Source organism: Pseudorca crassidens, chromosome 8 (genome assembly GCF_039906515.1).
Source record: "Pseudorca crassidens isolate mPseCra1 chromosome 8, mPseCra1.hap1, whole genome shotgun sequence".
Taxonomy (NCBI): domain Eukaryota; kingdom Metazoa; phylum Chordata; class Mammalia; order Artiodactyla; family Delphinidae; genus Pseudorca; species Pseudorca crassidens.
In genome coordinates, this window is record NC_090303.1 from 90,012,194 (window position 1) to 90,156,372 (window position 144,179).

The 144,179-nt window shown below is 39.1% G+C and overlaps 1 protein-coding gene across 1 annotated transcript; it reads right to left on the reverse strand.

The window, feature by feature from the left end:
• Nucleotides 1-46,512: 46,512 nt before the first annotated feature.
• Nucleotides 46,513-107,092, reverse strand: MTPN (myotrophin). The gene is made up of 4 exons (XM_067747112.1): nt 106,740-107,092; nt 69,851-69,964; nt 68,921-69,004; nt 46,513-48,252 (listed from the first exon to the last, which is right to left on the reverse strand). The coding sequence occupies exons 1-4, from the start codon at nt 106,809-106,811 to the stop codon at nt 48,166-48,168; spliced, it is 357 nt and encodes a 118-aa protein (XP_067603213.1). The 5' UTR covers nt 106,812-107,092; the 3' UTR covers nt 46,513-48,165.
• Nucleotides 107,093-144,179: the final 37,087 nt, after the last annotated feature.

The window sequence follows — 144,179 nt, forward strand, 5'->3', positions numbered from 1 at the left end:
CCAAAATATAGTAAACGATGAACCCAGGGCCCATCAGGAAGGTTCGCAAACAGAAGCATGACTGACGATTCAGAGGCACCAGTTTCTGGGTCCCTTCTCTCTGTCCAGAAGCAGCAAAGGAGAGACAGGAGGAGTTTGGACTCTCACAGGAGAGCAGTAGAAAGGTAGAGGAGACCAGGACGAGGCAAGAGAGGAGAGCGAGGTACTTCCCTTGGTCATAAAATTTAAGGCGGAGCCCCAAATCTCAGAAATCAAGATGAATAATATTTCAAGGCCGTATTTACAAAAATCAAAATGCAAAAACAATCTGTGATGACAAAATACCAAGATGTTAAAGGAAGACTGGGCAGCAGCAGTGCTGTATGGAGCGTATGGGAGCCTTAGGCAAAGGGAAAAATCAATAATATTGATCCTGTCTTGACTTAAAATTTTGGCATTTTGTTCATCATGCATTTTTTGCATTCGGTGAAGTACATGTAACTCAAAATGTACCATTTAAACCATTGTCAAGTGCACAGTTCAGTGGTATTGAATGCATTCACACCGTTATGCAACCACCACCACCATCCACCTCCAGAACTTTCTTCATTTTCTCAAACTGAAATTCTGTATCATTAAACACTAATTCCCCACTCTTTCCTCTCCTGGAAACCACAGTTGTGCTCTCTGTCTTTGCGCATTGGACCGCTCCTGGGCTCCTTCTACAAGTGGAATCACACAGTATTTGTTTTTTATGACTAGCTTACTTCATTTCGCATAATGTCCTCAAGCTTCATCCATGCTGTAGCAGGTGTCAGAATTTCCTTCCTTTTTAAGGCTCAATAATATTCCATTTTGTGTACATACCACATTTTGCTTATTCATTCATCCAGAGATGGACGTTTGGGTTGTTTCTACCTTGGCTGTTGTGAACAATGCTGTGATGAATATGGGGATACAAATAACTGTTCAAGTCTCTGTTTCAATTCCTTTTGGGTATATACCCAGAAGTGGAATTACTGAATCATATGGTAATTTTATGTTTAATTTTTTGAAGGACCACCAAACCATTTTCTATAGAGGCTTTTGCATTAATTCTGATTTTTAAAAATACTGCGTTAGAATTTTATTTATCTGAAGTACTGAATTTTTCAGGACTTGCTTCAGCCCAGTCCTGGCCCTGGAAATACAATCCTTAACGCCTGGTGATTCATCCACGGCAGTGAATGGAGCCACAAAGCTCTTTTCCAGAACCATGGAAAGACCTCTTGGCTGGCCTGTTATTTAGTGTTTTGCCCTTATTTGGGAAGATGATGCTTTGGGTTGTTTTTCTGGTTGTGAGACCAGGTAACATAGACCCACCTGCTACCTTGTGACACTGGCATAGATCTGTGGAGGAGTGGCCAGTGTTGGGGTGCAGTCTGTGACAGATACCATTCTGGTAGATGGGAGGCTAATTGTTCTGAGCAGGAATTGTACCTGCTGGCACTCTTGATCCTAAATTTCATTAGCAGCAATTAATTCTACATTGTCCCCACGGTTTTCTTAAAAACCGTGAGTTTTTAAGTGAGTTTCTCTTCCATTAAACAAACCAACAATATTTTGATCCTTTCTTCAATCTTTTTTTTTTTGTAATTGGTAAAAAGAAGAGCGGCCTCCCCACTGGAATAAAACGTGAACTGTGTTCTGACACAACACCCTTGGACAGCCCGAGCACATTCTGGAATTACAGAAACAAAAGTTCATCTGAGAAGCAAAATGGCTCTTTTCTATTTGTTTTTCCTGAGAGGAAAGTGGAAGTGCTCACTGATGCCATGGTCCCCAAGTCCTCTTTGAGCCGATAGTGCCTTGGGAGGCTCCAGACATGTGTTCACCATTTGCTTCTTGGGAAGTCTCCCCAACAGGGCAACTCACTCTCTGGCTTTTTGGGTTAAATATGGGGTTTCCAGGTAGTAATTTCCATCCCCATTTTGGAAGGTCTCTTATCCTCTCGATGAAGCTCTGTACTCCATGAAGTTTGGGGGATGGTCTCCTTTGTCTTTATCTCATCCCAGGGTGTGCTTACTCTTCATCTCACACCCTGGGGCTTTCTCTTCTCTCACTTGGTTGGAAACTGGGTAGGGAATGGTTATGGGTACATAGAATGACATTTTTCCATTGACTTGAGGGTCAGTGACTATGAGCCACTCAATAGCTTCGTGCCTCAGTTTCTCCAATGGTTCAACATTAACATCTGACTTCCCACGACCTTTTGTCTCTATTGGGAAGAGTACCTTTGATATGAGAGAAGGAGATGGTGATTAAGTATAAGGGTGTATGACTGGCTGGTTGCATGTATTGATTCTACAAATAATTATGGGAGTCCTACTTTGTACCTGGCACCCTTCTAGGCACAAAAGGTAGAGGATTGCTTAAACGTGGCTAGGGTACAGCTGGGGATGTAGATAAGTAAAGGGATTTAATGAGAGTATATGTTTAGAACAGTGGCTAATACAGCTCAACAAATGGTGGTCCCTATTTCTATATTCCCGCCCCCCCCCACACACCCCGTCATCACCATGCTAGGCTTTGGGGATATAAAAATGAAAAAGCCTTAATTCTTTCCCTTAATTTGTTAATGATCTAGAGGGCAAGGTAGACATGTGAACTACAATTTATGTGTGTATGAGATTAAAGCTGTCCTACCCATGTGCCTCCTCAGTTATAATAACCCTTTTACAGATTAGAAAACAAAAGCTCGTAACAGTCATGTGATTTCTTTCAAACATGCAAATAGGAAAAGCAAAGCCAAACTTCAAACCCAGGACATTCTTTTTTTTTTTTTTAACATCTTTATTGGAGTGTAATTGCTTTACAATGGTGTGTTAGCTTCTGCTGTATAACAATCAGCTATACATATACATACATCCCCATATCTCCTCCCTCTTGTGTCTCCCTCCCACCCTCCCTATCCCACCCCTCTAGGTGGACACAAAGCGCTGAGCTGATCTCCCTGTGCTATGCAGCTGCTTCCCACTAGCTATTTGACATTTGGTAGTGTATATATTCTCAGTGCCATTCTCTCACTTCGTCCCAGCTTGCCCTTCCCCTCCATGTGTCCTCAAGTCGATTCTCTATGTCTGCGTCTTTATTCCTTTCCTGCCCCAAGGTTCTTCAGAACCATTTTTTTTTTTTAGATTCCATATATATGTGTTAGCATATGGTATTTGTTTTTCTCTTTCTGACTTACTTCACTCTGTATGACAGACTCTAGGTCCATCCACCTCGCTACAAATAACTCAATTTCATTTCTTTTTATGGCTGAGTAATATTCCATTGTATATGTGTACCATATCTTCATTATCCATTCATCTGTGTCGATGGACACTTAGGTGGCTTCCATGTCCTGGCTATTGTAAATAGAACTGCAATGAACATTGTGGTACATGACTCTTTTTGAGTTATGGTTTTCTCAGGGTATATGCCCAGTAGTGGCATTGCTGGGTTGTATGGTAGTTCTATTTTTAGTTTTTTGAGGAACCTCCATAATATTCTCCATAGTGGCTGTATCCATTTACATTCCCACCAACAGTGCAAGAGGGTTCCCTTTCCTCTACACCCTCTCCAGCATTTATTGTTTGTAGATTTTTTGATGATGGCCATTCTGGCCGGTGTAAGTGATACCTCATTGTAGTTTCTATTTGCATTTCTCTAATGATTAGTGATGTTGAGCATCCTTTCATGTGTTTGTTGGCAATATGTATATCTTCTTTGGAGATATGTCTATTTAGGTCTTCTGCCCATTTTTGGATTGGGTTGTTTGTTTCTGTTTCTTTGATATTGAGCTGCATGAGCTGCTTGTATATTTTGGAGATTAATCCTTTTTCAGTTGCTTCGTTTGCAAATATTTTCTCCCATTCTGAGGGTTGTCTTTTCATCTTGTTTATGGTTTCCTTTGCTGTGCAAAAGCTTTTAAGTTTCATTAGGTCTCATTTGTTTGTTTTTGTTTCCATTTCTCTAGGAGGTGGGTCAAAAAGGATCTTGCTGTGATTTATGTCATAGAGTGTTCTGCCTATGTTTTCCTCTAAGAGTTTGATAGTGTCTGGCCTTACATTTAGGTCTTTATTCCATTTTGAGTTTATTTTTGTGTATGGTGTTAGGGAGTGTTCTAATTTCATTCTTTTACATGTAGCTGTCCAGTTTTCCCAGCACCACTTATTGAAGAGGCTGTCTTTTCTCCATTGCATATTCTTGCCTCCTTTATCAAAGGTAAGGTGACCATAGGCATGTGGGTTTATCTCTGGGCTTTCTATCCTGTTCCATTGATCTATATTTCTGCTTTTGTGCCAGTACCATACTGTCTTGATTACTGTAGATTTGTAGTATAGTCTGAGGTCAGGGAGCCTGATTCCTCCAGCTCCGTTTTTCTTTCTCAAGATTGCTTTGGCTATTTGGGGTCTTTTGTGTTTCCATACAAATTGTGAAATTTTTTGTTCTAGTTCTGTGAAAAACGTCAGTGGTAGTTTGATAGGGATTGCTTTGAATCTGTAGATTGCTTTGGGTAATATCGTCCTTTTCACAATATTGATTTTTCCAATCCAAGAACATGATATACCTCTCCATCTATTTGTATCATCTTTAATTTCTTTCATCAGTGTCTTATAGTTTTCTACATACAGGTCTTTTGTCTCCTTAGGTAGGTCAAACCCAGGACATTCTAATGCCAAAGCCTGAGCTGGTCTGTCTTATGGAGATGATGGTCGATGTTTGTCAAATGAATATTCATTCATGAGATGTATGTGAAAACTCCCAACACAGGCAGAGCAGAGGGCACAAGAGGTGCTTAAAAGATTTTAAAAGAATATCTGGGGCTTCCCTGGTGGCGCAGTGGTTGAGAGTCCACCTGCTGGTGCAGGGGACACAGGTTCGTGCCCCGGTCCGGGAAGATCCCACATGCTGCGGAGCGGCTGGGCCTGTGAGCCATGGCTGCTGAGCCTGCGCGTCCGGAGCCTGTGCTCCACAACGGGAGAGGCCACGGCATTGGGAGGCCCGTGTACTGCAAAAAAAAAAAAAAAAAAAAAGATCTGAATTTTTTCCCCTCCTGCAATGTGTACATATAAAGAAAAAGGAGTGGAAACAGCAACGAAAAACCATCTTCTGTGAATCAGGAGCAGAGAAAGACACACTCAAAGACTCCAGATTTCTCAGAGGATTAGATTACCAGACGATGATTTCGGAACTGACAGCTGAAAACTGTTTCCTTCTTTCGGGGTGATTTGGATCTATTGTCCTTACTTTTACCCTATACTCTACCGGATAATCTCCTTGTGTTTGTTTTGTATCAAGGACTTGTATTTGGGTGAGTGACAGGGAAGCAGAGGTGGGCAGACAGCGGAGAGAAGAGGAAAAGAGCTGGTGGTTCCTTTCCTTTCTTAAGAGTATTTGATAAAAGCTTTGCACCCTCTGGCTGTCAGGTCTGTCTAAGGACTCATAAAATAGGTTAGTATATTCTGAAGTGACAGTTTTTCCCCCCAAAGGAAAATTGCTTTCTTTAAATTATAAAAATAATCCATGTTCCTTGAAAAAAAAAGACACAGAAAAATATAAAAGAAGATGAACATCATTCATTTTTCTATCACCATGAGACGCACATATACACGTACCCTCACATATTATATTACAAAAATGGGATCACACTGGTAATAGGTACCACTTGGGTACATGCACAATAATTCTTCTTACTCTGGGAACATCCCAATAATCAGAGTTGGGTGGGTCTTATATAAACATAAAATAACATGTTTATGTTATTTGATGAACCAAAGCTGATTGGTTTTAGTGCAGACATCTGAGCCAATCTAGACCAATCTAAAAATTTTGTAAATTTTTTTTCTGCTGAGGTTCCTGAAACTATGTGGGTTCATATCCTTTCTTTGTTTTTAGTTGTTTTAGACTTTCTTCATCCATGAAATAGCCCAGCAAATTTCCAGTAAATTCCCCCCTCCCTCCTCTCCCCTCCTCCCATCCTCTTCCCTTCCCTTCCTTTCCTCGCCTTCCTTCTTCTGTCTCTCTGCTTATGCTGGTCAGAATCAGTTCCTCTTGCATACAACCTGAAGAAACTTAATTAATACAATATTATATTTACTGCTTTCTAACCTTTTCCACTTAATAATGTGTTTTGGGCATTTTCCCATGTCTATAAATACAGAGTCAAATGTTTGTGTGTAATGGCGGCGTGGTATTCCACTGTACAGATGTACCACAACTTATGTAACTAAAAGGAAACAGTTTTCAGCTGTCTATTTTGAATCTAAAAATCAACAACAAAAACAGCAAAAAAGGACTCAAAATCCTTTATATTTGGACATCGAGAATATTCTCCTAAATAATACATGCATCAAATAAGAAAAATCACAATAAAAATTTTAAAGTATTTTGAACTGGATCATAATGAAAATACAACAGATCAAAACTTTGTGGATGCAGTTGAAGCCTTGCTTAAAGGAAAATTTATGGCACTAACATGTACATTTAAAAAAAGAAGCCTAAAAAGCCGTAAGCTGAGCACCCACCTCAAGACGTTGGAAGCAGCAGCGGTGGCAGCAAACACAAATATTCACTAAAGATACCTGCAGGGTCATCTTCAATGAAGATTTTGTGTTTGTTTATTTTCTTGCTGTCTTCTTATCTAGAGTTTTATAATTATTGTTGACGCTTCCACCTGGCCTTTCAGGCTCTCAGTCCAGAATCAAGCCTCATGATGGTATTTTGGGGTTCCTGCTCCATGGAAATATTGGGGATGATACAGATGATACAGCTTAATTCCTGATCATGAGGTTCTGGCTTTGTCCCAGGCAGCAGGTCCATGGCCTTTTTTCTCAGCTTCTTTTCACAAAGCAGGAAATTCTCATCTCCTCCTTCCCCAAGTCCCTTCCCCAAACCGGCTTCCAACAGTGAATGTGAGGCCAATCCCCTCTGCTATGGCCTGAATGTTTGTGTCCCCCCTCCAAAGTCCTATGTTGAAGCTTAGCCCCCAGTGTGGCTTACTTAGTGACAGGGCCTCCAAGTAGCAGGTTAAATGAGGTCATAATGGTGGAACCCTTATAAGAAGAGATGCTAGGGAGCTCTCTCTTGTCTCTTTGCCTCTCTCTTCATGCACAGAGGAAGGACCCTGTGAGGACTCAGTGGAAAGGTGGCTGAATACAAGTCAGGAAGAGACTTCTCACCAGAAACTGCCCTGCTGGACTTTGATGTGGGTCTTTCAGCCTCTAGAACTGTGGGGAAATAGCCTTCTGTTGTTCAAGCCACCCAGTCTATGGTACTTTGTAATGGCAGCCCGAGCAGGCTGCCACAGCTTCCTTCAGAGTGACTGGACCACGTGCGGCCCCTGCCTGCTTTGTGGCTCAGTGGTCTGTACCCATTCTTTAGGCCTGATCGCTTTGCTTTGCAACTGCTCCACAGAGGTGTTTATCTTCTTTTTGAGTCCAACTATGACATTCAGTTTTTTTGTTTGTGTGTTTCACATATTTTATCTGCTGTGAGGTGAGTTCACAAAGCGTGGGTATACTGTTTAAGATCCTTCATGTATTATAATAAGAAAGAATCGCAAGGAGACAGACGCGCCATTTAATTTTGCCCTAAACATTAGTGAGAGGCGATGGCTTTACTACATTACTTTTTTTCTTTTATGGGCACAAGTGTTTGGAATCAACCAGTTACTCCTTCATAGTGACTAAATAGTCTGAGGTTCACTATGATCCAGTATTTTCCAGATCATTCTCGGGGGGAGGGCTGTCAGCCATTCCTTCCCCTCTCCTCACCTCCCAGTCCGCTAATCCCAGCGTCTCTCCAACCACAGCTCACTCCAGCTCTTTGTGTTTCTCTTCCCACGTTACCACCAACTCCAAGGTCCACCCTCCCAAGCAAAAGTGGCAAAGTTGCATCTTTATGTACCTAAATGAGATGCAAGTTGGGAAACAAAGCTACAGTGACGTTTGTGATGAATGTCTGTGTGTACATGGGTGTTTTCTTAACATCACTGCTTTTGAAGCGTGAGGGGATGGTATGGATTCTGCCCACGTAGGGCAGATGCACCTGGACAGGATATGTATCTGTTGGTCCCCTCCCTCTGCTCACCCATTGGTGGCTTCTTAGCTTGTAGATACAAACTGTTACTTGCAGGCCCTGTAGTCATTTGTGGTTCTGCCTTTCAGACTTAAAGCAGAACTGGAGCCTTTTCTTAACATTACCTTCTTTCTCAGCGCTGCAGGATTACATAGATGTGTCTGTGGTTTTCAGCACGTGGTGTTAAAAGTTTGACAACCAAGAATCAAATGGAACAAATGGCTTCAGATGCGATTCTTTTGAGTCCCAGGGGGCTATGTAAGAAGGTGGAAATATGATGGACTTTTGTGTTGGTCAAATCTTATTCATCCATCCATTAGCTGTGTGGCCTTGGACAAGGTCTGTGAGCTTAACCTCTGTGAGTTCGCTTGTGGCAGGGCCCTTATACTGCATACCCCACAAGGTTACTGTGAGCGTTAAATGTATGTCAAGCGCCCAGCCTGTGCCTGGAGATGCTCAAAGTGTATTACTTTTCTTTCCTCCCTCCCCTGGTCTTTCAATAGCTAGATACCAGCCCTCAGCACAGTCATCCCATCCCCCGCACCTCGTCTTTCTAGGCGTCAGTGTAAGACATGTGAACCCAGCAGCTTGACTACAGTGATGTCCTTCTGGTTACATAATGGTGTGGCTGCCGTCCGACAGCTGTTGATCAGGCTGTGTAGGTGGTTCGTCTGGTTTGCCCCCTCCTCCCGGGGGAGCTAAGGAGCCCTGCAGTTGTTTATGACTATAGTGATTAGGAGAAGAGAAGGGGTCATTTCAAAAAGGCTTAAAGGGAAAGGGGGTTGGGTTAGAACCTGTCAGGAGAGGATGTGACACTTGAAATTGCTGAACACAGCAATGGGGACATCCCTTCTCCACGCCAGAAGGCCGACTGAGCAAGTGAATCTCTACTCTTGGCGATCTTGATTTCCCAGGTATCAACCCTGGGAAAACTACAGAAAAGTTGGATTCTGTCCTTGACACAATGCCCCCTCCTCATTTTGTGTCCTGCCTCCCCTCCCCTTCATTCTGTACTCTGTGGTACCCCAATAGGCCTGGCTTCCTCAGTTCTCACAAAAATTACCTCTTCTTCCCTCAAATTAAGTATTCTCTCAGTACCCAGTTGTCAGGCTTCCCACAGAGGAAGGAGATCTGAGAAATCAATTCCCAACTAGGTTCCTCTCTATAGTGTTATTTATAAACTCTTCCAGAGGCATTTACGTATTTAAAGAACTGCTTCTTAATGGAATGTTATATTTCACTGGGCTAGGCCATACTAATTGTGAAAGGAATTAATAGTATGATGTGATTTACCTTAAGAAGGCTGCATTAATATAAACACAATGTGAATCAGGAAAGAGGAGTAAATCCCAGCCTAACTCCATGGGGATCAGACTTCTCTTGGAATTGTTACATATGGTCTTGGACTCCTTGCTGTGAGAAACACCTAGACATAATGGGATACGTTTGGATCAGTGAAGAGTAGAGAGATTCAGCAAGCCCTGGAGAACTGCCTTCCACTCTCGTGAAGGATGGACCTGTTCAATAGCATGTTGCCAAGAGGTAGAACAAGGACCATTGGGTGAAACATACAGAGAGATGTGTTCCCCCACCCCCCAGTGTGAAGTTGGCTGGGTTTTTTTTTGCATTAGAACTGCCCAAAGAGGCAATGGGCTGTGAGAAGGGTCAGGGAGGTCCCAGCCCAGATGAGTGATCTGACCCGTTCTCATTCCCAGCTCTTCCAACCCAAATCATCAAGGCTCTCTTTGAGTGAGATCCTGGAGATCAGCCTGTGGATGGCGTAAAGTTTTGGCCTGGGGAAGATTCCTTCCCAGGGATAGATGTCATTTTCTCCAGGCAAGTGCAAGGCCGAGCCTTGAACAGGGCTGGTGTCATCTAGAAGAGAGGAAAGAAGTGACTGCCAGGGGCAAGGATTTTACTTCCCGCATTCATATAAGAACCCAGCTGTGGGAAAAGGACATTTCATTTATTTGCGTTGGTGGCAACTCTCTGTAGGCTGCTGAATGTTTATGAGTATGAATCATTTTTATGTCATCTCTGTGGACTGAGTCCCTAGCAAGAAAAGAAGACATCTTGACAAATCTAGATGTGCTGTTTAGGTGATGGAATAAATTTAAATTTTTTGAGGATTGAGTTATTTTTACTTTTGACCCCAGACAAACTCTCTCTTCCAAAGAAAATTAATCTGAAAGATTTACATAAGGTATTCAAGGTTCTTTGGATCTTATGTAAGCCTGAGTCAGTCTTACCCAGGTGAGTTTGTAGGTATAGTAGAACTTTGAGAATAACATTTTCTGTGAATTAGCAAGAAATGAGAGAAAGCAGTACTTGATATGCACTTGGAACTCTCACAGTCCAGAAACTTAAAGCCAGTGTCGTTTTATGGGCAATGTCTCAAGCTCTGTATATACAATTGTGTTCTTTTCCTTTTTTCTCTCTTATTAGAACTCTTTCTTTCAAGAATTTAAATTAGTATTTAATAAACCATTATTTATCAGAATGAAGCTTTCTGAAGTGCTTATGACTCAAATTAACCAGACAATACATTACTTAAAATCACATAAGAGCAAACACATAGATGTCGTTACAATTGAAAATTCCTACTTGACTTTTCTGCCATCCCTAAGTCCTATAAATAATACTGAAAATACTGAAAATTAAATATCTTTTATGAGTAACAGAAGTTCTTCCTAATACAAATTTTTTATGATTTACTGATGGAAATTAAGAATATATAAGGATAGAACAATAGACGCATGAAATCAATATCCATCATAATGAAAACTCTTAGCAAACCAGGAACAGAAAAGAACTTCTTCAACCTATTAAAAACCTGTATAGGGCTTCCCTGGCGGCGCAGTGGTTGAGAGTCCGCCTGCCGATGCAGGGGACACGGGTTTGTGCCCCGGTCCGGGAGGATCCCACATGCCACGGAGCGGCTGGGCCCGTGAGCCATGGCCGCTGAGCCTGCGCGTCCGGAGCCTGTGCTCCGCAACGTGGGAGGCCACAACAGTGAGAGGCCCGCGTACCGCAAAAAAAAAAAAAACAAAAAAAAACCTGTATATACATCTATCAAAATAAAAAAACAAAAAAAACCCTGTATATACATCTATATACATCTATAGATGTATATACATCTATAGCTAACATCATACTTAGTGATGAAAGACTGAATGCTTTCTCCTTAAGATAGGGAACAAGGCTGATGTCTGCTCTCACCATTCCTATTTAACAACGTACTAGAGGTTCTAGCTGGTACAGTATGGAAAGTAAAAGAAATAAAAGGCAGACAGATTAGATGAAGAAGTAAAATAGTTTTTACTCACAGGTAAAGTCATCCTTTATGTAGGAAACCCCAAGAATCTCCAAAAAAAGCTACTAGAACTAATATCTTGTATTTGCAGGATAGAAGACTGATAAAAAAGGTAATTGTATTTCTGTATTCTAGCAATTGGACATTGAAATTTTTAAAAATGTCATTAATAGCATCAGAAGTATAAAGTATTTAGGAGCAATTTTGACACAAGATGTAAAGCACGAACACGCTGAAAACTATAAAACATTGCTGTGAAAGATTAAAGAACCCCTAAGTAAATGGAGAGAGATGTCATGTTTATGAATTAGAAGTACCAATATAGTTAAGATGTCGATTCTCCCAAATTGACTTATAGATCCAAAGCAAACCTAATTAAAATCCCAGCAGCCTTCTTTTTTGGGTAGAAATTGACAAGGTAATTCTAAAAATTATAAGGAAATTCAAAGACTATAGAATAGTCAAAACAACTTTCACAAAGAAGAACAAAGTTGGAGGACTCACACTAGCTGATTTCAAGACTTATAAAGTATAATAATAAAGACAGTACGGAATTGGCATAAAATAGACATGTAGATCAATGCAACAGAACTGAGTCCAGAAATAGACCCACACATTTGTCAATACCATATGGTCAACTGATTTTCAACAAAGATGCCAAGACAATTCAATTGGGAAACGATAATCTTTTCAACAAATGGTGCTGGAAAAATTGGATAGCCATATGCAGAAAACCAAACCAAACAATCAAAAAGACACCTTAACCCCTGCCTTACACAATCTGCAAAAAGTAACTTGACAGTCATCATAAACCCTAATATAAGAACTGAAACTATAACATTTCCAGAAGAAAACATATGTGAGAATCTTAGTGACTGAGTTTGGCAATGATTTCTCAAATAGGGCACACATAAAAATAATCAATTAATCGGACATACTCAAGATATGCTTATTTTTCAAAAGACACTGTTGTGGAAATAAAAAGGCTCATCATATATAGAGAGATATTTGCAAAACATATACAAAGAATATATATCTTATAAATCAGTTGTAAAGAGGCAAGTGACCCAATTTAAAAATAGAAAGTTTAAACAGACTCTTCACGAAAGAAGATGTACAGATGGCAAATAAGCACAAGAAAAGACACTGAACATCATTAGTTGCTATGGAAGTGCAAATTAAAATCACAAGGAGATTCCCTTATATACCCACTAGCTGGTTAAAATTAAGACTGAATATGCCTTGTGCTGGTGAGGATATGGAACAACTGAAACTCTCGTACATTGCTGGAGGCAGTGGAAAATAGTATAGCTACTTTGGAAGACAGTTTAGCAGTTTCTTAAAAAGTTAAACACGTCTACCAAAATACATAGCCATATATTTCTTTTTACTCCTAGATATTTATTCAAGAGAAATGAAGGCATATGTCCACCCAAAGACTTGTACACAAATGTTCATAATAGCTTTATTTGTTTTTTAAATTGAAGTATAGTTGATTTACATGTTAATTACTGTTGTACAGCAAAGTGACTCAGTTATACATATATATATGCATTCTTTTTTATATTATTTTCCATTATGGTTTATCATAGGATATTGAATATAATTCTCTGTGCTATACAGTAGGACCTTGTTGTTTACCCCTTCTATATATAAAAGCTTGCATCTGCTAACCTCAACCTCCCACTCCACCCCGCCCCCAATCCCCTCCCCCTTGGCAACCACCAGTCTGTTCTCTATGTCCCTGATTCTGTTTCTGTTTCATAGATAGGTTCATTTGTGTCATCTTTTAGATTCCACATATAAGTGATATCCTTTGGTATTTGTCTTTCTCTTTTTGACTTACTTCACTTAGTATGATAATCTTTAGGTCCATCCATGTTGCTGCACATGGTGTTATTTCATTCTTTTCATTATTTCATGCATTTCATTCTTTTTTATTTTCTCACAGATCTGGAGCCTAGACATCCAGTATCAGGGTGTCAGCATAGTTGGGTTCTAATGAGGACTATTTTCCTGTCTTTCAAATGGCTGCCTTCTCTCTGTGTGCTCACATGACCTCTTTGTTGTGCATGCGTAGAGAGAGAGAGAACAAGCCCTCTGTAGTCTCTTCTTAGAAGGACACTAATCCCATCAGACCAGGACCCCACCCTCGTGACCTCATCTAACCCTAATTACCTCCCAAAGACCTTGTCTCCAAAGATTGTCACTTTGTGGGTTAGGGCCTCAACATATGAGTTTTGGGGAGGCACATTTAGTCTGTAGCAGTTGGTGTTCAGTAGTGCTTTTATTTTTTTATTTTATTTTTTTAAAATTAATGTGTATCCCTTAGAGTTTTTGTGTTTTTTTTTAGATGTTGGGGGTAGGAGTTTATTAATTAATTAATTTATTTTTGCTGTGTTGTGTCTTCGTTTCTGTGTGAGGGCCTTCTTCAGTTGTGGCAAGCGGGGGCCACTCTTCATCACGGTGCGCGGGCCTCTCACTATCGCGGCCTCTCTTGTTGCAGAGCACAGGCTCCAGACGTGCAGGCTCAGTAGTTGTGGCTCACGGGCCTAGTTGCTCTGCGGCATGTGGGATCCTCCCAGACCAGGGCTCGAACACGTGTCCCCTGCATTAGCAGGCAGATTCTCAACCACTGCACCACCAGGGAAGCCCCAATAGTGCTTTTAAATTGAATATATACTGAGTAATCAAAACAGACTAAACATACCTTTAGGAAGACCTGTGTATAAGACAACTTATTCCATCTAAAGATATTGTTTGATGCACAAATGGATTTTGAATAACTCCTTGGACCTAAGTCAAGCCCAGACGCTGGGAGCCACTACAGTCTTTGCTCCGTTCCATCAGTGGAGCAGCACCCAGCTACTATGCACCTACTCATCGTGGGTGCACTGAGAATTATGTACCAGAGACACAAAGGTGAATAGGCCATGGCTGTTGCCCTTAAAGAGTTCACATCCTGCACAGGGAGCCCCTGGAAGGCAGGTGTTGCACCTGGTTTATCTCTGTGCCACGATAGAGCCTCAGCACAGAGCCTCACACAGCATCGCTGCTCTGTTGACATTTATTGAATGAATACCTCTAAAATATGGCAGTTCCTACTGTTTGACCAAGACCTCTTTCTCAAGCAAAGGAAAAACCTTCTCCCAATCTTTTGTGATTCCCTCACTGGCTTAAGGTTATATTTTGTGAGTCAAATAATCCAGAAAATTCGGGAATAAGGGTCAGAATCCAGGCAAGCAAGTAAATGGGGAAATTTCCCTAATTTCCATCCTCCTTTTCTGTGTCTTATCCTGCAGACCTTTATTCATCTAAGGCGAGAGTCAGTAAGTATTTTTTGTAAACCATTAGGTAGTAAGTAAATTAGACTTTCTGGGCAATTGGGTCTCCTTTGAAACTACTCTGCCCTGCTGCTATAGTGCCAAAGCAGCCATTGACACTACAGAAACAAAGGAACATGTCTGTGTGCCAGTAAACTCTATTTATAAGAACTAGCATTGGGCTGAATTTGGCCTACGAGCCATAGCTTGCTGACTTCTGCCCTAGGGTTTGGATCTATTAGCTAGCATTTGTTGAAGTCATGGAGCTACACTTTAGCCTTTAGGTAATAGAACTGATATTCAGTAGAGGCCATCTGGTTTTCTGAAGAAATTTCTTGAGCCATATCTTGAATCATACATGAAAGTACGTGATCCAGATGGTTGGAAAGCCATGCTGGGACTGACCACACTGATACTCAGGGTGGTCCTGAGTATCATGATACCCAACTCCCACAACTCATGTGTGTTGTTTGATACAGATGTCCAGTAAGCACTGTTTCAGTGGAGTGGTATGGATGGAAGCTGGGTTGCATTTGGTAGCAGTGTAAATGGGAGGTGACACCAAAATGGGAGGCAGGTATAGACCATGTGTCTGGGGTCCCCAAGGCTCCCACGTTCAGAGGTATGTTAGAAGCACAGGCTGCCCGGACGTGACTTCTAGGCTCCTATTGTTTTTATGTTGCTGCTTGTATGAAAAAATCTGAACTATCTGTCTACTTCCTATTTTACTGAGGAGGTCAAGGCCATGTTATTTTCTTAATCTCATTTACTTATCTCATTCCACCATTCCCTTCATCTCTCTTGACTCAGAATAGAGCGTCCCTCTTTCTGTGGAAGGTTGATGCCACTGCCTGTGTCCTAGATCCCATCATCTAACCCTCCCCTCCGTCTCTAGGCTCTTGCTCCATCACTTAGCTCCCCTCTCCTATATTCAACCTCCCCTTCCTTACTGGCTTTTGTACCCTTAGCACACAAACATACTGTATTTAAGTCTTTCCCATCGTTAAAAACATGCTCAAACAAAACCTTCCTGTGACCTCTTTAGCTGCTGTTCTTTCTCCTTCCATTCTCATTCAAACTTCTTGAAAGACTTATTTTTTAATCATCTCCTCCTCATTATACCATTTTTTAATCATCTCTTCCCCGATTCGATTTTCATTATACCACAATTTGACTTCTACCTACACAGTTCTATTGAATGTTAGGAGCCTCTGAGCACCTAATTGCTAAATCCAACGGGTACTTTCCATTCATTATCTTCCTTGACCTCTCTGCTAAATCTAACACCATTAATCATTCCTGCTTCCTGGAAACTTTTATGTTCCCTTGGCTTCCCTGACATAGCGAAAAATGTCCTGTTCTCATCATCTCTATTTGACTATCCCGTTGTGGGCTCCACTTTCTTTACCTACCATCTAATTGGTGTACCCCAAGATTTTATCTGTTGTGCATTCATCTTCTTCTTATATGTATTCTCTCTGAGCAGTCTAACCGCTATCTGGTTACTGACAAATCCCCAATTTATACCCTCAGTACAGACATCTCTCCCAAGCTCCAGACCCGTATATTCATCTCCATCTGGATATTCCAGGAGAACCTCAAATTCATCTTATCCATAACTGAACTCATCATTCTCTAGTTCTGGAATTCTCTACCTCAGTTATTGACACTGCCACTCACTAATGCATTAGATAGAAGTCATCAAGTCATCTTTATTTTTTCCTTTATTCACATGTTCCATCTCTTCAATCACCAAGTCCTATTGACTCTGCTTCCTAAATGTTTCTCAACCCATTATCTCTTCATCTCTGTTACCAATACCTTAGTTTAGGCTTCCTCTGTTCTTGTCTGATGATTCCAAAAGCTTTCTGATAGGTCTCCTTGGCACCCATCTTACCTCCAGCAAATCCATTCAGTCAAAACATTTATAGAGCACCTACCATATGTACTACTGGGGTTGGGGATTTACTGGGAAACAGAATAGAGCATGTGTTGGAGTGATATGTAGGTCACTATATAATTAAATCTATTATACACTAAATAAATCTACATTAAATAATTCCAGATACTAGTAAGTGCTCCAAAGACAAAATAATAGAATAGAAGCTAACTGATGCGTTGAACGAAATTTGGATATTCAGAGTAGCCTTGTCTGGGTGGGTAACATGTGAGCAGAGACCTGAATGATGAAAAAGAACCTGTCTCTGGAATACCTGAAGAATGAGGATTCTGGGTAGACAGAACAGCAAGTAGAAGGGCTCTGAGGCAGGTCCACGTTTGGCGTGGCTGGAGGATGTCAGGTGAAGGGAAGAATAGTCTCGGATGAGGTAGGATTGTGTTGGGCCATATAGGCCATGGGTAGGTTTGGGGATTTAGGATGTAAGGGGGAACCATTGGAGGATTTTCATCAGGAGAGTAACCTGATCTGATTTACCTTCAAAGCAGATTACTCTAGCTGCTGCATGGAAATAGGTTATAGGAGCACAGTTAGAAGTAGTTAGGAGGTGATTGAATTATTCCAGGTCAGAAATGATGGCTGCCCTAAGGGACTAGCAGAGGAGATGGAAAGAAGTGGATGCAATTGAAATATAATTCGGATGCAGAATCAATAGGACTTGAAAAGGAAAGAATCAAGGATGTCTCCTCCAACCTCCATCAGTGGCTCCAGAGTGATTGTCTAAACACAGCTTAAGCCATATGGCTTCCACATGCAATAACCCTTAGGGTTTCCTTGCCGCTTATCAGAAAAATTCTAAACACTGTAACCAGAGATATTGATACAAAGCCATCCCTGGTTTTTTCCTCCTTTTCTCTCCAGAAGACTTCCTTGGCATCCCTCCCTCCCTAGCTATTAGATATCTCTTCTTGGTGCCCCAGAGTCTGGGTATTTGGTGTCTCTATTGTACCACCAACATTGTATTGAAATTTCCTATGTGCCTGTTTATAATCCTAAGGTACAAAGACTTTGTCTTTCTTGATCATTTTATTTCTGTTGTCAGCTCTTTGCTGCTTGAAGTCTGGTCCTTGGACCAGTTGCATTGACATCACCTGGGAGCTTGTTTGAATCTGCATTTTAGCAAGGAGATGCCCAGGGGACTCTTATGTACCTTACAGTTGGAGAAGCCGGCTGTTTCCTGGAAACAGTAGGCACTCACTGAATGTTGAAATTAATGGAACCAGTGATGCAACGAAGACTCCTCAGAGCACGGCAATGATTTCCTTTCGCTGAAATAGATCCAAGTCACACAGTTAATGTCAATGAGGTGGATTAAGTCCTACTAGGTGCTATGGATGTATTGAAAATGTCTGTCACCACATGGCAGAAAACATCTGTTTAAAGTAGCATAGGACCTGTGGTTACATTTACTTCAAGAGGAACTTGAGTATCAGCCATTTTAGACTGCATTGACTTAAATGTACTTTCTTATAAAATATTCTGTAATTTTTTGTAAAGTCACCCATATAATCTAACACCTAACTTTTTCCTTTGAATAGTTAATACTCTATTTAATTAAGTGTCTAGAACAAACTTCTAAGTACCAAAGGCAGGTACGCTGGTCCCATATGAACTATGAACAAACAATGCGCAAGTGTTAATTAGCTCATTAACACTTCACTGTTATTCTTTGAGATGCTCTCAATTATTTTCCAGCCTGAATAAATCCAGAAGGTCAGAAGTTCCCAGTTTTGCCTTGTCTTTCTTGTAAACTTGGAAAAGTTGTTGAACCTCCTCTGCCACAAACCACAAAATGGGAGTCACAGTCCATTCCCTACCCAGCTCCCCAAGCCCTCAGGGTGATGAAGATTTAGGGCCCTTACAGGCAGAGATTCTGATGTGCTTCCCAGGCCGCCAACGTGGGTAGCCTGAGGATAGTTGTGCCAGGTTAGCTTGTAGTAGAAGAAGGGGCAGGGCCCTTATCTCCTCAGCATTATAGGGGCTCAGGGAATTCAGTACTGCTTGAACTCAGAGGTGTCTCTTAGATATTAACTCTTAAGACTCCAGCAACCTGAACTAACCCTGCAGTGGACTGAATGCTTATGATTCTGCAACGTTCATACGTTGAAATCCCAACCCCCAGTGTGATGTTTTTAGAGGTGGGGCCTTTGGGAGGTAATATGGTAATGAGGGTGGAGCCCTCTTGAATGGGATTAGTGCCCTTATAAAAAGGACCCCAGAGAGACCTCTTGTCCCATTTCCACCATGTGAGGACACAATGGGAAGTCTGCAGTCTGCAATATGGAAGAGGGTTCTCTCCAGAGCCTGACTGTGCTGGCACCCTGATCGCAGATTTCCAACCTTCAGAACCATAACAAATAAATGTCTGCTGTTTATAAGCCACCCAGTCTATGGTGCTGTGCCACAGCAGCCCGACTGACTAAGACCACTGCCTGGAGGCCAATGCTTCACCTGCTCGAAACAGCTCTCACTCCCCATCTGGAAATCTCAAGCGAAGCAGGAAGTGGCTCTTTTCCATGAAACGCTTAGGAAATTCTTGACCCACCTGCTTCTTAGCTTGAGGAAAGTCATGGTGGAAAGCAAGTGTTTCATTTTTAAGATGGGAAAATTTACTTCCTTAACAATGGAGTGAAAGCAATGACTGTCTTTTGCTTGTTTTTTTGGAGTCTGTTTGGGACTTTGCAAAGAATGGTGACCTGGAGATGAGGGATCTGGGTCTTGTCCTCTTTGTCTGTAACTGGCAGTGTGACATTCCTGTCACCTCTCTTGGCCACAATATTTTCACTAGGTGACCTCTAGCATCCCTTCCAATCCCAACATTTTAGGACTCTCTGTTTCTATCTTTGCTGGTCTTTTCTGTAGAGAATTTAAAAATAAAATAGCTCAAGCCTTGACCCTTTCTGAATGTCTATAAAATCCCAAGAGTTCAACAACAAGCTTGATGTGCTGGTGAATGTTTAAAAACTGGCACTGATCTGTCATATCTGCCAATTTCTGTGGTGTAAATCATCTCACCATGGCTGATTTCCAGCTATCATGGTGATATCAACCTGCTCACAAAATTATTGAAAATTTAACAGTCACCTCTTATGAGCTGCACACCATTGTGAACAACCCTCCTTGTCCATTATTCTGAGAGGAGCAGGACTTACACAGTAAGGGGCAGAGATGCTCACTCACTCTTGGCTGCATGCCTGGCTATTGGGAAAAGTCAGTGTGGACATCATAAAATTATAGAAGATTGGCATTGAAATGTGTGGTCAAACACTGAAAATGGGAATGATTCCTACTTATCAGGATGTCTGACAATTCTCCTGGGGCTTTCTGCCAGAAAGTCATTGTGTCTTTATGCTTGCAGAAGGGCACACAATGACACTCAGAAATTGGATTGCCAATAAGAATTGTTCCAAGTTGAGAGATGGCATCTTTTCCCAAGTGCCGGGTGGAAGAAAGGTTGGAAGTCAGGTGGGGCTCGATATTATGCTCCGTGGAGTCTCACTTATTTAGTCTTATACTCATAAACTGAAATCAACTTTCTATTCTGGGCGGGCATTTATTTTCCTATATATATGCATTCCTTTCTTGTTGCTATTTCTGAGGGCTGGTGCTCTAATCTTACTGTCTTTGTTTAAAAAAAAAAAATTAGTTCCCAGGATATGCTCAGGGAAGGCCTCATATTTCCCTCTTATTTAACTGTAACCAGAAGCATAATGGAGGTCTTATTTCCAATTCAGCAGCCAGTGAGTTATACTGAGAACAACCTTGTCCCCTGGCCATGGATGTGATGTTTAACTGAAAGAACTTGAAGTAGAAAGGGTGTTCCATACATACTCTGTCTCCTAATGGGGACACATGTGTCAGGTGGGGCCCTGTCCTCAGCAAACCAGAGCTTAGCAGACCTGTAATGTCAAGAAAGAGCTCAGTTTGCAGATGCTAAACACTGACGTGAATGTTTTTGTGACAACTGGGGAGGACGTCTTATTTAATCCAGAGCCCTGCAGTTCTTTGTTCCCTTACCAGGGTAGCATGGAGCAACCATTAAGGTTCATGGTCAAGGCATACTGAAAACTAAGCAGGTGAATTATGAGTCCATATCTGGGTTGATTAGGAGGCAAGGAACAGGGACCCTAATCTGAAAACAAGAAAGCTTTGACATAACCTCGACCATCCATCTTATACATAAATGTTGTTGGTTTCAAGGAAGATATGGCAAGATGGTAAACTGGCTCAATGAGTCCCATCTTCTTACTGGACAGACAAACACACCCCTCAAACAAAAGTACTCTTTCTCTCTTTTCCAGACTATGGGTGAGGACTCCAGGAATAATCTGTGTAGGAAGGATAGTACACTACTGAGGATTTGCCTAAAAGATAGAGATGAAAATTAGCTTGTGTGTGAAGAAGTGTTTCAATGAGAAGGGGAGTTTACAAAATGGTGCCTGTGTTAGGATTATAATAATTGCAAATATTTACACACATGGATAAAATTTGGAAGAGGATGCACAGAAATGAAAGTGAAGGTGGGCTGGTAAGATTGAATATTTTACAACATTTTCTTTCCTGATTTTGTCATGTTATTTGAATATATTTAAATCTTTTGTGAGAAGGATTTTCTATCTTCAGAGAGAAAAAATGAGCTGGAATTTCCCTGGAGAATTTGAAATCAGATGTAAGAAAAAATTTCTTTGTGGGATGTTTAGACCCTGGGAAGTACTTATAGGAGAGTTGAGAAACACCTTCAAGAATGGAATTCCTCCTTCGCCTTGTGGAAAGCGTGGTGGTCCCTGGCATGGGGGATAAACCAGATTGCTGCTGGAGGATTCTCCCATCTGGAGAGTCTTACACTATTCCCATTTCACAGATGGGGTCCTGATATGTAGCATTAACTGAGATGCAGATGTGACTCGGTGAATTGATGTCAGAGCTATTAACAAGCAAATTTATGAGCTATGGAAAGACCACCTCTGATAACTGCTTTAGAGTGGCTCAAGCTACATCCCCCATTCCTGTAAATGATCTAGATCCTCCCAGCAGCCACAGCAGTGAGGAACCAGATTAAGCAATCCCTCCCCACTAGGTCAGTCTAACATGAGAGATTTGCAGAGACTCTTGCAGTTATAAATATTTTAAACAACCTAAAGGGACACCTCTTGGGTGCAGGGAAAGACATTAGGAGCAGCTTTCTAGGGTGGGAAAGTTTTTTTTCCTTCCACCACAGGGGGAGGGGGCTACCGCCTCTGTACCCTCCCACTCAGGCCGTTCATCTGCTCCAAGTTCAGTGCTCCCCAGTATAAATAAACTCCTTGTTTTTCCAGATAGGAAAGTTGTTTTTGTTGTCCATATGTACTATGGACATATCTGGTTAGAAACATGTTACTTTCCTGAGATATAAAGCTCCCTTGGAGTTCAAGGGCACTTGTCTTCCCATAAGGCACATTTGTGTAACAAAAGTTCATGTCTGAGCTTCGGATATGACAGACTCGATTTGAGGCTGAGCCTCACCACTTGCAATCTCTCAGAGCCTCAGTTTTCTCATTTGCAAAGTAAGGATATCAGTACCTACCACACAGGGTTTTGGAGGTGAAGTGTGCGAATAAAGTGCCTGGCATGTAATAGGCTCTCACTAAATGTTCGTTTCTTGAATGCTGTAAGTGTCAACAGAGAGGAGTTACACATTTGGTGCCCCTGCACTGCTTCCTGTACTCAATCATGACTCATTCTCAATACCCAGAAGGTGTCAAACAACAGACCTCGCCAGCTCCACATGTTTGGGGTGACTGGCACCCTTCTCCATGACCCTTGGGTCTAACCACAGATATCACCAAAGACTGTTTCAAATTAACTGTGGGGCCTCCTCCCCAAGAGCCCCTGTGAAATCCCGTGAATGCATCTGTTCCTGGTCCTCAGTCAGTCTCCACCAGGGCCCAGTGTTGGCTCTGAGCGCTTGGCACACCCTTGGGACAAGACGGCTATTTTAAACTTTCAGGGCCAGAGCTCGCCGGCCCTTGCCTGCTGGTGGATGAGGGCTGGCAGCCTCAATGCTGCTTAACCCTGCCCAGGAGCCCAGGGTACGGACGCCGGTGAGTGGGAGAGCATGGAAGGCTGCATTTCTGAAGCTGAAGCTCACCTGGATCTTCTCTTTGTTGGGTTGGGAAGGACAAACGAGTCCATCAGAGCAGAGCAGGCAAGGACAGCCCAAGAGGTTGACTATCCCAGATTGATGTAAGACCCCAAAATAGTCATCTTTCAGGAATAGTGATTAAAACATAGGCTTTGACACCAAATGGACTCCAGTTGAATACTTGGCCATTTCCTAGGTATGGGACGTTGAACAAGCTACTTAACCATTTAAACCATGAGACTGGATGATCTGACAAGGGAGAAAGGGTGAATGGAAAAGATGAGAGATTGTCTAAGGTGAACTGCAGGGTTCGCCAACATTTATAGAAAAAAATCCAGATGAAAGAGGCCTTTAGGGGCCACGCTCCTTTGGGACCTCCAAGTTACATGCTTTAGCTGAGCAGTTATTGTTGTTAGTCAGGCCAAGAGTAATTTTTAAAAAGTTTCGTGTTGACTTAACATAACCACAACTCCTAGACTCTCTCCTTGGTGTCTTGACTACCAGACTTTGCTTGTACCTGTCTCATGGCTGGAGTGGGTCATGGGGGCGCAGACAGTGCAGGCCACATAGAGTCTTGCAGTCTGAGACCTGGCTTAGCTTTGCCAGAGAGTGTACTGAACACTCATAGCTATGAAGCTGCCTGTCTCTGTCAGGGACCAGTGAGTCTTCAAGTCTCTGGAGACCAGTCTCAGTGGTTGTGTTAACGCAGAGGGAAACTGTAAGTGTTGCTACAGGCCCCAAGAGGCCCCTGAAGCCACCGTTTACACGTGGCCCAAACCTGCGGGCAGAGGCCTGCAGAGGCCACTCTGTGAAGTGGCAAACTGAGATGACTGGAGTCAACTTGGAGATGCGGGCGGGGGTTGGTTGCAGCAAGCTCTGGTTTTGATCCCCAAGAGGAAACCTGCCCTTTTGCAGCAAGGGCCTCTTTTGGTTTCAGAGCTTTGAAGAACAGAGATAAACAGTTTGAAACCAAAACAGGGTTTAGTGTTCTTGTCCAGTCTTAGGCCCGGTGGGGTCTAAAGGCGCTTAGTGCTTTTCTTTACATAGACACGGGCCACCTGGTCGTGCTGAAGACTTGCTGGCGAGTGGGATGCGGGCTCTGTGTCCTTTCGGTGTGGCAGTTTTAAGAGGAAGCTGGTAGAATGGTTGGGCGTGGGGTGGAGGGGGTGCACTGAGGTGGCATCTTATAACCTCAACTCATGGAGACAATTAGTCCCTGCAGATCTCTTTCAGTCTTCTTGGTTACATCAAAAGAGTTATCAGGGCGCTGGCCTTTCACACCTCTCTAACTTTGCTAGTCCTCCTTCTTCATGCAGAGGGAGGCTCCAGGATCAGAGCCTTGGGAAGCCAACAGGAGCCATTCAGGACTTGAAATCGTCGCTTTTGTTTTTTAAAATTATTTTATTTTCATATTTGCCTTTTACTTTATCACAAAAGATAAAAGTAAGAAAACGTGACTTAATTTAAGGAAGAAATGGATAAAAAACAGTACAAGCCATTTGTGGTTGTGGCAAACCCGTGGCGGTAGAAGGTGGGGGGCTGAACCCGGGTGGAGGAGAACAACGCCGCAGTAAAATCTCACATCTGGGTGTGTGCGGCACAAGTGCCTTTAAAAACAGAAAAGATTTCTAGGGCAGAAACTGTTGTCCCGAACTAGTCTGAAGACATTACTCCATTGTCCACCGGCTTCCAGAGTTGCTGGGGAAAAGTCAGAAGTCACCCGGACTCCAGACCCTTTGTATGTGATTTTGTGTTCCTCTCTTTGGAAGCTTGTAGGATCTTCTGTCAGTCCACAGTGGTCTGTCAGTCCACAGTGGTCTGAAGATTCCATGATTCCATGTGATGGTATGAGCCCAGCTTACCTGTGTCAGCTCTGGGATATTTTCTTTACTTTTTTAAAATTTGAGATTTATTTGCCATACAACATTGTGTAAGTTTAAGGCATACTACATACTGATTTGACACATTTATATTGCAATGTGATTGCCATTGTAACGTTAGCTAACACCTCTGTTGCATCACATTATGATCATTTCTTCTAGGGCTGGGAACAATTCAGATCTAGCCTCTAAGCAAGTTTAATGATTATAGTACAGTTTTATTCTCTCTAATCACTGTACTGTGTATAGATATTCCTTGACTTACGATGGGGTTGCCTCCTGATAAACACATGGTAAACTGAAAATATCATTAGTCGAAAATTACTTTAATATATCTAACCTACTAAACAGCATAGTTTAGCCCAGCCTACCTTAGACGTGCTCAGAACACTTATGTAAGCTGCCAGTTGGGCAACACAAAGCCTATTTTATAATAAAGTGTTGAAAATCTCAGGTAATTTATCAAATACTGGGCTGAAGGTGAAAAGCAGAATGGTGGTCTGGGTACAGAATGGCTGTAACTATATTGATAGTTTACCTTTGTGTTCACATGTCTGACTGGGAGCTGCGGCTACTGAATGCATATTGCTTTTGCACCATCATTAAGTCAAAAAATTGTAAGTCAAATCATCGTAAGTTGGGGACTAGCTGTGTAAGGTCTCCGGGATTTATTTATCTATTAGTTGCAAGTACGTACCCTAAACAACAGCTCTCCCATTTCCAGCTACCCCCCTCACCCTCCAGACCCTGGTAACCACCACTTCACTCTCTGCTTTTACAATTTTAGGTTTTTTAAGATTTCACGTATAAAAAAATATCATAGAGTAGTTGTCTTTCTCTGACTTATCTCACTTAGCCTAAGTCCTCTAGGTCCGTAGACGTTCTTGCAAACGGCAGGATTTTCTTCTTTCTTATGGCTGAACAATATTCCATTGTATATATATATACCATGTCATCTTTATCCATTCATCCACTGATAGACACTGAGGTTGTTTCCGTATCTTGGCTGTTGGGAATAATGCTGCAACAACATGGGAGTGCATACCTGTCTCTTGGGTAACCTGTTTTCATTTCCTTTGGATGTATACCCAGCGGTGGGATTGCTGGATCATACGGCAATTTTATTTTTAAGTTCTTGAGGAACCTCCATATGGTGCTTCATGGTGGCTGACCCAGTTTATAACCTCACCAACAGTGTGCAAGGGTTCTGGGAAATTTTCTTGATTGTAATAACAATTTATTTTCTGTTATTATTTATGTTATTTTATTAATCTTTTTGTTATTTTATTTTCTGTTTCCCCTCTCCTCTATAGAGCTTCTATTTGCTCAGATGCTACCTCTCCTCTTCAGGGTTTCTATTTTTATTCTCTTTCCCCCCTATTTTCATCTCTTTGTCTTTCTATTTTCTGGGTGATTTCCTCAACTTTTAAAATGTTTATTCATTGAGCATTTTATTTCTGCCCTTATACATTTATTTCCTAAGAACTACTTTTTTGTGCTCTCTGAAAGTTCCATTTTTAGAGCATACTATTCATATTTTATAGATGCAGTGTCTTCTTTTTATCACAGTTTTTCTGTGATAAAAACTGCTTTTCACAGTTTTTTTGCTTTGTTTTCTTCTCTCGGGGTAGTCTTTGTTTCCTCCAAGTTTCTTTTTTTTCTGTTTGTGTTTTGTCCTTCATTATAACTGCTTTCCTCAAATGTCTGGCGATCCTTGGTTGTCACTTCATGACTATGAAGAATTAAAAAGTGATTGGAATACCCAAAAGAATTGAAAAGACGACTCAGATGCTTGCATACCAGTGTTCACTGCAGCATTATTCATAATAGCCAAAAAGTGGAAACAGCCTAAGTGTCCAACGACAGATTAATGGATAAACAAAATGGGGTATGTACATACAATGGAATATTATTCCGCCATAAAAGGAATGAAATTCTGATACATGCTACAACATGGATGAAACTTGAAAACATTATACTAAGGGAAATAAGCCAGAAACAGAAGGACAAATATTGTATGATTTCACTTATATGAAATATTGAGAATAGGCAAATTCCATAGAGACAGAAAGTAGAATAGAGTTTACTAGGGGCTGAGGGGCAGTGGGGAGTGGGAATTATTGCTTAATGAGTACAGTGTTTCTGTTTGGAGTGATGAAAATTGTGGAAATAGATAGTGGTGGTGATTGTATAACATTGTGAATGTACTTAATGCCTGTAAACTTAAAGTTTACTGAACCGTAAACTTAAAACTGGTTAAAATGGCATATTTTATGTAATATATAATTTACCACGATAAGAAAATAAAAAAGGTGATTGGCAGCCCTGAGCCCATTAGTAGGGCTTATTGACTGTCAGGGTCACTGTAACGGGTTCTGGCTGGGCCAGTTCCTGGGGGACCCTGAATTTCAGAATCCTTAGGTTGAGATTTGCCAGTGAAGCCTCTTTCAAGGTCTTGCCTGAAGCATAGAAACCTGGCTACTGGCATTTTGAGAGTCCTGGAAGACCGCTAGGGCTGAGAGGAGAGAGTGTCAATATTCAGTACAAGTTTGACTGAATCTGCTGTTTTCAGTATTAGAACCTTCAGCCATGCCTAGTGTTCCCTGGGCCAGAGACCCACTGCCTTACTGTCTCCAGCAAATGCACATCCTCCCGGGCTGTTGGACAGGAGGAGATGGGAGGGGCAGTCACTGGCTGAGCGGAGGGAAGGTACGCTGAGGGCTACATGCTTCCTAAACCCACTTTCAGTCAGTCCTCCTATTTGCAGACCTTTCTCCATCCTTGCTTCCTGGTTCCCATAATGTCTAGATCTTTTGGGAGTCCTGAAATCAAAAATAGGCTGTTTCTCACTTTTTCCCCACTGCAGCTTAGGAATTAGACTTTGTGGATAAATATATAATCAGTTTGTTGTTTTAATGAGACTTAACTTTCTTTAACCCATGACTTATTTATGAGCACATTAGTTTAAAATAAGTTCCAACCATCTTTTTATGTTTTTTGGGCCGATTTTGGATTTAATTGCGTTATGGTCAACGATGTGGTCTCTTTATAGAGTCCCTGAAATTTTAGGGAATTTCTTTGTGATCTACTATGTGTTCACCTTTTATAAATGTTCTCTTAGGTAATAGACCCTTTGATGTAGGCAAGACGGAATTATTATCCCCTTCTTATAAGCAGGTAATCAGGGCCCAGAGAATTTTAAAGAGTCGCCCAAAGTTTCTCAGTCAGGTTGGACCAGAACTGAGGAATGTGAAGGAAGGGGAGCCTAACGGTTAAGCGCATGGACTCCATTCCATGTACCTGGGTTGCATCCAGGCTCTGCTAGTTCCTAGCCATCTGCCGACCGGGGATTATAATTGTTCTTGCTTCATAGGGTTCTTGGGAGGTTTACATACATGGCACACGGTAAACACTCAATAAAAGCTATTACTATTATTACTCTTTTTTACTTTTTATCTAGGGTTCATGGTGCACCTTGTACAGAGGAGTTATTCCATTAAGGATCGCATCCTTAGAAACGTTTACAGCTATTCCTCAGCGCAGCAATTTATTTTATCGTCTGGCCACTGTGCCTCAGAGATTATGGCCAGAAGTACCACCATGTCAGTAGAAAAGCTTCCTGGACGTTATGCACTGAGGGCACGCAAGTCCTTTTTTGAGAGCCTACTACGTGTTGGTGCTCCATTCCTAGCCGAGAGGTATTTTCTATCTTCTGGGACTTCTTTATGCCTTAATCAAGGTAGGTACTCAAAAAAGCCTTTGTAAAATGAACAACAGCAAGGACAGAAGTGCTTAGAAGCCCAGAGTTGAAAGATGGAGAGTTGGGTGTGGGAGAGAGGGCTTGGCCACCCACTTTACGGCAGATTGTCCTAAATAAACAGAATTATCTGGGCCTCCCAGACCGTCAGGTGCTAATCCCCACGATAATCAGGCTCGAAGCCCTCAGAGCCACAGAACCAACCAGCTGGGAGGGAGAGCGACCACAGGGCTGTTCACGTGGAAGCAGCGTCCCCTCTTTCTCTTTTGTGGACACAAACAGCCGACAGTCTTAAAATAAAGGCGCCTGGCCCGCCTCTGAGCTGGACACCTGGAAATAGGCCAGCGCTCAGCTCCCTTATTGCGGATTCTGTGCTCCACATCAGTCTCCATGAAATTAGCTTTTAAATCTGTCTTTCGCTTTGAATCTTTCCGTTTCCTGGCTCCCTCTCTCCTCCTGTTGGGTGGAAGAACTGTGCAGTTACTCCCTTCTGCACCATCGCCCCACCCCGCCCCCCAAAGGAAACATGGGCGATGATTTAGTTCTCTATTCCCACCACTATTGCAAGGTATGGGATGCGAAGGGACATTTAGAGAAACTTTTAATTTTGAAACTGTATTAGAGAAAAGTTGCAAAAAGAGCACAGAGCATTTCAGATATGCTTTACCCAGCTGCCCTAATGTTGACATCTTATCCAGCCATAGGACAATGATCAAAACCAAGAAATTAACATTGATACAACACAAATAACTATAGACTTTATTCAGATTTAACCCGTTTCTCTGTTACTGTCTTTTTCCTGTTACAGGATTCAATCCCAGATCCCATGTTGCACTGAAAGGTCCTCAAATCCTTCAACCTATGACAGTTCCTCAGTCTTTCTTTGTCTTTTATGACCTTGATGTGTTTGAAGAGTACTGGTCAGTTGTTTCACAGACAATGTGCGTTTGTCTAATGGTTTTTCATGGATAGATTGTGGTTAGATATTTCTGGAAAATGCTGTGGATGGAATTGTCTCCCCTCCAAATTCATATGTTGAAGCCATACCCACTGTGACTGTGTTTGGAGATAGGGCTTTTAGGAGGTAATTAAGGTTAAATGAGGTCAGAAGGGTGGGGCCCTGATCTGATGCCAGGGTGACATGACCTCAATAAATTTTATGACTAGTGCTTTTTCCTCAATCCCTGATTTAAGGTATGTCTGAAGGGTGTTTCCACTGTAAAGTTACTGTATTTCCTTTTGTAATTAATTAATGTCTTGGGGGGATACTTTTAGACTATGCAAATATTGTTTATCTCAAGCTTTTGCCCAATAATTTTAGCATCCATTGGTGATTTTTTGCCTGCAGTAATTATTACTAACGGGGATTTTATATTTCCTTCTACGTTTATTCATTGGAATTTTTTTCTAAGAGCTATACCTTCTTGCCAATTTACTTATTTGTTCAATTACTTTAAAATATGAGAATAGACTCATGTATGTTTACTTTAGTCTATGGATTACAATTAAATATTGTTATTCATTTTATTGTTCAGAATGTGCCGGCTTTGGCCATTGGGAATACTTTCATGCTGGTTTCTATGCTCTTTCATCCTTTCTGAGCACATTCTTACCTTCTGGCACCACAGGATGCTCCAGGATCATCTCGTGTTTCTCTTGCCTAGACCTGGAATCAGCTACTTCTTCAAGGAGCCCTGGTCCCTTTGGTCGGAGACTCGTATTTAGAAACCAAGATCTGGGTGCTGGGCATGCTTGCCGCTACTGGGGTGCCAGTGATAAACAGACGTGGTTTTCTTCTAAAAATGTTTGTCTTTGTTCCCATTTGCCATAGTGCCTAGAATTCTGAGTCTTCTAGAAACCTGTGTGATTGAAAATAAGGTATCCTGCTATATTCCAGCTACCTTAGGGATGAACTGTTGAGTCTGGAAGGTTCTTCAGTCCCCAGTTAAAATGCAAACATCCCTGGATTACATGATGGTATGATGATGTAACACTAGGTGAAAGCAGATTCCTTGTGAAGGAGGCCCAGCAGCAGCCCATGGCTGAGGGCACCTGTGACACCAGGAGCAGGAGATGGATGTTGAAGAGGAAGTGTGTGTTCACCTTGGGCCATTACAGTTTATGCACTTCCGGAAGGCCAAATCTACTCTTCATCCCAGCTTTTCACATTCCCAAAACAGAGAGTAGGTCTCCTTCACTCTTTTGGGAATGTGCAAAGTATTTTGAGTATTTGTTGGTCAGAAAGTTGCTGAGAACTAGCAAAAATATCTAGGGAACCCTTCGATAACGCTTTGAACTTATCTTTGTTCCTCTATAGGTAAGGTATTTTTTCCCTCTGGCTTCTTTCGGAATTTTTTCTTTATCTTTGATTTTCTGCAATTTGAAAATGATACGCCTAGGTGCAGTTTTTTCTTTTTTTTTTTTTGCACTTATCCTACTTGGTGTGCGACCTCTGTGCTTCCTAAATTAGTGGTTTGATGTCTGATATTTGGGGAAATTCTCAGTCATTATTGTTTCAAATATGTCTTCTGTTCCTTTCTCTTTCTTCTTCTTCTGATATTCCCATTATGTGTGTATTACACCTTCTGTAGTTGTCCCCTAGTCGTTGGATATTCTGTTTTTGTTTTTTCTTTCGGTCTTTGTTTTTTTCCTTTCTGGTTTGAAGATTCTATTGATATAGGCGCTAGCACCAAGATTATTTTCTCAGCTGTGTCCAATCTACTAATGAGCCTATCAAAGGCATTCTTCATTTCTGTTACAGTGGTTTTTTATCTCTTGCATTTCTTTTCTGGTTCCTCCTTAGGATTTCCATCTCTCTGCTTACACTGACCATCTGTTCTTGCATGCTGTCTGTTTGATCAATTAGGATGCTTAGTGTAATAATTAGAGTTGTTTTAATTGCTAATTAAAACACTGCCTGATAATTCCAACACTCCTGCCATATCTGGTTCTGTTGCTTGCTCTGTCCCTTCAAATTGTGTTTTTTGCCTTTTGGTATGCCTTGTAATTTTTTCTTGATAGCTGGACATGATATACCAGGTAAAAGGAAGTACTGGAGATAGGCCTTCAGTAATGTGGCGGTGAGGTGTGAGCGGAGGGGAAGCATTCTCTAGTCCTATAAGTAGGTCTCCATGTTTTAGGGAGCCTGTGCCTCTGAACTGCGAACTTCACAAGTGTTTCTCAGTTTTATCCTCCCTTCTTAGGTGGGACATGAAGGCTAGAGTGGGCCGGAGCTGGGCATTTCTGTTCTTCCACGTGGAAGAGCCAGCTGGAGCTGGGTATATTTTCCTTCCCCAGGTCAATTAGGCTCCGATAATAATAGCCCAGCGGGTCGGGCTCTGGTTAACTGGCTTCACCTGCGGGCAGGCCTTGTTGAGAAGCACAGCAGCTCCGGTCAATTTAAAAATGGTTCCTTTGCCCCTCCCTCTGCGGGAAGCTCGCGGGCATTTTTCTCATATATTTGCTGCGGGAAGCTGGTTGAGCTCCTGGCGGGAAGTCTCCCCGTATGTTGTGGGCCCACCGTGACTTGGTCATCCTGAAGTTTTCAACTGTCAGAGTTGTCTACACTGAGCCTCCGGCAACTCGCTCATTGCACGCATCCTACCTGGGCACTAGTTCCTGCTGTTTCTTCTCCCGAGTCTCGCTCTGGTAAGTTGTGACTCCTGTATTCACCCGTCTGTCTTAAGGGCAGTGGTTTGCCCTGTGTCCCCTGCTCTTGTACCGATGCAAGAAGTATTGTTGATTTTTTTCAGTCTGTTCAGCGTTTTACTTGCTGTTAGGATTGCTGACTTAAAAAATATTCACAACCTAAATGTTGAGAGTTACGTTTTATTCAGCGGGAATTTTTCGGACTTCAAGCCTGGGAGGCAGCATCTCAGTAACCCTGAGAAAACTGCTCCGGGGAGGCGAGGGGGGAGCCAGGTTATAGAGAGGTTTTGCAACAAAGGGCAGGTAGTCTGACCGTCAAAAGATGATTGTTAATGAAAGAAAACCGGATATCTCAAGTTAAGGAATTTAGCGCTTTTCTATGTATGGGAAGATGCAGGAGTCTGGGCTCACTGAAATCATACCTTTGACAGGCATCTGAGCTACCTGGGGCCAGTATCCCTGTGTTTTCACATCCTGAGTTTCTCCAGGGCTCACTGGCTCATGTTGGAGGGCAGCAATCACTGCTGACCATGACATCTTTGTTTACCGATATGGCAGGTAATATTCCATTTCTCAGAATGGAGTGGTGACTTCTAAGCTCCTTACATACGGACCTGGAAACTGGAAGTTCCCCTCTTTCTTCTTTGGCTTCTAATTACTTTCCAAGGTTGGATTCCCCACACTGCACCTCTCCTCCCCCCCGTCCTAACGCTCTAAACATCCAGTGGACGATCAGAGGATTTGTAACCTGAGGGTACGGCCCAGGAAATAGCGATCTCGCTGTCAGAGAGGCTAAGTCACATGCTTTGGAGAATGTGGGTAGAAGAGGTGGTGGAAGAGGGGCAATGGTTGGCTGACAGAGTTGGAACAGCAGTAATGTTCCTCTGGGCGCCTTCCCTCGCTCTGTCCCTCAGAGTCACATGGTGGTCCCTGCAGGCTCTCTGGGTGTAGCATCTTGGAGGTCTGGACAACTTCCTTGCTGAGCAGAGGTCTCCCACCTGCAAAGGCTTGGGCTGTTTGAAAAGCCCACTGCACAGCTCTTATCACCTGAAGATTTGTGACAGCTCGTTCGCCTGCCTGCCTCTGTTGGAAGGAGTTGGCACTTTGAATTATCAAGCACCACTATGAATAGGAGAGGACAGGAACTCCCCCACTTGGCATTTGTAGTGGCAAATCATGTCTTGGAAAACTTTCAAGATTCTCAGCACTGGCAAAATCCTGGGGAAAGGGGATCAGTCAACTATCATTTATTTATGCTTTCAAAGGGCTCTGGAAACACAGGTAACAATGGGGTAGAAGAACAAGCCCTATTGTGTATTATTAAACACGAAGTCTGATAACAGGGAGGAAGACTCCCCTCTTGGATGGGTCATGGGGGACTAATAAGGCTCCCTGAGGCTCCAGGCTGGGGCCCTTCTATTGACTTCTTAGGCTACTGGAGAAAGAGAATGGCATTTCCCCCTCTTCAGCCACTTTTGTCTGAAGAACTTTAAGGTATTTCATTAGTAATTTCTTTAAAAGGAGGCAGATACTGCTTTACTTAGGATGGACCCAGAACAGATATACCTGGAGGCTGGATTTTTAAAATGAATTAAGTAAAATATTTATTGAAAGTTTATGAAATGCTAGACATGGTGTGAGGCATTGGGACACAAAGATTAACACAGTGGTGCCTGGCATGTTGCTCACAGCCTACCCAAGGGCAAAGCAGGTGTAAAGGCTACTAGATCAATTAATCTATGAGTACTTTTAGAGTATCTGTATGCTCAGGGGAGGTAAATTGCATAGCCCGTTTCTCCAGGTGCTTCTGAATTGCTAGGGGAAACAATGAAATCTACTTGGTAGAGTAAACGGATACTTTAGTGGAATCAGGGGCAGCAGGACTTTGAAGAAGGGAGAAGTCAGTGTAGATTGGAGTTTAGAAAAGGTGAGGAAGAAATAGTGGGAGATACATCTGTAAAGGGAGGATGATGTGGGAAAGGGCCTCAGGAGCCAGGCCAAAGAATCGCACTTGATATAATAAAGCAATAGGAAGCCACTGAAGGTTTTAGAAGGGAAGGGGGTTGTATTAGTCTCCTAGGGCTGCTGTCTCAAAGTAGAACAAACTGGTTCACTTAACACAACAGAAATCTATTGTCTCATAGTTCTGGCGGCTAGGGATCAAGGTGTCAGCAGGGCCATGCTCCCTCCGAGACCCTGGGTAGAATCATTCCTCGTCCCTTCCTAGCTTCAGGTGGCGGCCATCCATCCTGGGCTTGTGGCCGCCTCACTCCAATCTCTGCCTCCATCTTCAAGTGGTGTCCTCCCCTCATAGCTAAGCATCTTGTAAGGGCACCAGTCATATTGGATTAAGGGACCATCCTACTCCAGTATGACCTCATCTTAATTAATTACATCTGCAACCCTTTTGCCCAAGAAAGTCATATTCTGAGGTACTGGGGCTTAGGACTTTAGCATTTACCTTTTTGGGGAACACAATTCAGCCCATAAGAGGGATGAATTGGTAGAAGTGGGATAATGATAAAGTTAGTCTAAATGTAGTGTGTTAATTGATTGGAGAGGGAGGGCCTTTCTGCTGGGGGTTGTGACAGTATCCGGACCTTCAAGGGGAGGGGGCAGGGGCACTAATGTGAATGGAGAGTTAAGCTTGGCCATGGAGGGTTTTCAGGGAAGAAATGACTACAAGAGAAGCTGAAACTAAGGGTGTGTAATCAAGCAATTTTGATGAGGTTTTGAATCTACATGATTTAAAAAATGATATTGTGATATATACTCAATTAATTGATTTTCATAAACGTATTTAGCAGGAATGAAATGTTTTCTTTTTGTGGGTGGGTGGGCAGTGAGGATCATAGGTTTAGTTGTGGATGTAGAAAGTAGTTGGAGGTCGGGGCCCAGAGCCTGGGTGAGATTTCAAGAAAGATGTGGATTTGGGAGTCATTCTCCTGGTGAGGGCACTCCTGGAGCTCTTGAGTTCTTGTCTGTACCCCTGAGCTGGCTCTGGGGTTGCTGTTTCTTGTTTTGATATTAAACATCTGTGTAAGGAACTCTTCTAGTTGGGTACAGCTTCTCTCTGCAACAGGGTGGAGAGTCCTGGCATAACAAGTGAACGCTAGGTACCTTGGGTTGATGGTGTGCTGGGCTTTTTGTGGAGATGTCTCCTTGAGAATGAGATGAGATGTTAGGAGTTATGACACAGAAGGGCTCTATCAAGTTGGCCTGAAACTCTTATTTCCAGGGTATTTCTTGTTCATGCCTCCATGCTCCTGGAACCCTCCCTGTTGGGATTGGAAACAGGATGTTTTCAAATCTCCTAAAACCTCACACAACTGCTTTCTCAGAATACATTGTCTGTCTTTAAACATCTTGAATCATTTCATAACCATCTTGTACTGCAAAACTGGCATTCTACCAGGGCTCTCAGTGCCGCCTTCCTGCTTGATCACCCACACGTTTGACTTCATTAGTCAATCAAGTTTAAATCTGGCGGTACTGCTCCTCAGCTGTTTACGTTAGTCCTTGGAGGCCTGGGGGGGGGGGGTCTTTTCTTTTCTTTTTAAAAATTTTTTAAAAATCTATTTTGTTTATTTATTTTTGGCTGTGTTGGGTCTTTGTTGCTGTGCATGGGCTTTCTCTAGTTGTGGCGAGCGGGAGCTACACTTCGTTGCGGCACGTGGGCTTCTCATTGCGGTGGCTTCTCTTGTTGCAGAACACGGGCTGTAGCCACGTAGGCTTCAGTAGTTGTGGCTCTCGGGCTCTAGAGCGCAGGCTCAGTAGTTGTGGCGCACGGGCTTAGCTGCTCTGTGGCATGTGGGATCTTCCTGGACCAGGGCTCGAACCCGTGTCCCCTGTATTGGCAGGAGGATTCTTAACCACTGCGCCACCAGGGAAGCCTCAGCCTGGGTGGTCTTAATGGATCCTTGTTAGACCCATTAAGCATCATCAAGGGAGGAAGCAGGATTGGGCAATGAGGACCTCTTAATTCAATTTTGGTTGGATGGATTTACTTATGGACACAAGGAACTTGGTTTATCATTGGCGTGAGAACTGTGTCTGAGTTCCTGGTAATCACATTTCAGCTCAGCCGGGTGTGAGCTCCTGGACAAGTTTATCTAGGATGCAAGTCATCTGTATGTTAAGTCTCAACCTGTGCAGGAAAGGACAAAACACAGTGTGAGCAAAGGAAGTGTTTCTCCATGGGGGTCTGCTTGAGTTCATCCTCAGGCAGCCCCTTATCCTATACCTGGAATCTGCTTCTCATTGACATGTTAGCCAATAGGCTTGTGAAAGCATGTTTCTTCCTCCTTAACAAGAAGACAACAACATCAAAGAGAATGACTGGGGCCAAAAGTATGGATGTGATTTTTGTCAAAAAAAGATTGTCAAGTTAATTTATGACATGGCAAAGCTCCAAACATAATTCTTTCCTAAAATGTCAGGAAGCACAAGGTAGTATAACTCAAATAACTGTGGCAGGAGAGAAATCATAATAAAGATATTTTCCCTTTGTTCAACACTCCACAGTTTAGGAGGCATGTGAAGTCGCTCTTATAATAGTGAATATCTCAGAAAAAAGGAAATTTAATCAAATGAAAACGTTCTGGGCAGCAGTTTTAGATTTTTAACAAATCCCTAATATTTAATCAGTAAGACCTTTTAATATATATATATATATTATTGAAGTACAGTTAAATACTATAGTTAATTTTTAATGTTTTAATTTCTGCTGTATAGCAAAGTGATTCAGTTATACCTACATTCTTTTTTTATATTCTTTTCCATTATGGTTGATCGTAGGATACTGAATATAGTTCTCTGTGCTATACGGTAGGACCTTGTTGTTTATTCTGTATATAATAGCTTACAACTGCTAATGCCAACCTCCCACGCCACCCCTCCCCCAACCCCCTCCCCCTTGGCAACTACAAGTCTGTTCTCTATAAGACCTCCTTTTAAAACACACACCTTTAATCTTAAATGAGGGAGTTTAAATTTTTTAAATGGAATCCACTGGGTCACACAACCAAAATATACGCAGTTGGTTTGCTTATCCTCAGGAAGAATTCCCTTTTTTGTTCCACGTCGTCCAACCTCAGCCATACCTCCTGGGTGAGTGGTTCGGTTGTCTGTGGCAACTGGGTGGCAGATGTCCAGGTTTTAACTGGGGTTTGTGTTGATTCTTATCATCATGAAAAGAATTGCTGATAATGACATGAAACAAGATTTAAGCTCACAGCTACCGAAATGAGATGAACACAGGATTTATGTAATGGTTCATTCAAAATGAAAAGGGGGTAAGAGAAAGATGACAAGCAACTCTCTAGCATTTTGTGCTTAGTGTGAGGAGGAGATATTAGAAAGCCCATCCTCCTTGAGGTGACAAAGCCTGGGGACCTCGTTCCTATTTTGTAAAGCAAGCCAAGCACTGGTCGACCTCTCCCTGGACTTGGAAGCATTAGTAGCTCCCTACAGAGAGCGCTGAGCTTCTGTCTCGCGCGTGGTCCCATTAGGGCAATCTAGTTAGAGAGCTTGGGCAGGGCCCTGCTGCTGCTGCTGCTTGATCAGTGAGCACACACAGCGCAGAGAGATGGCCTTGGAGAACTGCTGCCCTGCCTGCCCTGCAGGCAGGGTCATTAGTGGGGTGCCAGGCGATCCCCCCCACCACCAGAGGGCCAGCTCAACGTCTTGTCTGGTCTCAGCGCTGCTGCCATTCGCCACCTCCCTCCCATGTCTTAGCCTGCATCGATATTACCCGACACAATAAACTGAAATGCGGAAAAAATCTAACCACGTGGAGCTTTACTTACCTGAGGCCAAAACATTTCCCTCGAAGGTATAAACACCTTGAACGTCAGAAACCAGTAAGACGTAGGCGAGCCAGGAGGTCCTCCAGCACCCTACCGTGTGTGCCCTAGCCCATCTTGTCCACTTCCTTCCAGCACATGTCAGCATCTGTACTGGTTTTATTTAGGGAGTAGCCGTTGTCTTTTCTCTCCTCCTAGGATGTAAGCCCTATCTGGGTAGGAGTCACGTCCGTAGTGTTGACTGTTATCACTACAGTGCCCACAGCGGGGCCTGACATATATAGATCCGCAATAAGTATTTGTTGAATGAACCAATGAACTCACAATTTAGAGAACTGACTCTGCTCACTACCTCCCTTTTTGCCCCTGGAACCCAAGGCATTTTAGCTTCTGGAGCCGCTGTGGCTGGTTTGGGTCTTAGGAAGGCTGCTTTGAAACGATTCCACAGGTCTTGACTGAGAGAGAGAGAGTGCTGGGAGGTGATAAACAATTAAGGGTGAGGGACCTTTTGCTGCTGTTGCCATTCCGGATGCAGCTGCCATGCCCACACCCTGCTGGCCATGCTTGAGGGCCCCCTTGCCTTCATGTCTGGCAGGAAGGCCAGCACTGGCTCACCTGGCGGTTAGCGTGGGAATCACAGATGAGAGTCTCAGCCCTTGTGGCTCTTCTTTATTTCATGCCGTGCTGCCCCCTTTTTCCACCCCCTCCCCATACTATTTAAGCTGTTACTTCGCCATAAAGCCGCTAGCTTGGCACGGGTGTTTGGCTCATACCAGCAAATCCCCATTAGCCTTTGACTCCTCCAAGAGGCAAAAGGAAAAACCTACCAGGATGCAGGAGACACTTTCTCTGTCTGGGCAGATAGAAAGGGATAAAAAGGATTCTGTAGAAACACAAGAGTTTATTTATAGCACTTAACCTTTCCTAGACAGAAAGCCAAAGGTTTTTGCTTTTAACTTATTTTTCTCTTCTTCAAGAGTCTGAAAGAAAAGGAAATCCTGGGCCCTTCCTTGTATTTCTTTGTATCTCGCAGGTGTGTATATTTTAAAAATTCACTTTCTTTTTAATTAGACATGTCTTCTTGCCCCCAGGTACTGCTCCTGAGCCCTCATCAGTAGATTTCCTTCATCTAGGGTGTTGCATCAGGTGTCTCTTGCTGCATAAAAATACCCCAAAGCCTAGTGGCTTAAAACAACCACTGTATATTTGTCCATGATTCTGCAGTTTGAGCTGGGTGTAGCTGGTGGTTCTTCGGACCTCACCTGGGGTCACTTGTGGCTGCAGTTATGTGGGGGCTCAGCTGGTGTTGGATAGTTCAAGATGGCTTCACGCACCTGTCTGGCGGGTAGCTGGGACTGTGGACTGGGACACCTCAGTTCCTCATGTGGTCTCTCCTGAGATATAACTCTGGGCTTGTTTCCATGCTGAGACCTAAGGGGGCATGCCCCAACAAGGAAGCACCTGTTCATGCTTCTGCTGGCTTCATGTTTGCTGTCCCATTTGGCCCTGGTAGGTCACATGGCCAAGCCCAAGAGTCAGTTTGGGAAGGGGTTGCACAAGGGCCCGGATACCCAGGCATGATTCACTGGGGATCATTACTGTAACAATCTACCCTAGGTATGAAGAGAGGTGCATTATTTATAGGCTTGGCTTTTAAGTTGCTTCAATTAACAGGTTACATTCTCCCATGACTTGCTCATCACTCTCTAATTAGGTCCTGGCCAATCCTACAGAGTTTTCCTCAACCTATCCCAACTAAACATCTATATCAGGAGTTGGCAAGCTTTTTCTGTGAAGGGCCAGAGAGTAAATATTTTAGGCTTTGTGAGCCATAAAGTCTCTGTTGCAACTACTCACCTCTGCTAATGAAGTAGAAGTAGCCGTAGATCATATGTAAGAGAATGGGTATAAGCTGTGTTCCAATAAAACTTTATTTATAAAAAAACAGGTGATAGGGCAGGTTCGAGCTGTGGGCCATAGTTTGCTGATTCTTGATCTATATCTTAATAATTCTAGACTGCCAAAATATATTACATTCAAGTATTTCTATTTCTCAAACTGAAAACTAAATTTCATCTCTGCAGAATTTGATTTCATCATAAGAAGTAATTGATCAAGGCATGTTACATGATATTTTTCATCTAATTGCTTAAAATCATAAACAAACTCATAAAATTTTTGCTAAGTATCTTTTTAAGAACTTGGAAAACACTGCATTTACTGAATAAAATGTCATAGGTTGGTTCAGTGAGAGTTGGAGAGGCAATATAAGGTACAGAGAGCACAAACTTTAGAGTCAGACTGAGTTTAAATCCAGACTACCACTAACTGGCTGTGTGACCACATGCAAGTTACCTGACTTCTCTGAGCTTTAGTTTTCTCATTTGAAAACAGATAACAATAGTCCTACCTCATAGGGTTTTTATGAAGATTAAATGAGTCAGTTCACATGAAATACTTGGCATGATGCCCAGACCACAATAGATGATCAGTTAAAATGGTGATCTAACTCCCTTAAAGAGTAATTTTTGATAAGCCTGGGTATATGATAGGGTTTCCAGGTTCATAGTGTTACAGTTTAATTTCAAGAACTTAATTTTAATTTGTTAGAACTAATAGGCAATTTCAGTAAAGTCAAAGGACACGAAAATCAACCTACAAAAACTAGCTGCCTTTCTATACACAAACAACTATCCAAAAAGGAAATTAAGGGGAATTCCATGGCGGTCTGGTGGTTAGGAATCTGCACTCTCACTGCTGAAGGCCCAGGTTCAATCCTGAGTCAGGGAACTAGGATCCCACAAACCACATGGGTGGCCACAAACAAACCAACCAAAAGGAAATTAAGAAAATTCCATTTACAATAGTGTAAAAAAAAAGAATATAATACTTAGGAATAAAATTAACCAAAATGGTGATAGACCTGTACACTAAAACCTAGAAAACACTGACTAAAGAAATAAAGACAGATGGAACGATGTCCCGTGTTCATGGATAGGAAGAATTAATATTGTTAAAACGTCAGTATTTACCAAAGTGATCTATAGATTCAGTGTAATCCTTATCAAAATCCCAATGACATTTTTACAGGAATAGAAAAACAATCTTAAAAATTCATTTGGAACCATAAAAACCCCAAATAGCCAAAGCAATTCTGAGCAAGAAGAACAAAGCTGAAATGCTCCCTCATTTTAAAATGTATTACAAAGCTACTGTAATCAAAAACAGTATAGTACTAGCATAAAAGCAGACAGACTATGAAAAAGAATAAAAGAGACCAGAAATAAACCCTGGCATATATGTATGGTCAACTAATATTGGACAAGGGAGCCAAGAAGACTCAATGGGGAAAAGATAGTCTCTTCAATAAATGGTGTGGGGAAAACTGGATATCCACATGTAAAAGAATAAAATTGGATTATCTCACACCATATACAAAAATCAACTCAAAATGGATCAAAGACTTAAACACAAACCCTGAAACAATAAGACTAAGAAAACGTAGGGAAAAAGCTTCTGACATTGAACTGTACAATGATTTCTTTGATATGGCATCAAAAGCACAGGCAACAAAAGCAAAACAAGACAAGTGGGACTACATAAAACTAAAAAGCTTCTGCACAGCAAAAGAAACCATCAAAATGAAAAGGCAACCTACGCAAGAGGAGAAAATATTTGCAGACTATATATCTGACAAGGAGTTAATATTCAAATATATAAGGAACACCTATAATTCAATAGCCAAAAAAGTCCCCAAATAACTCGATTAAAAGATGGGCAAAGGACCTGAATAGATGTTTCTCCAAATAAGACATACAAATGGCCAACAGATGAATGAAAAGGAGCTCAATGTCACTAATCATCAGGGAAATGCAAATCAAAAGCATGAGATACCACCTCACGCCTGTTAGACCAGGGAACTTGATAGAAATGCCCAGCAATCCGTGTTGTAATAAATGTTGGCAAGGATGTGGAGAAAAGGGAACACTCGTACTTTGTGGGAATGTAAATTGGTGCAGCTACTATGGAAAACAATATGGAGGTTCCTCAAAAGATTAAAAATAGAATTACCATTTGATCCAGTGATCCCTTTTCCGGGTATATAGCCAACAGAAGTGAAATCTAGATCTCAAAGAGATAGTTGATAGTTGAACACACTCCCACGTTCCTTGCAGCATTATTCGTGATCACCAAGGCATGGAAACAAATGTCCATTGATATACAAATGGATAAAGAAAATGTGGTATGTACATAAGGTGTAATATTATTTAGCCTTGGAAAAAGAAGGGAATTCTGCCATTTGCAACAACATAGATGGACCTTGAGGGCATTATGCTAAGTGAAATAAGCCAGAAAAAGAAGTTATGTGTGGAATCTAAAATAGTCAAACTCATAGAAGCAGAGACAGAATGGGGATTGCCAAAGCCTGGGGGAGGGGAACATGGGGAGGTGTTGGTTAAAGGTTACCAAGTTTCAGTTATGCAAAATAAGTTTTGGAGATCTATTGCTAAGAGGGAAAAAAAAAGGGCACCAGGGCTGCAGAGCCTCTCTGAGCTTTCTGCAAGGGAGTAGGTATGAGCATTGGTTTTGGATATATGGGTGAGAACAGCTTTTACTCTTCATTTAATTTGAAGGAATATGGGCTCTAAAATCAGGAATGTGGGCTCTAAAATCGGACAGAACTAAATAGTACCATTCATGAGCTGTTTACTGCAAGTTTTTTAACCTTAGTCTTTTTTTTTTAAACATATGATTATTGTGAAAATTGAATAATGTAATGTGGTAAAAAGTTCTCAGCACAACTAGCTGTAATACAATAACTATTTAAAAATTTTAGTAGTAAAATTAATATAAGTTAACTTAGATCTGAGTACTTTCAAGCCTACTGAAATTAGACTAGCAAATCACCAGCAGTGGCACATAGCTAGACTTGGTGGCCTGCCACAGGGGATTTGCATAAACACATGGGACATTACTAGATATCCGGAGAAGGATATACAGATACATTCTCAGATTTGTTAGTAAAACTTTAGTAAAACACAGTTTCTTTAAAAAAGAAAAAAGTTATCTAGTAATAATATCAGCATCCAGTTGCTAGGAATTGTCTATGCATTATTTTCCTTTGTGTGATAAGATGCTGTTGCCAGACATGTGACCCATCATTCTATCCAAATGGTGTGAATAAGAATACCCTTGCTGCTGCAGCTGCTGAATGCATAGAAGTTGCTGGGGTGACCAGACAGTCCTTTGTGTTGCTACTCTATTTACAGCTGTGCTTTAGTATATGCCACAAATAGCTCAGTGACCTGCATTTGACCCCATGGTCAGCGTTTCCTCAGTGAATCTTTGTGACTGTGATATTTGTCTCTACTTCATTGATTTGGGTTTGAAATTTCAGTAGTACTTTTGAGGCTGCTTGGCCAATATTTGAGTACAGTGACACTTAGGTGTAGCCCCATGGTCCCAAAAGCCAGTAATCCTTTAGCCAGGATTTACTAAAACAAAGCTTACCTCGCATTTGACTGTATAATGGTTTGACATTAGTTCAGAACAAATACGGTGAATGTCTGCCATGTATCAGGTGCCATTAAAGATGATAAATTCTATTTTCAATCAGTAATTATATTGCAATGAAGTAAAAGCCTTGAAGAAGGATATCCTATGGCTGATGTGTGATTATCCCGTTAGTGTCTGGGGAAGATGGTAAATTTAAAACAGGAAATGGTTCGCTGGCACAAAGGTGGCTGTTTCTGAGCCAGTGGTGCACCCACTGCAGTGGAGGATCCATGTTTAAGGCACTAATGCCAGCCCAGGGAAGCAGAGTTGAAAGCAGCAACTGGTCTCCCAAAGGGCTCTCCTGCTGTAGGACTAGCTAGGCAGAAGCCGCCAGGGGCACAGCTAAGTGATTAGAGCCCTGCCAGTGACCCACAGTATGCTCAGCATGAAATAAGGAGGTTCATGACATTATCTCCCCAATGTCCTTGCATGCTTCCCTCACTCCACTTTGGAACTCAAAGGACTTGGGCAAGGCTCAAGCCTCAGCAATTCAGCTATGGGGACTGTAACACCATAGCTGGGGACTGTGGAAATACTGTCCATGGCAATTGATGGGACATCCTTCAGGGAAAAATCCCTAATAATGAAGGGTCATTCTTTTTTTTTTTTTTTGCGGTACGCGGGCCTCTCACCGCTGTGGCCTCTCCCGTTGCGGAGCACAGGCTCCGGACGCGCAGGCTCAGCGGCCATGGCTCACGGGCCCAGCCGCTCCGCGGCACGTGGGATCTTCCCGAACTGGGACATGAAACCGTGTCCCCTGCATCGGCAGGCGGACTCTCAACCACTGCGCCACCAGGGAAGCCCCGTGAAGGGTCATTCTTACCAGTGTTACATTTTTGGAGCCACTGTTACATCTTAACCCGACTTCTTTTGCCCAGAACGTAGCTTTGAAGTTCATCTTAAGATTTTCTTGGGTGTCCAGAGTTTTGCTGTCTCATGTGTTACAGCTTCCATTTACTCTCTAGAAAGCCACCCTTGATGACATCCTATTTAGAAGCTTTTTGACTATTTCTTTTTCTCTTAATTGTCTCGTACAAATCTGTGTGCATCAGAATCACCTGGAGGCTTTATTACAACACGGATTGCTGGGCATTTCTATCAAGTTCCCTGGTCATGGTTGCTCATCTAGAGACCACATTTTGAGAATCACTGGTCTTAACAGGAAGAGGAAAAAAAGATCTAACAGTCTGATATACTGTGCTACGTGAAAGTTCTGCGATAGCTTAAATGAGCATATGAAAGGATTAAAGAGGTTTACTGTGACCCTGTTTTCTTTAACACCTATTAAGATCCTGACACTCTCGTATTTCCTAGCTACAGCTTGCTCCTAGTAACTACTCAACATTTATTACAGGCAAACAATTTGTATCAGGCAACTGCGAGAAGAGCAAAACCTCTAGATGAGATAAGTAATATAGTTTATTTCTATTGAATCTTTCCTATGTCCTATTTTCTTTCCACTTATTTTTTTCCAGAAGTGGGATAGAGGGGGAAAATTCAGATTAATTAAAAGTTTGAGTCAAAGCACCGATACAGTTGTAGAGAAGACTGGAGGAGGAAGGCGATAGTAACGGAGTGAGGTAAACGCTGACACGCTGGCTGTAGCACAATTCAAGTTTATTCCATTTGTTCTTGCAACACAAAACTTCAACACAATATTATTTAGCATTCTGATGTACGTGAACTAGGATAATATGAGAAACCCAATTGTGTCAAACGCATTACATTGTGGAAAAAATGAACTCAAATATATCAAAATGCACAAAGCACTAGTCTTCCTCCATTACTGCTTAGAAAGATATGATTGTTTCTCCATTTACAAAATAGAATCAGGACAATTTAAATTTTTTAAAATTTTGCATGCAAAACACTGCAGTTACTTATGCAGGAGGGCACCCTCACCAGCTTCTTCTATACACAATCGAGTATACAGTATTGCATGGAAGAAAACAGCAGCTCAGTTGAAGATTTAGGGAAAAAAAATCAAATAGGTACATATAGATTTGAAATCCATTATTTGGGGGAAAGAAATCAATGAATCAAGGGCGTACTTGCTGGCAGCTTCCACTCACTGCACCCACCTACCTCTCCTTCATGCCCCACTGGGTTTAGAAGGTGAGCTGTGAACTACTGCATCGATTCTCGTGCCGTAGCTCAACTGTAAGTCTACAGATACCAGTCTGAAGCTGCAAGGGGGAATCTGTTAGTATACTAATGTAGACAGGTAAACCACCTGTTTTCACTTGATACAGTGCATACGATATGACTGACTTAATACAAAACTACAGAACATGCAAGATTTTTTCTGAGATGTTAAATATTACTTCAGTGGAGAACAAAACTTACTTAATCTTTTACTAATGCATGTAGTACCAAAAAGCAGACAAGGTTTTAGCTTCCTTTAGTCAAAATATGAACATTAAGTGTTGTGAATTTCTCTGCCAAGTGGTTCAGAAATACATTATAAATAACCTAGTTAAAAAAAAGAAACTAAACCATCTTGGTCAGTCTATTCTGTTTATCTGTTATTTTCTCAAGCAACTGCTTCATAATTATGGGGTTTACAAAATGGCTGAGAAAGAAGAGGGAAGGCAGAGTAGCCTCTACTGCATTACGAGGAACATGAGGATAAACTGTACACAGAATCACATGGTCTCCAGACCAGGTGACTGTGGAAGCAGACCAGGTTTAGGAATGACAGGACAGTGCACTCTCTGCAGCAGCCAACTACAAAAAATACTTTGAGAGTAAAGGTAAAACTGCGTAGAGAGTAAAATCCAAGCCTTTTAAACAGCAGTATGCCAAGAAGTGGAAACAGAGATATCAAAACAGCTTGTCACTACGCTGACAGTTACAGTCTGATAGAGTGCCCTCCATCTTCAGTGAGGATAGCTCTGTGTTTCAGTTCAGTGATGTCATGAAGTACTGATTACCGACTTTTAATCCAACTCTAATAAATAGGCTGCATTAAGACAGCAGAATTAGCCAAATGTATCAAAGTATTTAAACCAGCATTTTGTGATTGTTTTCTTGGATGCAGGAAAATTACAGGGTTAGGCTAGTTTTAAGTGAAAAAGCCACAGGATAAAAAAAGGGTTCATGGGGAAAAATACACACACACAAACCCACACACCAACCAACCAATCAGCAAGTGGTCAGTAAGACTTGTTGGCCAGGCTGACTTGGTACTAGTTTAACCCTGCTGTAGAATGCTACATTGCCTTAAAAAATCATCATTAATTCTTTGTTATCCACAATCTGAATACAAGTCCCTCACCCACCCTCCCCCGTTTTAAAAATTTGAGGTACATTCAATTATTGCATGACATGGCTAAGGAAAAACCCTTATATTTTTAGTAAGCTTATATGGATGGCAAGTCAAGGGAATCTTAGTATTTTATATGCAGGACAGCAAATTTAAGGGTATATGTTTTAATTAGCTGTACTGCTCATGAAATAAACATTAGAAAATGTGTCTAAATATTTTCTGCAGGTCCCAAGAACACCATTTTAGGGCACTGTATTTTAAGAACACAGAATACAATTTGAAGTTCTCACATTTTATGCAATGCATAATATAGAAAAGAAAAAATATATATTATGCAGGTGGGTTGGCATACATTCAGCAGAAGCCTATCAACACCTCAGGGAAACTTGGTAACACGCATATTTTTAAGGGATGGGGTTAAGTTTGTCCAAACAGTAAATCTCACCCCAGTGATAGCTTTGGTGCAATAAGTAATCAGCATCCAGGATGGGTCTGAGAGAGGCATTCCAAAGAATGTTCCTTGATTCTCCAAACACAACTGAGGCCAATCCATTCAAATAGCAAATGAAGAAAATCCATAGGTACTAAGACAACTGTTCTCTCTTTATGATACTAACAGGCTTATGGCTATGATTCTATTTTTACATCCCCTTTTACTACCAGCAGGAGTTTGAAAGTGTTTTCAATGTTCTATAAATGTCTGAATCTAGAGGAAAAAAAATATGCATACTGGAATGATTTCTCCTTTAGACTTCCAAAATTTCGAGATTTTATAAATAAAACTAGTCAGTTTTATCTAAAGATACATGAAATCCATGTGAAGGGGGAGAGGAAACCCAAAGTTCAGCCGCCCAGCAGTTTAGGAGTGTGCCCCTCCTCGCCTTAAATGAGCTTTCACATAAAGCTGGAAGTCACCGAGGGAAGATTTGGTCACCAACCACAGGCAGCGCTCTTAACTATGCCGGGAGATCCCCACTAGAGTGAATCTTAAGGCAGAAGGCTAGAGCTAATTGCTTATCTCAGCACCCTAAGTTACGTCACAGCAGCCACTACTGCTCGCACAGATGGGGCTACCAAATGTATAGTTGGCCTTGGTAGAGTCAGACCCTCAACGCAATCTAATTAATAAATTAGCCAGGGAGCTGAAAAGGTCAAACGTTAATGGTATATTTTGTCTTTGCTCTCCCATGGGTATAAGCTGTGTTTTTTTTACTGGAAATGGAAAAGAGGCTAACCTGATCAGGAATCCTAGTAAAAGCCTGATCTTGTTTTTCTCCTCTCCTCCCAAACATTGTTTTTTTCTGGTAGTCTGATTTGTTATGAATTTCTCTCTCCCCTCACCCCTCTAGAAGTATTTTAGCTGAAGAAGCTGGCAGATAGAGAGTGACAGACAGACAGGCAGCAGTGTGAGGCCACAGGAGAGTCATTCTTCCAGAGCTGTTAGCCCATCCGTCCATCACTGAAGAAGGGCTTTGATTGCCTGGTTGTCAGTGGCTTCAAAGGCAGTCAGTCCATCTGGACCTTTCACAGTCTTATCAGCACCCTGGAAAAGAGGAAAGAGCCTTTATCATTAAACGACGCCCACAACCAGGAGAAGAGAGTGAAAGCCAGGGCGCTTGGCAGAGGCAAAACTCCTTTACTACCGGAGTCCATTCTAGTGAAGGAAAAGCCCCGAACAGCTGGCAAGGTTAGAGACTAAGCTGTAAAAACACCAGATTATTTTTCAGGCACTAGAAATGTAAACTAGAAACACAACTTGCCAATAACATAGGCAATGACTGACTTTTATTTATACTATCATATATTTACTCAATTAAGCTTTAAAAAAGAAGATCCCTATGTAGTATAAAACAGGGAGGGTTGGGAAGGAAATCACTTTTGCTAAAGAAGAAGGTATTACTGTGACAAAATTATCTTTTTTTCTTCCTTGCAACACTTTTTGGAGAGTGCATAAGTAATACACACATTTGTAAAATCTAGAACTTACAAACCTTTTATTTTAGACAAATTCCTAAAGAACATGTACAATATTGGTCATTATACTTACAAAAACTTAGCAGTAAATGGCTGGGATGTGGGCTAGGAAAGGAGGGTATCTGCTATCATCTAGGGAAATTCTCTCCAGCTTGCTCTCAATGCTTCATGCAGAGAGTGCTGTCATGGAACATTTTACTTGCAACATGGCACTCTAGTTTCGAGCATGTGTACGCATACCTTTGTGTCTATTGTTTTTATCTGTCTTCCCTTATTAGAGTAAAAACTCAATGGGAGTAGAAATCTTGTTCATATTATCCACTATTGTGTCCCCAGTATCTAAAAAAGTACCTAGTGCATGGTGGGTGAATTTGCTCCCAAACCAAGTCTGAACCTCTCTAACTTCCACAGATAGCAACACTCCACCATGGAAAGGTTCTCTGCTAGCTCCAGCCCAACCCGTATTTATTCACCAAATAACCTCTTGTGTCCTGTCCTCCTCCCATTGCCAAGTCTCACTCATTCTTCTGTTCCTGAGGCCTATGGAATTGTCTAAACTTGGCATGCATGGTCCTGTGGAGACAAACTCTAGTCAAATTCACCAGTCTCTTTTCCCATTAATCTTTCAATACTCTAATCCTCTGGAATGTCACCATTCCTCAATGTACCAGGTGCCATGACTTTACACTTGTTGGAATATGGAATGCCCTGCCCCCTTTCTGCTGGCAAATCCATTCACTCATTCAACAAATATTTACTGAATGTTTGATGCATAGACACAAAACAAGATAGAGCCTGCCAGTTTGGCTGGTGTGAGAGACAGACAAGTCAACCAGTATGACACAGTGGGATGAGAACAATAGCGTTATGCACAGTGATGAGTGGTCTGTAAACCATAATGGGATGTGGTTAGGAGAGTGTAAGAAAGTCCTTCTGGATGAGGTTATGCTTGAGCTGAGCCTTGAGTAAGTACAAGTTGATTAGGTAAACCAAGAAGGAGATGACAGACATTTTAGCAAGTGTTAAATTATCACAAAGTCCTCCTCAATATGACTATAAAAGTCTGTTTTCTCTTTTTCTAACTGAATTTAACTGCATTATGGAACATATGGAACTTACAGTTAAATGAGAGAGAAATCTGTGAGTGAGAACTTCAGTGTGGTGAGTACTCCAACACAGGTTAAGTGACAATAATTGGGACCATTGTATCCAAAACAAATTTTAAAATTTATTTTTTATTGAATTACAATGTTGTGTTAATTACTGCTATACAGCAAAAGTGACTCAGCTATATACATATACAGTATATATTCTTTTTCATATTCTTTTCCATTATGGTTTATCACAGGATATTGAATACAGTTCCCTGTGCTATACAGTAGGACCTTGTTTTTACCCATTCTATACATAGTAGTTTACATCTGCTAATCCCACATTCCCACTCCTACCCTCTCCCACTGCCCCCCCCACCCCCCTGCCCTGGGGCAACCACCAGTCTATTCTCTATGTCCCTGATTCTGTTTCATAGATAGGTTCATTTGTATCATATTTTAGATTCCACATATAAATCATATGGTATTTGTCCTTCTCTATCATACTAAGTTAAGTAAGTCAGAAAATCTCTAGGTCCATCCATGTTGCTGCAAATGGCATTATTTCGTTCTTTTTTATGGCCGAGTAGTATTCCATTGTATATAGGTACCACATCTTCTTTATTCATTCATCTGTTGATGGACATTTAGGTTGTTTCCATGTCTTGGCTATTGTGAACAGTGCTGCTATGAGCATAGGGGTGGCATGTATCTTTTTGAATTATAGTTTTGTCTGGATATATGCCCAGGAGTGGGACTGCTGGATCATATGGTAATTCTATTTTTAGCAAAACAAATTATTTCTTATTCAATATTGATAACTGTTTTTATGACTAACATTGTAAACTGTAATTCTGCATTAACAAAAAGTTAAATATCATAGTGAATATCTGTTGCTTTTTAGCTGCCAGACTTCCCTTCTTTTGATAACAGCACCCTAATTTCATTCTGGGTAATCATTTGTCCCCATTGTGTGGACTCCTAGAACTGTAACTTAAGGTGCCATGTACTTTCCTTGCCAGGCATCAAAGCAGGACGCTCACTTCTGGATTTTGAATCTTGATTAGAGAGAACAAAAGAAAGACAACAAGAAGTCAGAGCTCATTTATTTCTGTGTTATCACCCAGAAGAGACAGTTGAGAAGTTCCTGCTATCTAGAGTCTTACAGCTACCATAGCTCTGGCCTCTTCTGAGCCTGGTCCTCCAGCTTTCCTATTGATTCTCTGACTAGTCCAACATCTTCAAAAATTCCTTTTCTACTTGTTAGAGTCAACTTCTGCTATATGCAACCCCAAAAATCTGATAAAAGTATTAAAAATTTTATATAAATCATCTTTTTTTTCTAATTGTAATACAAACTAATCACAGAACTCAGAATACACACCAGAAAACTCGCGGTAAAAAGAATTCCATTGATAATAGCATTAAAAAGAATAAAATGTTAGGAATAAAGTTAATGAACTCAAACCAGTTCTTCTAAAAAAGATAAACCAATTTTGTCAACGTGGAAAAGGATATTAAAAGAAAATAATTTTTTGATACTTGATGCAGTTATTGGAGAACTTAAGTATATCTGGCCTCACCCCTCTCCTGAGGAAACCATTTTCAGTAGTTATTCTAGTGATTATTTCCGTGGCTCTAAGTACTATACTCATGCCACTATTTGAGTTATTAACTTCAGAGATTACCTTCTGACTCCCTGCTGCATGGATGCTGCCCTAGCAGGGAGCACATGCCTTTCCCACATCCTCCCCATGTCTTATACTTCAAATAGCAGTTTCTGTTTCTTTGTAAATATGTTTGTATTTAAAACCTGTTTCTTGTTCCATCAAATTCCTCTACTTTATAAGATACTTTCTCTACCTTCCCATTACTCCCTCTACCTCTTAAATTGCCAGCTTCTCTATTTTGTCAAGATTAACTTTTATATTCGGTTCTGTAAAAACTGTTGTTTATTGATTGATTTTTTCCTCCTAGTCACCATACTGTATATTATATCCCCAAGACTTACTTATCTTATAAATGGAAGTTTCTACCTTTTGACCACCTTTACCCATTCCTCGCCCCCCCCCATCTGTTTTCTGTCACCTGTGAATTTTGAGACTCTTCATATAAGTGAGATAATACAGTATTTGTCTTTCTCTGATTTATCTCACTTAGCATAATGCCCTCAAGGTCATCCATGTTGTTGCAAATGGCAGGACTTTCTTCTTTTTTTAATAGCTAAATAATAATCCACTGCATTATGTGTGCATATGTGTGTGTGTATATACACACCCACACACCCACCCCATTTTATTTATCCATGCATCTGTTGATAGACACTTAGGTTATTTTCCTGTCTTGGCTACAGTAAATAATGCTGCAGTGAACACAAGGTGTAGATAACTTTTTGAGTTAGGATTTTTGTTTCCTTCAAATAAACCCCCAGAAGTAAAATTGCTGGATCACATGGCAGTCCTATTTTTAATTTCTTAAGGAACCTCCATACTGTCTTCCACAGAGACTGCACCAATTTATATCCCCTCCAATAGTGCACGAGGGTTCCCTTTATTCCACATCCTTGCCAACACTTATTATTTCTTATATCTTTGATAGCAGCCATTCTCATAGGTAAGAGGTGACAATTCATTGTGGTTTTGATTTGTATTTGCCTGATGATTAGTGACGTTGAGGAACCTTTTTATGTATCTGTTGGCCATCTGTATATCTTCTTTGTATAAATAAATGTCTATTCAGATCCTCTGCCCATTTTAAAATCAGATTTTTTTTTCTGAGTTTTTTTTTTCTATTGAGTTATATGAATTCATTATATATTTTGGGTATTATCCCCTTATCAGATACATGGTTTGCAAATATTTTTCTCCCATTCTATACGTGGCCTTTTCATTTTGTTGATGGTTTCCTTTGCCTTTAGTGTCCAATTCAAAAACTCATCACCAAGACAAATGTCGAAGAGCTTACTATCTATGTTTTTCTCTAGGAGTTCCACGGTTTCAGGTCTTATTTTAAAGTCTTTAATTCATTTTGAGTCGATTTTTGTGTATGGTGTAAGATAGTGGTCCAGTTTCATTCTTTTGCATGTGCCTGTCCACTTTTCTCAACAGTATTTCCCTATTATATATTCTTGGCTGCTTTGTGGTAAATTAATTGACTGTGTGTGTGTGTGTGTGTGTGTGTGTGTGTGTGTGTGTGTGTGTGTGTGTGTGTGTGTGTGTGTATGGGTTTATTTCTGGATTCTCTATTCCATTGATCTATGTACCTGTTTTCACATCAATACTATACTGTTTTGATTCCTACATATTTGTAATATCATTTGGAATCAGGAAATGTGATGCTGCTAGCTTTGTTCTCTTTTCTCAGGATTCCTTTGGCTATTCAGGATCTGCTGTGGTTCCTAAAAATTTTAGCATTGTTTAATCTAGTTCTGTGAAAAATGCCATTGGAATTTTGATGGAAACTGCATTAAAGCTTGCTTTGGGCAGTATGGACATTTTAACAATATTGATGCTGCCAATCCATGAGCACAGAGTATCTTTCCATTTATTAGTGTCTTTAATATATTTCATCAATGTTGTACAGTTGTCAGCATAAGAGTCTTTTGCCTCCTTGGTTAAATTTCTTTCTAGGTATTTTATTCTTTTTGATGCAGTTTTATGTAGAATTAAAAAAAATTCTCTTCTAATTTGTTATTAGTGTATAGAAACACAACTGATTTTTGTATATTGATTTTGTATCCTGCAAGTTTACTGAATTAGTTGAACAGTTCTAACAGTTTTTTTTTTTTTTTTTTTGCTGTATGCGGGCCTCTCACTGTCGTGGCCTCTCCCGTTGCGGAGCACAGGCTCTGGACGCGCAGGCTCGGTGGCCATGGCTCACGGGCCCAGCTGCTCTGTGGCATGTGGGATCTTCCCAGACCTGGGCACAACCCGTGTCCCCTGCATTGGCAGGCGGACTCTCAACCACTGCGCTACCAGGGAAGCCCCTAACAGTTTTTTAGTGGAGTCTTGAGGGTTTTCTATATGGAGTATCCTGTCACCTGCAAACAGAGAACATTTTACTTCTTCCCTTCTAACTTGGATGCTTTTTATTTCTTTTCTTGCCTAACTGCTCTGGCTAGGGACTTCCAGTACTATGTTAAATAAGTGGTGAGAGTGGGCAACCTCATCTTGTTCATTATGTTAGGGGAAAAACTTTCAGTTTTTCACTGTTGATTATGATGTATAGCTTGTGGCCATAGTATGGCCTTCATTATGCCGAGGCATGTTCCCTCTACAGCCACTTTGTTGAGTGTTTTTATTATGAATGAACGTTAAATTATGTCAAATGCTTTTTCTGCATCTACTGAGATGATCATATGATTTTTATCCTTCATTTTGTTATTGTGGTGTTCACACTGATTGATTGATCTGCAGATGCTGAATCATCCTTGCGTCCCCAGAATAAATCCCAGTTGATCATGGAGTATGATCCTTTTAATGTATTGCTGAATTTGATTTGCTAACATATAGTTGAGGACTTTTGCATCTATGTTCATCAGGGATATTGGTCTGCAATTTTCTTGTGGCATCCTTGTCTGGTTTTGGTATAGGGGTAATGCTGGCCTTGTAAAATGAGTTTGGAAGCGGTCCCATCTGTACTGATGTTTTTGGGAAGACTTTGAGAAGGACTGGTATTAATTCTTCATTAAATGTTTGGTAGAACTCACCAGTAAAGCGATCTGGTCCTGGATATTGATAGATTTTTACAGTTAAAATATATAAACAGTGCTTAAATTACTTCTGGGTAAACACTGCTCACTGTGGCACCTAGCAGACAACTATGATCAGTTTTATTTCTATCGTTCCAAAATCAAAACCCTGTGCAACTCTCCCAAGTGACAGAATCGGGAGATCCACACCCAAGTTTTCCCCACTCCTGTTCATTCATTTACAAATAACAACTTTTGACCCAATTTGTTATGGTTTGGCTAAACTGCTATAACAAAGAGAGGCTAAAACACAATGTATTAAACTAAGTTAATTTATTTCTCTCTCATAAAACAGTCTACTGCTAAGTGTGCTCACCTCCACATGTGCTTCCAGCCTGCTGGATGTGGGGGTGAAAGTCCCCAGTAAGTGGCTTCACATTTTAGGTGATGATCTAGAAGTGGCACACATCATTTGTGCACATCCCATCAGCCCAAACTTAGACACAGAGTCATATCCACTGCAAGGCAAACTGAGATAAAAGGACTAGCTAGGCTGCAATGTATGCACCCAGTTAAAACCTGGGGTTCCCCTTCTAAAAGAAAGAGTAAAAAATGGACACAGAAGGCAATTTATAGTCTAATCTATGCTGTCCTGAAAATGCTTTAGAATATTATCTCCAAGTTCTGTCTGTCTAGCCTGCCTCTCCTTCCTGCACCCACTACTTCCACTCCACCCTCCTCCCCTTTACTTTCTCTCTGCTTTGTTTAAATGCTGGATTCTCCATGGTTCTGGTCTTTGGCACTCTTCGCTTTTTGCCTGATCTCATACATGTTACAATTTAAGTTCCAACCTTTATACTCATTTTGAATATCTACCCTGATCTTTAAACCCATATATATATAAACACATATACATGCCACTGAGACTTATCTACTTTAAGTCCCAGAAATACCGCAAACTCTACGATTCCTAAAGTGAATCCATGATCTTTTCCTGCAAACTTGTTTCTTTTTCTGGAGTAGTCACTATCATGGTAAGAACCACCTTCCAGGAACTGTGGAGACACTATGCAGTTCTTCTTGTTTACTTCACATGTTATCAGTCACCAAATCTTTAGACCATAATGTTCCTAACATTTTCCACCTGTCCTTGCTACCACTACTTTCTTAGTTCAAGATTTTCATATGAAAATTCTAATGCAAGCTAGCCTCATCCACTGGAGGGCAGAGAGCAGAAGCAAGAAGAACTGCAATTCTGCAGCCTGTAGAATGAAAACCACATTAACAGGAAGACAGACAGAATGAAAAGGCAGAGGACTATGTACCAGATGAAGGAACAAGATAAAACCCCAGAAAAGCAACTAAAAGAAGTGGAGATAGATAGGCAACCTTCCAGAAAAAGAATTCAGAATAATGGTAGTGAATATGATCCAGGACCTCGGAAAAAGAACGGAGGCAAAGACTGAGAAGATGCAAGAAATGTTTAACAAAGACCTAGAAGAATTAAAGAACAAACGAACAGAGATGAGCAATACAATAAATGAAAAATACACTAGAAGGAATCAATAGCAGAATAACTGAGGCAGAAGAACGGATAAGTGACCTGGAAGACGGAATGGTGGAATTCACTGCCATGGAACAGAATAAAGAAAAAAGAGTGAAAAGAAATGAAGACAGCCTAAGAGACCTCTGGGACAACATTAAATGCACAAACATTCACATTATAGGGGTCCCAGAAGGAGAAGAAAGAGAGAAAGGACCAGAGAAAATAGCTGAAGAGATTATAGTTGAAAACTTCCCTAACATAGGAAAGGAAATAGCCACCCAAGTCCAGAAAGCACAGAGTCCCAGTCAGGATAAACCCAAGGAGAAACACACTGAGACACAGAGTAATCAAATTGACGAAAATTAAAGACAAAGAAAAATTATTAAAAGCAACAAAGGGAAAACGACAAATAACATACAAGGGAACTCCCATAAGGTTAACGGCTGATTTCTCAGCAGTAACTCTACAAGCCAGAAGGGAGTGGCATGATACACTTAAAGTGATGAAAGGGGAGAACCTACAACCAAGATTACTCTACCCTGCCAGGATCTCATTCAGATCCGATGGAGAAATCAAAAGCTTTACAGACAAGCAAAAGCTAAAAGAATTCAGCACCACCAAATCAGCTCTACAATAAAGGCTAAAGGAACTTCTCTAAGTGGGAAACACAAGAGAAGGACCTACAAAAACAAACCCAAAACAATTAAGAAAATGGTAATAGCAACATACATATCAATAATTATTTTAAATGTGAATGGATTAAATGCTCCAACCAAAGGCACAGGCTTGCTGAATGGATACAAAAACAAGACCAATATACATGCTGTCTACAAGAGACCCACTTCAGACCTAGGGACACATACAGACTGAAAGTGAGGGGATGGAAAAAGATATTCCATGCAAATGGAAAGTGAAAGAAAGCTGGAGTAGCAATACTCATATTGGATAAAATAGACTTTAAAATAATGTTACAAGAGACAAGGAAGGATACTACATAATGATCAAGGGATCAATCCAAGAAGAAGATATAACAATTATAAATATATATGCACCTCATAGGAGCACCTCAATACATACGGCAAATGCTAACAGCTATAAAAGAGGAAATCGACAGTAACACAATAACACAATAATAGTGGGGGACTTTAACACCTCACTTACACCAATGGACAGATCATCCAAACAGAAAGTTAATAAGGAAACACAAGCTTTAAATAACAATAGACCAGATTTAATTGATATTTATAGGACATTCCATTAGAAAACAGCAGATTACACTTTCTTCTCAAGTGCACATGGAACATTCTCTAGGCTAGATCACATCTTGGGTCACAAATCAAGCCTCGGAAAATTTTAAAAATGGCAATCGTATCAAGCATCTTTTCTGACCACAATGCTATGAGACTGGAAAGCAATTACAGGAAAAAAAAAACTGTAAAAAACCATGAATACATGGAGGCTAAACGGTGCACTACTAAATAACCAAGAGATCACTGAAGAAATTAAAGAAGAAATAAAAAAATACATAGAAACAAATGACAACAAAAACACAATGACCCAAACCCTCTGGGACACAGCAAAAGCAGTTCTAAGAAGGAAGTTTATAGCAATACAATCTCACCTCAAGAAGCAAGAAAAATTTCAAACAATCTAACACGACACCTAAAGCAACTAGAGAAAGAAGAACAAAGAAAACCCAGTCAGTACAAGGACAGAAATCATAAAGATCAGAGCAGAAATAAATGAAATAGAAATGAAGAAAACAATAGCAAAAATCAATAAAACTACTAAAAGCTGTTTCTTTGAAAGCTGGTTCTTTCTTGCCTCTGCAACCTTCTCACATTGCTGCTTCTGCTTGGAAAGGTACTCCAGTTCTCTATTAGATTCTTGGACACTAAGTTGCTAAGATTCAACTCAAGTGTCAACTGCTTTTTGAAGTTATATTTGTGGTACCTAAAGTTGTAATGACATCCTTATTTATAACACACTATGCCCTTGACTCCCAGGACCACACGTGACCTCTTCCTCCTTTAGGTGTCTGCTGTTACATAAACTCCTGCCACAGCAATCACAACACTTTGTGCACTTGTTTTACATTTTACTAAATATGGTGACAGCAGTAACCATGTTTATCAGTCTCTGAAATCACAAGGCCTTGCAGTGTCAATAACAGGCTATCAAATGATATTAGAAAAATTAAATGTTTTTTAAAATTAATTGATATAGACAGGGACTGTACACATACAATAAAGGACTAGGCTCACCTGCTTATAGTTACAGCGTGATTCTGATTGTGATAGTTTCCTGGAGGAGGAAAAGGTTGCTACAGCCAAGTTAAGTGGCCCAAGTAGAGAGACAGGCCATTTGTCATTTGTCATTCTAGGGAGTAAAAAAGCTTTAAAACCTCACCAGTAATTTCTTCATTTTCAAAAGTTACCGTTTTAGACAATCAAGTATTATTTGATAGTTAAGTTGTAGAATATGGGGAATGTTTAAAAAAATTCATCATACTATCTCTGCCCTTGAATAGAATAGTTTACAATGTAGCTAGAAAGATAAGATATACTGGCATGAAACAAGAGTGCATCTTTATCTACTTCTTACTTCAGATAGCTCAATGCTGCTTTATACCACCAGGTTTTTTTGTGTGTTTTTTTAAAAATTACCACCAGTTCTTAATCTGGACAAATAGGCCAGAAAACTGGATTAGTAACATTTTAAGAATGAAACTCTTAAACTTGTACTCAGGTTATCTGACATTATCTTGACAGAAGGCTTTCGTGGCAAAGATGATAATTATAATTATACTAATCAATTGTTAAAACACTACGCAGCTTTGTTTCAGTGCAAAATTTATCAAATCAATTAAAAAATTAGCATTTAGATACACACATGACATCTTGGCGGACATTTCTGTATTATGTTGCTAGATACTGTTTCACAACCTTGGAATATAACCACTATCTCAGCAATAAAAATTTAGCAACCATGGTTTGGTATATTCAACTCACTTTTGGAAAGAAAGTGGGTTAGAATCAAGTACAAAAGGAATGCCTGAATAAATATATCTGATATTAAATGTCCCAACAAGGACTCTTAAAATGTAAAGGAACAAAGCAATTCTTTGTGCTCTCCCTTTAACCACTTGATTAACTCTTATTCAATTGTTTCCGTGAAGCCCTTCTGGAGTTTCCAGGACAGCTGGCTCCCTCTCTTCCTGTATGCCCCCTGGCACGTTGCTGATCATACTTCAAGGTGTATACTGGGTTGGTCAAAAAGTTTGTTCGGTTTTAAGTAAAAATAAAAGACACATTTTTCATTTTCACCAAGAACTTTATTGAATGGATTCATTAACCAAATGAACTTTTTGGCCAACCCAGTACTACAGCTTGGCTCATCCAAAGTCTAGCGCAAACCCCTTTTTTCTGTGCTTTCCTCTCCTATAGAGGCTGAAAAGGCACTGAATCCCCAGACTCCCTTAAAGCTACAGGTGGCCATCTGGCACAAAGCTGGCATCTCGTGGATAGCTTTCCTTTTCCAATAAAGCCTCAGGGAGGAGAGTGTCCTTAACTGTTTCCCTTCTCCCTGCCCCAAACAGACACAATGCCTGGAGGTTCAGCAGTCATCTTGCAACCGTAAGGAGTGGGGAAGACAGGGGAGAAGAGAGTGTGGGGTACTGAGGACAAGTGGAGCCAGCTACTCAGCCCTGGACTGCTTACCTTCAGGCATTTCATTAAGAGCCACTTGTTTTTTTTCTAAGTTGAGATATAATTGACATAGACCATTATATTAGTTTTAGTTGTACAACATGACGATATGATATATGTATATATTGCAAAATTCACCACAATAAGGTTAGTTAACATCCATCACTGTAGAGTTACGATTTTTTTTTCCTTCTGATGAGAGCTTTTAAGCCTTACTGTCTTCACAGCTTTCAGGTATATAATACAGTACTAAGGATAGCTACCGTGCCGTTGTTGCATCCCCAGGACTGACTTACCTGATAATTCTAGGCCTCTAACCTTTTGACCCCACACACCCTCCACCCAGCCGCCTGCCTCTAGCAACCATCAATCTAATCTGTTCTCTGTATCTGAGTTTGTTTCGTTTTTGTTGTAGATTCCATATATAAGTGAGATCATACAGTATTTTTCTCTGACGTATTTCATTTAGCTAATGCCTTCAAGGTCCATCCATGTTGTCACCTAGAGATTATCATACTAAGTGAAGTCAAAGACAAATTTATGGTTTCACTTTTATGTGGAATCTAAAAAACAGTACAAATGAACTTATTTACAAAGCAGAAACAGACTCACAGACTTAGAAAACAAACTTATGGTTACCAAAGGGGAAGGGTGAGGAGGGATAAATTGGGAGTATGGGATTAACAGATGCACCTACCATATATAAAATAGATAAATAACAAGGATGTATGTATAGAACAGGGAACTATATTCAATATCTTGTAAGGGAAAAGAATTTCTAAAAGTATATAGATATACACACACATATATATGTATAACCAGATCACTTTGCTGTACACCTGAAACTAACACAATATTGTAAATCAACTATACTTCAATTTAAAAAAATTGTGAATCACTATATTGTATACCTGTAACTTATATAATATTGTACATCAACTACACTTCAAGATAAGAAAAAGCAGGTGGTGTGGTTCAAGGACATACTGAACCTGGCCACCCAATTTTACCACAAATTAGCTGTGTAACTTTAGGCAAGTACCTTAACCTTTCTGTGCTACTTTCTGCAAATAAAATGGTAAACCTAACATGATTTCGGCAGTAACTCCTAGATCAAAAATTCTCTTAATCTCTCTTAAAAATAAGAACTAATTATACAATGGAATATCATTCAGCCACAAAAAAGAAGAGCCACTTTCTTGTTTAAATCTCTGTAGTAGGAGTTTTTGTTACAGTTGAACCCTACTTCCCTTACAGCACTTGTCATAGTCCTTTATTATCTGTTAACTGTGCTTCATTGGATATGAAACCATAGGACCAGGTGTTAAATCTTGCTTTCCTAACTTCAATGCCATGCTCCTCATCTGCACCCCCTCTGCCTCTCTAAACAACATGCTAACCATGCAACAGGGAATGACATGTATTCTACATTTCTCTTCATTTTATTTCTCCTTTGGAGACAGTGACTACAGTTCATTTTCAGTTGCATATATAATGGTCTTAGATTTGTTCTTATGTTACCCCTTGTGAAAATATGATTTTTAACATCTCCACTGTAGTCATATCTAGCAAAAACAGAAAGATCATTTCAAGGTTTCAGAGAGAAATTCATCATGGAAATACAAGGGATGGGAGAAAGTATAAATGAGCCTTCAAATTACTTCTCTCCAAAGACATTCAGATAGTGAGCCAATATATTACCTATGATGTGGTACACTGTAAGTTTTGGATGAAAAGTTTGTTTATATTTGAAACAGTCATTTTCATAAAGCTTGCTTTTCAGGGAACCCTCATTCTTGCAGCAAGTCTTCCCTTTTCTGAGAAATACATCAAAGTCATCTGCATCAATCCTAACTGGTCTTAGTATTTACTGAGAATTTATGATGAGCTCAGTATTGCCGTCAATGACTTGCATACAGTGTCTCTTCTAACTACTTGGCTACACTGAGAGGCAGTGTAATGTAGTGGTTACAGACACAAGCTCTGGAGCCAAAGTGATGGGGTTTGAATCCTAACTCTCCTCCTATCGAGCTGTGTGATCCTGGGAAAGCTTCCTAATGCCCTGGGCCTCAGTTTCCCCAATGGTAAAATGGGGGATAAAAATCGTACCTACTTCATAGGATTACTGTGATGATTAAGTGAATTAATATATGTAAAGCACTTAAATGACATTTCCTATGTATAAGTACTATTTTAACTATGAGCTAATTTACCTGCTCATCAACTCTATGTGATGAGTACTGGCCCCATGTTGCAGAAGAGGATGCTTAGACTGAGATGATAAGGAATTTATTCAAAGCCCCAAAGGTATTAGGAAGGAGAACTCAGAACCAAACTTGGGGGTGTGTGATGTCACAACACACAGTTTATGTCACTAACAAACTATCTAAAATAATGATGCACTCCAGTCTAAAAGAGCTAAACAGGTAAAAAAACAATGAGCTTACAATGGGCATACTTGTGGATGAGATTTGTGAGATATATCAAAACAGCATAACAACTGGTTTCTTCAGTTATTTAGGGGGGTAAGTTTTCTAGCTGTATCAATTCTGCTAGTCCTTCTCTAACACAGTTTCTTAAACTAAGGCAATTCAGAAAGGCATTGCTCAGTTCTTTGCAGGTCATCTGTCCTAAAATTTTTTTGAAACCAAACCTGCCCATGTTATATGGAGAACTCTGGGGATTCCAAGTAATCATAAAATGTGTGCTTGAGAATGTGTGAAACTGTTTAGATTTTACTGGGAGTAGAACAGTGAGTAATTTGAGTAAAAAAATGTTTCTACCTACCAGCACACCTACTTATTTAGGCTGAAAGGGTTGACTTCTAAGTCCTTATATCTTACGCACTTGATTCTCAATTCAAGCAGCAAAATCTGTACCGTAGATCCTTCTTGAGGATTTGACAATGCTGGTATTTGAGAGGGGTATTCAAATTTTATTATTAACTGGCCGCTTGATTTTTTAAAATACAGCACGGAAAATACATGTGGCAAAATCATCAATGTTATCAGATAAGGTGGTTTTCTATATTTTCTTAACAGACTGATTTTTAGTACTTTTTCTTCTCTACAGCAATTGTACATAAGACGTTAATCATTTTGACTTTCTTTTTATAAAAGGAAGGTTGTTGAGTAAACCTTTGTTTCTCACTCATTTGTCCCACACAGTGAATGTACAGAGTGGTCTGAAACAGCTGTGCTTCACTAACATCAGAGTTGCACAAGCATCAGTGGTTACATATTTCCGTTGTAAGATTACAGCAGATATCCTAAGGAGGTAAATTCTTTTTTTTTTTTTTAACATCTTTATTGGGGTATAATTGCTTTACAATGGTGTGTTAGTTTCTGCTTTATAACAAAGTGAATCAGTCATACATAAACATATGTTCCCATATGTCTTCCCTCTTGCGTCTCCCTCCCTCCCACCCTCCCTATCCCACCCCTCCAGGCTGTCACAAAGCACTGAGCTAAGGAGGTAAATTCTTTGACACAGTATAAAGCAGAGAAATGATGGAAAACAAAAAAGCAAAGTTTCTTTTGGACTTTTCTCTCTCAGATATAGCTTCGTATTATCACTAACAACAAATGGGTTTATAATAACAAGTATACTGTCAGTTTGTTTCTGTAATCTAAGAATAAAACAGTAATTATAATGTTTTAAAAACTTTCATTAAATTTTCAGTTCATGAGATCTGTGATTCTCTCATGCTGGGGTAATTTTTCTATTTATTTGTTTAAAAGAATTCTTGTTTTAATAGGAGGTTGACTGGTCATTTTTAATATATAGTATATAAAGGACAGAGTATAAACCACACTAGAGTAAATGACTGAAAGCTTACCTGTCTGAATTCTAAATGATAGCGAACTTAAAGGTTAACTTGTATTATCTTTTAAAGATGTTAAGTATTTCCCCTTTCCCCACAATATCCTTTAGTGGATTATTTAGAAACAGTTTTCCTTAGAAAATAAGGATACTTCTTAAAATCCTTTATTATCAAAGGGATTACATAGATTATAAAGAATTTTAATAAGTATAAATATTATAGAAATTTGGTATATATTAAATACTATATACTGTACTGTTAAAGGAAATGTCTAACATGATAGTGTATTAATGCTACAGGTAAACTATTATTTCTCTTAGAGAACTGTTTCTTTAACTACACAGAAACTAGATGATTTCAAATTATATGTAACTGAAAAATAAATGAATTTTGGACTTATGAACATCCATTGATTATAACATTATAGTTCAAGAGTACCACTTCAAGATTAACTCTCTTCTAAATAATGTGTTCATGCAACGCTGCTATTATTCAGGTATCTGAGATTCTAATCAGGAAGATCAGTTCAGTAATATTTTTATACATCTTTTAAATATCTCTTTTATTCCAAAAATTTCCTGTTAAGATTTTTTTAGGGCAAAGAAGGAGGAACCTTATTCAACCATGAGATAATTATGATTCAAAATGACAGGTGCTTACACCGTCTGTTTTTGCTTTCATAACATCAGGCTGAAGTCTGTTAGGCTTGGCCTTTTTAATGACTGCTGTGCAGCTGCCACTTCTTCTGTTTCATACTCTCACTTGGGCTTCTTACTCCCTGGGACCACTCAATTACCCAGGATGCTTCTCGAGCCTGCATTTTTTACCTGCTTCATCAGTTTCCTTTCACCAGTTTTACTAATGTTTCTCATGTACTCTGGATTTGGTGAGAATACCAGGAGTTTTGTTCATTTCCCTTGCTTCTTGTTAAGTTATTATTTAACAGTTCTATAGTTTTAGCTTAATTAATTAATCTATCTATTTATTGGCTGCATTGGGTCTTCATTGCTGCGCGTGGGCTTTTCTCTAGTTGCGGCGAGTGGGTGCTACTCTTTGTTGCAGTGCAAGGGCTTCTCATTGTGGTGGTTTCTCTTGTTGCAGAGCATGGGCTTCAGTAGTTGTGGCTCGCGGGCTTAGCTGCTCTGTGGCATGTGGGATCCTCCCAGACCAGGGCTCGAACCCATGTCCCTTGCATTGGCAGGCAGATTCTTAACCACTGCACCACCAGGGGAGCCTTGTTTTAGCTTATTTTAAATGTTCATGTTTGTTTTGTATTTCAATATTTGTTTAGATTTATTCACATACTGACTTCTTGCATACCTCCTTCAGTCTTCACCTCTGGGTCTCATTTGTTTCTTCCTGAAAGCACATCCAACTCTTCACTCATCTGTTCCTCAAGGGTACTGACCACTTCTGGGCTTCAAGCTGCCTTGGATCAACTCCTACCTTTCACCAACAGTCCTCTCATGCTCGTGTTTGGGAATGTTTTCTTCTTCAACTTCATCCTACCTGCCTTCTGTCTCTCAAGGCTTCATTATAATTTCTTGTCTAATGAACCCTGCTGTCTTATGGTCTAAAACAGATGTTGATTCATTCATTTTAAAAACATCTTTTCTGTCATCAGAGGGCAAAAAGGAGATACCATGGCATGTGCTCAGACCTCAGGCTTCAAGTGGAAGTCCCACAAGTGTTGATCGCTACATTTTTTTCATTCATGAATGTATCAATTAAAAATCAGGCCAAATATCTTTTACCTGCGGAAATATACATAATCATTTCTCATTTCTCATAGCTATCCCTGACAGTAAGTCTGAAAGCCACTCTCAAGTAGTAGAAAGAACATGGGTTTTTGAGTCATATAACTTGGAGCAAATCTTGATTTCATTATATTCTATTAGACTTCAGGTAGTTATTTAACCTCCTCAGGACAGATGGTCACCTCATCCATAAAATGGAGATGATTATACTTATGTATTTGGAGATTATATAAACAAAGATTATATTAGATTTCCCACAGATGTTACTTTCCTCTTTTGCTATATGGACAATAAAGAATTAAATGTTTTAAATTTTTACTTGTGTCATAAACTTCATCTTCCATCGCATTAAAGTTTTTTTAAAAAGTCCAGTAAGTAATACAGCATATAGCATAGAGTTTGATTTTATACATTCTACCATTCTTTTGTTTTCTGTAATTTTTGTGTTTCTCTATTAGTTGTGATCATATTGAGTTTTAAAATTTATTGTTTTGGCTTTTTTCCTATGCTAACGATATACCAGTGGAATAATGTAGTCGACCCTTGAACAGCGTGGTGGGGGGAGGTTAAGGGCGCTGACCCTCTCTGTAGTTGAAAATCCACTTGTAACTTACAGTCGGCCTTTCATATCTGCAGTTCCTCCACATATGTGGATTCAACCAACCATGCATCGTGTAGTATATGCAGCATTTACTACTGAATAAAATCTGTGTGTAAGTGGACTGGTTCAATACAAACCTTTGCTGTTCACGGATCAGTTGTACATTAGAGATGTCAATGAATGTGGAAAACTTCTAAACTACATACAATAGTAATTGATAAAGATTCTACTTTTGATAAAAGACAGAATAAACCAGATTTCATAATACAAACATTGACTGCACTTTAAAAAAGTGCACTGGAATAGCCTTATTTTAGCAATTAAGGATTTTTTAAAGAGCACAGTTTCCCCCCTCAAAAATTTGGTTAACAGAACTATAGGGTACACATTAAAGGAGCTTATGCAAAAATAAAATTGAAGTAATTAATTTTGAAAAAAGAACTAAATTTTATGTTGCTTTCAAAAAGGTAAAAAAAAAAAACCTTTCATCTAAAATCAATAACAGCTCTACATGGTTACAAATGGTCTGCCATCAATACAGCCATCTCTGAATGTCACTTGTTTAGCTATAAAAATTAAGGATCAGACACAAATGAAAGAATATTATGGGCACAAGTAAAATTAAAAAACTACTTAAAAGTCAGGAAACTCAACTTATAACCAGTAATTCAGCAACACAGCACATATTTATAAAGACCCTTCTGGGATAACATATCAGGGGCCTAATGTACATTCAAATCAAGCCAGCTTTTCATGAACTTATTTTATGTAGAAGATTCTATCTTAACAGTGGAATCTTATAGCCACAAGGTCTCGGTCACCTAGAGCATCATGTTTTGGGAATAAGAAATATGGAACAACGGTTTTGGCTCTATCATAAGAATAATTACATCTTGTTCTGTTTGTCCTAGGAGGAAAGAGAAGCTTATCAGAAAGAAATACAGCTCTGACCTACAGTTTGAGATCTGGCTAGGAGGGAGGAGCTTGCTTAGGGGCATTTCATTTAGTAAATGACCAGAGCCCTAAGCTAAAAAGGATCCCATGGAGTTTTTTATTTTCAGAGAAGAAAACCCTTGGCTAGATAGAAAAGGTCAGGGAAAGAGGGAGAAAGAAGGGGAAGGAAGGAACCATTCATTTCTTGTTTGTTTTAATTCTGACTTATGAATTTATTAATTTGTAATTGATATAGCTGACATATAATACTATTAGTTTAAGGTATACAACATAATGATTTGATATATTTATATACTGTGAAATGATTACCACAATAAGTTTAATTAATATCACTTCACATAGTTTAAAAATTGTTTTCCTTTGATGAGAACTTTAAAGATCTACCCTACTAGCAACTTTCAAATATATCAATAATACAGTATTAACTGTTTCTTTTGCTCTACACTTAGCAGATAGATTGAGGCCAAGGGAATTAAGTCAACACTGAGGAAGAGCTGAGAAATATCCAAAAGAGAAGTCAGATGCTGGTCACGTGACTTATGCCCATGGACAAGCTGTGCCTCGACTGTAGACCTATGTGAGTCAACACGATCTCTTTAATGCTTAAGCCTGTGTGAGCCGGGTTTAGTTACTTGCAATACAGGGTCCTAACCAACAAAATACTGAAATTATAAAAATCTTTCATGAAATGTAAATTTATATCTGTAGCCTTCGACAACGAGTTTTTAACATTAATATGCAAAAATATTCCCCCAGGGATGAAATTATCCAGTAGTTTTCAAAGGTACTTTTTAATCTTTTCATGGGTGTTGTGGAGGAATAGACAGTAAGGAGAAAGACAGTGGCTGGAAATCTTTGTGAGTACATCCTACCACAGATCCTGGATCCATTACAGTGGCAAAGAATAATATCCCCCTTTATTTTGGCTTTTCATATCAGTACGGTGTATAATATGGAAAAACTCCTGTTGCCATATGCCAAAACCTCCCAACCCCTCCCCCGGTGGTTTTTCAAAAACCACCACCACCACACATTTAAAGGAATCCGGTAGTTGTGTTTAACATGAAGGTATGGGTAAACCCCCTAGTTTTAGAGGACCTGAATTAACTGCTTTCAGACAGTATCTTTGAAAAGTGAAGTGTTGAGACAAATGTGCTACTTTCTCAATGTTCTCCAAATCTTACTGAAGTTCAATCTATGAAGCATAAAATCCTCTTTAGTCGTAGAGGTAATAAGAGCTACTATTTATTGAGTACTTATTATGTGTCAGATACTGTGGCAAAATGCTTCATATACATTTACTCATTTAATTTCTAATTCTTCTTTTAGCAGGGCTTATTTTTAAAATTCCAAATGAAATGTTATGAACAGCACTTTCCAGAGTATGGCCATGAAATGATAACCTTGGGATTGATACTGGTGCCTTATTTTATGAAGATTTCTTGTCTTCCAAGATTTGCAGGTCCCATCTTATACACCTAGAATGGCTGCAACTGACTGGTTAATTTCTGAGGCTGGACATTGAACTTCATCTAAGAGCTTGTAATAGCAAAGGTAAAACACTGGAAAACTACAAATTTACCATGATCTCAATCACATCAAGAAACCAGATGACTTGGAGAGCCCTTACAGCAATCTGCCTCTAATAATCTTGCTCAGTACGTACTACAGAAAATGAAGTTTATACAAATTTCAAACCGTGGTATGTGAATATGGTACCAGTCTGCAAACTGTTACTAGCATGGGACAACATTTTCTATATTACTGATTATTAACTACAATGCCTAGTTTGGCTAACTTTTTTTAAATAGCAAGATATTCTTGATGAAGGAGAGACTGTGTTGACTTATTTTCTAGCCCAACCTCTTTACCCACCATGAACTGGTAACAAACAGCCTGTGGACCAGCTGTTTTGAGCAACATTGCTCTAGACCTCAATTTTGGATATTACCTCTAGTTTTTCTGTCCCTGATGCCACACAAAATTTAAGTAAATTAACAACCAAATACTTAGCTTAAACAGTTACATAGTAATGGAAAAAGCAATAAAAATCAGCAATTGACCTCACCTTTGACAGAAGCAATTTCACACAGGAAACATGACCTTCATAGACGGCAGACAGAAGAGGTGTAATATGATGTTTATCTGGAGCCTATGAAATAATAAAGATATAGATCACCTCATCCATTTTTCATTTATTCCTTCCTTCTAGATCTAATTAGGGAATGCTCATAAATATTTCAAAATCGGTGTTTACCCATTTTTAGCCTCTTAGGAGCTGCTAGAGGCCCAAGCCCACACGCAGTTTCTCCTTGGGAGTCAGCCTAGTGAAACAGATGGAGCAGGGCTTTGACCCCATCTCAAATCTGGGCTCTGCCACTTACTGCATGACTAATTACTTAAACTCTCTGAGCCTCAACTCCGCATTACTGTAGACGTGCCAATGTGGTGCAGGAAGGGAATCTCGAGAGGGGTGGAACATAGCCAATGAAGAGGTAAAAGATTGCCACAATTGGGCCACGTGACATGGTATCCCCTGAGATGTGAAAAGTTCATCTCACTTGCTGTCATGGTTACTTAAACATTTTTCTAAAACTCTGAAATGCAACAGCTACAAAAGGCAAGAGTCAAGAGATGACTGCTGTCTGACTTTTGTCCAAAAATCCAGTTTAGATTTCTCATGACTGCAGAGCCCTATGCTCCATTGGGTGATAGCTATTTGCCACCTACAGATAGTGCTAACTCTCACATTGCTTTAGAACTTGAAAAGGAAACATCTACCCCCCAGTTTTATCAGTTAAAAAAAAATCAACTTGTTCTGCTTATTTTAAAAAAATCACAACTATGTATTTCTAAGTTACAGAAATTTGGTATAATTTCAGACTATATTCTTACTTCATATGAGGTTTCCACCAGTAACTATTTTATAAATCTACAGAAAACAATTACCCAAAAGCATACAAGAATTTTTTCTAGAATGACAGTGTTCTTTACATACATTAATATCTGCTCCTTTCAGCAGCAGAAATTCCAGGATTTCAAGCTGCCCACAATCTGCTGCATAATGAAGAGGCTTCCTTCCACCTTCTAGTGTCCGGTTGACGTCTTCTCCCTTATAAAAGAAGCCAAATGAAAACAATATTCATAAGGATGGTAGACTGAAGAAGGGAACTGAGGCACCTGCTATTTTTACTTTCTTAAAGCTGCAAGGGTTTCATGAAAGAATTACATTTCTTGCAACGTGAAATAAGTAACCAAGAACTTTAAATTCTGTACAAATAGCACACAGCATGACAGCAATTCAAATCATGATTAGTCAAGCTGAAAACAATAAAAAAATGCTAAATGTAATGAAATCTATTATTGTGCTCTATTTCTAAGGAGTTCAATCAGCACGATGTCAAGATGTGGCCACCAAAGACTGATGAGTTCAAATACTTAGATTTTACACAGATCATATGACATGTATTTTAATACTTCAGAGAAAGCATCACTACTTTGATGGAGGCAGACATCATCACAAGGTAATGAGTATTAGCTATTAAGAATTCATTTCATTCATTCAGCATTTAAGCGCTATTGTATGGCCGGCTCTGTGCACACAGGGGACAATAGTGAGCAAAATCAGAAATGGCTGCTGACTGCACGGAGCTTACCATCCAGTGTGGGAGGCAGATTTTAATCAAATAATCACATGACTAAACATAATGATGGTAACAATACCTACATCTAATGGAGTTGTGGTGAGGGTTAAACTAAATGATCCATGTAGAGCACTTAAGATATTATAGCTAATATTAATAGAAATATGATTAGCTATTATTATAAGTTACCTATGTACATATGAGATATACTCAAATTCTGAATGAAATCCATTACTCAGTCTTTTCTTTTTAATGTTAAGGGTCACTATAAAGATAATGCATCAGTTTTTCAAACAACAATTTGAAATCTTTAAATATATAGAGGTATTTTTTTTTTCCGTTAAGGAAAAAGTTTAACTCCAGGGTTTTACATCCTCCAGTAAGTATCAGAGTGAGCTATATTATCTTACTTATTATTCAAGGGCTGGTACGTTAAAAAAAAAAAAAAAAGCATTCCAAGAGGTGAGATCACATGCCTGTCACAACAATCAGTGGAGGCATCAGAGCTTTAAGTCAGGAAACGAAATTACACAGTGTTCCCGAGTTCCAGGCCAGATGTATATTTCAAATATATTGTCTCTGTGGAGGATCAAGACTTTCATCAAAAATAATTGTCCTCTTTTGAATTAATGATAAAACAACCCTTTTCTGTTAAGAGTACTTGAGTAATTCACAGCAGTAACTTCTAATGGGTTGTTTATTCAAGTCAACATGTGATATTTACAGTAAAATAGGGCCTCTTATAAAGTATATGAATATAGAAGAAAGGTGTATAACATACTTAAGATCAACGAAGGCTGGGTTAGAGGTCCAATTCTACCAGTCAGTTGTAGGACCTTAGACTAGTTATTTTCTAAATCTTTGTTTTCTTATGTGTAAAATGGGACTAAAAATAAACCTCACGGGGTTTTAGTGTATCATCAAATGAGATAATCCATGTAAAGTATCTAACACACTACCTCACAGGGTAATATGTTTAATAGAGGTTAAGTATTATTGCTGTGCATTCCTAATGTTGGTTTATACTGGTTCTAAAAGATTATCCAAAATTAGGTTAATGCAGGTTTCTGCATAATGGTTGAAATACAAAGATATGATTTATTATACTTTATATTCAGAAACAAATTTAAACGTAAGGGTGACTTGGTGTACCACCTTAGTCTTTATTCACAACTGTAGAAATGTGAGGCTTTGAGGCAAAGAGGTACTCCTTCAAATGATTTGGATAAAACTAGTTTTCCTTTCATTATTATTTCCTTTCCATTATTTACATTAACTGGAGAGGATTAACTGAAGAGGATTAACTGGATAGGCCTTTTCAGTGAAACAAAGTAAAGAAATAACTGCAGTAAGTATTCAATAAGATAGCTTTGTCAAAAAGGTATTTTCCTGGGTTTCCCTGGTGGTGCAGTGGTTGAGAGTCCGCCTGCCGATGCGGGGGACACGGGTTCGTGCCCCGGTCCAGGAAGATCCCACATGCCGCGGAGCGGCTGGGCCCGTGAGCCATGGCCGCTGAGCCTGCGCATTGGAGCCTGTGCTCCGCGACAGGAGAGGCCACAACGGTGGGAGGCCCGCGTACCGCAGAGAAAAAAAAAAAAAAAAGATATTTTCCTGAGTCAAAATATGCAATATCTTCCTTCCTTACTTAGTACAAGCATGCAAAATGCATATGAAAAGGAACTGTTGTGAGTTTAAACTTTCTCCTTTATCCCTGCAGATGCTGCTTTACAATTCTTATTTTAGCAGACAAAAGTGACAATACTGGAAAGGCTTTGTGTGAATGACAGGAAAGAAAGGATTTTCTTCTGCAGGCCTTTGCAAAAGCAGTACTTACTGAGAAATTTATAGTACTAAATGCCTGTATTGGAAACGTAGAAAGGCCTCAAATTAACGATCTTTGTACTTCTACCTTAAGAAACTAGGGGGAGGGCTTCCCTGGTGGCGCAGTGGTTGAGAGTCCGCCTGCCGATGCAGGGAACACGGGTTCGTGCCCCGGTCTGGGAAGATCCCACATGCTGCAGAGCAGCTGGGCCCGTGAGCCATGGCCACTGAGCCTGCGCGTCTGGAGCCTGTGCTCCGCAACGGGAGAGGCCACAACAGTGAGAGGCCCGTGTACCGCAAAAAAAAAAAAGAAACTAGGGGGAGAAATGACATATGGAAATCTCTGTACCTTGCTCAGTTTTGCTATGAACCTAAAAAATGCTCTAAAAAAATTAAGTCTATTAAAAAATTAAGTTCAAAATAAGCAGAAATCAATGAAATGAAAACAGGAAAATAATAGAAATCAAAATCTGATTCTCTGAGATCAATACAACTGATAAATCTCTAGCCAGAATGATCAGAAAAAAAAAAATGACAGAAAGTGCTAATATTAGACTTCACAGACTATCTTCCCACAAAGAAACTCCCATGCCCCAGGTGGCTACACTGGTAAATTTTTACCAAACATTTAAGGAAAAAAAGAGTAATACCAATTCTACATGCTCTTCCAGAAAACAGAAAGCACCCAAACTCATTCTATGGGGTGAGCATTACTCTGATTCTAAAACGAGACAAAGACTTACAAGAAAAGAACACCACAGGCTAATGTCCCTCACGAACACAAATTCTAAACAAAATTTGAGCAAACTGAATCCAACAATATATAGAAAGTATAATAGACCATGACCAAGTAGTGTTTACCCCAGGAATACAAGGTTGGTTGAATATTTGAAAAAGTCAATCAACATAATTCACTATTTTAACATCTAAACAAAGAAAAATCATATAATCATCTCAAAAAGTATCTGACAAAATCCAACATCCTTTACTGATAAAAACTCAGTAAACTAGGAAAAGGAGGACACTTCCCTGGCCTAATAAGGGGCTTCTACAAAAAAAGTACAATTAACATCATACTTAATTTATGACAGATTGAATGCTTTTTTCCTAAAATCAGGAACAAGACAAGATGTCAGTTTCTACCTTCTATTCCACACTGTGCTGGAGGTTCTAACCAGTGCAACTAGGGAACAAACAAACAAACCCCATCTCTTTTGAAAAGGAAGCAGTATAACTGTCTTTATTTGCAGATGGTGTGATTGTCTATGCAGAAAGTCCAATGGAATCTACCAAAGAGCTACTAGAACTAATAAGTAATTTTAGCAATGCTGAAGGACAAAAGATCAATATACCAAATCAACTGCATTTTTGTATAGCACTAGCAATTAATAATTGCAAATCAAAACTAAAACAATGTTATTTACAATAGCATACAAATTTATGAAATACTTAGTAAGTCTAACAAAAAATGTACAATATCTATATACTGAAAACTACCAAACACTGTTGAAGAGAAATTAGAGGATCTAAATAAATAAATGGAGAGACACACAGCATGTTCACGGATTGGGAGACTCATTACTGTAAAGATGTCAATTTTCCACAGATTGATGTATAGAGTCAATGCAATACCAGTTAAAACTTTAGCAGGCTTTTTAAAAAGAAATTGACAGGACTTCCTTGGTGGCGCAGTGGTTAAGAATCCACCTGCCAGGGCTTCCCTGGTGGCGCAGTGGTTGAGAGTCTGCCTGCCGATGCAGGGGACACGGGTTCGTGCCCCGGTCTGGGAAGATCCCACATGCCGCGGAGCGGCTGGGCCCGTGAGCCATGGCCGCTGAGCCTGCGCTCCGCAAACGGAAAAGCCACAACAGTGAGAGGCCCGCGTACCGCAAAAAAAAAAAAAAAGAATCCACCTGCCAATGCAGGGGACACGGGTTCGAGCCCTGGTCCGGGAAGATCCCACATGCCGCGGAGCAACTAAGCCCATGTGCCACAACTACTGAGCCTGAGCTCTAGAGCCTGTAAGCCACAACTACTGAGCCCGCATGCCACAACTACTGAAGCCCGCACGCCTAGAGCCCGTGCTCCGCAACAAGAGAAGCCACGGCAGTGAGAAGCCTGCGCACCACAACAAAGAGTAGCCCCGCTCTCCGCAACTAGAGAAAGCCTGTGCACAGCAACGAAGACCCAACGTAGCCAAAAATAATAAAATAAAAATTTTAAAAAGAAAGTGACAAACTGACCCTAAATTTCATATGGAAATACAAACAATCTATAACAGCCAAAACAACTTTGAAAAGAAAGAACAATTTGGAGAGCTAACACTACCTGATTTCAAGAATTATTAAAAACTGCAGTAATCAAGAAAGCATGGTATTGGCATAAAATTATAAAATATGCAAACATATATACTGATAGAAAGCAGATTAGTGGTTGCTTATTTGGGGGTAACAGAAGGGAGGGACTATGAAGGGGCACTTGAGGGTAATGAAATCTAGTCATTATCTGGACTACGGTGATGGTTTCATGATTGTATACGTGTCAAAACTTATCAAATTGCACTCTTTAAATATCTGCAGTTTCTTGCATTTCAGTTACACCTCAGTAACATAGATTTTCCTAAATCAAGTCTCTGTGGCTCTAATTCTTGTAAAATGAGATGCTAACAAATCAATATTTGAGGTAGAATAGGTGTAGGAATGAGTAACAGTACCTTCATGGGAGACTTAAAGAGCAAAAGCTATTTGAGGTCAAGTTCCTTCATTGTTAGTGCTGAATGAAAAGCTCCTGACTTCTGTAACCAACAAACTACACGGAACAAGAAGTTTTTAAGTGGGATAAGAGTGGATCCATACGACTCCTACTAGCTGGGTGGGCTTTAGAGGTCAAAACAATTGTCTGGATTGCTGAAAAAAACCTCTTACTCGGCCACCCCAACTTCCAGCCCCATTATGCCTACTCCATCCTTTACTCTGCAGCTACAGGGATCTTGCTAAACACAAAATGTGGTCACATTATTCCCCTTTTAAAAGTACTCTGAAGACCACCCATTGCTCCTAGAGAATAGGTCTAAACAACTAAACACGGTTTACAAGACTTGGAGTGATCTATATCCAGTGATTACCTTTCCAGCTTTAATTCTCACAGCACTCCTCCCCACTGTCCTTTGTTCAGTTAATTCCTACTAATTCTTTAGAATCAAGCTTTAATCAAACTCCCTCTGGAAAGTCATCTTTTAACTACTGCAACTTCGAGTCATACAACCTTCACAGGGGTGCCCAAAGCACCTTGTATTTTCCCTGTTACATTCTACTTAACCTGCCTCTGTCTGTATCCTCTGTGAACACAGGTCAGGTATCATGTCACTATTATTTACTTTTGCAGCTCCAGTGGCTAGTATACCTTCTGACACATACTAAATTTTACATGATAGAAGCTTTTAGACTGAACAAATGGTGAAATTGCTGAAGCAAAGGACTTGGAAGTAAGTCATCTTCTATTTCAAGCAAATACTGATAATGCATTAGTTATCCAGTAACAGCAGCAGTTACTTGAGATCAGTGGTATGTTTACTGATGTAGGGGTTTGAATGACAATTTCACCAGCTTTCCAGCAGTCTGGATGGGTGGTAACTTCAGTAGTGGTGGTGAAATAGGGAAGGAAGATAGTGCTCTATCTAGTTCCTTTCTCCTCACCCTTGGCATTAGTGAGTTACATCAGAAGAGAGGATGTTAGACACCTATTCTGTAATCTTCATTCTAACTTCATGAAACATTACCAGCTACAGAGAAAAATTTAACCCTAATTTTGTCTCCCAGATTCTGGGGATAGAAGAGAGAGATGCACAATTTCAACAGGTCCCTTAGCATTACATGACAATCTTACCATGTTCCTTTTTATCTTGCTTTTCTACCTTCCACAGCGGCTATTTTAAATCTCTTTCATTTTTTTATAAGCCTCCTGCTTCTTTTTTATTCTCAGCAGATAACCTCATATCCTTCTTCAAACAGAAAACTGTCTTCGGACATGAACTTCCTCCCGAGCTTCTCTCTACCACACCTTCCTGCAACTGACAAATCCTTTCCTATCTAAAGCCAATCCCTCACCTAAGTTTTGGATATCATCCTTTCTTGTTTTCTTAAACTTATTTATTTATCCCTTTTCTTGCCTGTGTTTTCAACCTCTCCTGCTGTACTGGCTCCTTCTCATCAGAATATGCCATTCTCAACTCTTCGGCTAAAAACGCAAACAGCAACACAAAAAACTATCCTTAGACGTGATATTCACCTTTTGGTTACTATTCTCTTTCCTCCCTTTCACGGCTGAACTTGCCAAAAGCATTGTCTGTATTTGCTATCTCCAGTTTCTTACTTCTTGTTCTAATCTGGCTTCCACCCTCAATACTACGCCATAGCCATTTTTGCTGAGATCAAAGACATCCACGTTGCAAAATGCAAAGGTTATCTCTTAGTCCTCACCTTAATTGATCTCCCAACAGTGATAAAGTTGATCACTCCTTCCTTTTTTAAACACTCTCTCTTCCCTTGATTTCAGGGACACCACATTATTGTAGTTTTCCTCCTGCTCTCTATTCCTTCGTTGTTTCCTCCTCTGACTTGTCCACCTCTACTAGATGTTTAAAACAAATTTTTGAAATCCTGGTTATGAATTCAGATTATCATCATATATTTATAATTCAAACAGTTGCTAAAAATTGGTTAGCCTTATAGTCTTGTAATAGTATCTTTATAGGAATACCTTGATTACAGAATTTGGGGGGATTTCCTTAGTGACAAAGTTTATGTGTTTTTAAAGACATCATCATGCAGTAATATCACTGTCACAGAGTTGGGCAGCAATAAATTCTCACCATGATATGGGTGTAAATAACCAGGCAGGTGACAAGTAACTGCACACAGCTTCTATTTGCCATATGCAGTTCAAGTAAAGCAGGCTGACAAATCTAACTTGTCACCACATCCAGGCTTGTCTAGCTTCACCTTTCCCTTTTTAGCAAGAATAATTGAACCAGTTTCATTTTAATCTCCTTCCTGTCATTGCACTATGAAGCCTGTTGGTTGTTAAATATACAACAGATTTTTATTACATTAAAACTGTACTTTTTACCATATTTTACTTGTACCAAGGAAGTTGTTTTGACGCCATTTTTTCTAAGTATGACATATTCCAGATGTTATATATGTATATATAACATATATATGTAATACTGGATATATGAAATAATACTGTTTCATGATATTTTCTGGTGAGTAGTTTAAATTAATATACTCTATCCAGAACCACTATAGTGACCATGAATGAATGCTTTAGGATGTGTTGATTCCTGATGCTCCTCAATAATGACATTATTGGCATTTGAGAAAGCTGGTCATGTTTTTTTTACTTCTCAAGTACCATTGCTCTAAATAACCATGAGCCTCAGCTATACCGATAAATTCTCTTACCTGACTAGAAATATATTGGTACAGTGATCTAGTTCTATCTTTAATATCAATAAATCAACTAGCATTTACTGAGAAACCATGTTCCTAGCCTTGTGCTAGGCATGCTAAGGGTACAAGAAAGTGGAATTGTGGGTCTCTGCCCACAAGAACTTTACTCTTCACTATTAACTAACAAAATATGTATGAATTTCTATCTATCTATTATCTATCTATTATCTATCTATCTATCTACCTAATACACTCACAAAAATATAAAATAACCTACCCTACTAACTCTCTACCCGGTACTTCTCAAACTTTTTCACTGAAGTACTCCAAATAGCAAAGGATAGAAAATATATGCTTCTCTGAGTCTGAAAGTAGAATCCTAAACAAATTAAAAATTCATTCAAATATATCTGCACAAATATGCATGTATCATATATACATATGTATGTTCTGTTTGTTTTAATATAAAAGCCACAGCTCAAAACCCATAGCTACTGCTATGGGTTTTGCCCAAGGATGCTTCAGGAATTTGGGCCATGTGTACTCTATGGCTTAGAGTAACTCCTTGGAAGACCATAAGCTGACTACTGAAGAGCACAGTACAATTTAATTCGGTCTTATCTATTTCTGATGCCATGAATATAGTATGCTAATTTGTGTACCTTTCCTCTTGAGATCTACAGACCACCAGGCAATCAGTGAACAGACTTTCAAAAAGCTTACTAATTCTTTGTGTGTGCATAAAATTTTCTAGGTAAAGAGTCTAAAGGGGGCCATGACCCCTGAGAGGTTAGGAACCCCTTCCTCTAACGTTCACTGCCTAGTTTTCTACTTTATGAAGAGAAGTAGTATTAAATGGTGGAAAGAACACCAAACAGAAGCCCTCAGCTCTAAGTTACCTCTGCTACTGCCCACAATGGGGAAGTAAGAAGCTTGGAAGACCTTAGTTTCCTCACTGAAAAATCTGTGGTTGGAGGAGATGACCTCTAAAGTCTTATAGTTAGCTTACTTTTACGGCTAAATGCATCTGGGAACAATTGTTCCCCCCGCCCCCCCTTATATTCTAGACCAGAGAAATAGGTGTTTCTGTACTTCTGGCCATGAAAACAAAGTAGTTTAAGAGACTGGATGCTGAAAATGGCTGCTACAGTAGGTATATTTAACTTTCCATAAAAGTTGGATCAAGCAAGAAGATTTAATACAACAACATGAACAATGTAAAAAATATATACATATATTTCAAAGTTAAAAATTTTTTTCTTTCAAATCTATTATTACTTTGAGTTGTTTTACTAACAAAAGTAGGCATGGATCTAAAAATGATGAAATACAGTATTTGAAAAAGATACACTATTTACAATTAATTTAATTCAACAAATACTTAACGAGCCTACTTGCTACTGTGCTACTTGCTTGGGATAAAATAGAAAGGCCCAGCTCTGACTCAAAGAATTTGCTGCCTTCTTGGGAAGCTAGCAGGCAAATAAATGAATGCCATTTAGTTGAATACTACAAAATACAGAAGAGCCTTAATGAACAGAATGTTCAGTACCTTAGTGTGTGGGCAATTCATCTTTTACTGCCATTTAGTTTTTCATGTATTTTTATCTTGTGTTGTTAATTAGACTTTAAAGGTCCTTAGCGGTCAGAAACTACATCTTACAATTTTCATTTCTACCATAATTCCAAATATGGTATTTTTAAACCTCAATAAAAATTTGTTTTGATTGCTGATTATAATAGCATAGTATAAAATGCTAAATTAAGAAATAACAGTATTCAACAGGGTGTCTACTGATTTGGAGAGTGTGGAGGTATGCATATGCGAGAATGGTGCCTGGAGAAATTAATTGATATATTATGGTGTATGTAATTCTCATAGGCCAACTGGAAATCCAAGAGGTGCTCATTTGGAAAGCATCTACTATATACAGTGCTGTTTTGAGGCTTCAATGAAATAACATAATGTACCTGTACAGTAAGCACTCAAAAAATGTCAACCAATATTATTATTATTAGAGGCCTCAACAGTTCTCATTTGAATAGTTTTCCACTCAATTTTTCCACCTTCAATTCAACAAATGTAAATCAAGTAAATTAAAGTTCCTAAAGAGTAACACTGATCACACCTCTTCCTCATGCAAAAAAATTTCAACTGCTCCCTTTTGTTGAATAGAAAATCCACACCATGATACTCATCCTCAATTCAACACCAACTTACTACTCTGGCTTTTTTATTCTGAAACACTGCGCTCCCAACACACCAGTGCTTTCCCACATCTGGAAAACTTCATGATGTCGCCTTTCTTTGGCATAGTCACCCCACTTCCACTCATGTCTTGGTGTAATGAGATTCCACTTACCCTTCAAGATCTATTTTCTCTCTAAAACTTTTACCTGATACTCCCCTGCCCACTATACTCTTGATATAAAATTCCCTCCTTTTAATCCTCATAGTTCTTATTTATATGTCTCTTACTACATTTACGTTTATTTAATTAGGTATTTCAATGATATAACTCCGTTAAAGAAAGGACAATGCTTTACTTATTTATATATATTGTCTAAAATGTCTGTGGGTGACTTGTGCATAAAAGTCCAATTCAAAGAATTAGTGTAATCATTTATACCATCTTTGTCATATTATGTAACCTGTTGTTTACCAAAACATATACATATACAAAACAAAAATAAAGAGGTATGTATTTAAAAAACATTGTTAAGAGTGTCTGAAAGCCACATAATCTCCTTGTTGGAAAGGATTCTGTCATCTAATTCAACCACCCATATTACGTTTGAATCCCTGCTTGTGCATGCCCAACACATAACTGAACCTCTCTAATGAAAGGCAATTCAAGACCTTACAAATCAGTCTATTCCTTATTTAAATGCTGGAAAATTCACTGTTTACAGGTTCTGATCCTATCCTCTGGGGACACATGGAACAAGGAGTCCCTATATGCATGTTAGATTATTAATTGTTTAGCAGTCAGATGACATAGTAACTAAAATGAAATCTTTTCTATATGACTTGCTGTTATCCTGAACTTGGATTACTGACTTTTTGAGTATACATGGAGGGCCATTACATTAACTGCTACTAAATTGCATCTTAAAATGGTCATCTTATTTTTCCAGGCTGCCAAGTTCTTTCTAGAGTCTTATTAAAAGGAATTTGTTAGTCCTCATCTGCCCCTCCCTCCAGTTGCATCTCACCTATCTTCATGATGGTCACCTAAAGACATTAAAATTAAATAAGAAAAGTCTAGGGAATGAGCCCCACCAGTGTCAGGAAACTTCCTTCAGTTTGCTACATAAAGCGATAGGTAGTGTATTTGGGTACTACTGTTCAAACAGTCTTAAATCTAGTTCATCACACTCTCATCTAACTATCCTTTCCCATATGCCCCCAAGCATACCATTAAAACATCCAAATTTCAATGAAATGCTTGAGAGTTCCTTTATCTAACAGTCTAGGAACTGCAAAAATGGAAATTATTATGGCAGGACTTAAGGTCTAAGTGATCTCTTTGTAAGTGTTACAAACAACCCTACTACTAACATACACACACGCTTAAAAAGTAACATGATCAATAAATAAAATTTGAAAAATAAGAGATGTTTCTTCTAGTGAATCCTGCGATCCAAAATATGACCATTATTACTACCTTGCTGTACTTCTGTTTACTTTTTTCTATGAAAGTAGCTGCTTGAAAAAGTTATAATCACACTATTTATTATTTAATATATGAAATATCTTGCTATCATTCTTGAAAGCCACATAATATTCTGTCAAATAGATGTGCCGGTTTACTTAAATATTCTCCTAATTCTGGACATGTAGGTTAATACCAAATACCCTATAATATTAAAGTTCTTATTTTACAGAACATAACAATATCATATTTCATCAATTCCAAAGCATACATTTTCCTGTATTTTTAACATGTCTGAAATCAGGTCACAAAAGAGAAAATAAAGTCTTACCACTTTACCTTGGTGAGTGGGGAAAGGGGTTATGGGTTGATTATATGCTTTGTAAAAACACTAACAGTCATTGCCTATGCCTTGCTTTGCTACGGAAACTAATAAATGACTGGATCAAGATGCTAAAATGTGAAGTACAGAATTAAATTATGCTGAATTTGGAGAACATAAAATGGTGAAATTCATGGAAAGTAGGACCTGTTGATATTATTCTTATGAAATTTGGGTGAGTGTGCCATCAATTAATTTTAGCTCAAAAATTAAACAGAATTTTCATGCTTTAAATGTAAATAAATTAAACCCAATAGGAACACATTAAACCCTAATGCTAATACTAAATGTTTGGAAGTTCTGACCTTATCTGAATTTTATGTTCACAGACTTAAAAGGAAAGCAAACTGAACTCTAGTATAAGTAATATATCCTCAAGGTAACATTCCCTGATATGCCTGTCCTAACTTCTGTGAAAACAGACAGAAAAAGACTACCCTAAAAAGCTCAGAAAACCAAGCGTATTGGCCAACTACTTGCATATTCATTCTTAGCTGCAGAGTCTGCTCCCGTCAGAGGGAAAAAAAGTGACCCACTATTTCTCCACCCACAAAGGATCATCTTAAGCAGAGACAGAGTCAGAGAGACATAGGCACATTCCTGCCTTAAGACAGAATTTTTTACAGTGTATTAGAAGCAGGCAATAGAGAGTATAAAAGATCTCACATCAGGCCAACAAAGGCACCCCAAACTAGAATTCTTCTAGCACATACGCAGGTGATAAGTATGGTCAGAAGCAATCCTCACATCCTATCTGTTCACAACCCTGAATCGGGATTGCTTTCCCTCTTTAATAGGTGAGTAACTGGGACTTCCCTGGCAGTCCAGTGGTTAACACTCTGCACTTCCACTGCGGGGGCGGGGGGGGGGGGTTTAATCCCTGGTCGAGGAACTAAGATTCCACACGCTGCATGGCGTGGCCAAAAAAAAAAAGGAACTACCAGAAGAAAAACAATATGGGGATGTATGAAAACTAATCATATAGCAAAAGAAAAGGAATATCATACTGAAAACTCAACAATTTTAGAAAGCACTTACAGAGTTACCAAAATGGAATCCAAAAGATACGGTTTCTATGAAAAAGGTATTTTAAAAAGAAAACAGGCAAACATACAAAGTGAACAACTGAGATGCCAGCTGATAAGAAAAGGAAGCTGGCTGAGAAAGTAAAATATAGTAAGGAAACTGAAATTGCAATTGCAAAATTAAAATCTGCACCAAAGTCAGTAGAGTTGGGCAGCCCTACTCAAATTAAGAAAATTTAATTAAATAAAGAATTGAGAACAAGCTTAAGAAAATTTCCCATAATACGGAGCTGATAAAGAAAAAAAATAATTTGAAAAAGATGATTGGTATAATTAAAGTTCAAACCTATAAATAATACAGAACCAGAACAAAGGGAACCGAACTAGTTATAAAAGTAAATTTTTTTTGAGCTCAAGAAAGACCTGAGCCTACAGATCATAAAAGCTCATTAGATTACAGACAAAATTGAATAGATCTCCTCCATTAATACAGCTTTACAATTTCTGTTTTATAAAAATAAAATAAAAAGTAAAAAATACATTAACAGGAAAGAAAATTAAATTAGCCTGATCTCTTATTTTTGACCTCCCTACAACACTGAATTCTAAAGAAGAGGGAGAAACTATCTACAATAATGATATCTGGAGGAGGCTTGGGTATCAGGTATAATCCCCTGAGGAGAGTTACTGACACTTATACTAATGGGAAATGTGTGAGGTGTTGGACGTAGGCAGAAGGTTGAGAATTTCTGATTTGCAGTTTGGAAAGAATAAATTATGCAAATCAATATTCATGTGTAAAGGCAGTCTTGGGTATCAGCAAATCAGCAGGTATGTCACCCGTGCTCCCCTGAGAGGGAGGCAAACATGAGGCAAACCTTAGACTTCTAGTGCAGTAATTCTCCAACATTTTAGTCTCAGGATCCTAGGGTTTTCTTTTTTAAAAAAATATGGGTTATATCTACAAGTACTGATCAAATTTGAAATTAGAAAGCCTTTTAACTGTTTATTAATTCGTTTAGAAATAACAAAAGACATTACATGTTAACAAATGAAATTTTAATAAAAAATAACTATACTTCCCCCACCCCAAAACTGAGGAGGATGGCACTGTATTATATTGGGTTGGCCAAAAAGTTCGTTTGGTTAGCGAACACGTTGTTCAATAAAGTTCTTTGAGAAAATGAAAAATATGTCTTTCATTTTTACTTAAAACTGAATGAACTTTCTGTCCAACCCAATTTTTTTGGTAAATTTTTTAAATGTTCGCTTCAATAGAAGACAACTGAATTCTCATATCTGCTTCCACATTCAATTTGTTTTGACATACTGTTTTGGCTGAAATATATGAAGAAAATTTGGCCTCCCACAGATATGTAGTTGAACAAGTAAAAAAAATTTTAAGTCTTTTAGGTCAATTATGGATATTCTTCTTTGACACTGTATTAAAAACTCAACAAGTGGCAGTTTGTTAAAGGTTATTTACAATGTGGAATCTGAAATTGTATCAACAAACTTCATACTCTGTTACATTAAAATGTAACATATTCTGTATTTATTTATTTAATGTATTTATTCATACTCATAAATACATTAAATGTATTTAATGTAACATACTCTGTTACATTAAAATCCATCCATCTACTTACACTTTGAATAGCTCTTTTATCCATGCAGCATGATTCTGTAACCTCATGCATTGGTAATTTAGAATATATTGGTTTACTGAGCTATGCAGATCTTCCAAATGTTGACAAATTTCTTTATACAATATCAAAACATCACATTCAATGATATCATTTCAGATCTCATTGGAAAAGTCTTTAAATACTGGGAAGCTGTCAAACTCAAAATGGCAGATATAAATGTTCCAAATTTGAATTTTCTCTTAAAGCTTGAATTTTGTCTTTGGCAATAAAAATTATCAGCTGTTTTCCTTGAACTGACAGTCTCACTAAATTCATCTTCAAGACAATATCTGCCAAATACCCAAGTCTGAATAGCTGAATTTATAATTTGTCAGTGGATTTTTTTTTAATGGTGTTTCATAAAAAAAGGAGCTAGTGCAAGCAAGCTGCAACCCCAACGAATGTAGAAGTACTTTATGAACACTTCCCATTTCTTCACATAGAATACTAAAGAAGTGTACTCCACAATCAAGATTTAGTAGAAGTGAATTATTATTAATCTTCATCAAGGGGATATTTTTTAACTACACATGTGTGTAGGTAAAGTTCACAATGACTAGCAGTTATACAGTTTGGTGCCACTGTCTTGATTCACACAGCAGTTTTACTTGCCTTTGCTTTTGCACCATCAGTAAAATTATGATCACAATCAAAAGAGAAAATAAAGTCTTAATAGTATTATGAAAAGAGTTTTGACCTCATGGATCTCTTGAAAAGGTCTCTGGGGCCCCTGGAGATCTACAATACTTTGAGAACTGCTGCTCCAGTGAAACAAAAGAGAGGAATTCAAAATTAGAACACAAGAATGGGGAATTCTGGCATAAAAGAATTAATAATGAAAAGTAAAATTAAATGAGCCTTTACTTAAGCATATATGATTAAAAAATAAGTCTTGAGAGAGTAGATATACAATTTAACAAGTATAAACAATCACACATTTATATAAAGTAGAAAGGAAGTGAGGAAATAAAAAGCCTACTAGATTCTCAGACACAAGGTCTTATTAAGTGACACACTGACAACTAAATGCTGTACATGGGAAGCTTTTAAATAAACGATGGCATAACCTCCATGAAATACTATGCGGAATTGTTCAAAATGAAAATGAAGAGTGGCTTATACTCCTTGAATGCTTACCATGTGCCAGGCACTGTTACAAGTACTTTTCAGGTATTAATTCACTTAATTATCACAAAAGCCTTAGGAAGCTAGTACTACTGTTCTTGTACAAGGAAACTAAGGCACAGAGAAGGTAACTCATACAAGTTCTGTATTGTTGAAATGCAAGATTACCATGCTATTGAGTCAGTAAAGCAGGTACGATCCTGTTTATTTCAAAACTTAGAAAAATATGCTTATACATAATCATAAAATTTCAGAGAATACACACAACAAATTTATTAGTAGTTACCTTTAGAGAAAAGGATTATGAGGATATTCATACTTTCTTATTTTAGTAGTAGTACATTTTTTAAAAATGAGCATGCATTATTTTTATAATAGATTAAAGCAAGATAGACATTATTGTTTTGAAAAACTAAAATCAAAGGCTACTGCTTAGCAAAATCTAGACCTAAACATTTTTTTTTTCCGATAAATTTAAGTTCTAGTAACTTTTTGGAAGAAAAAGAAGAAAATAAATTCTGACAGCTAAAAAAGGCAAAATGAAAGCAAGTTTAAACAAAGTGAATTCAAAGTCTAAAAAGCATAAAGTTTAAATAAATTGATCAGTTATATCAATAAATGTGAATAGGTTTATCTATCAAAGATAAAGAATGAATTTTGTTCATGTTCATTTTGTTTTGAATTTTGTTAAATGACAACAAAAAGAAAAGCAAACAAAAAATCCAACTAGAAGCTGTTACTGAGCAACACACCTAAGAAACAAAGTAATATGAGAAAATTATAAAAGAATGGGCAAAAATACATCAGGCACATATATCTAAAAAACTAAGAAGAGGGGCTTCCCTGCTGGCTCAGTGGTTGAGAGTCCGCCTGCCGATGCAGAGAACACGGGTTCGTGCCCCGGTCTGGGAAGATCCCACATGCTGCAAAGCGGCTAGGCCCGTGAGCCATGGCTGCTGAGCCTGTGCTCCGCAATGGGAGAGGCCACAACAGTGAGAGGCCCGCGTACCGCAAAAACAAAAAAAAAACAAAAAAGAACAAAAAAAACCCTAAGAAGAGTAATATTAATATATGACAAAGTAGAATTAAAGGCAAAGAAAAGTAAATGGGAAAAAGATGTTCATTTTACATTTTTAAAAATGTAGACGTCAGTCATGAATTTTTATCTGAATATCAAGAAAACGACTGACAAAAATAGTGTTGTACACAACTCAACATTAAAAAAAAACAAAACAAAGAAAAACCCCGACCCAATTAAAAAAGGGGCAGAAGAACCGAATAGACATTTTTCCGAAGAGGAAATGCAGATGGCCAACAGGCACATGAAAAGATGCTAAACACCACTAATCATCAGGGAAATGCAAATCAAAACCACTATGAGATAGCACCTCACACCTGTCAGAATGGCTATCATCAAAAAGAATGTAAATAACAAATGTTGGTGAGGATGTGGAAAAAAGGGAACCCTCGTACACTGTTGGTGGGAATGTAAATTGGTGTAGCCACCATGGAAAACAGTATGGAGGTTTCTCAATAAAAACAGAACTACCATATAACCCAGCAATTCCACTCCTGGGTATATATCCAAAAAAACCCAAGTACACTAATTTGAAAAGACGCATGTACCCCAATGTTCATAGCAGCACTATTTACAATAGCCAAGACATGTAAACAACCTAAATGTCCATTGACAGATGAATGGATAAAGAAGATGTGGTGTGTATGTGTACACGCGCACACACACACACACACACACACACACAATAGAATACTACACAGCCATAAAAAAGACTGAAATTTTGCCATCTGCAGCAACATGGATAGACTTGGGAGGGCATTATGCTAAGTAAAATAAGTCAGACAGAAAAAGACAAATACTCTATATCACTTATATGTGGAATCTAAAAAATACAACAAACTAGTGAATATAACAAAAGAGAAGCACACTTACAGACACAGAGAACAAACTAATGGTTACCAGTGGGAAGAGGGAAGGGGGGAGGGGCAATACAGGGGTAGGGAATTAAGAGATACAAACTATTATGTATAAAATAAGCTACAAAAAAAATAAAATAAAAAAATAAAATAAGCTACAAGGATAACTGTACAACATGGGGAATATAGCCAATATATATTTTTTTAATTAATTAATTTATTTTTCTGTACATGGGCCTCTCATTGTTGTGGCCTCTCCAGTTTCAGAGCACAGGCTCCGGACGCGCAGGCTCCACAGCATGTGGGATCTTCCCGGACTGGGGCATGAACCCGCGTCCCCTGCATCGGCAGGCGGACTCTCAACCACTGCGCCACCAGGGAAGCCCTAGCCAATATTTTATAATAACTATAGGGTATAACCTTTAAAATTGTGACTCACTATATTGTACATCTGTAACTTATATAACATTTACAGCAACTATACTTCAAAAAAAAAGGTCTATCAATCTCCTATAACCATTGCTGAGGAAAGAAGAAGAAAGAATCAGCAAAATGAAGTATACATTAAAAAAACAGCATTGGAGTGAGGGACTATCATAATAATCTCAGTCTTTGGCAGTTAAGAATATAGCCAGGCTTGATTAATAATTAATGAGATTGAATTAATATATACCAAACTCTCGACTCTATGGAAACTACAATTCTATTTCCACTGACTATTAACAAAACTCATTTATAATAGACCGAAGAAAACCTCAATACATTCCCAAGTTTAGGAGCTTACAGAACCCATTCTCTAATCCCAATGCAATAAAACTAAAAATTTGTACCAAAGGCTTTAGCACAAACACAAAACAGAACAAAAACACCAAGGAAACAACAAAAATAACACACAAAACAACACACAAACACACACACACAACCAAACCAACACTTAATGTCCTAAATTACTGATGGAGTAAAGAGGAACGCAATACTAGAATTAGACTATTTTGAAAATAAGGTAAAAATGTTAATTATATTAAAGAATATTACTTATAGACAGAACCAAAACTGTGCAAAACCAAGTGAGCTTTTGTGAGATGGTTAAATTAAAAGTATGGATTTTTAAAGTCTGCCACAATTCTTTTACTTCACATTAGATTTTGAAAACATTTATAATTCTGCTTAAGTCTTGAAACAACAACAAAAATTTTAAGTACACTAATTGTGATAACTTTTCATATAAGCTGAAATGTAATGACAATCTTTACAAATTTAGAAGTCCATAAAAAAGTCTGTATAGAAACACCATTCAATGCATCTTGCTTCCTAAGAAAATTAACCTCAGAACATCTGACTTGAAAGATCTATCCTTCTAGTTTTGTAAAAATCAGTGTTAATAAGAGTTCATTAGAGTTCCTAATGCTTGAGAAACCCCCCAATATTTATATATATTTATAAATATATATATATGCATACATATATAATATATATCCATCAATATTTCCTTTAGAATAATTGTTCCCAAACCTGACACTGTTCAAATTATATATATCCTTATAAAAATGAACATTCAGAACAGAAGAAAAGAATTAAGAACAATATACAGCAATTACAGCACTAACTGCAGAAAATCTCCAAGCTAATTAAAAAAAAAAGTCTTAATATTTTGAATCAAAGTCTAGGAGCCAAAGTACTTGCTCAATTCACTTTTCATTTTAAACAAAACTGGCAAACTAATACCTGGCTTTGGTGATCTTGTGTAGCAATTTGACTGTTTCCTCTTGAATAACAAATTAGGGGAAAACAATGAGCAACATTCTGTGCCAAAGGTAAAGAAGTCTTACAAGGACTTAAATTATTATTTAATTATGAAGCTTGAAATGCTGAACCACTTTTTTACATGATTAAGTCAAAGCGGCCTGGCATCTTTTTTATTTGATCTCCTCATTCTTCGTCTTACTTACACCTTAGAAGTAGTTAAAAGTATCAAAGAACACAGAACCCCCCTAATGCACTGGGTGGCAAGAGTTAAATCCTATAAGGATGTTACTCCCCCCGCCCCTCCCCATTCAGACACCCTATCTGCCAGTTTGCTAATGTCAAGAAGGAGGTGAATTGGTTCACTTGGACTCTGCTAATGCCCTCTTTCCTATTCAGACTTTGGATGCTCTTCTTTTCCTGTCATTTAGACTCTAAATTTTACCAATGACTTTCACCTTGACCCGATATTCCTTAATCTGATCTTGATTTTGCCTTCTGGATAGAGAATAGCTGCAAGCTCTTTCTACATAAACTCCTCTTACCCTGGTATACACAGCTGTAGATCTTTCATAAGACCTTGAAGCTTTAAAGAGTTTTTCATTCACTAGTCATTTATTTAGTCATTCCTTCATTCATTCAACAAATATTTGTGAGCTCCCACTATGAGCTATACATTATTCTAAGTGGTAGAAATACAGAAGTGAACAAAACAGGCAAAGTTCATCAGGTCAAGTAATGGCCTGTAACCTGCTCAGCAAGAGCTGGATTATGGTCACTGTGGTTCTAAAAGTTTCTCTTTTGACAACAGTTTGTGCTAAGTCAAACAAAACTTCAAACTCCATTCTTCCTCTCCCTCCTTAATTAAAAAAATAATAATACTCATGTTCCTGTAATGGAACAAGAGTGCTCTCTGGAATCTAACAGATCCAGAAATAAATTCTGGCTCTGCCATTTACTAGCTTGGTTACCCTGGGCAAGTTACTTGAATTTCTTCAAATCTCATTTACCTCATCTGCAAAAAGTCTTTTATGGTCTTTTTTAAAACAAAATTTTCTGACAATTAAACAAAAAAATGTAGACCAAGCACTCAGTAAACAACCTCACATTAAACAGTGGCCACTGGGATATTGTGATTATTGTTATTTCATAGCACAGTGCAAAAATTAGGACTCTAGTCATAGAAAACAAACTTATGGTTACCAAAGGGGAAGGGGGGTTAGGGATAAATTAGGAGTATGGGATTAACATATTCACACTACCATATATAAAATAAACAACAAGGATATACTGTATAGCACAAGGAACTATATTCAATATCTTATAATAACCTATAATGGAAAAGAATTGAAAAAAATTATATATATATATATATATATATATATAAACCGAATCACTTTGCTGTACACCTGAAACTAAAACAATATTGTAAATCAACTATACTTCAATAGAAAAGAAAAAAAAAATTAGGTCTCTGGTTTGCTTTATCCGTGTTCTAGGGATATTACTAGTCTAATCACTTATATGGTCCAGAGAGCAAATTTTCTTCTGGTAGGCTACTGTTACTACTTCATTGCAAGTGCAGCTACTAGAAGTTTAAGGCAAACAAAGGGTAATAGGTTAGGTACACCAGTAAAGAAATTTCAAGGGGCTTTATGATAGGAAGTGTTCTATCTCTAACACCCACAATCCAAATACAGAGTAAATCAGAACAGTCTAGTTTACTTAGTATTTCTATATTTTTAGATGTCTAACTCTTCCTTTCACTAGATTTCCCCTAGTTTTTCTCAATCTTTGCCTTCCCCACTCTCCTACATGGCTTTAATATGGAATAAAAACATATTTTTAATAGTTTCAGATTTCCTATCCTTAATAGCAACATTTTTAAAATGCATCTCAAAAGTATAGTTTGGTGGAGATAGTTACTATAGATCCAGTACTTCTTATAGGCCTCTACTACACAAGATGAGGTTCATTTGAATAATAAACATTCGGATGGGATAGTGTTCTTTAAAATATTTCTAAATGAAATGGTTATCTGGCTCCTGCAGAGAACTACTATTTTAGCCTTCTCCTACTTTTTTAGGCTTTTCTTCAGGTGAAAAGAAACGACTAATTCTCTTCCTTTGATCTTTAAGATACGTACACGTTGCTGCAACTGAGCTCTAAGGCATAAGTACATACTCTACTGTCACAAGAAACCAGTGTCCTCAAAAGCTACTTAGCAAAGAGTAGATTAAATTAGCATACGTGTGACCATTTTGTAGTGCAGCACGTAAATTAATACTGGACACCTGACTGATTGTAGAATGTAGCAAAACTATTAAATTTAACAAATTCTATACAGTTGAGTCAATGTCCCTAGTAATTCAGTTACAGCTAAGTATTACCTGTCCCCACTTAGAATTCAAAGACTGTAAGACTCGGGTGTTTAGGTTTTGTTTGTTTTGTTTTTCTTTTTCAGTATTTTTATGATGACAGATCCTTTTGGGAACTGGATGAATGCTATGGACCTTCCTTTCCTATGACCCTCCCTCTGTCCTCCTCCCTCCCCTGCCACTCAAGGTTAAAAGTCCTTACCTTAGGATATTACTTTGCCAAGAAAAATCATATATTACTGCACTGGTGACATTAGTGGGTAAAACCAGTACCAGAGTTATAAATACCAGTACCAGAGTTGCAGATAATATTATATGAAACTTTACGATACAGAATATAGATAGATGGCACAACAGAAAGGTAGAAAGTCTGAGAAGAGTATAAAATAAAATCAGCTTGCTCTTAGTCCACATAGTTTCTACAAAGTTAACAGTAAAGTTCTGTCACACCAAATGCATCGAACTCTCAATGTTATAAATATGAACTCATTTCAAAGTAATGAACAATGATACCCATAACAAATAATCATTTAATGAGCATCTCTTTAATAAATGTAATATATGAAGATACAGCTTCATAAAGCACTTTAAATGTTTTAAACAATAGTTTCTTATTACTAGTTAAAAATCCATACTAGGCTGATCCTGACCAAAGTGATCACCTTCTAATATCCAACAGATAAGTCACCTCAGATATGTTCCCAATTGAGGGTTATTTTCACTGACAAAATTACTATGAGTGGTAGTAATTTTGACACACTTCAATGGTTGTGATGGCTGAGAATCTGGCCAAAAAGAAAAAAGCTGTTTGCAGTAAAGAACAAACAAAACACATATACCTTGTTTAAGGATGAGAACTACAAAATAAAACGAAGTCCTGTGTTTTTAACACCATTTTACAAATAATTATGTATCTCTGTCTCTGGGACTCTTAACCTAGGACTATTCAAGGTTCTGAAAGTATGTATTCAAATTATAGGTTCATTTTCATTAATTTACTTATTAGCAGCATCACACAGAACAGAAAGCAAAGAAATAAAATGTGCACCAGAAAACATGTTAAGTGCAAATGTGTAAGTCTTTATAAGTATTTTTAATCCATAAAAGTGTTAAGCATCTTTCTTTCTTACTAACAAAAAAACGTTTTAAAATGGAAGCCTGCAATAATTAAGGTCCCAAATCTTATGGTATGTTACCATATATACCATCTATACATCTATCTGGAACTTTCAAGTTTTTTTTTTTCTTTCAAAATGACTACTTCAGGCATTTAAATTAGTTTTATATAGTTGATTTACTTATTAAAAGCACACTTTTCTTCTTTGAAAGGTTTAAAAGCAATTAGACATTTTCTAATTGAAAATAGTGAAGTATTAAAATTTTTACTGATGGTATAAAATTACAATTTTAATTTAACAAAATATATATTTCTATATGAAGAAAGACTACCAAAATTAAGAAAATCCATCCAAAACATTATAGCAGTATCTCAATGTGGAAAAAGATTAATATGATCAAAAAGTAGCTTCATTTTCAAGAAACTAATTCATGGCTCCATAATTGGAATAAATTCCTAAAAATATTATGTAGCCTGGGAAATCCCTTGTACTCTGTTCCAATGGTTTATATTCTTAAAGGCTGTATCTGTAAATAATCCCATGATAAGGAGAGAGAGGGAGAAAGGGAGGAAAGGACAGGGCAAGAGAGAAGGGAAGAGAAAGAAAAATTCAGTCCCTAAAATTTCAGGCATGATCTCTGTAGAAATCTGCTGAGTGGGAAGGGGGTTATATATTTTCTTAAGATTGTTTTTTGTCACCATCATACATGAATGACAACTTAAATATATTCATATCTTTTATTCCTGACAGAACTGCTTATTTCACTGTTTTCCAGTACCATCACAGAAAATAATCTAAAGGTAAGATGATTTTTTTTTAACCCCTTGGAAATTAATGTTATTATTTTGCCCAGAAGCTTACAGACTAAAAAAAAAAAAATTTCATAGTTAATCATTTTAGCCAGCATGTATCTTGCTCTTCATTTGGGTTTATTAATTTTGAATAGAAGTATAGGGACTGTCTATTTCCAATCTGGGGTCTTTTTTCTGAAAACTTGTATTTCTATTTATCAGTTCAAACTTGTATGTTCTTCCCTATCTTCTGCTGGTTTGATCTCAATGTTTTACCTACTGTAATACTTAATCTTGATTTTTTTTTCCATCTAGTATTTCACATGTAGTTCTGAAACATTTCATTACAAATGATGTGGAAAGAATACTCTTCTAGAACGAATCAGATCAAATCCAATCCTTCCACTCATTAGTTGTAGGATTGCAGGCAAGTTACTTAATTTCCATTTCCCTAATTATGAAATGGAGATAAGGCCTACCTGGGTAGATGTGAGGATTAAATTTCATACATATCTGTATGTATATTTATTACATGGAACCATACCTGGCATAGAGTGAGTACTCAAAGGGAAGGCATTCTGTTCTCGTTATCTTCCATTTTGAATGTGATGTTCTATAGCATTCATTCTCCTCTATATTGCAACCAAATATGATTTCTTGGCTCTTACAGCAATCTATTCTTTTTATACAGTTGTATGTTTTCTTAACACGTTTGTATAGTTGCTTTCTAAGTTCTTTTCATATGTCACGTATTAAATAGGGAAATAATTTATTGAGAACCCATACAACTATCTATCTTATTTGTTGTTTGTCCTGTACACCCTTTTATCTGAACCTACCAAAGAAAACTCATCCTCAGAAGAGTTATTGAATACACTGGCCAGCACTGTAGGTCTCAAATGATATTTGATGAATGAACTGTGAATGAACCAGTGAGAACTGTGCTAACTAGCCTTCTCTTTCACTCCTAGAGTTGGAAATCAAGCCAGGTCACGCGACTGGCACTAGGGCCGGAAAGAGAAGAATTCTGGCACATTTTTGGTGATGGATGACCTTTGATAGCTGAGAAGATTTTGTAAAATTCCCTTTCACAGTTTAAAGATCTAGTTTCTCTTTGCATGTTTATAAGTAATGATTCCTAATTTTCAGAATAATTTTAGGCCTCTTGCCTAAAGGTTCACATTTACTGTAGAAACACTACACTTTTTCTTTTAAAGAATTTCATTCAGCCTCTCTTCTCTCTTCCCCCTATCTGTACATGGCTTTCCATGCCTTGCTTTTCCTTACAGTTCAATACCTTTAAACCATAAAGATCATATTTTTGGAAAGGCTGATCCCGAAAATAAGTTTTATATTTGATCATATATTTTAATTATTTTAGATTTCAAAAACTCAAGGGGAAAGAAATGAAATTTAGTTTATCGGACAACCTGGTTTTTGTAACTTCAATGTTATGCAGGAGTGAGTAAACTATGACCAGTGGGGCCAAACCTCGTCTGCTGCCTATTTTTGTAAATAAAGTTTTACTGGAACACAGACATGCTCATTTGTTTACATAACATCTATGGCTGCTTTTTAACAGCAGCAGAGATGAACAGTTGTGATAGAGACTGTATGGCTTACAAAGTCCAGGCTGTAAGAGAGCCTTGATGTCTCTAAGCCTCCTCTTAGGAAAGGGTCTAAATAAAAACAACACAAATAGCAAATATTTACTACACAGTTACAATATCTTAGGCACTGCTTTGTTAAATTTTACATTAATTATCTCTTTTAAAAATTGGGTAAAATTTTTGCATAAAATTTATGGCTAAAACGTGAATAGGGTACTTATTGTAATCCCTATTTTCAGATGAGAAAGCTGAGGGTTTTTTTAAATTTATTTTTGGCTGCATTGGGTCTTCATTGCTGTGCGCGGGCTTTCTCTAGTTGCGGCGAGCGGGGGCTCCTCTTCGTTGCAGGGCATGGGCTTCTCATTGTGGTGGCTTCTCCTGTTGTGAAGCACGGGCTCTAGGCACGCGGGCTTCAGTAGTTGTGGCACACAGGCTCAGTAGCTGTGGCTTGCAGGCTCTAGAGCGCAGGCTCAGTAGTTGTGGCACACAGGCTTAGTTGCTCTGCGGCATGTGGGATCTTCCTGGACCAGGGATCAAACCCATGTCCCCTGCGTTGGCAGGTGGATTCTTAACTACTGCACCACCAGGGAAATCCTCTTTTTAATTTTTTTTAACAACTTAAGTTATATTGGGATTAAATGACAATTTAAGGCAATTATTAATATATATAGTAAATAAAATGGAAACATTTACATTTAAGACATTTATAGATTTTAGTATTTTCCTCAGTGAGTAACAGTATTTTCACATGTCTTTATTCAAAGCACTTTTCATATATGTAATCTTATTTTTTTTACATTGAAGTATAAACGACCTACAACACTATGTTAGTTCCAGGTACACATCATAGTGATTTGATATTTCTATACATTTCAAAATGATCATCATAATAGTTACCATCTGTCACCATACAAAGTTATTACAATATTATTAACTATATTCCCCACACTGTACCTTTCTTTCCTGTGACTCATTTATTTTGTAACTGGAAGTTTATAACTCTTAATGTCCTATTTCACTCACCCCCTCCCATTCTCCTTCCTCTGGCAACCACCTGTTCATTCTCTATATCTATGCATCCATTTCTGTTTTGTTATGTTTGTTCACTTATTTTGGTTTTTAGATTCCACATATACGTGAAAACCATATAGTATTTGTCTTTCTCTGACTTATTTCATTTATCGTAATACCCTTGATGCCCACCCATGTAGCAAATGACAAGATTTCATTCTTTTTTATGGCTGAGTAATATTCCACTGTATATATATACACCACATCTTTATCCATTCATCTACTGATGGACATTTAGGTTGCTTCCATATCTTGGCTACTGTAAATACTGCTGCAATGAAATTAAGAATTTAAAAATTCTTAACTGAAATTCTAAAATGATGGCCACGAGAGGTTACAAGTGGAAGTTTGTGTTATATTTATACAACTGCTATCACTATTACTGTATTTCACAACTATTACAGTAGTGAGGAAAAAGTGAACCAAGTTTGAAAACTGAGCTATTTTTAAGTGAGGAAATGCAGGAATATCATTTACACTAAGAACATCTGTTTTAAAGAGGTATGTGGTAAAACAACTTTGAAAACAACAAAGCAAGGAAGGGTTAATTCCTAGAGATATGGCTTCAACGCAAATTTAACTAAACTATATAGGTGGATAAAAGACAATGTGATAAAGATTGGGAATACAAAGATACCTTCTAAAAAATTCATAGCTCAACAGGGGACAGGCAGGTAAAAATTAATATGGGGTTCTTAACTGCAAGCAACAGAAACCAATTCATACTGATCAACAGAAATGTAATGCATTAAACAGGCATTAAAAGTAGTTCTCAGAATTGCTGGGAAGTTTGAAGAACTGCACTCAGTAAACGGGCAGGAACTGAGCGAGAAGGCTTAAAGGCAAGAAATAAAAATCAAAATCTGTGACATGAGCCACCTGAGTACAGAAGAGATGTCACTACTTCTCCTTTTGGCAACTGGATGCTTTATTGCTGCCACTACATCTTTTACTGTGCCCACACAGGCTCCAGATAAAAGCATCCAATTAGTCATGTTTGGGCTATGGGCCAATTTCCTAAAGTTTGGGCACGAGAAAACAATTTATTTGTCCTTTTTTGCTTTTGTGTAGTGGGAGCCAGGGCTTGCACTTCACCAAGATTCATACTATATAGCAGGGAACTCCTCAAACACAGGAAGGGGCTTCAAAGGCTGGGAAGCCCCACCCCCAAGAAAACAACCCCCCCTCTACAAACACTGTATCTTAAATCAAGATTTGCAGAAATATTTTGAGGGGGAGTCTCTGTGTGCTCAAATACCTATTCAAATACTTAAATAATAACAAGTGATATACTCCTATACATTCACCTTTGTTTTTTTAACCAGTCATTAAGACAAAACTCTTTTTCAACATTCAAAACTTAAAGACATATTTCACAGAGCAAGATTTGAGTTTCTTAAGCCACTCAGTTTTTCAAACTCAAGTCCAGGGACTTGTCAGTCAAGTCAGGAGCCCATAGCTCTCAAGTTTAAGAAACTACACTAAAACATAATATAATAAGAAAGCTCTATATTAGATACCATGTTGGCATAAACGAGGGATTAACTACAGTCAGGGAATGCTATGCAGAACAAAAACTTTAAAATAACCAGAAATTTACCAAGCAAATGGGGTGGGGCAAAAAAAGAATACTCCAACAGAGGTAACAGCTAGTATAAAGCACTTCATTAGAAAACACTGTAGCGTAGTGAAAAAGGCACCTGTTCAGGTCAGGAAAAGTGAATTAAACTCCTAATCCTAATTAGCAGTATAATCTGGGTCAAGTCCTTTAACATCTGATTTTTCCTCATCTACAAAATAAGGGAGACGGACTAGATGATCTTTAAGTAGTTTTGCTACTAAACAAATTTCTGGTTATTATTATTAATCACAATGGTTAACATTTATTGGCACTCACCATGTGGCAGGGAAAATAGTATACAGTTTACATATATTAGGTAGGTATCATTATCCCCATTTTCCCCAATTGAGGAAACTCAAGTTCTGAGCAGTTAGCTAACTCATTCAAAGTGATCCAGTTAGTAAGAGAGCCACAGCTGGAGGATTTAATTGCAAAGCCAATACATTCAATCATAGTTAAACCAATCACAAAATTCCAAATTCCCTAAGGACAGGGAATTTGCTACTATGGTTTTTATTATGCTATGGGTAATATGTTTATTATCTACCTTTTTCTGATATCTAAATTTTTCAGAGGGCCAAGAATTTAGACCCAAGTATCAAAATATTCGTTACTTTATATGGTCAAATAGAAATCTTTCCAAAATATATCATACACATCTCTGTTTAGATCAAAGTAGATCAAATTTTAACTTTTCTTGAAGCTCAAGGTTACATTTATACATATTAATTATTGTATGGTTCTGTGGAACTTTAAGATAATGTGACTCTTCTCTCTTCATTTTCTTGGGTCAGCTTATGTTTTTGTTTCTTCTCACTGCTTTCATTAATCACAGGTCCTCTACACCCTTATAATGGTTTCTGGACTAAAAAAATAAATCAAGTTGCAAAAAAATTACTTTCAGCCATATTTCTCATTACAAGGTGGCTTTTGATGTAGTACCATAAAGTAATTCTTAATTATCAATTCAGCTGTGATTTGATGACCTAAGCACAACTTTATTGTTTCAAATACTTTGACACAGAATATTGCTGTACTGTACCATATCCTCCTATCTTAAGATACTTCATAACGAATTAAAATCTAAAGCATCATGTCTTCACATAATGCCAGCGAGCCAGAAAAAAAAAAAAGTTTAATGTTTATGAAGTCATATGGGTTAAATGTGAGGTAGGTTCCAAAAATGCTCCTTGTTTCCCTGAAATGATAGAAAAAAGGAAAAATCCTTATAGGAACCCTCCTGCAAAAATTCTAAAGAGAATATAAGAGGGAAAGTGGCTCTATCCCATACTAAAACATATTATGAAACTACCATTAAAACAGTTTAGTGGATAGAAAAAGAGCAAGAAATCCAAACACATATTGGAATTTTCTTTATGATAAATAGTTCAGATTAGTAGGTAAAGAGGAATTACAATAAATGTAGAAACTGTTAAAAAAATACACAAACTATATTCCTATTTCATGTCTTACTTCAAAATAAGTAACTGAAGGATCAAATGCCTAAAATGAAAAAAAATGAAAAACAGAAGTTCTGGAAGAAAGACCAAATTTATTCATAATCTGATAGAGGAGAATAAACAGGTCTCTTTAAATAGGACACAAAATCCAAGTCACAAAAGGGGGAAAAAGGGATATACTTAACCACGTAAAAAGTAAAGACTGTTGTAAAACAACAACCAAAAAAATGAAGCCAAGAGACAAACTGGAAAAAATATTTGCAAAACATATGATAAAAAAACTAACTTCCTGGACTTCCCCAGTGGTGCAGTGGTTAAGAATCTGCCTGCCAATGCAGTGGACACAGATTTGAGCTCTGGTCAGGGAAGATACCACATGCCGCGGAGCAACTAAGCCTGTGCGCCACAACTACTGAGCCTACATGCCGCAACTACTGAAGCCCGTGCGCCTAGAGCCCGTGCTCCGCAACAAGAGAAACCACCGCAATGAGAAGCATGCACACCTCAATGAAGAGCAGCCCCCGCTTCCCGCAACTAGAGAAAGCCCACACGCAGCAAGGAAGACCCAACTTCCAGCCATAAATAAATAAACAAACAAACAAACCCAAAATACTAACTTCCTTAATTTATAAAGGGCTCATACAAATCAATAAAAAACAGACCAATTGCCTACTAGAAAAATGAACAAAAGATATAAACAAGAAATCTGAGGAAATGAATACAAATGCTAATAAAGTTCTGATGTTTGATTTCCTCATTAAAGAAATGCAAATCACCTATTCAAATGGCAAAAATGCAATGTCTTAGGGAATGATCAGTCTCAAGTGCTACTGATGTGTGTCTAAGTTGATAAAATTCATCGGGAGGGTCATCCAGATATAGCCTGAGAAGCTGTCAAACGTATGTACAAAGGTAATCATGATAACATACGCTGGAAAAAGATGTTTATCATGGAGCATTAGTTAAATAAATTATGGTATATCCATAAAATGGAGGCATGCACCATTTAAAAAGGCAGGGGGATGAATAAATTTCAATGTAGAATCTAAAATAAACTATTAAGGAATTAAAAAAAGCAAAGTGCAGAAGTGTGTATAGAATTATTTTTAAGTGGGGAAATGGATGAGTAAGCGGGTTTTCCAATGTTTCTCTGGAATTAATTATGTGAACCTGTTAAGTGTGGTTAACTCTGTTCACAGGGACTGGGGCAGAGAGCCACAGGTCTTGCATTTTCTAATCTGTTCCCGAGTTAATGTCACTTTTTAAAGTTAATAGGAATTATCTACAGAGTAGAATTGTGGGCCAATTTTTGCCTTTTTAAATACTCTTCTGTCTTAAAAATACCTAATAAAATCTATATTTTAAATTTAAAAAACCACCTGGGTAGGGATAATGGGCAATGGGACCCTTTGTTGCACTTTATTCTATCAATACAGCTTTATCTCTTAAATAATAAGCATATATCATTTTAAAATTTAAATCAGCTTTAACATATTACACTTTAAATTGTTTGCCCTAGTTTGATAATGTTTAAAATCTCAAAGCAAAACACTACATATGGACATCTGAGTGAAAACTTGTCTTCCAATGTTAAAAAGATCTTGCATTATTTTAAATTCAAAGTAAAAGACTAATAGAAAAGTATCTATACTAAACTTTCTGTATCTACTGAGGGCACCTTCTTCTACAAGCTGACCTACTGGCTTTCCGACTGGGTCACAAGCCCTGCTGCAGAAAGGGCATAACACAGTGACAAATTTTTATAAGAAAGAAACTGATAATTTAAAAAAGAAGCAAACAAACAAAAAGAAACAACAAAAAAGGAAACTGCATAAAACTGATACATGCAAGATAGTGTGAATCAGGACCTCTTTTCAATTGCCTATTTTATTAGGAAAGTGAAAAGTGATCCCAGTAAGTCATGCAATTTCTAAAGATTAGAGTTGATACTTTTCTCTCAGGTTCAAGAGATCATTTTCTCTCACAGGTGAACAATTGTTGCTTTTCAAACATACCAGAGTGTCAAAGGCAGGTGTAATTAGATTGGGGGCTGGAGAGGGAAAGGAAACCACAGAGAAAGGGAAGTTAGAGGCCTGATGTATAGTATTTCACAGTAAGTGAAATAGAAGCACATGTAAACAAGAGAGTATATATATCAGACCTACTGTAGATTCTAAGGTACTACTTATCAATATAACTCACAAGCATTCACCTCTAAGAGAGTTGGATCCTCAAAACTAATCACAAAGCTCACCTCTAAGTAGTCTCAATGGATAATTACCATCCTGCTGTGATTATTTTTAATACTTACTCAATAATACAGTACTCCCTGAGTTACCTAGCATTATTGAGAAATGAAAGTCAATGGTATGCTGACATAAATAGCAAGGAGCTTTGAAGCCAGAGAGACTAAGTTCAAATCTCAGCTTCATTACTCAAGAGCTGTACGACCTTGGGCAAGTTATTTAATCTTTGCCTCTATTTCTTCATCTCTAAAATCTCTAAAATTGGGTTAACGATATTAACTATGTTCAGGGGTTAATGTGATAAATAAATGAAATTATACCTGTACATGGCATCACAGTACTCAAATATATAAAGTTTTAAGAACATATCTTTTGAAAAAAGTGCCATTTGTTTAATTTAAACCATTCTGAATAGAAGTCTCAATACTTCAGTTAACTTTTGTTTCTTCTTAAGGCAAACAGACACAATTTAACTTTTCCTGTACTGTACAGGATCGTAATTATTAATACAAATTATAAGATTACGCATGATGACACACAAAAGTTTCCACAAGCTTTCAATCAATCAATCAATTAATCAGTTTCTTTACAGACACTTTGAGAAAGACAGCACCTGACAAGACTTAAAGTTTATAGCGATGTCTCCATGCTAATTATTTCCAAATGTAACAATTTTACAATTAAACAGTTGAAAATTTAAAAAACTGTACCCCTTTTACTATTCCTTATTCACAGAGATAACTTGTGCTTGCCTCTTGCAAGCCCCTTTCTCATTTTCTTAATGTGCTCATGCTAAGCAACTGTGAGCTAAGAAGCCAGATAACCATTTCAAGGCAGACTGATCTGGTGAAAAATATATGGGCTGTAGATTCAGACAGCTCTGGGTTTAAATCCCAGTTGTGCTACTTATTTTGTGACCTTGTTAAATTACTTAACTTCTCTAAGCTTCAATTTCCTCATCTTCAAAATGGGAATACTATTACCTATATTGAAAGGCTGTGGTAAAAGGCAAATGAAAATTTACGTAAAAATCTTACAGAATGCTTTCTAGTACCTGGCAATATAAGTCATCCTGTCAATGGTAATTATTATTATATAACTAATGCAAGATGTTGAAACTATAGTGAAGTTAAGAATAAAAAGAATTTCTTACTTGGAACATATGCTTTTAATGCGTGAAATTCCTTGGCACTATACTGGAGACACAAAGATGAAAAAGGATATAGTATCTATCCTCCAGAGGCTCACAGCCTTTAATTAAAGACAGACATATAAACAAAATCACAGCAATTTGGTAAGTGAAACAGTAAAAGAGGCAGCACTCCATTTGAAGTCAAAATGCTTCTCTGGAAGAGATGACATTTAAGCTAAGAGGAAAAATAGCTCACCAGGTTGGGAGTTAGGGACTGAGGTGAGCTGACTTGGTCAAAGAAGATGAAAGAGCACATGTGAAGATACACAAGTAAGAAACAGCCTAGCAGGGTCTGGAGCAGAGAGCGTGTAGAGAGAGTTTAAAATGGCCAGCATAGGCCAGATTTTCACGATCTAGTACGCCAAACCAAGGAGGAGTTGGCCCTTTTTTAAAATAAATAATGGGGAATCACAAAAGTGTAAGGGCAGTGAAGAAGGTTGGCTGAAAAAGATAAGATGCTCAGATTCGTATTAGAGAGAGATCCCTCCAGCTGAGATGTTCAAGTTGATCAGGAAAGAGGGGGGAACTACAGTCAAGGAAAATACAGTCCAGATGGTTAAGCAGCAGCAACTAATCTAAAGTAGTGATAAGAATGTAGAGTAAGGAATGTATGAGAGAGACTAAGAAAGGGAGTCCTGATAACACTCAGAAATTTGGGAAAATTCCCCAATTTCTAGTTTGGGCAAATGACTGGGTCATAATGTCATTAGTCAAAATGGGGACAAGAGAAATAGAAACAATTTTTGAGAAGAAAATGTGAGCTCAATTTGGAATTTATCTGAATGGCGCTATCCATTAGGCAGTCCGGAGCTCAAGTGAGGGCCGAATTAACTCCAATGGGAGAAATTAACATAAAGGCAGAAATGGAAGGCAAAAATAAGGCACCAAGAGGAATCATACAGATTGAAAATGGGTGAATATCTACTATTACTGCTCATGAATATCTTACTTTCTCTTGTTTTCCAATTGGACAAACTGCTTACGAAAGTGAGATGTTATTTTACTTTGCATGCTACTTTAAAACCATGAACGCTTTTCCACATAGGTCTGCTTAATATAAACATATGAGTTTTCTGAGCATTGCGTCCAAATTCTTCACTATTATGCCAGGCTTAGCAAAGTGCTGGGGGCCTGAAAGGTGCCCAAGAAAAATGGATGAATTAAGTAAATATGGTCTTTTGGTCAGTCAAGAAACCAATTTGTTTCAGATATTGTTTTAATGACACAGATGAATATTTAATATGGAGTAATCTTAAGTTTTTCTTTATATGCTGCTTTTTCCATTTAGGAACATAACAATTTTCAATGGTTTTGGAACTCTGAACTTATTTTTCAGAATTCAAGAAGTTACCCCAAACCAACAATTTATGCCTATCCATACTCCAGATTTCTGTATAGAAGTCAGAAACAGATAGAAAAATACAATTATTGTTTTTTAAAATATTAATTTTAAAAAAGGGAAATACTAAAATGCTTCACCCACAGGTCCATTCTTAAATGTTAGCAATGTGAGAGATATTCACAGGAGTACTCAGAAGAGTATTTTTAAAGATTCTCACCCCTTAGAAGGAAAGCTACACAAGTCCAAATGTTTCTTTACGTACTTTCTTTGTACACACTCAGATAAATGCACATTACATAAACTTAGAGAATAATAATGTGTGCAAAAATTGGTGGATGAAAAAGGTAAATCAGTGAATAAGCAGGGAAGATAGAGGCTGAGCAGAAGAAACCATGTTATGAGGACCTGAAATGTGAAAAGGCACAATAAGGGAGCTCAGTCAGAAAAAAATGGAGTGCTAGTTTTTGGTTGTTTTGTTTTTTATTATTTTTCATTAACAAAGCAAAAGATATTTGAAGAGACTCAAGTTACCCAATAAAAACTAAGAAAGGAAAAAGCTCAATGGTCTGTTCATAGAATTACTTTAGAGTCAAACCTTTTTGGATAAACCAGTTCTTAATACTTTCTTTTACTTTGCTTTGACTGTCTATCCTTCCCTCTCATGCACATCTTTTTTGTTAATGACAGTAAGCAGTATGGTAGTAATAGGGAAAAAATCAAAATCAAACTGAATAGAACGACCTAATTTAAAAACTAACTGAAAATAAATTAATCCATTGGTATTGGCACATATTTTTACAAAAATGTTTTTGTGTGATTGAAAACTATGCATAATCTGCCTGGATGTGGACCTTGGGAATGTCCTGCTAGAAATCTTGATATCATAAATTTTCACAATTACAGTTTAGATTGTGAGAGACTGCATGGAGAAGTTAAGGAGTCTAAGTTTGGGAGTCGGCAGTTTAGTTCTGCCTTCGTTTGTTCTCTCTATAACTTTGGATTTTTTTTTTTTCTCTTAAGTACCCTGCATCTCAGTAATCTTATCTGTAAAATGGGACTAATAAAAGGACTTACTTTACAAGACTCACAAGGATGATACTAAATAATATAACAGGAAGACACTATATAAACTTATTTTTATAGCTGCAAGCTCAGTACTTAAGAACTTTTCATATCTCAAGAATATCAAATAACCTAGGTTCCACCATTAACAGAAAAACAAAAGCCCACTCACTTCCAGAGTACTTCAGTGTCCCACCACTGGAACCATACCATGGACTGAAATGTTCCAAGTAATTTCCTTCCTTTAATCTTAAGGGAAACATCCAAAAAGTCCGATTTCAGACTATGCGAAAAGTCTAAATTGTAATGGTACTAAACAGAGTAAAAACTATCAGTAGCTTGCCTTGCACAATCCTGTAAGTTTTAAGAAACTCTGCTTCTGGTTACTTGTTTCTAACAGAACTCTGAAGCAAAAACATAGCAACATACCAGTGGTCATATCCTTTGAAGAACTAAAATCTGGATTGGCTTCTTACACTTTTAGAAGGTGAGCAAGATGCCCTCCCTGATCATGTCATAAAGCTATACTTTTTAGAAGCAAGATGTGCTCCATGCTTAGGTAATAAAGTCATACTTTTGTTTTGAAAGATTTCTTTTTAGATCACCATATTAAAATCACATGTAAGTTCTCTCCTAATTACACAATGCACAATTTCAGGGTCCAAAGGCAGGCCAGCTTGGAAATTTTAAGTTTACCACTTGATCACAACGTGGATTCACATCTGGGTTTAGGTTTGAGATTAGCTTTCTTCATCATGATTCTACCCCCAAGAGTACTGTGACTAAACTGCCTTACTATTTATTACACATATAAGCATTTCTGATGGAATCAAGGAGAAAGACAGAGTAACCAAAGTTCACACACTTGTTTGGAAACTGCTCAGATAACTTAAAGACGCCCAGATGCTAAATGACAACCTTACCACTGGAAGCAAAGAAGTTATTTGTTTTAGCGGGGGAGAGGGAAAAGGCCACACCCAAAGTTAAACGACTTCACAGTGAAGTGATACCAAGTTTCAGAATTTTAACTACTGCTATTTTCGGTACTCTTTTTCACGGTCAATGAATACTTTAAATTCATAACAGTCCCAAAGTTAAAGAAAACGTTCCTCTGACCCTAATCACTTGTTACTTCATTCAGTAGTGGGCAGGTCCAAGATGGAGAATTACCTCGTCCAGAAAAAGATTTAAGTGTAACTCTGGAGTAGAAAAGGGCCGAACTCAAGTCATCAGGGCTCGTAAGTGACTCTAAAAGAGCGGGTCACCACTCTCCCCTCCCCCAAGAGGTCGGGAAGGCAAGAGCCTGACTGTGTCACCACGGCAGTTACCTGACACAGAACGCGACCGCGTTGTGTGGACCCATCTTTCAGTTTGGACGCTCCCTGCCTCCCGGCTCTCTAGGTGCCGCCTCCACCCGGGAGGTCTCCCCCACCCCCGCCCCCGCCAGCCCAGCTCCCAGCAGCTTCCTCAGCCTCCCCTCCATCCCACCTCCGTGCTCTCGCGACTCCACTCATCCCCACGTACCTTGGCCACATAGTCTTTCACCTCATCCAGGTCTCCGTTTTTCAGGGCCCACATGAACTCCTTGTCGCACATTACTGCAGCGGGGCGGGCCGGCTAGCCAGGCAGAAAACGAGGAGGCGGTGGCAGCAGCAAGCGGATACCGCCGGGCGAGCGGGAGACAGGGCCGCGCGGAGCCGGAGCAAAGAGAAGGCGGGGTAGGCTGGCAGGCGAGCGAGGCAGTTGGCCGCGGCGACCGTTAGGGCGGGAGAAAGAAAGTTTTTTGCGGCCACCGGGCCCAGCTGAGAAGGTTCCGCCTGGCCGAAGAGAAGCTAGAGCGCTTGCACTTCCGGTTCACTCCCCGCTAGGGCCCTCCCCCAACTTCCTCTTCCTCTTCCCGTCGGCGGAACGCCCCGCTCGGGACCCCGCCCCGACGGCCCGCGGCCGAGCGCCCCGCGTGCGCAGGCGCAGTGGCTGGGACGGCTGGCGGAGATTGCTGGGGGAGGAGTGGGCGGGTCTGGGAGGCCAAACAAGGGGGTCGGAGGTCAGGAAGGGCAGAAAGTGTGTGGCGGGAGTATTAGGGTATTCCAGAGGGGATCAGGACGTTTCTGCGCCCCATAAGCGGGAAAAACTTAAGAGAAACCCACAGCCTTGGAGGGCATGTTGCTCACCTTCCTAGTGTGCAGTAGGAATTTTTGATTTGAATTCCTTGCCTTCTCTTTTCTTTCCCTCCTCCTCTCCTTTTCTTTCTCCTTCCCTCGCTTCCTTGCTCCTTCCCTTCCTTCCTCTACTGTCAAGCATCCTTTAGGCTCCTACTGCATGTCAGACTCTGCTAGGCACAGAGGCTGTAGGAAAAAAGATGGCATAAACCAATTCTTGCCCTCAAGGAACGCTTCCATACTTATGACAACAATGTGAATTCAGTGTGCCAATACTACGTGTAATGTTCTGTGGAGGGAAAAACTCGACTTATCTCCCCGACCAGCAAATGATATCCAGAGACTAGGAATTCAGTTTGATGCCATAGGGCAGAGCAAACTTAACTGACCGGTACAATTTGTGTTTTTTAAATTTTTTTGTTCGTTTGTTTTTAATGCTTTGAAGCTTCAGGACCGTTCTAGTGAAACCGGTTCTACTCTTCCTAGAGTTTGGCTGTAATACCCTGGGGCGCAGCCACCAAATGAATTGTGCCTCAACCCTAATGACCCAGGCGTGCACACATGAACATAAAGAAAGCCAATAAAAATGCTTATTGGAACTATTATATATATATGTATAGTCCATTATTTATGACCCACTAAACGGATAAATGATAAACTACTTTACTAGGCTTGCCATATAGAATAGGGGTTCAGAACACAGACTGGAACCAGAATGCTTAGTTTTGAATACAGGACCCAACCTTTGTTAATTTTGTCACCTCAAGCAAGTTATTTAACCCTGCCCTGTTCAGTTTTCCATATTTGTTTAGGGGATATGACAGTAGTGTTCAATAAGCGCATATATATATATATATACGCCTGTGATTTAGAACTAGCAAATAGAGATAGGATTCAAATCAAAAGAAAAATCTCCAAATATTTAATAGCTACCTTGATTGTTATTCTGTTAATTTTACTTTCTGACAGAAATGCAACTTCACATACCTAATGATGATACATTTCTGGGAATAAATCTCAAGGATGAATTTGCTAGGTAAATCCTGGAGTTCCTACCTCTTTTCTAATTCCCACCTGTGTGATCTTTGAGTTACATCCTGCTGACAGCTCTTGGTTTATGTCTCTAGCCCAGACTTCTCTTATGTGATCCATTCTGATATTCAACTTCTTACCCATTTGAATGTCTCAAACTTAACATGTCCAAAATAGGATTTGGTCTCTTCTAGATTCTAAACCTAGTTGTCCCCTGGACCACGCCTTCTCTTTGAATGACACCACCAACCACCTTGTCACTAAAACCAAACTCTATCCAGGCCTCTGTGAGCCCTCTTGACTAGGCCTCAACCTTCGTCTATAAAGACTTGAATAAACATGAACACAGGCCCTATCAGCTCAAGGCCACAACCTAAAATAATGCCAGTCCCCCTTAAAGTGGCTGCATGAGAAAATTCAAGGCTGCCAAGGCCCCTGTTTGTTCCAGTCAACACCTCCCAGTCTGTGTAGGAGGGTAGAACCCTAACTTCAATGATTGCCGCTAGCAGACACAGCTGGCCTAATCGCATTTACACTAACTAATCTTTTGTAATTTTTTACTTCCCTGACTCTACAGAGCCCCCACTCCACCACCCCTCCCTCATTCTCCCTTCAAAACACCTATTCATCTCTATACAAATGGAAGTTTTGTTCAGTTCACGTTGGACTCTTTTTCCCTATAGCAATATTTCTTACTGATAAAAATCTGTCCTTACCACTTTAACTAGTGCCCTGCTTTGTTCATCCTTGACAATGGGAGTCATATATAACACCTGCTGCTCCCAACCTTTCTCTTATTCCATCCATCAGTAAGTCCTTCAAAATATATCTTAAATTGTTCACTTCTCACCATCTTCCCGGCTTGCTGCCCGCCCCAAGACCCTTCCCAGCCCTGTCATCTCTGCACTGATACAGTCGTCTCCAGCTGGTCCCCATTTTCACTCTCACCCTTTTCCAATTAATTCACCACATAGCCAGTTACCTTTTTTTTTTTTTTTTTTTTGTGGTATGCAGGCCTCTCACTGTCGAGGCCTCTCCCGTTGCGTAGCACAGGCTCTGGACGCGCAGGCTCAGCGGCCATGGCTCACGGGCCTAGCCGCTCCGCGGCATGTGGGATCTTCCCAGACCGGGGCACGAACCCGTGTCCCCTGCATCGGCAGGTGGACTCTCAACCACCGCGCCACCAGGGAAGCCCCAAACATGCATTTCTTATCTTTAGACCTTTCAATGGCTTCCTACTGCATTTTAGGATAAAATTCTAAATTATTTGCTATGGCCTTCAGGGCCCTCTGTGATCTGACCCTTATGGTCTCTCCCACCCCATTGCTTCTTTGTTTCCCATAGATCTCATCTTCTGTCAGTTTCAGAAAAAACCAAGCTTATTCCACCCTAGGGCTGTTATGCTTGTTTCTTCTTGTCTGGAATGTTCTTTTAATTCTTGCTCACTCCTGAGGTCTCAGTGCAAATGTTACCTCTTCAGAGAGGCCTCTCACACCATCCACTTTAAACAGGTCCCTCAATCATGTCTACCATATAGTCCACTTTTTTTGTTTTTAACCTCTTTAAGTTCACTTATCATAAATATTTTCACTATTGTTTCTTCTTGTTGTTACCTATTTTGGCAGGTATCCAACAGATATTTCCCTTTGTCTGCCATCCTAGGCATAAGAGAGAATTGCTCTTGCTGGCTTCCCTGTGGTTGGATAATGTCATGTAACTAATTCTGGCCTATTAGTTATGAGCAGAAGTAACATGAGTCACTTGCAGGCTTGCCAATGCAAGACGCTTCAGAGTGCTTTATTCCCTCTCCCACAGCAGCCAGCAATATTCAAAACAGTGGCTGCAGTCAGCCTGGGTTCCTGAGCAACTTACAATCAACAGAACTCCTCTTCCATCCCATAGTGGATATCCAGTAAAATAATAATGAAACTTCTGTTGTTTCAAGCCACTGAGATTGTGGTGTTTATTACTGCAGCAACACTGAGTCAGTCTTGACCGACACAGAAATTATTGTCAGAAGTGAGCTGTTACTCGAACAAAAACCTTAAATACATGGCATTGGTTTAGGGCCTAGGTAGTACGCAACAAAGGAAGTGATATTGGAAGCCATGTGGATAGTGAGTCATTTTCACAGGAGTGAAACATTTGGCAAAACAATCTCCTGTGATAGCATGGTGATGCATGGAAGACAGGTAACGTACCCTGTATACTTGTAGCTCTAGTGGAAGAGGCTGGGAAATGGAAAGCTGGTGGCATGTGTTGGGAGCTATTTTTGTGTGTTGCCTGGGGTGGAGGGGAAGGGTAGGGGGAGGGCGGGCATGTTTTTATTTACTTTCTTTCCAGTTTTACTGTGATATAATTGACATATAACATTGTATAAGTGTAAGATATACCACATGGTGATTTGATATGTGTATGTATTGCAAAATTATTACCTCCACAAGGATAGTTATCACATCCATCACCTCATAGTAACTTTTTTTTTCTTTTGGTGAGAACTTTTAAGATTTACTTTTAGCATCTTTCAAGTATACAAGGCAGTAATGTTAAGTATAGTTATCATGCTGTACATTAGATTCCCCAGAACTTATTCATCTTGTAAATGGAATTTTGTACCCTTTGACCACCTTCACCCATTTCCCCCACCTTGCAGCCCCTAGTAACCACCAATCTACTCTCTGTTTCTGTGAGTTTGGGTTTTTTTAGATTCCACATGTAAATGAGATCATACAGTGTTTGTCTTTGTCTGACTTATTTCACTTAGCATAATGCCCTCAAGGTTCATCCATGTTATCACAAATGACAGGATTTCCTTCTTTTTTTCATGGCCCACTGTATAGTATATCACATTTTCTTAATCCATTCATCTGTCAGAGGACACTTAGGTTGATTCTATGTCTTGGCTATTGTAAATAATGCTGCAATGAACATGGGAATGCAGACATCTCTGATACCCTGTTTGAATTTTATCATGAAAGAATGCTAAATTTTTTCAAATGCTTCATCTGTGTCTATTGAGATGATCATATGATTTTTATCTCTCATTTTATTAATGTGATTTTTCACATTTATTGATTTGTGTATGTTGAACCATCCTTGCATCCCAGGGATAAATGCCACTTGACCATAGTGTATGATCCTTTTAATGTGTTGTTGAACCAGTTTGCTAATATTTTGTTGAGAATTTTTGCATCTATATTCATCAGGGATATTGGCCTGTAGTTTTCTTTTCTTGTAGTTCCCTTACCTGGCTTTGGTATCTGGGTAATGCTGGCCTTGTAAAATGAGTTTGGGAGTGTTCCCTCTTCTTTTTTTTTTTTTTTTTTTTGGGGGGGGGTGTGTGTGTATGTGATGGCACATTTGTGGGGTCTGTGATGGGAGGTCTCTAGAGTCAGTGATGGGGGAATCCGTAGGGTGAATGATGGGGAAATTTGGAGTGATGGGAGGGTGTGTATGGTGTGTGATGGGGGGAGGGTCTCTGGAGTCAGTATTGGGTGAGAGTGAGTGTTGGGAGGTTTATGAGATCTGTGACAGGGTGGTGCTGTTGAATGATGGGGATCTGTGGGAAAAACAAATGTTCTTTCCCATTTTTCTTGGCTACAGCATGGCCATTTTACCAGCTGGCATTTATGCATTTCTAGTCTGATGATTTGGTGAACTTTCTTTTTTTTGAATTTTATTTTAGTTTTTTATACAGCAGGTTCTTATTAGTTATCCATTTTATACATATTAGTGTATATATGTCAATCCCAATCTCCCAATTCATCACACCACCCCCCACCACCACTTTCCCCCATTGTGTTCCCTCTTTTTCAATTTTTGGTAAGAGTTTGAAAGGATTGGTGTTAATTCTTCTTTAAGTGTTTGGTGGAATTTGCCATTGAAACCATCTGGTCCTAGACTTTTCTTTGTTGGGAGATTTTTGATTAGTGATTCAATTTCCTTACTTCCTTACTTGTTATTGGTCTGCTTAGGTTTTTTATTTCTTCATGATTTGGTCTTGGTAGGTTATATGTTTCTAGGAACATATCTATTTCTTTTAGATTGTCTAGAACAACCTAGGCATATAATTGCTCATAGCAGTCTCTTATGATCCTTTATATTTCCATGGCATCTACTGTAATGTCTCCTCATTCATTTCTATTTTATTTGAGTCCTCTCTCTTTTTTTTCTTGTTGAGTCTAGCTAAGGTTTGTCAATATTGTTTATCTTTTCAAATATCCAACTCTTATTTTGTTAATCTTTTCTATTGTTTTCCTATTCTCTAAGTTTATTTCTGCTCTAATCTTTATTATTTCTTTCCTTCTGCTAACTTCGGGCTTATTTTGTTCTTTTCTAGTTCCTTGAGGTATAATGCTAGTTTGTTTGAGATCTTCCTTTTTTCATGATGTATGTTTTATATCTGTAAACATTCCCACTATAACTGCTTTTGATATATCCCATAAGTTGTGGTATGTTGTGTTCCACTTTCATTTGTCTCAAGATATTTTTAAATTTCCCTTTTCATTTCTTCTTTGACCCACTGGTTGTTCAGAAATGTTTTGTTTAATTTCCACATATTTGTGAATTTTCCAGCTTTCCTCTTGTTACTAGTTTCATGCCACTGTGGTTGGAAAAGATACTTGATATAATTTATATCTTCATGAATTTGTTGAGGATTGTTTTATTGCCTAACATATGATCTATCCTAAAAAATGTTCCATGCATACTTGAGAAGAATGCATATTCTGCTGCTGTTGAATGGAAAGTTCTGTATATGTTTGTTAGGTACATTTGGATGTTGGTAATTATTGTTTACATAAGCTATTATAGGAAAAGATGAATCAGAAAATAGTTGTTGAGCTTGCAACTAGAAATGGAGGAGATTACAGAGAGTCCAGAGATTTGGAGACTTGCACTGTTGGAAGATACAAATGATTCTCATCTTTAACTGAGATGAGCAACAAAGGCTGATTAGAACTCATCCATGTGTCAAGGATCAAATCAAGGATATGACTGTCATACTCATGACTAAAACCTCTGAGTGGATTAAAGTGGTTCCCAGTAAGTTGGGTTTTTTTAATTTTTTAATTTTATTTTATTTATCTTTTTAAACAGCAGGTTCTTAATAGTCATCAGTTTTATACATATCCGTGTATAGATGTCAATCCCAATCTCCCTATTCATCCCACCCCCCCAACACCACTTTCCCCCCTCGATGTCCATGCAATTGTTCTCTACATCCGTGTCTCTATTTCTGCCTTCCAAACTGATTTATCTGTACCATTTTTCTAGATTCCACATATATGTGTTAATATACGATATTTGTTTTTCTCTTTCTGACTTACTTCACTCTGTATGAGTCTCTAGGTCCATCCATGTCTCTACAAATGACCCAATTTCATTCCTTTTTATGGCTGAGTAATACTCCATTGTATATATGTACCAGTTCTTTTTTATCCATTCGTCTGTTGATGGGCATTTATGTTGTTTCCATGACATGGCTATTGTAAATAGTGCTGCAGTGAACACTGTGGTGAATGTGTCTTTTTGAATTATGGTTTTCTCTGGGTATATGCCCAGAAGTGGGATTGCTGGATCATATGGTAGTTCTATTTTTAGATTTTTAAGGAACCTCCATACTGTTCTCCATAGTGGCTGTATCAATTTACATTCCCACCAACAGTGCAAAACGGTTCCCTTTTATCCACACCCTCTCCAGCATTTGTTGTTTATAGATTTTCTGATGATGCCCATTCTAACTGGTGTAAGGTGATACCTCATTGTAGTTTTGATTTGCATTTCTCTAATAATTAGTGATGTTGAGCAGCTTTTAATGTGCTTCTTGGCCATCTGTCTGTCTTCTTTGGAGAAATGTCTATTTAGGTCTTCTGCCCATTTTTGGATTGGGTTGTTTGTTTAATATTGGCCTGCATGAGCTGTTTATATATTTTGGAGATGAATCTTTTGTCTGTTGATTGGTTTGCAAATATTTTCTCCCATTCTGAGGGTTATCTTTTTGTCTTGTTTATGGTTTCCTTTGTTGTGCAAAAGCTTTGAAGTTTCATTAGGTCCAATTTGTTTATTTTTGTTTTTATTTCCATTACTCTAGGAGGTGGATCAAAAAAGATCTTGCTGTGATTTATGTCAGAGAGTGTTATTCCTATGTTTTCCTCTAAGAGTTTTACAGTGTCTGGTCTTACATTTAGATCTCTAATACATTTTGAGTTTATTTTTGTGAATGGTGTTAGGGAGTGTTCTAATTTCATTATTTTACATGTAGCTGTCCAGTTTTCCCAGCATCACTTATTGAAGAGACTGTCTTTTCTCCATTGTATATCCTTGCCTCCTTTGTCATAGATTAGTTGACCATAGGTGCGTGGGTTTATCTCTGGGCTTTCTATCTTGTTCCATTGATCTATGTTTCCAATTTTGTGCCAGTACCATATTGTCTTGATTACTGTAGCTTTGTAATATAGTCTGAAGTCAGGGAGTCTGATTCCTCCAGCTCCATTTTTTTCCCTCAAGACTGCTTTGGCTTTTTAGGGTCTTTTGTGTCTCCATACAAATTTTAAGATTTTTTGTTCTATTTGCATAAAAAATGCCATTGGTAATTTGATAGGGATTGCATTGAATCTGTAGATTTCTTTGGGTAGTAGAGTCATTTTCACAATATTGATTCTTCCAATCCAAGAACATGGTATATCTCTCCATCTGTTGGTATCATCTTTAATTTCTTTCATCAGTGTCTTATAGTTTTCTGCATACAGGTCTTTCGTCTCCCTAGGTAGCTTTATTCCGAGGTATTTTATTCTTTTTGTTGCAATGGTAAATGGGAGTGTTTCCTTAATTTCTCTTTCAGATTTTTCAGCATTAGTGTATAGGAATGCAAGAGATTTCTGTGCCTTAATTTTGTATACTGCAACTTTACCAAATTCATTGATTAGCTCTAGTAGTTTTCTGTTGGCATCTTTAGGATTCTCTATGTATAGTATCATGTCATCTGCAAACAGTGACAGTTTTACTTCTTCTTTTCCAATTTGAATTCCTTTTATTTCTTTTTCTTCTCTGATTGATGTGGCTAGGACTTCCAAAATTGTGTTGAATAATAGTGGTGACAGTGGACATCCTTGTCTTTTTCCTGATGTTAGAGGAAATGCTTTCAGTTTTTCACCATTGAGAATGATGTTTGCTGTGGGTTTGTCATATCTGGCCTTTATTACGTTGAAATAGGTTCCCTCTATGCCCACGTTCTGGAGAGATTTTATCATAAATGTGTGTTGAATTTTGTCAAAAGCTTTTTCTGCATCTATTGAGATGATCATATGGTTTTTCTTCTTCAGTTTGTTAACATGGTGTATCACATTGATTGATTTGTGAAAATTGAAGAATCCTTGCATTCCTGAGATAAGCCCCACTTGATCATGATGTATGATCCTTTCAATGTGTTGTTGGATTCTGTTTCCTAGTATTTTGTTGAGGATTTTTGCATCTATATTCATCAGTGATATTGTTCTGTAATTTTCTTTTTTTGTAGTATCTTTGTCTTGTTCTGGTATCAGGGTGATGGTGGCCTCATAGAATGAGTTTGGGAGTGTTCCTTCCTCTGCAATTTTTTGGAAGAGTTTGAGAAGGATGGGTATTAGCTCTTCTCTAAATGTTTGATAGAATTCACCTGTGAAGCTATCTGGTCCTGGACTTTTGTTTGTTGGAAGATTTTTAATCAAAGTTTCAATTTCATTACTTGTGATTGGTCTGTTCATATTTTCTGTTTCTTTCTGGTTCAGTCTTGGAATGTTATACCTTTCTTAGAATTTGTCCATTTCTTCCAGGTTGTCCATTTTATTGGCATAGAGTTGCATGTAGCAGTCTCTTAGGATGCTTTGTATTTCTGTGTTGTCTGTTGTAACTTCTTCTTTTTCATTTCTAATTTTATTGATTTGAGTCCTCTTCCTCTTTTTCTTGATGAGTATGGCTAATGGTTTATCAATTTTGTTTATCTTCTCAAAGAACCAGCTTTTAGTTTTACTGATATTTGCTATTGTTTTCTTTGTTTCTATTTCATTTATTTCTGCTCTGATCTTTATGATTTCTTTCCTTCTGATAACTTTGGGTTTTGTTTGTTCTTCTTTCTCTAGTTCCTTTTGGTGTAAGGTTAGATTGTTTATTTGAGATTTTTCTTGTTTCTTGAGGTAGGCTTGTATAGCTATAAACTTCCCTCTGCTTTTGCTACCTCCCATAGGTTTTGGATTGTCGTGTTTTCATTGTCATTTGTCTCTAGGTATTTTTTTATTTCCTCTATGATTTCTTCAGTGATCTCTTGGTTATTTAGTAGCATATTGTTTAGCCTCTATGTGTTTGTGTTTTTTACATTTTTTCCCTGTAATTCATTTCTAATCTCATAGCATTGTGGTCAGAAAAGATGCTTGATATGATTTCAATTTTCTTAAATTTACTGAGGCTTGTTTTGTGACCCAAGATGTGATCTGTCCTGGAGAATGTTCTGTGCGCACTTGAGAAGAAAGTGCAATCTGCTGTTTTCGGATGGAATGTGCTATAAATATCAATTAAATCTATCTGGTCTATTGTGTCATTTAAAACTTCTGTTTCCTTATTTATTTTCATTTTGGATGATCTGTCCATTGATGTAAGTGAGGTGTTAAAGTCCCCCACTATTATTGTGTTACTGTCGATTTCCTCTTTTATAGCTGTTAGCAGTTGCGTCATGTATTGAGGTGCTCCTATGTTGGGTGCATGTATATTTTAAATTGTTATATCTTCTTCTTGGATTGATCCCTTGATCATTATGTAGTGTCCTTCCTTGTCTCTTGTAACATTCTTTATTTTAAAGTCTATTTTATGTGATATGAGTATTGCTACTCCAGCTTTCTTTTGATTTCCATTTGCATGGAGTATCTTTTTCCATCCTCTCACTTTCAGTCTGTATGTGTGACTAGGTCTGAAGTGGGTCTCTTGTAGACAGCATGTGTATGGATCTTGTTTTTGTATTCATTCAGCAAGCCTGTGCCTTTTGGTTGGAGCATTTAATCCATTCATGTTTAAGGTAATTATCAATATGTATGTTCCTATGACCATTTTCTTTATTGTTTTGCATTTGTTTTTGTAGGTCCTTCTCTTCTCTTGTGTTTCCCACTCAGAGAAGTTCCTTTAGCCTTTGTTGTAGAGCTGGTTTGGTGTTGCTGAATTCTCTTAGCTTTTGCTTGTCTGTAAAGCTTTTGATTTCTCCATCGGATCTGAATGAGATCCTTGCCGGGTAGAGTAATCTTGGTTGTAGGTTCTTCCCTTTCATCACTTTAAGTATATCATGCCACTCCCTTCTGGCTTGTAGAGCTTCTGCTGAGAAATCAGCTGTTAACCTCATGGGAGTTCCCTTGAATGTTATTTGTCTTTTTTCCCTTGCTGCTTTCAATAATTTTTCTTTGTCTTTAATTTTTGCTAATTTGATTTCTATGTGTCTTGGTGTGTTTCTCCTTGGATTTATCCTGTATGGGATTCACTGCGCTTCCTGGACTTGGGTGGCTATTTCCTTTCCCATGTTAGGAAAGTTTTCAACTATAATTTCTTCAAATATTTTCTCGGGTCCTTTCTCTGTGTCTTCTCCTTCTGGGACCCCTATAATGCTAATGTTGTTGTGTTTAATGTTGTCCCAGAAGTCTCTTAGGCTGTCTTCATTTCTTTTCATTCTTTTTTCTTTATTCTGTTCCACAGCAGTGAATTCCACCATTCTGTCTTCCAGGTCACTTATCCGTTCTTCTGCCTCAGTTATTCTGCTATTGATTCCTTCTAGTGAAGTTTTCATTTCAGTTATTGTATTGTTCATCTCTGTTTGTTTTTTCTCTAATTCTTCTAGGTCTTTGTTAAACATTTCTTGCATCTTCTCGATCTTTACCTCCATTCTTTTTCTGAGGTCCTGGATCATCTTCACTGTCATTATTCTGCATTTTTTCTGGAAGGTTGACTATCTCCACTTCATTTAGTTGTTTTTCGGGGGTTTTTTCTTGTTCCTTCATCTGGTACATAGCTTTCTGCCTTTTCATCTTGTCTATCTTTCTGTGAATGTGGTTTTTGTTCCACAGGCTGCAGGATTGTCGTTCTTTATTCTGCTGTCTGCCCTCTGGTGGATGAGGCTATCTAAGAGGCTTGTGCAAGTTTCCTGATGGGAGGGACTGGTGGTGTGTAGAGCTGACTGTTGCTCTGGTGGGCAGAGCTCAGTAAAACTTTAATCCTCTTGACTGCTGATGTGTGGGGCTGGGTTCCCTCCCTGTTGGCCTGAGGCAACCCAACACTGGAGCCTACCTGGGCTCTTTGGTGGGGCTAATGACAGACTCTGGGAGGGCTCACACCAAGGAGTACTTCCCAGAACTTCTGCTGCCAGTGTCCTTGTCCCCACGGTGAGACACAGCCACCCTCTGCCTTTGCAGGAGACCCTCCAACACTAGCAGTTGGTCTGGTTCAGTCTCCCCTGGGGTCACTGCTTCTTCCCCTGGGTCCCAGTGCGCACACTAGTTTGTGTGTGCCTTCCAAGAGTGGAGTCTCTATTTCACCCAGTCCTGTTGAAGTCCTGCAATCAAATCCCACTAGGCTTCAAAGTCTGATTCTCTAGGAATTCCTCCTCCCTTTGCCAGACCCCCAGGTTGGGAAGCCTGACGTGGGGTTCAGAACTTTCACTCCAGTGGGTGGACTTCTGTGGTATAAGTGTTCTCCACTCTGTGAGTCACCCACCAAGCAGTTATGGGATTTTATTTTACTGTGATTGCACCCCTCCTACCGTCTCATTGTGGCTTCTCCTTTGTCTTTGGATGTGGGTTATCTTTTTTGGTGAGTTCCAGTGTCTTCCTGTCGATGATTGTCCAGCAGCTAGTTGTGATTCTGGTGTTCTCACAAGAGGGAGTGAGAGCACATCCTTCTTCTCCGCCATCTTGGTTCAGGGCCGGTTCTCAGTAAGTTGGATAAAATGGTCCAGGTCTTCCCATTAACAAAGCCTGATGGGCTCAAGTTACCCACAGAGAGAAATAAAAGAAAAAATTTGTATCTCAGAAAATACAGTGGCTGTGACTATGGCACATGGGACTGACTTGAATCAAATATAGAAGATGATTAAATTTTTTGGGTAGTGCCAAAATATCTACCAGTAAGTGCTAAAGGCAACTGTGAATGAGACTTAAAATGACCCTTAGGCCTCAGCTTTCTGTGGTCAGGAAGTAGTCTGAGAAAGCTGCTCAAAATCTAAGGAGGACTTATTCTTTCTGCTCACTTAATATAAGAACATGGGGGGATGATTAAAAAGAACTTCCCTAGAAGGTAGAAGGTCAGCCTAAGGATCACAGAAAAACAATGCAATGGGGGAGGGGAGCCTACCATGGATCAGGACTGGGGCCTAATCAAGAAACATTCCCCACACTAGTGGAGAGGATCCTTGCAATTTCTGCCTGGTAGGATTCCACAATTGCCATAGACCAGTGATTGCTATCTCTAGCCCATTCTTCACCATTTCAAATGGGAACATTTATGTCAGTTATCCTGTTCCTACTCTGCCATTATCTATTAGGTATGGGGTGCGGCACAGATTTTTTTTTACCTCATATGTCTCCAGATCAAGAGACGATACAACTAGACTGTGAGATCCTGGACTTTGAGCTTGATACTGTGATAGGATAAAACTTTTTGTGTTATTGCTCTAGAAGAGAGCATAAATATATTTTGCATGTGGGAAGAAAAGTAACCCTAATATCTGATGATCAGGGTGGACTCTGGTGGTCACTAGTCTTGCCTGCTCATGCTGCCTCTTTTGGAGCACTTTCTGGCCCCCTAGTGATTGGGTAGGGCTATGTGACTAGTTCTGGCAAACAAGTCATGAACGTAAGTGATATATCACTTCTGGGCCAGAACTTTTTTTTTTTTTTCCACCATGCAGTGCAGTGTGGCTTGCGGAATCTTAGTTCTTTGACCAGGGACTGAACCCAGGCAACAGCAGGGAAAGTGTGCTGAGTCCTAACCACTGGACAGCCAGGGAATTCCCAAGAACATTCAAACATTTAATTGGCATTGTGAGTTCCTCCAATATACTTTTTCAATAGGGTGGCAACCCTCAGCCTGAGTTCCTGAGTAACTATGAGAAGCAGATTCCCCTGCCAACCTGTGATAGACATGTAATATCAATGAGAAATAAGTCTTTTGTTTTAAGTCACTACAATTTTGGTGGTTGTATATTACTGCAGAATAATCTAGCCTATCCTGAATAATACCTATTTATTGTCTGCCATTTGCATTATAAAGTAGGCCTAATGAGAACAAGAATCTTGTCTATCTTGCTGTAAGTTATATACCAGATATTTATCACTACACTGGCTCATAGTAGGTGCTCAATAAATATTTCTTGAATTAATACATGGGTGAATTCTCTTAGCATAATTAGGGACCTTAATTTTAATTAACCAAGATTCGTGCCTGAAGAGTCACCTCACTTTTGCATGATGATGAACCAAGATAATGCCAGCAAACAGGGCCTAAAGAGTTTTCAAAACGAATTTTGAGGTTGCTTCAAAATACACACAGTAAGAATAATCTTAAGTAGGGCCATGACAATTTTACCTAAGGCCACGTTCTTTAATTTCCATTTAAAAAGTACCACATGAACGCATGCTTATTTTTTAAATTTTAAGAAAACATCCCTGTACATAGAGTAAAAAAGTGAAAATACCCTTTCTTGCAGTCTCTGATCTCCCTCTTACGTCATTCCACTTACTTTCCCATAGGCAAGCACTGACAGAGTTCAGCAGAACTGGTGAACTATGGTATGCACTTTAAATTCGAGATAGTAAAGCATATAAAAATGGATTTATAAGATTATTGTGATACTGTGATTTACAATTAGAAATATAGGGGCTTCCCTGGTGGCGCAGTGGTTGAGAGTCCGCCTGCCGATGCGGGGGACACGGGTTCGTGCCCCAGCGTGGGAAGATCCCACCCACATGCCGCGGAGCGGCTGGGCCAGTGAGCCATGGCCGCTGAGCCTGCGCGTCTGGAGCCTGTGCTCCGCAACGGGAGAGGCCACAACAGTGAGAGGCCCGCGTACGGCAAAAAAAAAAAAAAAAAGAAAAGAAATATATATTTGGTCTTTGTCTCTGACACAGAGCTCCTGAAACCTTTGGAATTCCCTGAGCGGTGAGAGCTATAAAGGTGAATTATATTATGTTAATGAGATGACTTTGGGACCCCACCTAAGGATGGGGGCTGGTTGCCAGGAGAACCAACCATGTGATTAGAGGGTTGGAACTTTCATCCCCACTCCCTGACCTCAGAGGAGGAAAGTGGGAGCTGGAGGTTGAATCAATTGCCAATGGCCAATGATTTAATCAATCGTGACTCTATAATGAAGCCTCCATAAGAACCAAAAGGATTAGGTTCAGAGAGCTTCTGGACTGGTAAATGTGTGGAGGTGCTGGGAGAGTAAGCTACCTGGAGTGGGCTTGGAAGCTCCATGCCCTTTCCCTACACCTTGCCATATGCATATCTTCCATTGGGCTGTTCCTGAGTTATATCTTTTTATAATAAGCTAGTCATCAGGTAAGTAAAATGTTTCTCTGAGCTCTGTGAGCTGCTCTAGCAAAGCAACCAAACCTAAGGAGAGGGTCAAGGCATCCCTGATTTATAGCCAGTCAGTCAGAAGCACGGATAACAACCTGGGCTTTCAACTGGCTTCTGAAACTGAGGGGAGCGGGGCAGTCTTGTAGGACTGAACCCTTAACCTCTGGAATCTGATGCTATCTCCTGGTAGATAGTGTCATAATTAGGTTGAACTGTAGGACGCCCAGCTGGTATCTGAACATTTCTTGTTGGTGTGGAGAACCCCTCTCTCACCCTCCCCCTACCTCCTCCCCATATACAATGGAATTGGATACAGAACCCTTAATTGTGTGTGTGTTAATTATACCATTCTCTGAGTTATGGGAGTTTGGTTGATTTCTTGCTTTCTTCCCTATACTTTCCTGTATTTTCTAAGTTTTCTATCAGCAAATATTAATTTAAGAATCAGAAAAATAAAATTACTTTTATTAAGTCATATATCTAGGTAGAGCAGAACTTATGTCCAATTCAATTAAATGAGTTGCAGTCATTGTGATAAAACAAAAGTGTATAAAGTGAGGTGACAAGAAAGAGTAATGAGGTGGACATAGCTTTATCAGATATTCAAACATAATATGAATTCACAACAAATAATTAATTCAATAAATATGCCTGACACTGTTTGGAGAATTGAGAAGAAAGTGGTTACTAAAACAGATAAGATACCTGTTCTCAGGGAGATAAGTAGTCTAGTGGAGGATAATAAACAAGTGAATTAGTAAGATAATTTAGGTAGTATTTAGTGCTATGAAGAAACTAGAGAAAGGTGTTATAATAGTGAATGCTGTTGGAGGGGGGCGACGTTAGTTAGATAAGGTGGTGAAAGGTAGTTTCTTTGAGAGCAGAATATTTGAGCTGAGACTTGGATGAGAAGGAGTGAACCACTTCTGTAGGGAGAGCATTCTAGGCAGAAGGACCAGCAATTGCAAAGGCCAAGACAGGTATAGGCTTGGCAGAATCAGGGATTGGGTGTGCTCAGAGAGTAGGTATGTGTAAGTGAATAGTCAGGGCAAGTCCTAACAGTAATGTGGACTTACTGAATGTGTTGCAGGGATTTTCTTGGAGGAAAAGAAAGTCTGACCTGCAGAATATTACTGACAAACTTTTCCACTGTGGTAAGGACAGTGCAGTGCTACAATGCCACTAACATCACCTAGAAAGTCTAATGAGTATAAAATTCAGTTTCCTATTTCTCTTGCTTCCCTCAAGTTCTTATTTAGGTTATATGCCTCAGGTAGATTCCACGTCATGAAGAGTTAATATCCTTAGAGTTAAACAGTTTCAAGATGAGGTTTCAGGGAGCCCTGTTCTTCACCATGCCCTGATTATGTGCTCTAAGATTAACACATGGTATCAGCACTGAGTTCCAGGCAGCAGGTGCTGATGACTGAGAGTCCAAGACCAAAGTTGGGCCAGGGGGCAGCATACCGACCATGCTGTGTGTGCTTATGTGTGGGTGAACGGGGATGGCCATGAATCTGGGAGGTCATAACATTTGGGCTGGGCACACAACTCGAGTTATCAGTATGGTGCTAGAGCTGTCTAGGTGCCTCCACTTCAAAGGATCTAGATTCATGTTTAGAATGGGAGTCATCTGAACTTGAACAGCCTCAACCATTTTAGGAAGATGGTGAGTTAACTTGACCAAACAGAGAGGTTTAGTTTAGAGACAAGGGAAGATCCTGACTTACCGCAGATGTTTATTTGTGAGAATTTACTGAGATAGTTAAAATTTTTCTTTGTTCTGAATTATGTTTCACTTTATATTTAATTATTAAAGGATAATTTATTGTTACTGCCTTGGTTTATAGAAGCAAATATATTGTTATAAACAAAATACAATCAGTTGGAAAGGATGCTGTTTTTCCTTTTATCAGTCCATACCTATGTGGATCCTAGCGCCAGGCACTATGACTCGCCTTCGGCAGTACTTGAATTTTCAGGCACATCCCTGGGTTGAGATGAATCGTCTCTGAGGTGTTAATTTTGCAATCCTGAACCTAAGATAGAAAAGGCAAATGTCATGCTGCCACAAGTGACAGCAATTGCTGAAATGGACCCTTAGGGAACTAGACGACACAGGATGGATTAAGAAACACAGATTTAGCTTGCAAAGTCTGCCACATTGAGTTGAGTTCATGACACAACTAACGACCTCTTAAAGGAAGAGCTGAAATCTCACTGGACTATTAAACAAAAATCTGCCCTCAAGAGCGGCATCAGTAGATGGCCAGTGCTGACTGTGGTAACAGGATAGAGACACAGCATAAAGTCTGATCATATGCATCAAGAATAATTTCCAGAAACAGGCTTGTAGCTGCAGGGAAGTGAATTTTCCATTCAAGACACACACATCAAAATATCTGCATTTATAGCATTCCTGACTGAATAATGCTGAAATGTCTTCTTCGTATATACTTACTAAAGAATACATATAGGGGAGAAGGAATCAAATTTTATAAAATTGAAAGTTGGTTTACTAGTAGAGACAAATAGACACTAATGTGTGTAACTGGATGGTTGACCCCCAGGATTCACTTTGTTGTGAACAGACTCACTCATTGTGCAGTCTCTGGAGTAGTGTTTCATGCTGCTGTCTCTGGGCAGTAACTCGGGGAGCAACATGATGAGGGGAGAGGATGGGTCTCCATGACCTGCTGCTCAAAAGGCTCTGTCATCAACAGTCGACTCATTAATACCTTCCAATGTTTACAGCCAAAGGACTGGGATTGTCCTTTATGCCACTCATTTCTTTATAGCTTTCCTTATGTGGCTGGTTTTCCCATCTAATAGTGGAGGACAGAGGCAATGGGGAACTCAGGTTCTTTGGGAAAGCTTCAAATGCTTAGATACTGAGTGACTCAAGGCCCTCCAAGGTAAATGGATTATTTCTGCTAAGTTTAGAGAAACTTACTAAGGGAAAAGGAAGACAGTAATTCAAACATTCATGAGCTGTGTTTTCATAACATAAACTATCCAAGTCATCAATAAAGAAGTTTTATAAACGTTAAGACTAACACAAATATTACACACCAATCTGAATGACACATTTATGTTTATTTTCTATTGGTTGGAGTAAATTTCTGTTTCAAAGGTTATAGAATTTTGTTTATTGTTTGCTCTTTCTTAGATTTATTTGATGCCATTTTCCCCCCAAACCACAAATCATGATTGTTCCTAAGAGAAAATATAGCATTTTGTGGTGATTCATTTTATTTTCTATCCCCAGGTATCTTAGAGTAAAAATCCTGAACCATCTATAATTTTTTTTCCTACTAGGTTTGGGGAGGGTCCAATTGCAGTGTCATCCATTCTCTGCTCTTCAAAACATAACTACGTAGATTCACTGCCGATATAGGTAGGAACAAGGGTAACAAAAAAGCATGTTACAGATATGCTGATTTTGTCGCTAAAAGCAAATGTTTAACTGGCATGCTGTGTGACATCCTAAGCAAGGAGGCCTACACAGATTAACCACAGGGGAGTAAGGTATGGAAAAGAGTTGGCGAGGAAAAGAATAATAATGGCAAAAACATTCGACTGTTTCATAGATTATTAAATGCTTTTACTTTATTTTATCTGAGCATCAAACTCCCTTGTGAAGTTACTTTTATTATATTATCTTGCAGGTGTGGAAATGAAGTAGGGAGAGCTTGTATGACTTTCCAAGGCCACGTGAGCTTTAGGTGGAGAAGCAGGATGCCCATAGAGGACTATACTGTTCAGAGAAACAGGGGGGCAGATGTGCACCTTTGGTGAGAACAGGAGTTAAGTGTGTTAAATCTCAGGTTCAAATACACATAATTGAGTGTTTCAGAAAAGGCTCAAACCCAAGGAGTATTTACTGGGGTAAATTTGTTCAAAGAATTTTCAGAATGGAAGAGCAGGCGGTAACATCATTTACTACAGTTCAAGCGTGAGGATGAGCTCTGGGGTGACCACTCAGAAAGAATCTTGCTTCTTCAAAGACCTGAGAACCAGAAGAGATCTCTAGCCAGGAAGAGAAAGGACTAGGGAGTGAAGAAGGAAAACTGGAAATGCCTACGAAAGTCGCTGTGTTCACATTAGGATTTCTCAACCTGGGCGTTATTGACATCTTGGGTGGAATGATTTTTTGTCTGTCGCAGGGAGCTGTCTTGTTCATTGTAGGGTGTTAAGCAACATCCCCGGTCCCTACCCACTAGATGTCAGTAGCATTGCCCCTCCCTGTCCCCAGCTGTGACAAACAGAGTATCTCCAGACATTACCAAATGCCCCCCAAGGGGCAAAGTCGCCCTGGTTGAACCATTATTTAAGATGAGCCAAGCTGGGACTTCCCTGGTGGTGCAGCGGTTAAGAATCCGCCTGTCAATGCAGGGGACACAGGTTTGAGCCATGGTCTAGGAGGATCCCACATGCCGCGGAACAACTAACCTCGTGCGCCACAGATACTGAGCCTGCGCTCTACAGCCTGCGAGCCACAGCTACTGAGCCTGTGTGCTACAACTACTCAAGCCCGTGCGCCTAGAGCCCGTGCTCCGCAACAAGAGAAGCCACCACCATGAGAAACCCGCGCACCGCAATGAAGAGTAGCCCTCGCTCACCGCAACTATAGAAGGCCCGCGAGCAGCAACAAAGACCCAACACAGCCAAAAATAAATAAATAAATAACTAGATTTATTTAAAAAAAAAAAAAGATGAGTCAAGCTGAATTAGATAATGAAGATTTAAACTTCAATTTTACCAACCTGCACATGAATCGTATCTCAGCACTTTTCCACACTATTGTAAAGTTCCAGATGCTGCATACAGCCAACTGCCCTGAGGAACCTGGTCTTCCTTCGGCTGTCACCGCCACAGAATTCAAGTCTCATAGCCCCCACGTGGCTGGCGTGGGCTCTCAGCTGGCACCATCTGACTGATGGAGGCTAGGTCTCAGAGAGATGCCAGAATAGCAAGGATACAGCATCTTCTTCTTCTATGGTTGTGGCTAAGCCTGCCTCCTTCCAAGATTCATTAGAAGGGGAATTTCTAAAACATAAGATGAGCATTCCAATGCTGGACTGCCAAAATAATTTTTAAAGGAGAATGTCCATTAAAGTGGTCATTAATGATTTCTCCATGATGAGCATGATTTTTTTTTTTTTTTTGCTGTATGCGGGCCTTTCACCGTCGTGGTCTCTCCCGCTGCAGAGCACAGGCTCCGGACACGCAGGCCCAGGGGCCATGGCTCACGGGCCCAGCCACTCCGCGGCATGCGGGATCCTCCCGGACCGGGGCACGAACCCGTGTCCCCTGCATCGGCAGGCGGACTCCCAACCACTGCGCCACCAGGGAAGCCCAATAATAACTTTTTGAGTGCTTATTCTCTGCCAGGTACTGTTCAAAATTCACCACATCTATTATCTCCTTGAATCCTGACAACCATCCTATGAGCAAACTGAGTCACAGAGAACTTATGGACTCAACTGGGAAAATGCAGAGTTGGGCTTTGAACCTGAGCAATCTGATGTGAGGGCCCATGCTCTTAACGGTTATCAAGTAGAGACCGGCCTAATTTGGTAAGAAGTTTCCTTTTCCATTGCTCTTTTAATTTTTCATATTTCCTCAGGGAAGGATCCCCTTATCTTTTCTTTGATCACTTCAAGAGACTTTACCCTGCACAGTGAGAAATAAAAGTGCTACACCTGGCAAAACCACTCAGCCAGAATAGAGTCTTCATTCATTCACTCATTCATCCAGAGAATATTTAATAACCACCTGTGGCAGGCAGACCCCCTCAAGTGGCCCCTAATGATCTCTGCCTCTTGGTATTCATGTGCTTGAGTAATCTTCTCTCGTTGCTTGTAGGCTGGCCTAGTGACTTGCTTCTAACCAACAGAATGCAGCAAACGTCATGAGATGTCACTTCCACGATCAATTTATGTAAGATTGCAACTTCTCTCTTGCTCGCACAATCTCTTCATTTCCTTCTTGGCTTGAATGTTTGATAAATTGAGCTGAGATGGAATAAGCTGCCATGTTGGGGAGGCCTACATAGCCAGGGACTGAAGGCAGCTTCCAGGCAACAGCCAGCTAGGAGAAGACTCTCCTTCTAACAGCCCTTAAAGAACTGAACTCTGCCAACAACGATATGAGCTTGGAAGCAGATCCTTCCCCAGTCAAGTTTTCAGGTGAGACCCCAGCCCTGGTCAACACCTTGACTGCAGAGCTGTGAGAGACACTGGAGCAGAGCATCCTGGTTAAGCCATGCCCAGGGTCCCTGACTCACAGAAGCTGTGATATAAATGAGTGTTGTTTTAAGCTGCTGAGATTGTGGTAATTTGTTATGCAGAAATAGATAACCGATACCGTACCATTTTTGGGTCCAGCACTTTTTCTAGGTAGACCGGATCCCTGCCCTCATGGAACTTATGAAAGAAATGAACATAACTTCAGGTAGTTATTAGTGCACTGAGAAAAAGAAAATATGGTGATGTTATAGAGCTGTACATGGGACTGTTCATATTAACATAAATTAAAATTAAATAAAAGGAAAATTCAGTTCCTTAGCTCAGTAGCCACATGTGGCTTGGGTCTTGGCTACCATATTGATCAGCACTGGTTTTAGGACATTTCCAACATTTCCATCCCAGGAAGTCCTGTTAGGCAGTGCTATTGTAGAAAATGACTGGGAGAATGAGGGACTTCTTTAAAATGAGAAGCTAGAGAAAGCTTCTCTGAGAGAGAAGTATTTAGGCATGACCTGAGGATGTATAGAGAGCAAAAGAACAGCCACCTTGAGTGGCCTGTCCATACAGGTGTGTTTGAAGACAGTATGGTGGGAGCTTAGCAACACAGGAGGAGAGGAGTAGTAGGAGTCGTAGGTAAGGCAGGAGAGGGAAGCTAAGGGGCCAGTAAGATCTCATGTCCAGAGTCAGGAGATTGGATTGTATTCTAAGTGCAGTGGGAAGCACCGGAAGTCTTAAGTAGGGGAGTAATATGGTGTGATTCGTGTTCATGCTCTCAGTAGATCACTTTGGCTGGTGCGTGGAGAATTGATTGTCAGGGATAACAATCAACAAACGATTAATGGGGGAAATAGGTAGGTCATTTAGGAGACTATTGCAGTAGCCCAGGTAGTCCAAGTGATTACAGACTGACCAGGGGAGAGGGATGGCTGTTGAGGTTGAGAAATAGATAAGGGATCTACTTTAGAAGTACTGTTGTTTTTTAAAAACATAAATTTATTTATTTTTTGGCTGCGTTGGGTCTTTTTTGCTGTGCGCGGGCTTTCTCTAGTTGCAGTGAGTGGGGGCTACTCGCCGTTGTGGTGCACAGGCTTCTCACTGCGGTGGCTTCTCTTGTTGCAGAGCACGGGCTCAAGGTGCGTGGGCTTCAGTAGTTGTGGCGCACGGGCTCAGTAGTTGTGGCTCATCTTCTCTGGAGTGCAAAGCTCAGTAGTTGTGGCGCACGGGCTTAGCTGCTCCGTGGCATGTGGGATCTTCCAGGACCAGACGTTGAACCCGGGTCCCCTGCATTGGCAGGCAGATTCCCAACTACTGTGTCACCAGGGCAGTCCCTAGATGTACTGTTGATAGGACTTGATGGATTCGATGGGGGAGGGCATGAGAAAGGGTCAAGGACTTTATCTGCAATTATGATTTGAATAAAAGGTTGGATGGTGGTAAAGATAGGGAAGATGGGGTAGAACAGGTTTGGAGGGCAAAGATGAATGTCTCTCTTCTGGTCACATTAAATTTGAGATGCCTGTTGAACACCCAAGTGGTGAGGTAGAGCAGACCCTTTGTTAGATATGCATCTGGAGCTCTGGGAGGTCAGAGCTGGCTATATAAACTGGAGTCACTGCCATATCAATGCTACAGAAAACCACGGAATTGAAGGAGATTATGAGGGAAAGCATGGATGTAGGACTGAACCCTCAGGGCACACCACCATTTGAAGAGAAGGAAGAAAACAGAAGAACATTATGTATACCACACTGTCCAGCTCTCCTTTTCCCTTCTTTATTCCATAAGGAACTGGATTAGTAGTAACAAGATTAATTCCTAAAATGGAGATGACTAGACTTTTGTGTAACAATACCTATCTGTTATTTAGAGAACAAAACTGGGGCCTAGAAGTGGTAGTAGGAGGGAAAGAAATTAACTTACAAGAAAGAGCCAAACCATTTCTCACGTAGGTCTAGAAGGTCTACTCTCCAATCTTATTTTGTGCCACACCACCCGTGGCTCACCAAGCTCTAGCCGCTGTGGTCTTTCAGACCCTCAAACTTGGTAATCTTTCCCACCTCTGGGATATTTGCTCCTTCCTCCTTCCTCTGCCTACCTCTGGTTTCTTGACCACTCTACCTATAGTAAGGTCCCTATGTTTTTCTATCTCACCAATAGTACTTATTACAGTTGACATTATTTTACTTTTTAATTGCCTCTCCTGATAGAATATAATCTTCACAAACGAAGAGACCAATTGGTGTCTTTTTTTTTACCTTTGTATCCTCAGTTCTTGGGGGTACGTACTGGTTGGATAAATAGCCTCAGTGCCTGGGGATAAATATTTGTATGAACGAATTTAGTTATTGAACGTTAGACCCTAAAAGTTGTTTAGGAGGTAAAGCTGCTCAGGTCTACGGTGTAGATATTTTGATTCTTGTTTTACAGATGAGACTACAAAAGCTGAGAAAAGCTGAGTAATTTGGTAAAACTCACACAGTGACAAATGGTAGAGGCAACGTTTGAAGCCAGATCCAGGTATCCTAAGACGTGTGCCGTAGAAGGTTGCAGGAAGATGGGCAACATGGAGCAGTACGCAAACAGTGAGGCTGCACTGCCCTCTGAGTGGAAGAACCCAGGAGGGCTGCTGGTTTAAATAGAGTCAGGGCCTGGGCTGAGTTTCAAAGGGGCAGCTCTGAGATGGACGAAGCATGAGATATGGGTTCTACTGCTGAATAGGGCTGTTCCAAAACAAGATGGGGAGGAGTGGGAACCAGGCCTTTTCTTGGAAATAAGGCACAAAGGAATCAGATAAGCAAGTCATTACTAGTTCACTAGTCAGTAACCAGGCAGACTCCTTCCTGTCACCTGGAAAAAATAGAGGCACTGCAGGTATTAAGAACTGTGGTAGATAGACTCATGATTTTTAGGGGGGCAGTCATCCCTCATGCATGTATATCATGTTTATTATTATATATTCGTGAGATTATTTGATTCGTGTTTGTCTCTCTGTAGATTCCATGAGGGCTGTTTCTTGTTTGCTTTGCTCAGGGTTGTATTATAATGCCTAGAGTAACAGCACTAGCAGAGACCAGTAGATATTTAATGAGTGAATAAAAACAAAAAATGATAGTAATACTAATAGGAACACATCGGGCATATGCTATGCACCAGGCACTCTTCAAGTATTTCACGCATATTAACTCAATTACATCTTGCAACAACTCTATGAGATAGGTACAATTATTTCCCACATTTTATAGGTGAGGAAACTGAGGTACAGAGAGGTTAAGTCACCCAAGGTCACAGCTAATAAGTGGCAGAGTTGGGAATGGAAGTTGTTCTAGAGATGGTGCTTTTGCCGCTTGGTTACATTATCGCTAAAGGAATGAACTTATGCACAAATGATGGTTCTAAGGCCCATCCGGCATCCCTACTTTTGGGCAGGGAGCATGCTAAGGCTATTTTTGAAGTCGGATTTTTCTTTTGAGGATGAAGATATCCTGTCTACCTGGTCTTTCGTTAGTTCCATGAAGGGAGCAGTTTGGCCTGCAGATAACTAGATGCACAAAGCAAACAGCTGGATGCAGCTAGAATAGGACAGGGCCTGGCAGGAGGGACATGCTGCAAATAACAGCAGACGTTGAGTAAGGAAATTCTGAGAATTTAGTTCAGGAATAGTGTAAAGTCAGAGGAAATGGGGGTGGGTCACCAAACATGTGGGTCAGAAGGACCCTACGGGTATACATTGAACAGCATTTCCTAAATATGATTTTTTTTAAAAACCATGAAATTTTTAAAATTTAAAAATTTAAAAATTTAAAATTTAAAAAACCATGGTTTTTTAAAAACCATGAAAATAAGATACAGGATGAAAGAAATTATAAGTTAGCACCAAGATGAACACATATACATTTATTTCTTGGTTATAAAAAAGAAAACCTTGGATTAAAATCTACACTTAAAAATGTTATAATAGGGCTTCCCTGGTGGCGCAGTGGTTGAGAGTCCGCCTGCCGATGCAGGGGACACAGGTTCGTGTCCCGGTCCGGGAAGATCCCACATGCCGTGGAGCGGCTGGACCCGTGAGCCATGGCCGCTGGGCCTGCGTGTCCGGAGCCTGTGCTCCGCAATGGGAGAGGCCATGGCAGTGAGAGGCCCGCATACTGCAAAAAAATCCAACCAACCAACCAAACAAACAAAAAAACAATGTTATAATAACAGAGTACAACTAACTGTAGGTAGGAATATTATATAATCACTGTGTGGTCTTCTTGTGGTTTATGGACTAATGGTAGAGCTTAAGGTCCAATGCTTTTAAAGTTTATTTTTCTTTTTTCTATGACTATGCTTCTATTTCCTAATCTATTACTGACCCTGAAAGTTTTACCTGACAAACAACCATTTAAAATAATATAATTTAGTCTTCCACATTTCTCTGAAACCAAATAAAATGAAAACAATTATTTCTTAAAAAGCAATTGCATATTTCTGTGCTTATTACTTGCTCCACATATATTATAAAAGTTGAGTGCTTTATGTTAGAGAAGTTAATCTGAAATCATTCTTAGCTAAATTCATTGTTCTCTGTACTTGTTAGAACATGTAAAATAAAATGGTAGGAACATTAAAGTTAGAGCATTTTTTTTGTATGCTTGTCAAAGTATGAAAATTAACATTTGAAAATTACTTCACTATGTTGACATTTTATTATTGTTTAGCCATAATAAAGGTGGAAATATGAAAATATTCCAGATGGTTATAGCTTAATAAAGGAGAAAATCATATAAACACAAAGCATAATAATAATAATGTTCATGTAGGATTTTGAGAAATATTTTTCACATATATTATTCTTATTGAATACTTATAACAACTCTAGAAAGTTGATAACATTATTATTTTCATTTTAGGTTTGAGGGAATAGATTCCACGGAATAACTTACCCACAGTAGTAGATGGGGAAGGTGGAATTAGAATGCAGTTTTCTGACTTCCAATTCTGTATAATTTTCATTCCACAAAGCTGCCTCTGTGTGGAAGAGCAAACAGATTTGGATCTCAACAATGAGTTTAAGGTGATTTTAGAATTTTCAAAAATAAGTGTTTTGTAAGCGGATGTAGATATTTGGTTTGCTGTCTAGGGAAACTGTCAAAAGTGGAAGTGCGTCCTTCCCAGCCCAGGTACGTTTTACTCTTTCCAGGTAGAAGACACAGAGCCACAGCCAGATGCTCTCTTCCTTAATGAGAAGCATACTTTGTGAAGTGTGGTGCTTTGCATAAACTCTGGAGGCAGACCTGGGATCCAATTCTCAGTTCTGTCGCCTCCTAGCTAAGCAACCTTGGACAAGCGAATTCACTCTTCTAAAACTCAGTTTTCTCATCTGCAGAATGTGGATGAATAAAGTACCTATATGAAAGTATTTTTTATGAAGGAAAAATGAAATAGTTTAAGTAAGGGACCCAACAAATCACATTAAGTATATTATTAGCTACTATCTTAATGTCCCACGTTTGGGGGTTAAAATGCTCCCAAAGAAAGTAAATTGAGTGCATGCAATATTTTGATAGTTTACCCATTAAGACATGATCTCAGCAAATTGAACAAGTCCAAGTCCAAATGTGGATGAGCATTAGTCATGTGACTTCCAAATTTCCTGAGGATACTAATTCAAATATTTTGTCCCATTGTTCCCATAAGTCAACTTTTTTTGACTCAGTGGATATGGTCACTATAAGTCTCTGAAAGGAAAGTCTCCCCTGACACACAGACAAGAAGGTGAACACGTGGCTGGCTTCTGGCTGAAAAGGTGCAGAGGACAAAACAGGTAAGTAGTTGGGGGCTAGTGTGAAATTTGAGCAACTTCCAATATTGACTTTCTGGCCTTAAGCTGGGACTATTTTGAGTAACTGCTGATTCGCTCAATGTATCATAAGGAGTTTCAGCAAGATTGAGGACAATGGATTTGTTTTTACTATGGTTAATTAGGTAAAACAAGTTTTAGGAACTGGATATTATTTGGAAAATGTTGCAATGGGTATTTTTTACTCATTGATTTGCATATACGTATCAATATATTATTTATTAATAGAAGCAATTTGCACTGTTGACTCCTTGGTGTTTTTTTTTTAGTATGCTTATTATTTGAATCAAAAGACACCTTATAGTTATATCCCTAGGTACTGGAGAATATGTGCTTCAGGACAATGAAATGTCCCCAAGAGAGCACTGAATCTCTAGGCACTCATTGATCCATTTGGACACAGTTAACCCTGAGCTCAGGCCCTGGGATTTTGGGGTGGAGAGAGCGGCGTTTGGAATTTCTGGGTTGATTTGTACTGCTATCATATTGATGAAATGTCTTGATTTTTCTTTTCCAAATAAACTCATTCTTTAGATTGGAGAACTGGTTAAACTGAAAAAGCCTTCCATAGATTGAAATGGCATGAAAGACAGTTTTTCTTTTAGCTGTTCAGAGTGATTACTCTTTATCCGCTCATCTATAGATAAAATGTTTTCTGGGAAATGGACATATTTTGTATCTGCATACATCCCACTCACTGCTTTGTACTCACTGCTTGTCAGATTCATCTGAAATAACTTCACATTACACACCACATTTACACACCATTTTAGGATCTGGGTGGGATTTGAGGAGAAACTATGACATATGGAAAATGGCTGAAAAATTGAGGGTGTTTCACTTGGAAAAGAGAACTGAAGTTATGATCATTGTTCTTAAATAATTGCAGTGCAACCCTTTATACAGAAGCAGAAAACAAAGCTAGAAACAATGAGAAGTTGTCTTTGGGCCCAATGTGTGATTTTATACGATGGGAATTCTCAGGATGGAGTGGGTCCCTTTTAGGGGTGGAATCTGGACAGTTAGCATTCTGTCCCTGCTTAAATGATGTCTTTTCAGAGGGGCTCCTGAACTGGCTTTCGCTTTGGGCAGGATGGGTTGGTTTTAAGACGTGTTTTAACTCACAGAATCTCTGATTTCACAATCTTTAAGAACTAATCCTGAAAAAAGATGCCCTGAGAACTCACTGTATGACGTGGACCAGTCCTGACCCCTCGCTGGCCTCTAGATCCCTAATCTGCAAAATGAGATGGTTGGACACAGGATCAAGGTACGTTCCGTGGCCCTGAAGCTGTGCCCAGCTTGAAATGTTGAGTAGAAAGATTAGAAGCTGCCACCATGTTTTACCCTTCACATATGTTCTCATGTTAATGTTTTACTGGTTCATAAAACAGTACCAATCTTCTCATTCACATGTAAAAAATTTATTAAAGTGGATAATCCAAGTTGTAGGAATGGTTTCCTCCCATAAGAAGCAATGATGTCATTATCATTTGGAAGGAAGACAAAAATGTAATCTCAAAAATCTTGAGATTGATTTGGTCCTTGTGTAAATCCATTTGACGACCGTTGTACTGGATGATGTTTATGATCTTTGCATCTTGAATATTGTTTCTAATTCCCTCACTGCTCTTAGAATAATAGATTCTAAGATTAGAAATTTGAAATTGTTGGCACAAGAAGCTTCTACCTCTAGATCAGTCATTTCCTCTCAGAATCCAGCACTGGCTGGATCTCAGGAGAGGCTATCGAAGGAACAGAGGCAATTTCTCTTCTAATTGCAGGAGGGAATACATCTCTCAGAGTACAGAGGAGAACGAAATAAAATTGAATGTGTACTCCAAGTCTTTTCAAAGCACTTACTTTCTCAGCAACCGGAATCATCCCCTCCCCAAATGAATGTCCTAGTAATAAAAGCTTTTACATAGGAAACTGATTATTTCCAGTAGAGGTAGCTAAAAATTAAAAATCAGATTCTAAGTTCCCTGAGAACAAAGGCCTCCCTACTCTATTCCTGGAAAGTAACATAATTTGGCAGTTAGTAGGAACTCACTGATATTTTGGTGAATGAGCAAATGAATGAATGAATGAATGAACAACGGAGTGAATAATTTTAAATAACTTTTCCCATCTATACTTCTAATGATGAGAGAGCCCCCTGCTGGAAGAATGGATATTCTATACACTATCTATAGCTATGTGCAGTGTACTGAAAATATTTCAGTTAATCAGTCCTGTTTCTAGACCAGGTCACAGAGAAAGGGTGGCACCTTATCAGACAGAATATTGTAAAAAGCTCTGTGAAGAATCACTGGATAGAATAGGACTCAGTTTGTAATAACTGGATATGTTGTAGGTCAAACAATGGATTTCAAAACTGAACCTCATATACCAAAACTTTTGATATGATGTTACAAACCTATAACCTGTAATATGCATAATACAAGGAGCTGTAAGCATCACTGTCAAATGAAATTTATAATCTGATAGATACACACATATATTTATGCAGCACAAAATTATATATAATATATATAAAATATTCATGCTGCATAATGATTATGCAAATAATAAACAATTCATGAAAATCACTTGGTATTACTTTTTATGGAATCAAGACGAGATGTTACAGTTTTTCTTCCCATTAGTTATTCAAAATGAAAACCACTAGTACTTTTTACACATGCAGTTTAAAACACACACGCACGCACACACACTCCATCTGGAGCTAACCTCTCGATTCTTTGGGGGCTTAGGCAGCTGTCTTCTTCCTGTGTTTCATTCCACATCCTCACTTCCACCCTCTGAGTGTTTCTTGTGCTGCTCTGCTCTGGGTGTCTTGGATGTTGGAAGCCTAAAACAGAGACCGAGCCGAGGAAGTGGGAATGATCTTTCCAGAAAGCAAAGCACTGTCGCCACACTTTGGGAGGGGGCTAGGATGGGGTAGAAGAGATTTAGGCAGCAGCTTCTATCATGAAGCAGGGGGAGAGCTCAGTGAGATGGTGGACTGGATCCTGGTAGCTTGGAGGCTCGGGTCCAAAGGAGGACACAGAAGCCCTTGGAGACAGTGACTAGGACAGGGTGCCGTTCACCCGACGATGGAGGAAACAGTCAGGGTTGAAAAGTATCTGGAAGTAGGTGGCAGCGAACTGGGAGAGCTGCAGATCCCTTCACCTATTAGGAACACGTCTTTAATCAAAAACCCGCAGGAAGAGGCCTTCACTGATCACCAAGTACCTACACCACGGGTTTTCAAACTTGGCTGCATATTGGAGTCACCTGAGGAACATTAAAGACTCCTGATGTTCCCCGTGTTCAGAGATTCTGATTTAACTGGCATAGGGTGTGAACTGGTTATTGGGAGGTTTTAAAACTTCTTAGGTGGTTGTAAATGTGTAACTAAGTCTGAGAACCACCGGTTTGTCCTCTGGCGAAACAAGGAGTCTCTGACCTCGGATGCATGGAGTTAACAGACACATTGTTATCTCTAGTGTTAATTTATCTTTCTCTTGCTCTGTTTTATCCTTTCCCCTTCATCACTATGGCAGGCAATCTAATCGCACCTTCCCCCTCAAAGATATCCATACTCTAATCCTTGGAACCAGAGAATATGTTACCTTATATGGCAAAAGGGATTTTGCAGATGTGATTAAAGGTTTTGAGATGAAGAGGTTATCCTGGATTATCCAGGTAGCCCCAAGTGTAATCTCGAGGGTCCTTATAAATGAAAGGAGGAGGGAGGAGAGTCAGCATCAGAGAAGGGGATGTGACGACAGCAGCAGAGGTCAGGGGTAATGAAAGCGCTGGCTTTGGAGATGGAAGGTGAACACGAGCCAGGGAATGCTGACGGATTCTAGAAGCAGGAAAAGACAATGAACGATTTCTCCCTAGAACCTCCAGAAAGAACACAGCCTGGCCAACACCTGGATTTCAGCCAAGTGAGACCCATTTTGGCCTTCTGACCTCCAGAACTAGAAGAAAATAAACTTGTGCTGTTTTAAGCTACTAAATTTTTGGTAATTTGTTGCAGCAGCAATAGGAAACTAATACAATCCCATTTCTCTGTACTTACTTCTTCCATCACCTTAAGCAATCACTGTAAGGAATTTACGACATATGCTTGGATACACGTCCTTAAAGAACGTATACATTTTACCTAAAGGGAATGACCTAGTGTGACTATGGAGGGTTTCCCTAAGCTTCCCAAAGCCCTTAATAGGAAACAAAGCCCTTCTCTTCTTTATTTTTATAAAAGTTTAAATGACAAATGCTTGCAATGAGCCTTGGATCATTTTTACTAATGCAAACCAGACAGGTGAATGATGCTGAGTGACTTCCGGTTTGGGGTGGAGGGAGTGGGATGGAGGAATCATGAAGGGCTGTGAGGCAGGGAGTAAGAAAAGGAATAAGAAAAGGGGGCCAGGGAACCCCCAAACAAATTTCCACTGCTTCACAGTTAACTGTCTTCAATTGGATGCTGAAGATAAAGATGCAGTTCCACAATCAGAAGCTGTGTCCAAAAGTCTCCCCCAAGCACAGGTGCACATGCACAGAATTTAGCAGGAATACTGGTTTGTACAGCATAATTACCCTCCTATTCAACATTTCATTTTTCTTTGGTCTGCCTGTTTCACTAAATATAAGATCATTTCAATAAAAATTTTTTGTGCACTTAATGGGGTGGGAAAGTGTTGACTATATGTGGTAGAAGGGAGTTTACATTAGTGCAAAGGACAAGAATTGTTTAAATAGAATACTAGCGGGCTTCCCTGGTGGTGCAGTGGTTGAGAGTCCGTCTGCCGATGCAGGGGACACGGGTTCGTGCCCCAGTCCGGGAGGATCCCACATGCTGCAGAGCAACTAAGCCCGTGCGCCACAACTACTGAACCTGCACCCTAGAGTCTGTGAACCACAACTACTGAGCCTACGCACCACAACTACTGAAGCCCATGTGCCTAGAGCCCATGCTCTGCAACAAGAGAAGCCACCGCAATGAGAAGCCCACATACTGCAACGAAGAGTAGCCCCCGCTCGCCACAAGCACGCACACAGCAACGAAGACCCAACACAGCCAAGACTGAAATAAATAAATAAAATTTTAAAAAACGAAATTAAAAGTTAATCAGATCCCTGTCCCTCTCTGCCCTTTCTTTCTTTTAATAAATGTAAATACAACAGCCATCTGAAAAAGTTTTGGTGTAAAGAGTTATATAATCTTGGAACCCTCTCTCTCTCACTGAAATTTTTATTGACATTACCGTAGATTCACAGGCAGTTGTAATAAATAATACAGACATTCCTTGCTCACTTCACCCATTTCCCCCCAATGGTAACATTTTGAAAGCCTACAGTATGACACTACAACCAGGATATTGATACTTATACAATCCATCAATCTTAATCAGATTTCCGCAGTTTTGCTTACGTGTGTGTGTGTGTGTGTGTGTGTGTGCTTATTTTTAAATGACTAGTCAATTGACTCAACACCCTGGTTCTTCTTTTACTGAGGGATTTGCAATGCCTTTTCATCAGACAATAAATTTCTTTGTATATTTTGAACTCTGTTTTCCCTCCACTGACCTGTTTTCCCCAATATTTTGTGATACATTTTGATAGCTGGTATATTAGAACTCTGCTCATTACATTCTTCTTTAAGAAATTTACTGACTGTTTATTCTTCCAGATTAGCTTTAAAATAATTTTGTCAAGTTCCGTTTTGAATGAGATTACTTAGAACTTAGAGGAAAAATTGGGAAGAATTTATATTTCTCAGTGTTGTCTTCCTACCAAATATCTAAGTATGTCTCTTTATTTATTTAATGTTACGTTTCTACATATGTTGTTTTTATGTTACTACTTAGAATCAATTTTTAAAATATAGATTCTTATGTTTATTTTCCATATTTATTTTGTAATTTTACTAAACCCTCATTTTAAAAAATAGACTTTACTTTTTAGAGCAGTTTTACAGCAAAACTGAGTGGAAGGTACAGATTTTCTATTTACTTCCCTCCTCCCACCATAGTCTCCCCCATTATCAACATCCCCACCAGAATGGTACATTTGTTACAACCGATGAACCTACATTGACACATCATTGTCAGCCAAAGTTCATACTTTACATTAGGATTCACTCTTGGTGTTGTATATTCTACGAGTTTTGAAAAATGTAAATAGTTTTACTGCCCTAAAATTCCCCAATGCTCTATTCATTATTCCCTCTCCCCTAACTCCCAGAAACCATGGAATTTTTATTCTCTCCATAGTTTCATCTTTTCTGGAATGTCGTATAGTTGGGATTTTATAGTATGTAGCCTTTTCAAATTGGCTTTTCCCAGTTAGTAATATGCATTTAGGTTTCTTCCATGTCGTTTCATGGCTTAATCATCTCTTTTTAGCAGTGAATAATATTTCATTGTCTGCATGTGCTATAATTTATTTATCCATTCACCTACTGAAGGACATCTTGATTGCTTCCAAGGTTTGGCAATTATGAATAAAGCTGCTATAAACATCGATGTGCAGAGTTTTGCATGGACATAAATTTTCGACTCATTTGGATAACCACCAAGGAGTGCAATGGCTGGATTGTAAGGTAAGAGTATGTTTAGTTTTGTAAGGAAATGCGAAACTGTCTTCCAAAGTGGCTGCAGCATTTTGCATTCCCACCAGCAGTGAATGAGAGTTCCTGTTGCTCCACATCCTCGCCAGCATTTCGTGTTGTCCGTGTTCTGGATTTTGGCTGTTCTAATAGGTGTGTAGTGGTATCTCATTGTTGTTTCAATTTGCATTTCCCTTATGACCTGTGATGTAGAGCATCTTTTCATATGCTTATTTGTCATCAGTATATCTTCTTTAGTGAGGTGTCTGTTCAGTTCTCTGGCCCATTTTTAAATGGGGTTGTTCATTTTCTTATTGGTGAGTTTTGAGTTCTCTGTATATTTTGGATAACAGTCCTTTATCAGATGTGTCTTTTGCATATATTGTCTCCCAGTCTGTGGCTTGTCTTCTCATTCTCTTGACAGTGTCTTTTGCTGAGCAGAAGTTTTAAATTTTAATGAAGTCTAGCTTATCAATTATTTCTTTCATACATCATGCTTTTGGAGTCATCACCAAATTGGTCATCACCATTTGTCATCACCAAATGTCATCTAAATTTCCTCCTATATTATTTTCTAGGAGTTTTACAGTTTTGTATTTTGCATTATGGTCTACAATCCATTTTGAGTTAATTTTTGTGAAGGATGTAAGGTCTATATTTAAATTCTTTTTTTCCTCACATATGGATGTCCAGTTATTACAGTACCATTTGTTGAGAAAACTGTCTTTTCTCCATTGTATTGCCCTGGCTCCTTTGTCAAAGATCAGTTGACTATTTTGTATTGGTCTATTTCCAGGCTCTTTATTCTGTTCCAATGATCTATTTACCTAATCGTTCACTCTTACCACATTGTCATGTTTACTGTATCTTTATAGTAAGTCTTGAAGCTGGGTTTAGTGTCAGTCCTCCAACTAAATTCCCATTTTTAAAAAGCTTTTTATCTCATTTTTGGGGGCTCTGTAAGTATACAATCATATCATTTGCAAATATTTGTCCCTTACTTTTCTAAATTTATAGCTCTTATTTAATGTTTTTAGTTATTGTAGCTCTGTAATATGTTTTAACATCTAATAAAGCTGTTTTCTTTCAATTACTCTAGTTTCAAAATTATCTTAGCTGTTCTAACTCATTACCACCCTTTCACACCCCCCATTCCTCTGGAATTTCTACAGAAACTAGAAATGAGTTATTATTATTATTTTCAGTATTCCACAGCAAGATAATTGTCTTATATTTTTAAAAAATTTTACTGCCTGAAAATATTTTTAAAGACCATTTTATATATTAAGGTAATGAGACTTCAATGTGTTCCAAATGTTTTTTTCAGTTTCTTTTGACTTATAAAAATTTTTAGATTTTATATTGGACCATAGTTGATTTACAATGTTGTATAAGTTTCAGATGTACAGCAAAGTGATTTAGTTATACATATACATATATCTATTCTTTTTCAGATTCTTTTCCCATATAGGTTGTTACAGAGTATTGAGTAGAGTTCCCTGTGCTATACAGTAGGACCTTGTTGATTTTATAGCAGTTTTTTCATGTAAATGGGGAATGGAAAGGGACAGGGAGAATATCCTACTCCAAGGGAGCAACAAAGGCAAAGGCCTCAGGGCCAGAGGACTGGAAACCTGTGATGGAAAGAAGAGTCTGGTGTGAGTTGAGGTTTGATGGGTGAGTGGGAGTCCTACCAGGGAGGGATTTGTTGGCTGTGGTGAAGAGAAGGGCTTAGACTTTATGCTACTTTCAAAGGGAAGCCAGTGGAGGACTTTAGAGGAGTGACAAGACGTGGTTAATGCTTAAAATAATCATTCTGGCCGCTGAGTGAAGAATGGGCTGTGGGGTGGGGGATACAAGTAGAGTGAAAGCAGGGAGGCCTGCCGGGAGGCAGCTACAATGATCCAGGTTAGAAATGATGGTGGCTTGCACTAGGATGGTGGGAGTAGAGATAGGAAGGAATAAATTTCAAAGATATTTTGGGGGTACAATCAAAAGGGCTAGATGAGAGAAAGGGAAGAATCAAGAATAATTCAGCTTTTGACTTAAGCAACTGAGTGGGTTGGTGGTATTTACTGAGACAAAGAGTGTGAGGTGAGTAACAGATTTAGGGGCAGAGAGAATAAAGAGTTCTATTTTGGACATGGTAGTTTTGAGATGCTTATTTGACAAGCAAGTGGAGATGTCATTAAAGTAGTTGGATATGAGGAAGGAGCTTGGGAAAGAGGCCCAGGTTGGCTCTTTTAATTTAGGATTTTATAGATGGACCAGATGAGATTACATGAACAAGGGTTTAAATAAAGAGAAACTCTGAGGTATCTCCAATTTGTAGATGTCAGATTAAAGAGGTATAGACAGCAAAGGACTATAGTGAAGGAGAGGCAGGAGTGTATGGTAGTATTAGAAGCCACAGGAAAAAAGTGGAAAGAGAGATAAGCTGCGTTGACTGCATTTAATAAGTTAAGTAAAATGAGAATATAGAAGTGTTAAGTTTATTTCATGTAACTAAAAAATTACAGTTTGTGTGTGTTGTATCAACCAATGCTGGCCTAACTCCTAATGATGAAAAGTATTTCAAGTAAAAATAAAAAAGGAGACAATGATGAAATCTCACCATTATTATTTAATTTTTTTCTGAAAGAATTAGCCGATAAAATTATACAAACAGAAAAAAATTGCAATTACACAAGGTTAAAAGGCTTTCCAGTATTTTTACTTGGATCTTACTAAATTTATAGACTAATCTAAATGGAATTGAAATCTTTACAAGTTTAAGCTTTTTATCCCAAGAACAAGGTATGTGATTTATTTAAATCTTCTTTTATGGATCTCAGTAGAGATATAACATTTTCTTCAGGAAGGTTCTGCTCATTTCTAGTTAAATTTATTCCGAGGTATTTAAAACATTTTTATTTTGTATTGGAGTAGAGTTGTGTTAGTTTCAGGTGTACAGCAAAGTGATTCAGTTATACATATGCATGTATCTGTTCTCTTTCAAATTCTTTTCCCATTTAGGTTAGTACAGAGTATTGAGCAGAGTTCCTGTGCTATACAGTAGGTCCTTGTTTGTTATCTATTTTAAATACAGCAGTGTGTACATGTCAATCCCAAAGTATTTAAAAAAAACTTTCTGTTGCTACTGTTAACATATCTGTATCTATATATTTATCGATATCTATATTGATATCAATATACAGATGATCTTTAAAATATATACTATATATTTAAAAGCTTATGCACAAAAAGGCTAAACTAGAAATGAGCAGAATCTTCCTAAAGAAAGCATAAGCTCTCTCTCTCCACATGTACATATAAGGTATAATTATCCATATACATGTATATAGATATATGGATTATGGTATATATATGCATATACATATACATACTATATATGTGTATATATATATCTACACACACACACACACACACACACACACACAGCCTCTCTGGGCAATATTTAAACCTATCTCTGGGTGAGTTTTTTTTCTCTGT

What these genes read in the sequence shown, in the direction of transcription:
- MTPN (XM_067747112.1), bottom strand. Translation starts at nt 106,811, where the DNA reads ATGTGCGACAAGGAGTTCATGTGGGCCCTGAAAAACGGAGACCTGGAT. An exon ending in TGAAAGACTATGTGGCCAAG is followed by an intron (nt 69,965 to 106,739) that starts GTACGTGGGGAT and finishes TTCTTTTATAAG; the next exon opens with GGAGAAGACGTCAACCGGAC. An exon ending in TGAAATTGCTTCTGTCAAAG is followed by an intron (nt 48,253 to 68,920) that starts GTGAGGTCAATT and finishes CCTCTTTTCCAG; the next exon opens with GGTGCTGATAAGACTGTGAA.